Below are 144,179 nucleotides of genomic sequence, written 5' to 3' on the forward strand. Positions count from 1 at the left end.
GTGGTTTTGGAAATCAATGAGGAGCCTAATGTGTTTAGGTTTCGTTTAAGGTTGTTTTTATAAATGAAGGTGCTATTTGTAGAAATTATATTGTGGATGGTATTGAGAAATTCGGTCCACATTAATGGGGGATTGTTTAAGTCTGCAAAAATTAAATGCCATTCGATTTGGGAGAGTTTACTGTCAACGTCAAAAAAGTCGGAAGTAGCATGTGTTACAATATTATTTTTGCGAGATAGGATTTGATTAAACTGAATGTGAGAACTGCTTTATTTGACTTTCCCATAGGAGAGCTGATGTCGAGAGATGAAATCAGCCCTTCGTTATTAATAAGCACTAGATCTAAACTAGAAGCTTGGTTATTGATTCTAAACCTAGTAGGTTCTGTGATGATTGTATCAGGTTCGAATTTACTACAAATCTTCTAAACAAATTATGTTCTCGGCGTCAGATAATGAAGTTATTGGTCAGGTGATCTCTGGGAAATTAAAATCTCCAATAATGATAAGATTATTAAGAGATGATTGATTTTCAAGTTTTGTAAAGAAAACATTATCGTGTACAAGTAGTATAACAGGTGGACGATATAGACATACTAAACTAAGGCAAAAAGAATTTTTGTTGAAAAAAGTTTTTTAAAGAAAAAGAAGAAAGTAACATGTGAATTGCATCTATTTCAGCAATATCTAATAGCTTATTGTTAATTTTGAAAGTTGTGGTAATAATATTAGATAAATAAATGCATACACCGCCTTCCACACGAATTTCTCTGTCTTTACGATATATTGTATATCCATTTAATATTAACAGAGGAGTCAGGGATTGAGGGTTTAAGCCAGGATTCAGCAATACAAATAATGTGCAGTTTAAGAAGTTGCACTGTGCATACAAATTCGTCAAACTTACACTTACACTTACTTTTAGAGGAAAGTGAATCCAAATTAGTGTATAGAAATATCCAGTCATTAAAGTCGGTAGAAAAATTATAAACAAAATTTCGTGGTTCTAGGAGTACCATTAATGTATATTACGATTACTAAAGTAGCTTTAGCAATAAACACGGATGTGGTGCTCCAGAAGAATGTTGACAATTTCTTGGGTGGACCTTGTATCAGATAGTGAAGTCATGAGAAGACTCGGTAAGGAATGTGACACTGTTTCAGTTGTGAAGAAGTGCAACTTTGAATATTTGGGTTACATAATGAGAAATCAACAGCGCTATGATCTACTGCAGCTCATTTAGCAAGGAAAAGTATAAGGCAGAAGAGATTTGGGTAGACGTAGAATTTCTTGTCTCTGTAATCATAGAAAATGGTTTTCGCTATCTGCAGCTGGATTATTTAAAGCAGCAGCAAGTAGAGTGAAAATGGTTAAGTATTTTCAAAATACAAAGGAACTTACACTGTGATAAAATATATAAAGATATAAAGGATGGAAATCTATAAGGAAATAAAGGCTTTATAGGGATATAAAGATTGCAACCCTAATTGAGGACCCTAGAAGTAAAGGGGTATAAGTGACATTTTTGTAAATATTGAGATAACTGCTAGCATTGCCGAACTGGAAATCTTTTATTGTATTTGGAGGTAAAGAAATTTAAGCGATAAGTCTAACAGGTGCTGCGTTCTAGCGGCAAGTTACTTAACCTTCAAGCCAACTACGAGTAGAGCTTGGAAGAGAAGAGGTACAAATGCTCTTGTACCCTTGTTCTACTGTGTCAGACTGTTAGTTGAGTTTGTTATCATTTTAGATGGGTAGTAATAATATTATAGCTTGTCTAAAGCAATATTAATTTGTTGTTATTAAACTACAGTGTTTTTAAGAAGAGTTCATTTTTTAAGCTTTAAAGGACATGGATGTATGTAACCTAAAAACTGAACGAAAGTTAAAAAAAAGTCCCCTCAGGCGTGGCATGCATAGATAAAAGACAAAAGAAATCATCCCCGAACAAAATTTCTGAAAGGGCAATTGAAATCATAAAAGGGCATATTAATAAATTCTCTAGGTACACAAGCCACTACACTAGAAATAAGACTCCGAATAGGAGGTACCTTGGAGGTACCTTTCTCAGGAGTGTCAATTTGGCAATAATGTACAAAATTTATTGTGATTTCTGTAGGAGAAAAAATATAAAAAACCTGTTAAGGAAAGCTTTAACAGAAATATTTTTAATATCCAGTTGAACCTTAGTGTCAAAAGGCATAGTGTCTAGTATAGACCCCTGTGACAAATTTCAGATAAAAATAAATCACGGTTTGTCAGAAGAAAAAGCTTTAGCTCAGAGAGAAAAAGACTTACACTTGCGTAAGGCGGAAGTCATAAGAACAGCAAAAGATGAGTGTCATGACCTAAAGGATGCTAGCAAAATTGGGATCATCTTCGACTGAAACGACCCATTTCTTTATGTGACACGAAGGTCAGGCGTCACGTGGATGTCAGAAAATATCATCTTGTCTCCTAAAATATATAGAAGCCTCCACCCATATGTGCTACTCTCCGAGTACTCTCCTGTACTCTGCAGTACTCTCCTGTACTGGAAGGTTACCCACTCCCTTCCAGTCAAAAACGTCGATGACCATCTGCATAACCTCTATGAGGAAATTCCCTATGTAGATGTGTTAGCTGATGGAGTACGAAAAGCTGCTTTAGACGCCAATCCTGGACCCTACGTGTCAAGTCAAAACCTATTACTTTCTGAATGCCATTTCCAATATATTGAGCACAACCAAGTCGTTTAAAATATCTGACGTCGTGTTCAGTACCCTGAGTGAAACAGGTGCTATATCGCAAACCGTGATTTCTAAGAGAACCTAGCTCAATAATCCCCAACTCAAAACTAATTAAGAGTTAAGAATGGAGACACTACTTGGTGCTGCATCGGTTTTGCATTTAGTGACAATTGTGGAGGCCAAAACAAGAGTCATCTGACAGTCAAATTTTGTCTCTACATTGTAAGAAATATCGTTAGATCATCGTTTGTTTATAAGTGGCCATTCTTATAAAAAGTGTAACCAAAACTTTGGTTTGATAGAGTTAAAAAAGAAAAGAACCAAAAAGGACCTGTATGTACATCAACATTGGATGAAGCTGGTCACTTTCTACAAATAGAAAGTTCTTTACAGTACAGATGAAAAATGACGATTTTTTAGACTTACAAATACTTCAAGAAGAGCGTAAACGGAATACGGAGTATGCAAGGGTTACATTTTTAGCACGACAAACCTTTCACCTAGTTTTACAAGAAAACAGCTGGAGGTAGCATAGAAGAGTTTGGTGAGCTATCTATGAGACCTACTCGAGCTGGCAAAAATTCTGTCCTGCCAGATCTCTTGCCAGTACCGATTGACATAAGGACTCTCATTAAGCAAGCTAAATATTCAAATCTTCAACAGTGACTCAACTAGGTACCCACAATTTACCATGAGTTCTTGACAAATCTGCGACATGATGGTCAACAAGCTGGAGAAATACCAAACTCAGAAGAAGCAGAACTCAAAAATGACGATTTGTATCATAAGTCAACTATGTATTAGTGTTATGATGAAGAATAGATTTGTATAAAAACTTTATGATTTATTTACATTTATGTTGCATTTCTTAGAAGTATAGGGGTAAAAGTGCAACCCAAAAGCAACCCAAAAATAGCTCCAAAATTAGTAAAGTCAATAAATCTATAAGTCTTTGTTATAAATAATAATAATAATAATGCCTACAGTTACTAAACCGGACAAGAAAAACTAGCATTAAATAATCATGGCAATTACAGTGAAGGCTCAACTTTGAACGGCCTTTACTCAAAATTTACTTTTTGTCACTTATACCACTTTACTTCTAGGGTCCTCAATTGAACTTCGGTGAGGATTACAGATTTGTTACTATGTACATATTTTTTCTGATATAGAAAATTGTATAATGATAATGTTCTGAAAGTTTATTGATTAAATCGTATAAAATAACAAAATCTTTATCTTCGGGATCTTTCTTCGTCCAACGGCAACTCAGCTTGTTTCTTACCACGCGTTCTACGTATTCTGAACGGCAAACGGGCCCAACCAGATGCACGTTTATTTGATCGCCAGCCGTCGTTCGGTTCGTGCTCTCTTCAGAGGGAGATAAAACACGTACAATCTCGTCATCTTCTCACCTGTTTCGAAAACCGCGCACAGATCGGCGAGATGTAGCCCTTTTCGACTTCCGCAAAACTATTCACGCTATTTCCGGTGGAAATTCAAAGTCTAGCACGTAATCGCGCCGTTGTTTTTTGAGAAAACGGCCACAGGAGAGACTTTGCGCTATAATTAGATGTGTTGTTGCAATGTTGCTGGACAATTTTAATTTCAAATGTGTATTGTGGAAATGTGATTTCAGTGTACCATGAATTTTGTTGAAGAGACCGGAAATATGGTATGCTGCTGCCGGAAAAATCAGTTTTAAAAGGTTAGCACACAAAAGAATTCTATTTTGCATGTAATATATTTACGTTATTTTTATTAAAAACGGTTTTTTCATTAATTTAGCCATTAAATGATTCTTTTAATATTAAAAATTGGTTACGGAAAAGGTTTATTTTATTTATATCATATTTGAAATATATTAAATAAGTATTAAATAAATATTTATATATTTAACTCCTATAATATTTAGATAAAACTTTACGAATCAATATTAAGTAAATCAAAATTAATTTCTAAACATTTATCAAACTTTATCAAGAGAAGATTCGAAATTCAAAATTATTTTTACGAATTTGAGAAAAATACTAAATATTTTTATTACATAGATTTGTCGAAAATCGTGTATTCTGTTGGACTTGGAAAGCCGAGAAAATACCAAATTTTAACGATTATAATGCCGGAAGTTAAAGAAACAAAAAAAAATTGAAAATGGAATAAAAAATAATTGAATATTAAAATTTGACAATAGAAACAACTAATAAAATAGTAAATTATCATAATAATATTATACCTATGTAATAATACAATTATTGTTATTATCTTTAGTTTAACAACGTAGCTTTAGCATCGTTGTTAATGTTTTTCTTAAATTAAACTGGTATTTTAACATTGGATTGTGTAAAAGTCGGCATAAACGAGGGGAAAAACGCAAAACTTCAAATTCTTCTACCTTAAATTTAATTTAATTGGTATATTAAACTCATATTGTAACTTGTATTTACTTGTTTTTACAGGAAAAAAGACAAAAAAAAGTTTTAATTCTGCTGCATCAAATTTAGAAAAACGTGTAGGAGCGCTTGCAATATTTCAGGAAAAGTCACAAAGTGTGGCAAAGCTAGAGCTTTTAGAAATTAACAGTCATTTTTTTTTTATTTGTAATAGTTATCACTGTTATACCATTCTCATTCTTTTATATAAGTTTTAGCTTAGCTATATAATATACTTCCCCTAGTCTGTGACATAAAATTTCATCTGGGATGGTCGTTCTGTTGGGTTTGTGCTAAATCTTTCTATCCATATCTGGCACCACAAATCACCGTCGTAAGATTATCTTCTTCTTCTTCGTTTTATGTAGACATGACTTTGTTTTTTTTTTTTTTTTTCAATGTACCTCCCTCCAGTAAGTCGTCGTTCCATCGTTTTCGTGGTCTTCCTACCGATTGTCTTCCCATTTGGGGAACCGTCTCTTGCCATCTTTACTACTCTATTTGTTGTCATTTGGCTTATATGATCGTTCCCTTCTATTCTTCCATTTCTTACCCAGTTCTTGATGTTCTCCAGCTTCCATCTACGTTCTATATCTGTACTTCTAGCTCTGTCCCATAGTGTCTTACCGTCAAGTGCCATTATCATTTTCAAGAGTTTTCATCTCTGCTATTTCTAACATACTTTTTGTCCTCTCTGTGGCAGGTAGTGTTTCTGCCCCGTGTGTCATTATTGGTCTAATGACTGTTTTGTAAATTCTTCCTTTCATTTCTTTCCCGATTTTTTATTTGATGCCTAAACTCTATCACTGGTTCTATTATCAGACCTTCCAGCTCCAATTTACATCTTAGTAAATTTGCTGTTACAACCATGCATTTTGTTTATTTAGTTCTTACTTTTTTTATTATTTCATCCATATCAGGTTAAACAATAGAGGACTCAGGGAATCTCCCTATCTTATCCCATTGCCAGCTTTAATAGGGTCGGTTAGTTTTCTACTTTTACTTTTATTGTGTTGTTTTAATAGATATTTTCGATCGTTTTGATTATTCCTAGAAGTATCTCTCTTGCGTACAATAAGTGGATAACGTCTATTAATTTGACCCGGCCAAATGCCTTCTTAAGGTCCACGAAATATAGAAATGCCGGTTTGTTATATTCTAATGATTTCTCTTGCACTTGCACTATCATCACAGCTATCCGTACCTTATTGGCGGTTGCTCTGAAAAGATCTTCTGAGCTGCAACTTTAGCCAAGTTCTTAGCCAAGAAATTCTTTGTCTTCCTATGGATCTATTACACTTGATTTTACCTTGTATTAGGAGCCTTATTTTTTTTTATTTCGCATCTCTGGTAATGTGGCTTAAAGATTCCAGCTTTCTTGTTTTGATGTGCTTTATGGCCTCGAAATCCTTTTGTAGCATGATCAACCACATTTCAAATGATTCCAACTTCTTTATATTATCCACTTTTAGTGTCCAGCTTTCCATTCCATATAACAAAGTCGAGAACACGTAGCATCTTAAGGCTCTTATCCTCAGCTACAGAGGAAGGTCTCGATTAACAAACATTGTTTTCATTTTCATAAATGCTTGTCTTGCAATTTCAATGCGTGTCCTTATTTCTCTACCTTAGTCATTGTTTTCGTTTACCCAGGTTCACAGTATTACCGCAAAAATATGTTTTTAAAGTAAGGTTAAAAAGAAATTATAGATCTGTATGAATCACTTCAAAAATTATTTATCAAATGAAATAAAACATCATGTAACTTGAGTACTAGGACCAGAAACATACCTAAAAACCGCTTTACAGCTGGCAAGAAAACTTGCTGCAATTTCTTGCATGACTAACTTTCATGCAAGTGTATTGCAAGATCTTTATGTGCAATTTTACAGCTTGCAATGCAATTAATGTTGAAATTTTTACCCTTATCCTAACTTATAACTTTTGTTTTTTTTTAATTACTTTTTGCTGTTTATTTAACACTATTTAGTAAATTTCGAAATGCCAAGACTGTTAAAAGTAGCCAAATATAAAAGGCAGTAGGAGCAACCTTAAGTATTATTATTGTTGCAGTCAGTCTTTTAGTTATTAATTTAGAACGTCGAGAACGGTGATGATGGATAAGACCATTGATATTGTGGAAAAATCAAACTTCCTACAAATTCCCCTAGACTTACATGAAAACTAACAGAGAAAATGGCACCAAACCGATTATCGCGCAATTGCAAGAAGTTGCAGGAAATAATCAGCTGACGACATACTGCGCATGCCTTTAGGCAACTTTCTTGCGTCTTGCAGGTATAATTGCAAGCTATAAAACAGACTTAACCCACAAATTAAGAAAAAACAGACATGAATTGAGACATTCGCTACCGAGAACTAATTAAAAATCACGAACAGGTTCCTTAAATATAAAGATATTCATTAATACATATAGACTGCTCGAAGATCTTTTTCTTCTTAGAGTACCGTGTCTTTATGGTGATTGGCAATCATAATGGCTGTTTTTATTTTTGAGCTTGCTGCTCTCGATATGCATTGATACCAATCACATAGATTCTTCAACCAAGAATTCTGCCTTCGACCAATAGATCTTCTTCCTTGGATCTTTTCCTGTATTATGAGTTTCAAAATTTCATACTTGGATTTCCTCATTGTTTAGCCTATTATTCCAGTTTTCTAGTTTGTACAGTAGTGATTAGTTCTATTTCTTCTCGCATAATGGCGATAAAACGCATCCCTGGCTAACTCTTCTATAGATCTTCATTTCTTCTGAGTATAATGTTTGAATTATCTTTATGATTTTACTGTCAATGTGCTTATTCATAAGTATTGATATTAGTTTTTTTATTTCGTACACTATAGAAAGCTTTTTCGTAGTCAACAAAGCGCGAGTGTAGGTCAATGTTTACATCCCGACACCGCTGAATCAGTATGTTCTATAACACTGCTCTATTTTCTTATTTAACTCATTCTGAACGAAAATCGTAAGACTCACTTCACTATACTAGTCACCGTAGATAAGAAAGTCAGCGAACACGTTAAAATAAATTCATAAGTATTTCCAGACATTTATTTACATTTTGATGACAAGTCAAATACCTACGATAACAATATTGAATATAATTCTTTTTGTTCGGTAGCGACTCCAGTGTAGTTATTGATTTATAATTTTTATTAATAATAGAAAGCTTCTCCGTCATAAAATATTCAGGTTATATAAACGAACTAGAAAAAGGTCTACAATATACGAGCGAAACCAGGATAAAATAGTCTGTTCGTACGAATAAAAGACGTATTGGTCGATTTCTTTTATAAAAAAATCTTTAAATCGAACCCAATGAAGGACATTGTACTGGAAAAAAATATAAATAGATGGAATAATAGTATGAGGTGATAGTTATAGCAACTTTCATTCAACATGATAATTGACGGAATTCTGACTGTAGAGGAGTAATATTCCTTATGTATGCAAGCATCGCTTAAGCTCTTCCGTGCAAATCGAAATTATCCCAGAATGTGATATTTATTCATCCAGGAATATGTTATGTTACTTATATTTACCTATATACGAGGATCAGGCCATGACGGCATTGAATGCCGAATGAAATAAGGCGACAGTAAGTTGCTGTTCCACTAAATTTCAAAATGTTTTTCTTTTCGTGTTCTTTCATTTTTCATGTGTTTTTTTGCATTTGTGATTTCAACGTCATTTATTGTTCCTCTATATACAACTTCTTTAAATGATGAATCCATGCATTCTTTTCCATGTGTTTCGAGCCTATTAATGTCAAGTGCATCTATATCATTTCTTATTCTCTTGTAATCTTCGTACGCTTATTGTGTCTTAGGTTATGTTAGTTTTCCTTAATAGAAAGGAAGAACCAGAGACCACAAAGTTCCTTTAATCCATTAGAAAGCTAGTATAAAAGATGAAAGAACTGAGAAGAAACATAGTCAAGATCCACACTCCTGGGGATAGAAACAAGAAGAATACTAGAATGGTCTTCAAGAGGAAAGGATGTGACCATCACGCCAGTAGGAAAAAGAATAAGGAGAGGATGGTTCACCATCAAACCCACAACATCAAAGAACAAAAGAGCGTGGTCATAATAAATAAAACTAAAAAAGTCGTGCACAGACCTAATGAAGGAAATTAGAGAAAATCTGGCAGGAAGAAAAGATGTGGACATCAACAGAATAAGACAGGCAGGAAACCAAGTCATATCGCTGGAATTGGGAGGAGGAAGAGAAATGGCCGAGAAACTAAAGAAAATACCTTCGGGGAAAGAATGCGTGTCCAGAGTTATGGCAAAAGGGAGCACTGTCAAAAAGAGGATCTTAGTGCAGGAAATTCCACCTGATACTAAGGCAGGTAATCAAGAAATCAGTAGAGGAAGCTGCAAGCAAAGAGCATGTCTATGACGTAGTCAAAGTTTGAACAGAAGGATGAGGCGACGCGAAAGGTACGGAGAGCGCCATAATAGTTGTCGACGAAAACGCTGTTGAAAATTTCCTTAATATGAAAATGATACGAATGGACTTTACATATTGTAGGATGGCGGAATCAAGGGCAGAGATACCCAGATGTAGGAGATGCCTTGCCTTCGGACACAGACAATGGAACTGCAAAAGCCAAAACAGAGGAGTGTGCTGCTTCCGATGTGGCAACGAGGGTCATTTGACTGCTAAATGCAAAAAAGACACGATATGTCTCAATTGTTATGTATCTGGCTACGTAGCAAACTCGAGGAAGTGTCCTAGGTTCAAGTTCAAGCGTCTGGTTAAGGATAGGCACACTAGACACTAGTATATAAAGACCAAGAAATAGTTGAGTCCAAAGGCCGACGTAAAGAGATGGCAAACACGGGAAAGACAAGTCAGGAGTTAAGGACACTCCAAACAAATGTAAGAACTACTAGATTGTCCCATGATCGGACCTAAAGTGTATTCGTTTACCAAATTCCCATCAGTAAACATGAGCACGTGTTGATATTCGCCGTCTCATTCGTCAAGAGGCGATAAAATATAATTTATTACCGTAAGCGAGACAGATTCTCATGTTACAGATCCCAATTCGCCATCATTTTAAATTCTAATTGTATCGTGTTGATTTTTAAGTTAATATATTGTGTTATATTTATGTTATAGTTATTGTTAAGTTATTTACTGGTCATGTTATTTTTTAGAGTTTATTTTAATTGTGATATAATGATTAAATTTCAAGAAATTTTTACACTAACAGTTTCAAAAGTAAATATTTTTAAAAATCGTATGATACATAGGTCGTACATCAGTACGACCCTGTTTGGCTTACACGTGGTTCTATTGACGATTGGGCATTTGTAGAATGAATAGGGTTTAGGCTGTTACCGGAGTTGGTGTGCTGCTATCTCCCTCCTAATATAAAGGTGGGTGCGTATGAGTGAAAGATGGATAAGATCATGGAGAAGATGACGAGTATGAGAGGAGAATGCGTGGTGCTTGGAGATTTCAACGCAAAAGTGGCAAGTGGAGGTCTTTATCACCGATACTCGTGGTAGAATATTATCTGATTACTGAAACTAACAGTTTTAAAACAAAGATCCAAATTATCAACTTTTTTCAATTATGTTATATTTATCTATCAAGAATACTTATAATTTATTATTGATATAAAGTATGCTCGTTAATATAGTAATCTAGTACTGAAAACCAAAAAAAGAAACTAAACATACGTTGCTCTCAATTCAGATTAATTTCTTAATCTTCATCTTCATTATGCGACCAACTATTAAAACACTGTATTCGCTCTGCCCACAATCGAATCAAGCAATGTTTACAGAATGAACACCTTTATGAATAAATAGCGAGTTTCACAATATTTGAGAATTAAAAACCCAATTAAATATTCGTGTAGTCGGAGACAGTGACTGAAAGCGAGTTCTTACGGTCCGTTTCGATAGTGGCATTTTACCAGCATCAAAACGTGGGCCTTTGCGTGGGATGCGTGTTGGGACACTCCTAGTTCAAATATGTCGGTATTATTATGCGTTTTAAGCCGATATATATGTATTAAATGAAAAGATCGTCTCATTATTGTCAGATAGGCGGATAAAACATTGGTATTTTTGTTTTGAATTTTTGGGATCTTCTGCTTGAATTACTACTTACTCTTAGGCTAGTGTATAAAAGTCTGCTTTAGCGGACAAAAATATTATATTTAATGCATATGGTACTTGAATGTAGGAAATAGTAGATTTATGTAACGAAACTTAATTTTCTAAAGACAATCTTTACAAAAACTGTGATAGACCTGATAGACCTGTAAAAAAAAAAGGAAAAAGGTGAAAAAATCTTTTACGGGTTTTTGAAGGTTCTACAAGGTTGAGAGATAACTGATTACAAATCCTTGAACACGTTTAGCTCATTTTGCTGTGTTATTATTTTTTTTTTAATTTGTGCTTTAAATGATGTTAACTTTGTTAATTAATACATACAGTGTGTTCCAACAAAAATTTGAGCACCCCTCCAGAAACTCAGAAACCAAGAGTTTCTTCAAAATTTAAAAAAGCACGTCAATTTGTATTGGGGTCGAATTTTTATGCAAAATTCATGCCCTCAAATGTAACCCTCTACTGCCCCGCATCAATCCCCAGTTTGCTTTGTTAACCCTTTCGAGACGGTTTTTTTTAACGAGTTTTAAAAACATATTTTTGTGGTTTTTTATTTTTATATACACAAATATACCCTTTTTTAACAAAAAATGTTAATGAAAACGTTAGGGTGTTCGTGGGGGTACAAAACAATTACTCAAAAATACAAAATATTATTTACGGTGATATACTGCGAAACAGTTTTTACATAAAGGAATGTCACACTCTTCGCAAAGGGTTTTTGTACGTGTTTGAGTTTTATTATCAGTGCACATTTTACATCGTCTTCTTGTGCTTCCTTCAATTGGAAGATGTAATAATACACTCTCGAAACGTTTTCTTTTCATAGATATTCTTCCCTTCTTAGATAAACGTCGTATAGCAGCTATTTTTTGTCCTTCAGCTATCATTTCTTCTGCCAGAGGTACCAAAAATTGAATCAGAGGAATTTTTTTCTTATTTTTTTCATTATAAATAATCCATGAGTTTACAACTGACATCATAAGTAAGCGATGGAATACTTTTTTCCACCATTTGTTTGATTTACGATCTAAATCGTACAATCCTACCATTTGGTCTGCTAGATCAACCCCACCCATAATTTTCCTGTAGCACGCTATCATTTCTGGACAGGACACATTTACTTTCGAACCATCTCTCATGGTTTTATTGATAGATGAAACACTGTCATTATGGCAATTACTCAGCATCAAGACTTCCTTGGTGTCCTGCCATTTCACAAACATTAGTCCGTTTTCACTGCACTGAAATACGCATTCACCTCTTTGCAATTTATCTTTTATTTTTGGCAAGTTTTTTCTATTTTGGTTACAGGTCCCTATTGCTGCGTACTCTATATTTTCCAACAGACAAACCGAAGTAAAAAAACGATCAAAGCAAAAGGTTATATCTCTTTCTTTTGCTGTGGAAACAAGTTTGTTCACTACACGTTCCCCAAGAATTCCTTCTACATATTCAGTTTCGCGACCTGTGTAGATGTTGAAGTCGTAGGTATATCCAGTAAACGAGTCTGACCTAAGCCACATTTTGATTCCCCTTTTTACTGGTTTTAGCGGCATATACTGTTTGAGTGACGATCGACCTTTGAATTTCGTCATGGACTCGTCGATACTTTGAAAACTGCTGTCTTGTCGATATTTTTGAAAGGTACCTTTCAAGCATTGTACAACGTCATCAATGTAATACGTTTTTGAGGCTTCTGTTGGTTTCTTTGGTGATGCAAAATACATTTTTGACGATATAACTTTGAATCTGTCACGGGATATTGCATTTTGAATTGAAACGTTTCCCAGTGAAGGATGAGTTGACCAATAATTACTGATTTCTGGTACACGGTTGTAGCACATAACTAGCATACAACCAAGAACTATTTGAATTTCTCCTAAGTCAGTTTCTTTCAGACGAGCGTTTCTTCTTGACTGCTTACATATTTCAATCCTTTCATTAGTGCATTGAGCAATATACATATACAAAGAACGTGGAAACAACTTTTTGAAATATTGGTATGGCGTCAAGTTAGATTGTATGCCAGCATCCAATGTACAACTACGTTGACTTGAAATTTGTTTTTTCGGAGCAAAACCTTCATTTGGTGTTGACCACAACACAAAAGAACTACTAGGTGTGGCAGTTTCTTGTAAAGTTTCCTGTGTATCACGAACTTCTAACTCTGATTCTGATTCTTCATCAGAAGTTTCGTGAAAATTATCTTTGCAGTCCTCGTCTGATTCCGATTCATCATCAGAAGGCTTATACATGTCATCACTACTTCCAGACTCGGAAAATGATAATTCTGCATAATATTGAAGTTCTTTCTGTGTAAGTGGCCTTTTCTTATCCATATCTAAAAATGACATGACATACCGTACTATAAGACTATTGGTACTTATTAGTACCATAGATTTTAAAAACAGTCAAATGTTTATTTTACTATAAATAAATAACAATCTAAATATACTTACTATAAAAAGACACAAAAACAAACAGTCTGTAAAATGATATAATACAATTTAACTATAATTTGTATCAAAAAACAATCTATTTATGCTGACTGTAGCAACCAACACATCTAAAACTCGCAAATTCTAGGTTAACTAAAATATTTTACGCGGCTACACGTGAACGTGACTCAAACGATGCAATGGAGAACTGACTGGTACATTTTTAAATAATATTTAACGGCAAAATATCACTTTAGGCTTGTATGCAAACATAGTGGTACACATATGTACCTGGAGTCTCGAAAGGGTTAACTAATTTATTGGTTGAATGTACCAAATTAAACGTTCTTTTGACCTCCTATACAATAATTCAATCAACCTGCAAATCGATATCAACACGCCACTGTGTTGAAGATATTTTTTTTTGTAAAATATTAGTTTTTCATGATTTTTTTTTAAAGATAATGAATCCTAATGATCTTCTTTAGTGTTTACCAGGTTACCTTTGACTTGAGATTTGTCAACGACTGATTAAATTGAGATATTATTGTAAAGGCTTACAAAAATGGAATATTATAGTGAAGAAAGAATATAATTAGTTAAGCTATACTATGAAAATATTCAGTGTTACGTATAAAAACGTTACCTAATAGGTTAAACATTTAACTGATAAGTTTGAAGCTAGAGGAGACGTTAACAACACAAAGCACGAAGTAGACCGTCGAGTGCGAAATGATGCAAGTGAAGTGGCGGTATTGGATCATTTACAAATGGAGAATCGACAGTCTATCAGACAACTACCTTGTGCATCTATTGTATCAGCATCTAGCGTTTATCGAATTATACAATCCAATAAATTTCGACCTTATAAAATACGATTACTTCAATAATTAAACTAAAATGATCCTGATCGTCGGCTTCAATTTTGTGAAGAATTTAGTGAAATCATAAATAACAACTAATCTATTGTACAATACGTGTTTTTCCGACGAGTCTACTTTTATGTTAAATGATGAAGTAAATAGACATAATTGTCGTTATTAGATAAACAAACACCTCAAAAATTAAATGTATGGTTTGGCAATTTAGGAAACAACGTTATTGGACCAATATTTCTTGAGGAAAATCTCAACGGTACAACTTATTTAAATTTGTTAGATGTTATTGATCCGTTGATCACTGACACAATGGAGTCTGAAAATAATCTTTTAGAGGATGAACTGACTTTGCTACAAAACGGAGCACCCCCACATTATGATATACTCGTAAGACAATTTTTGAATCAATGCTTGCCAGGGCGTTAGATTGGCAAAAGGGGTCTAATACAGTGGCTGCCCTGATCACCGGATCTTTCGGCTTTGGATTTTTTTTTTGTGGGGATACCTAAATTAGTTAAATCCAAAATCATCTTCAGTTATTCCGAAAATTAAAAAAAAAAATAGAGTATCGTGTAGAAAAAAAGAATACCTTTCAAATGAAGTGCCAGTCAACTATACTTGCTATTTAAAAAAAACTGGTGAAACTTTAGATTATTAAAGCTTTCAAAAAATTAACAAAAAAACAAATTTAACCTTAGTCTTAAAACTTAATTAAGAATAAACTATAACAAACTGTGATTTACTTTTCCTTGTTAAAATCTGAAATCAATGCTGCCATATATTGTTGGTCTTCAGGGGACATATACTTAGGGAAAGGAAAACTCAATATAATGACGGTATTAGATTTTTAGTTCGAATTCACTACGAATTTTGACCGACTGACGAATTTGAATTTTTGACATGATGAATGGCATGTGGAATGCATATTTCAGATTCACTTGCCGACTAATTCATCAATATGGTTTGCAAGGTTTAGAAAGCACATTGGTAAAAATTTGAATGCAGTTTCGACATGTAGGAAATCTTATGATTTCTCTTCTTGAAAACTGAATACTTTTCAATTTTCTTATTTGTGAATGATTTATTTTGTTCTTTATTACAAGGACATATTGTAGGTATCTCTTCCAAGTTTCGCCCTCTTTTCTTCGTAATTATGGCTTTGGCAAACTCGGAATTGTGTGCATTGATTTTATATTCCACCAGTAGCGGTTCAGCCTGGGTGAATCTTTGCCCACAAACTTTCTAATATGGAACTGTACTGTAGTGTAACAGTTCTGTGATTTTTTAAAAATCCTTGATATATTTTGACTGCATATCTATAAAAAAAATCGATGTCTCCTATCTACGTTTTTCGACAACCTCAAGAAAGAAATAGGCCACCACACGTCTTGTACACGCAAACAATTTTCAATTCGAGAATTAAGGTTGTCGATTTCCTGGATACAAGAGTGTCTCTGTAGATAGTCAGCGATTGCAAAATTAAGAGTAGAGTCTAAGTAGCCCTTCTTTGAGTTTGCTTTCCAATAATGCTACTCCACTTGAGCAAAGGATTGAATGTTATGTCTAATATTATCTTTAGAATATTTTTTATACTTTGTCCTTAGAATACTTTCCCCGTAAGGACTTGGTCGGAATTCCAGTATCATCTTTCTTTACTGGTTTTATAGTACTTGTTTAGTATTGTCATAAAAAACTTTTTACATACTCTTATTTTTTAGCTGTTTTTCTCAAAAATATATTTAAAGTAAAAAGATCTTTTGTAATTCAGCTCAGCAGATTTTCTACGTTTCACTAAAATGCGTTTTTTGTTGTTTAATAGGTAACAGTACTTTCCATTTTGACCCAGAGAATAGTAAGAGTTCTTTATATATTATACTTTATATACTTTTCTTCATTAGTTTGCTTGGCGGGAACAAGACATTTTCTGGTAATTACATAATACCAGAAAATCCAAGCCCAGGAATTGTTCAGTTTCCCCTTTCGACCGTTCATAAGAAAATTAAAAATTGTTAAACTTGTGTTGCCAAAAATCAAAAACGAAATTTCACGCCATAGGTTTTAAAGTCTGGGCTTTAGGAAAGGAAATACCATAGTGACCGTAGAGGTAATGAAAAAGTAATACATTTTATTGATTTGCGATTCTATTAATTACTAATATACATATAATATACATATGATATACATTCTATTGATTGCTACGATTCTATTGAGAATCGTAAAAAATGGCAAAACTTTGGCAACCTTTATCTATTTAACAGTTTTGTAGAAACTGACAGTAATCGGGACAAAATACAAAAATTGCATAAGAAATCTGCACTTTTAACCTTTGCAACGCTTTCTGATTTTTGTCGATAGAACATTCTGATCAAAAGATATGGAATTTTTGTGATTGTTTTATTGCATTGTATGGGTACTGTAATATTTTTATGTGTACACATGATATGTCTTATATATTCAATAAAGAATCTGAATGGATATAACTTATATTAGATCATATCCACAGTATTGCAATATTCAATGGCAAAAGAATAGCCTCTAGCGCCATAAATAGGTTAACGTAGAATATACTCTGACACTGACATTATTTATCTTTACTGTATTTCGGTACATGTCGATATATTTATTTTACACATGTTGCAGTAGCTATTGTGAGCGCAGCAGAGTGGAAAGTGGTGCTATTATTCATTTTGTCATATCTAGAAAAGTCATAATAATTGATATATAACCATCGCCTACGCAAATTCAATGTAGCGCAGGTGACCAAATCATATCAAATCGGTAAACCGTTCAGATTAAAACTAATTAGGATTATAGATAGTGTCTAATTTAATGCATATTACCGAGTATATTATACTAAAACAACATCGGTGCTAGCGAGAGAGAAATCGATTGTTGAACTAGGCCGGTACATTAGCGTCATTATTTTAAAATAAATGTGTCCAAAGAATCAGAAAGAACAGATTATATATAGGTACCTTTTTCTCAATATAACAAAGATCGTTTTCTGCTCTACATTTCCTAAAATCTAAATTTTCGCCACTTTCTTAAAACTAACAATTTAAGAAAAATTAGTTGCACGTATTTCATATCACGTATTTGATACCTCAGATTAAAATTACAATCAAAACTGCCATTACTTTGGTTTTCGGCCAAATAAGGGCTGCCGTAAACGCTTAAAATTACGGTTTTGTGATCTATTTTAATAATTCGTTAAGTTCTAATATTACATAATAATCAAACAGATAAGAGAAATCATTAACTAGCACGTATGTTGGCTTAGTTATGAAGCAAAAATCTTCATTTTTAGGTGGTCAAAAAAATAATTTAAGGCCAGGGCCAAGAAATCCAATACCTATATCTATAACTTCACCTAAATTTGTATGCAATTTGAGATTTTCAGAAAAAAGTACTATTAGTATAGATTTTAATTTACCAATGCTCGTTTAAAAGGTATATACAAACCCTTTTATGTTCCGGTTTCTACATTTTTTTTCTCGTTTAGTTAAATTTTGACAATTAATTGAAAATCATAAAATTTTTTGTAAGTTTTCTTTTCGTATTTCTTGACCTTTAAACTAAAACTTATCTTTTGCGGTTTTGCAAACTTATTTCATCAAAAAGTTGACATTATAACAAGAAAAATGATACCGTGTGAGCTAAAATCGGTCCAATGAGCTCGGAGATATAGCTCTTCAAATATACTGTAAGAAGGGCTATTTTTTACATAACTTATCCTTTTTCCGGTTACTAATAGGCAACAGTTGATCGCAAGCACTTGATTTTAAGTCATCTAACTTTGTTTCCATTCTGATATTTTAGATAAATATATCAGAAAAATGCAGATGTTTGACATTTGAGGGATTAGCGGAGTTTCTATTTATTTTTGATCTGGCTCTTTTCATTATGTTCATTCACTCCATAACAGAATTAACAGACGCATGCCTTTTGTCCCTTTCAATGGCACTATGCATACTTTCAACTTCCATGAAAGAATGTACGGATTCTAAGTATTTCTGCTCTATGATTTTAATATGAGTAGTTTAAGTTACATAGAGCAGAAGAGCAGAGATGTGCTGATTGCGATTTTGATCCCCACAAGTATTTGGAAACAATGAAAGCTTTTTAATATTCTGTAGAAGTCCATTAATACACTGCCTTAAAGCTGTACCAATTTCATTGCTGCTCTTCTATCATTCACCTTAGACCACAGCATGCAACATGCTTCGTTTGGAAACCGTAACTTATAAACAGTGAAATTGTAAAAGCAGAGTTTACGACAGTAATATAACAGACTCTTCACCAGATGGTATTTGACGAACACTCTGTAAGTCAATTGTTGCAGGTACTTACATCATTCAAGGCAAATAGTACCAATTTTAAGGATCGGAAACTCATATTTTTAACTACTAAACTTCAACAATCAGTTGGCATAACAATGTCTACCAAGAATCGTCCCCAACGATAATTTTTTTAGTGGAATAATTCACTAGAATACGTGTTCACTCATTAACTGCATATCAATAATAGAGAAAAATAAATGTCAAATCAAACACAGCAGTAGTTTATTATTCTGGAAAAAGTCACTAAGTGCCATTAACGCATATCTCTACAATGTATTCGTATGTAAAAAGTTACTATGTCACTTGTAATAGTTTTGGATGCTTAATTTTTCTGTATTAACGGGTTAGTGATTTATTAACACACAAAAATAGCTATTTAGTAACAAATTCAGCAATTAGTGTCTTTTATAATAGAAATATGTAATAAATTTCATGCACGCGGCGCAGTTAATGACTTTTTTCACAATCTTTTCGAAACCTTCCCCTGCCTTTCACAAATTTTCCTTGCATTTCTTACAAATTAGAAGGATACAGAATATCTCAAACAAATGTACCTTCAGAGAAATTATGGATAAACCACTACTGCATCTTTTTTAAAAAATCATTGTCTACTTGAAAATATGTGTGTACATAGTGGATTATAATCTATGTCTGCTAGTTTTTGTAGAAAATGCTGTGACTTCTTTATAATTGCTGTTGTGTTATGTGCTGATGGGTGCATTATATCTGGGAGGAACTTAGATGGTTTGCTTTAAGGACAACCCATGTTGCTTCAAAATGGTCTGAAGGGTCAGACGTACAACACAGCTCCGAGGGACATGTGTGTTTCATTGTAATAGTAGGACCCACATGTTCGAAGATCAAACCGGTCACAACTCCTTCATGGAGTGGTACCTATCTGACCTCCAAGGTATCCCATCACCCCTACTTATCGCAGGACATAACGAATTGGGAGGCCTATGCACTGAACCTTAGTTTTGCTACCCTGGGTAATGAGACATTCTCTGTTTTACTTTGTGTGGTTAGGCCACCTAATTTTTAGGGATAGCTAAAAAACAGCTTGTCCCCTTATGATTTATTGAATTTACTTTAATTACATGACTTTGGGACTTGTGCCCCCAAAAAGTGTGTGTTCCAGACTCAGAGACATGAGCCACTAACTTAAGTCGATGTCTCTCTATCCAAAATGTGTGTTCGGTTACTCAACCGCCGAATTGGCTAAATAAATTTTCTCCTCGCCGGCTGAGCACTCGAAAGAACTGGCCATCGAGCTCAAGCTTGTATCTCGTGGACTCAATGGTCAGAGTTCGTGGTTTTAGTCCATTTGACCTATCTTAAGGGTTGTTACTGTTTGCCTGAGGGTCAGTTTGCATGATGGGCCTTTGACTGAGGGGCAACTTAGGTGTGTTTGTGTACATGAAACTTCACGAAACACAACGAGTATGCACTCGTTGTGTCCATGTATGTTGCTTGGCTGCTGTAGCAGAGGTTGTTAGTAAAGGGTTTAGATAAAATAATAAGATAAAAGTAGTACTGAAAGTAGTAATGAGTGGGGTGTAGGTTCCCAGATGTATACGGCCATCACACACCGCGTGTATATATGTTATTTGGTTTTTTTGTTTTTTATAGTTTAAATAAAAAAAATAAAGAAATAAAATATAATATAGGGTAGTATAATTTTTTGTGAGCGTAATGCTCGTCTTTTTAGGTCTGCCAGGTACTCTTTACATTTATATATTTTTCTGTATATTATTATATACAATGTCCTATTACGTATAGGGGAGAGCGGGGAAGTTGAGATAAATTTGGTATTTTAATTTTTCCAATATTGTAGTTTAGATTTTCAATTAACAGTCCTAACAGTAGGACTTCGTAAGGCACTTCGTCACAGTAAACAGAAGCTTATACTCACTCATTTTCTGTCTAGGCATGCTCGTCGGTCACTGTCCCTACTGTATCAACTTGCCGCGTATCAACTTGCCCCCCTCTCCGCTATGTTATATGTTATTATGTCTAACGAAAACACATGTTAGATATATGATTTTTTGAGTATAAACTCTGAAAATATATTTTCCCTGTGTTCGACGGGATAAAAAGTTCCCCAATAAGATATCAAATAAATATTTTGTAGAAATAAATCTTCTTATATAACCTGATAACTCGTGAGAAAAAGCGTATTTCTAACATTCCTAATTATTTCTCCATTTTACGCAATTACAAATACATTTTTTATCCGTTTGTAAAAGTAGTAATTCCATATCGGGACGAAAAAACGTCCATAAATTAATTTAAAAATAGCATGCCATATAAAAATGTCGTATGTCGTTCGTGTCAACGCAGGAACAAAGCATGCAGCGAGCCAACAGCCGCAGCGGAGGAGTTCTTTTAGGTGGGATCGTCTTATTATGCTAGTTTTGCTGGTTGTATTACATATTAAATGAATAAAACTCCTACTCGTTATAGTGAGATCATATTCAACAAAATATAGTCGATGGGTATTTCCGTTTTATGTAATAAACTTAAAAAATCATGCAAATTTTTCCAAAAATATTATGTTTAGTTCATTAAAATCTGATATTTTTGCTGTGGTATGTCTTTTTTTGAGGTTATGTCAATACCTTGATTCTATTTCTTTTTATTAAGCTAAATATACCATATATATTTTACCGACAAACTTTCAAACGGAGAAGAATATTTCTCCAAATTCAATTTTTCAATAAGAAATCAACTTAAAAAATACAAAAAAAAATCAAAGTTTGTATTTTGAGAACAATTTCCGAAGTGAAAATTGAAAAGTCAATAAACTTATTTTAAACTTTAATTATGGCTTTTTTCCCGTAATCATCATTAAAATTAACTCTAATAATTAGGTAGTGAAGATTATAAATTTTAATTAGTTTACCAAGTTCAAATTCTTTAAATTTAGAACTTTAAAAATTCGCAGAATTATTTAATTAGGATTTAAGTAAGTCCTGATAACTTTTCAACAAATTTTCAACAATAGAAGAGTAATAAGGGGGTTGGGATAATGAAAGCACTATATTTGTGAACATTATTACACTGGCAGTTATCGCTTTTTTGTTCAGTGTATGTAAATATTCCATTCATTGCAAGATTCATTCAAGAAGAATGGAGACAATCGTATATCTGTCCAATACACAAGAAAGGCACAAAGAAGGATCCTAAAAACTATAGAGGGATTGCAGTGAATGCTACTATAGGCCGACTATACTCAAAAGTACTACAAAACCTGATAGAAAATGATATTAAAGACAAACAACCCAAAGAACAAGCAGAATTTAGGGCTGGACGCTCCACTATGGATAATATTTTCACATTAAAAATTGCAATCGAAAAACGAGTGCAGAGAAATAGAGAAACCCATATAGCTTTAATAGATTTGAAAAAAGCATATGACAGTGTACCGATCTCCCAACTATGGATAGAAATGAGCAACTTGAAAATAAACCCAATTCTTATTAACGCCACTCAAAAATACTACGAACAAAACTTTGCAAGAATTAAAATGGGACCAGAAATCACCTCTCCTTTTCAAACAACAAAGGGAGTAAGACAAGGCTGCTGTCTGTAATCCACCTTATTTAAAATCTATTTGGACAGATCCTTAGTGAAATGGGTAAAAAAATGTAGAAACATGGGAATAACGGTGGAAGAAAACAAGCTATATACACTTTTCTTTGCGGATAACCAGGTAGTAATTGCCGAAGACAGCTACGATCTTAGCTATATGGTAAGAAAACTGCAAGAAGAATATGAGATGGCAGGTCTAAACATGAATATAACAAAATCTGAATATCTCTCAGTGGGAACAGATGAAATATGTGACCTAGTCTTGGAAGACGACAAAATCAAAGGCGTGCAATCCTGCAAATATTTGGGGGTCATTTTCAACAAGAAGGGAAATAGCGCAGATGAAATCAGGGAAAAAATAAACAAGGGCAGAGCACCCGTGCCTTAAACTCTCTTCTCTGGCAAAAAACGAATTCGACGAGAAACCAAAAAACACATTTACGGTGGTATAGTCCAAAGTATTACACTTTACGGTTCGGAAGCATGGGATGTCACCAAAGCTAATAGAAACAAACTTATGACGACAGAAATGGATTATCTGAGACGAAGCTGCGGTAGATCGAAACTGGAGAGAGTTAGAAACGAACAAATAAGAAACGAAATGAAAATGGAGCGAAATATCAATGATGACATAAAAGAAAACAATTAATCTGGTTCGGACATGTTAAAAGAAGAGTACTGGAATGGATCCCTCCTGAAAGAAGAAAAGAGGACGACCACGGAGAAGTTGGTGCAACAATATTGATGAAGGAATGGCGACAAGAGACTTAGAAGAAACAACTGCATATGACAGAAAAAGATGGAAATTGGGGGCGGAGAAGCGGCAAGAGCTGTAATCAATCCGTTATTATATATATATATATATATATATATATATATATATATATATATATATATATATATATATATATATAATATGCAAGATTCATAGCTTTATCTTGAGGACGATCGACTTTACATTCAGTGCTCGGTCTCAAGAAGGAATTATAATAATCATTACCACATTATCGATACGAGTACCTGCTATTTTTAGAATAGATTCTTTGGATGAAAGTGAAATTACTTTGTAGATTTTACGGCGAGAGTCCAGTGCTTTTTTCTCGCTTTATTTCCTCAAAATAAGGTACATTTTTATAAAACAGCAAGTTAATTCACTTACGCCTTCATCAGTATGAGCAGGACTTATTTTGACTTCTTCTCCATGCTGTCTTTTAGCTGCAGCAATAGAACTCTTTTGAGTATACTTTTTACGAGATTACAGATGCATTGTCACAGATTTACGGTTTTCTTTCTTGTATTTTAAAAGCTCTTTTCGTTCTTGTATCAATTAATGTCTTCATGCCATGATTAACTTTGTTTCACGTCATGTTTTTATTTTGTTCCATTGGGTTGTCTGCGTGTTTATGTCTTGTTCTGTTTTTTTTTTCGTCCAGACTTGTCTTATAATCAGCTTTAAACCATTTTTTCTTCATCCTCTTCTTTAATTGTTCTAATCCCCTCCCAGCTGCTTCTTTTATAGCTTCTTCAATTATTCCTCAATCTGCCAATATCCTCAAGCTTTTCATTCCAAAGTAACTTTGCCGTCGCATCTACCTGAATGTTCTATACCTGATTGTTCTGTTCTTGAATTTGGTGCCGCCATATTTTTCCCTTCTCTTTGCTTTTTGATTTTCAGGATCTTCTCTTTTTTGTAATCGTTAATATTTACTTTTTACCGAAATATGGTCGATTTGGTTACATGTTCTGCCATCGCCACATCTAGTGCTACTGAAGTTTCAACATATTGTCGTTGAGCATGATTTCTAGTTCCAAAACCTAATGCAATGTGTATTGCTTTATATTATCAATCTTCTGGATTGATCCACATGTGCATTAAAGTCAACTCCTATTACAACTCTCTTATTGAGATATCTTCAAGTATGTCTTCTAATTATTAATTTTAGAAAGCTTCTCATTTATTCTCGCCTAGATCGACATCAAAAGAGGACATACACAACATTCACCACTTCTTTATCAAGTAAATTTCACTGATATTTTTTAACTTTGCATTTGCAGTTCTTTCGGTAACCTATATAAAAAATAGCGTGTCTCAAAAAACATAATTTATACTAAAATCCAATTTTTTTGACAGTTTATAATTAAAAAATATTTCTATAAAAATGACCTATTATTTCTTAGTTTAACTTTCTTCTGGATTAACTTTACTTTTTTAAATCATTTTTGCAATCATCTTGTACGATTATAAATTTATGTCGACACCGCTTTTATCGTAAAAGCGATTCTGTACTCGGAAGAGAATAAATAAATCCTTTAGGCTTATGACTAACCCGATGAAAACCATAACAAATATACCTGCGGGCCTGAAACAACTACATTACCCCACATCGCCCGTCTCTCTCTCCCAAAAATAACGAAGTTAACGTTCCCAGGGAGGTAGGTGATCTTCACGTTCCTTTCTCAAAGGAATCCAGCTTTATTACGTCATTTACTCCCAAATCACGACTCTCGGAAACTTTCGTCTTTTTAATGCTGCGGGCAAAAGAATTCCACGAATATGGAACTCACTGATAATTCTTAATTGCCCCTATAACAAAGATGTCGGCTAAAGGCTTAAAGGGGATCAAAAAGTCGTATTTTCAAAACGGCGGAATTACTTACAAAACAAATATTTGCTTTTAAAACATTAATTTTCAAAGCTATCGTAAATAACGGATGTTTTCTTATTAAGAAAGTATTTTACTAAGATTTTATGCAAACACAAGTTTGTTATTTAAAAGAACTCATCATAATTGCTGAAATTTCTGTAAAATTTCATACTTAGAGTGGATATACAGTACGTTTGTATGTTGAACCTGCAACGGTATACCCTGGAGGAGTCTCAATAATTTATCTTCTTTTTTTTTTTTCTTCCGTAAAAGCAATTTTGCTTGTTCATTAGCGGGTTTGTCTCTTTGTAGGTTATTAACCCATATTTTTAGCAGTAGTCCTATATTTTTACCATTGGTTAATTTATCTTCTGATATTTAGACCATTCTGGTCTGATCCTTTTACTTATGTGATCATTTTATTCTTTCTTCTGTTTGGCGTCTACTCGTCCACATATTTCCACATATTTTCGATCGTGTCGTCCTTTTTTTTGTAAATCTTCTCAGCATTGTCATCTTTCTTCTATCTTCTTGGGTTATCTAATTGCGTCGTCTGAGTGACATATTGTTTTATGTAGTTATGTATACTCTTTCTTGACGCTTTACATAACCTCATCTATAATGTAATTTAAGAGCATAGTGCTTAATAAGTCCCACTGTCTCATTAAGTTGCGTACGTCTACAGGTTCCAATATTTGTCCATCTACTCTCATTTCCATATTGTTGTTTTGGTCGATGTTCGCAATAGCCCTCTATGTTTATTCTTATTTTGTCTGTAGTGTCTGTTGAATGCTGTAAGTCAAACATAGAAACATTTTATACTGCACTCTACTGATTTCTCGATAATTTATTTTATAACTAATAGAGCATCAGTATCTGATTTATTCGGTTTTTCAAAATTTTGGTTCTAAGTTCTAAGTTTCGAGGTTTCACCTTTTTAATCTCTTATATAACGTCACTTCTTAACGTATTAACGAAGCCTATGTTGTTTACTTATGATAAATCTGTCAAATTCAGATCCAATATTAATTCATCATCATCATCATTATCATCATCATCATCATCATCAGTAGCTCGACAGCCCTTTCTGGGTCCTGGCTTGTTCTAGGATTTTCCGCCATTGTGTTCTGTTTCTTGCTTTGATTTTCCAGTGGGTAATCTTAAGTGTTTTCAGATCTTGTTCCACTTGTTCCATGTATCTAAGTTTAGGTCTTCCCTTTGACCTTCTCCCTACTGGTGTTTGCCTCATTATATGTTTTGGTGTTTCAGTCTCCAACATCTGTTCAATATGGCCCATCCAGCGCAGACGTCCGATCTTTATGGATGTTATGACCTCGGGTTCAAACGTACCTAACAGGTTCTCATCGCTTTTCGACAGTGTCCGTGTCTCTGATCCATATACAAGGACCGGTTTTATCAGAGTCTTGTATATTTTGCATTTGGTTTTTCTTGTAATGTTGTTAGATCTTAGATGTTTAATTAGTCCATTATATGTTTTATTAGCGATATGTATTCTTCTCTTAACTTCTTCACTGACATTGTTATCGGTAACTAGTGAACCTAGATATGTAAAATTTTTCACGCTTTTGATGTTATAGTCTCCTATTGTCAGATTCTGTAGGTTTCTTTGGCCTGTCGATTTTCTGGCCTTCATGTATTTGGTTTTTATTTCGTTGATGTTTAGACCACTGTTTTGTGCCGCTCATTCTATCGCATTAAATGCTTCTATCATCTCTCTTTTGCTTCTAGCTATGATATCAACATTATCTGCAAATGTCAATATTTGTACACTTTTGTTATTATTGTTCCTCTGGTGTTGACTTTTGACTCTCTAATTATTTTCTCTAATGTGATGTTGAATAGAATACAGGATAGGGCATCTCCCTGTCGTAGGCCCGTTCTCACATGGATTGTATCTGTTAGTGCGTTTTGAATTCGAATTTTGCTTTGTACTTTAAGTGTTTCTTTCACTATATCAATGAGTTGAGTTGGAATATTAAACTCTTTCAGTGCATGGATCAGAAATTCTCGATGGATGCTATCATAGACACTCTTAAAATGAATGAATAGATTATGTGTGTCTAGATTAAATTCACTAGTCTTTTCCAAGATTTGCCTCAAGACGAAGATCTGATCTATTGTGGACTTTTGCCTGCAGAAACCGCATTGATATCTCCCAACTATTTGTTCCGCATATGGTCTCAATCGGTCATACACAATATTTGACAGTATTTTATATGCCACAGTTAGTAGCGTTATTGCCCGGTAGTTTTGATTGAAGCTGATCTCCCTTTTTATGTAGTGGGATAATTACTCCAGTATTCCAGTCTTATGACAGTTGTTTATTATTCCATATGTTCACTATTAGTTCGTGTATGGCATTCAATAGGGAGTCTCCGCCTTCCTTTATTAATTCTGCGCTAATGTTGTCTAATCCAGGTGACTTATTGTTTTTCAGTCTGTTAACTCCTTCTAGCATTTCAGCTACTGAAGAAGAGGGGGTTGTTTATCTGGTATTCGTTTGATCCAGTATAATTCCATCATATAGTGGATCTTCGTTTTTTTTTTCAAACTTTTCTTTGAAGAATTCTGTCCATCTTTGTAGTATTTCAATCTGTTGAGTTACTATATCTCCTTCTTTGCCTCTGCACATCATTGTTCTTGGTTTAAATTCTTTTCTACTCTTGTTAAGTTTTTGGTAGAATTTTCTGTTTTCTGATGGTTTATTATTTAGTTCTTCCATTTCTTGGAGTTCTTTTTCTATATGTTATCTTTTCTTTCTGCGATGTATTTTCTTCTCTTCTCTTTTTAGCATTATATATTCCTTCCCTGTCTTTTGTGTTCTATGTCGTTGTTGTAGTCGTTGTGTCGTAATATACATTATTTTTCCTCTCTATTATGTTACAACACTCTTCATCGAACCACTGAAAAAAGTAATACAACTCCAGTATAAAAGTTTCGCTACAAAATGAAGTAGTATAAGAGAGACCAATTTCATAGTACCACATTCTCCTAATTCTAAGGCACACCAAACATACAACTGTAAAATTTTATTTCTAAGATAAATTCTCTATTTTATTAGCATTTAAAAATGCTAAAATATGATGATTCCGCTTTATTTTCTTGATCCACGTGTCGACGGCGCTTAGATTTTTATGACGTGTTATTGAATTATCCCATAATTCTTGTCTTAAGTGATGTCATAAAATGAAGAAACCTGTTCCTCTAGTGTTATTTACACCATTAATGTGTATATAGTGGTATTTAGGAATCTCTTTAAAATTTCATTCATCTTCTAATAAAATTGAATTCTAAATGAGGCTGTTTCTATTTCATTTTGTTTGTAGGTTATAGCAAGTAACAAATTGGCAGAATACTTAACCTTCAGTGTTATATAAATGAAATTTGTTTCAATTTTCAATCTTCGGGCTTTAAAATGACACTCAGTTTGCTTTAAAAAGGGAGAACTAATGAATGTCTTTTAAACACTGTTTCCTGTTCCTCATTTTGCTATTGGATTCTTAGTAACCAACATCTATGTACTTGATTTTGTTCTCTTTTTTACCAGACTGACCTGTTTCGCCATTGTTTCCAATGCTAGGAAATATCGCTCAACATCTCGCTTGCTACGCCCAGATATGTCAATGTCATCAGCGGAGGCTAAGATTTGTATCGATCTATTGTAAATAGTACCACCGTCTTTAATTCGTGTGTCCGGGACTGCCTTTTGAAAGGCAATATTAAATAGGTAGCAAGCAGGATATCCCCTTGTGTGAGTCCATCCTTGATATCAAAAGTTCTAGAATTCTCTCCAATTTAAAACTTACTTTTAAGTAAACACTGCCATTCTCGTTAATCGAATAAGTTTTTCTGGTATACCAATCTCACGCATTAATTAGTATAGTAACAGAGTTATACCTCTGTAGTTGTCACACTAAAGCAAGACACACAAACAAGAAGTAAAAGTTTATTCACTGATCTGATAGCCATTAAATTTTGTCTCGAAAAATTCATTATAGAATTAATTTGGAATAGTTATGATGGTGTTTTCTCAATTTCTGAAACGAAAAATCGCGTCATTTTACAGTCCTTAAGCTTACTTTAACGCGGGAACAGATACTGAACACCAGATAGATAATAGAAAAAGCAAGAAAACACAACATACAAATGCTGCTATGTTTCGTAGATTACACAAAGACGATTCAGTAAAATGGGATCCCCTCTCGATTATAATGGAAAATACGGGTGCACCTAACCACCTAGTTAACCGAATAAGAAATCTGTATGAAAAAAACTTACTTTGGTATATAGCTTGAAGAACCAGGGCCATCTAACTATTGGTAGTAGAAGGAAAAGTAGAAGGCCGTAGACCAAGAGGAAGATCTCCAACAAGATGGGCAGACCAAATGAAGACTCTGGTAGAAAAATCCCTACATGAAGTCGTCCATTTAGCACAAGATCGCAGATAATGGAGAGAGCAAGCTAGTAATATTTAGAGTGTATCCACGCCCAAGGAATATGGAGGAGAAGGAGAAGGAAGCTTACTTTCCTGTTTAAACTTTTAAACTTCAAAATCGCTCCGATGTAAGAGCGAATAAGTGAGCATGGGTAATAAATTAAATTGGCAAATCTCAGTTTTAAATTAAAAATCGATCTATTCAGACGTTTTTCTTCAGAACAATTCATACGAATATTCCTTGATAAAAAACGATCTTTTATAAGCCTCCAAAATAAGTGGCTCACGCCAATGGCTCTCGGTCCTTATGCTTGACAGCACGACGTTAGAGGCCAAAGTTAATAGTTTTAATTGGAGATAAAAATTATAAATCCCGCGGAGTTAATAAAACTTCTTAAAAATTGCAGCTACTTTTTTAATTGCCTTCAACACCGAACGGGGAAAATTAATGAAAGAACTTCAGAATTACCGGCCCGACTCTCGTTTTATTGTACTTACGAGAATTTAAAGTTCGGATGAGGATAATTCGTTAGACTATGTACTTCAGGTGGGTGTTAAGCAGACTTAACTTTAAAAATGATGATTTGAAAAGTGTCGTAAAACATTCATAATGTATGTGCTTGGAAATAATGCTTTTTATTTTCTAATTTTTTCAATATGGAAAATTCCATAATATTCCAAGATATGTAAGCGCCACCTTCGTGGGAAGAGATATTGATGTAACATCAGCTGAAAAAACATGCTACAACGACATTGAAATTCTGACCGTCGAAATAGGAGCCTGCTCAGTGACATCTGTGTATAAACCACCCTGGAGAGACTTTGTTTTCTCCCCTCCAAAAAATTTCGCTTTTCAAAAAACCAGATTCATTCTCGGTGATTTTAATAGTCATAATGTTCATTGGGACTACGCTTCAACTGATAAAAATGGAGATCTTGTGGAATCGTGGGCTGAACAAAACAACCTGGTACTTCTACATGACCCAAAACTGCACTATTCCTTCCAAAGCAAAATATGGAAGGTTACAACCCTGATCTCACCTTCATCAGCATGTCTTTAGAGGACCGTTGCGTTAGGAAGGTATATAAGCCTATACCTAAGACGCAACATAGGCCCGTGGGAATAACCGTATACAGTGCTATAAAAGCTCCTAAAATCCCTTTCAAACTAAGGTTTAATTTCAAAAAAGCGAACTGGGAAAAATTTGCTGATGAATTGGAAACACAAGTGAAAAATATAGTCCCGATCCCCAAAAACTATGACGCGTTCATCAAACTTGTAAAACAAATCTCATGTAAACACATACTTAGAGGATGTCAACAACATTACATATTTGGTCTGAACGATGTAGCAAAAGACATTATGACAAAGTACACCGAAGAATACAGCAAAGACCTATTTAGCGAAGTTACGACAAAGATAGGGGAGAGACTGCAGCAAACACTAAGTGCCTCCAGACAACAACGGTGGAGCGAGACTTTAAGTGAAATGGATATGACGCACAGTAGTAAGTAGGCTTGGAATATAATCAAAAAACAGCTATGTGCAATAACGCCAAATCAGATAGCCCACCAACTGCTTCTGAATGGCAAAACAAACAATCGTTGCAAAACGCCAAAGATTATAAGAACTCAAGACCAGGAAACAACTCTCTTGCGAAACCCATTTACTATCGAAGAGCTCAAAAATGGTATTGATTGTATGAAAAATGAAAAATTACGTGGGGTGGACGAAATCCTAACACAGCAGATAAAACACCTCGAGCAAAAAGCGAGACAATCGATCTATTTAACATCTGTCGCTCTACCTACCAGATTCCAAAACTGTGGCGTAAATCAAAAGTAGTAGCCCTTCTGAAACCTGGGAAAGACCCGTGGCTACCGAGTAGCTTCCCTCCGATATCTCTGCTATGCCATTTGTATAAATTGTATGAACGCCTCATTTTAAACCGCATCCAGGAAACATTAGATGCACAACTAATACCACAACAAGCAGGCTTCAGACCAGGTAAATCATGCACAGGCCAAGTGCTGAACCTAACAGAATACATAGAGGAGGGATTTGAGCAGAAAGAGATAGTGGGAGTAGCCTTGATAGACCTCACAGCGGCCTATGATACGATAAACTACAGAACCTTGCTAACTAAGATCTATAACACTGTGCTTGACTATGACCTGGTAAATATCATTAGATCACTGTTGTGTAATAGACGTTTCTACGTTGTGCTAAATGGAAAGAAGAGCAGATGGAGAACCCAAAAAAATGGCCTATTTAACATCTACACCAACGACCAACCAATGCACCCTCAGACTGAGAGTTTTGTCTACGCTGACGACCTTGGTATAGCTGTAAAGGGTAAAACACTCACACAAGTAGAGTCGACAATGGAAGAGGCTTTAAACATGATGTCAACTTATTACAAACAAAACTCATTAAAGCCAAACCCTACTAAAATCCAAGTATGTGCATTCCATCTCAACAACCAAATGGCGCATGTAAAACTGAATGTTTCTTGGGAGGGACAACGCTTAAAACATACTGATAGGCCCAAATATCTTGGAGTAATACTAGACCGGTCACTAACGTATAAATCCCACTGTCAGAGCACAAGACAAAAGGTTTCTACGAGAAACAACCTTCTCCGGAAACTTGTAGGGAGCAAGTGGGGTGCAAACCCCCAGGTCTTGAAGACAACAGCTGAGGTCTTATGTTTCTCAACAGGGGAATATGCTTGTCCCGTCTGGGGTAGATCTAGACATGCCCAACAAGTCACCACGGCGTTAAATGAAACATTTAGAATAATTACCGGTTTTATGAAGCCTATCCCTCTACCCCTACTAACTGTACCGGGTAGCTGGATTCGCATCACCAGACGACCGTAGATGCGCCTCACAATATGTGGAGAAGTTCAGGCAAACTTTCGATGAAAGGCACCAATTATACGGGTTTGACGAACCGCCAGGAATCAGCCGACTTAAATCAAGGAAAAGGTTTATGAGAAATGTCAGCGTCGAACCACCCAAACTGTTCCCCCTACATCCAGAACGACCTAATGGAATGAACCTGGACTGGAGAACTTGGCGGACACTCAATCGCATACGCACAGGTGTTGCCATGTAAAACAAAACCTCATTAAATTTGGCATCAAGACAGACAGCGACGCATTTTGTGAATGTGGGGAAATACAGAACGTGGAGCACCTGAGAGTATGCAGACTTTTCCCAACACAGTGCACCCTCAATGATTTATGGCCCGCAAATACAAAGGGTGTAGGCGTAGCCCGATATTGCGCAGAAAAACTGTAGTCGGATCCAGACACGAAAAAGTAAGTAAGTTTCTAAAAATAGTTGGCGCTTAAATATTCTATCAACTAAATATTCTGTTTAATCTTTATTCTTCAATCCTAATTATTATTTTATAACCTATTTTCTTTTACTTTTTTGGCTGTTCAGGGGCTAGATGGAAAATCGAAGGACCAGTGGCATAAAGTCCTCAATAATAAAATCTTTTACTTCTTTCTCGGGAACTTCTTAATATTTTGAAGGTTGTAGATTTTTATACTATATACAACTTTTTTATCTTAAATTTTTTTATAGCATGTCAAATTTGGCCGAAAATTAAAAAATCCTTTTTTACCTCCTTTTAACCCCCAAAATCACCCCCGAAACTTTTTAACTGTTTAATTTATTTTTTTATTCTGTGTAATAAACCATCTACTAGGTACTTTCCATCATAAAACTTTAGATAACATTTTTTCACATTTTTTGCTAATTTCCCTTTTGTATAAAGATATATCAACTATATACTTATTATAATAAATATTAATATTGAAGTAAATTTAATTTGTCTTTTTGTTTTGAAGAAAATACGCAGAATAATATACGGTGTCTACTGCTGCGGATACATGTACCAGTAATTTCATTTCCATACAAAACCGCTCGTCATGAAAATAGGATGAGATACTATAAATTATTATTCATGAAATAATTTAGAAGTTCCCGCTGATGTACAGATGTATCTGTTGTTGGAAGATCTTTCCGTTTTTCGCTACCACAATGCGCTTCTCTTTTCCCGATACATTTTCGTTCGTTTTAGTACTTTACTGCTTTTACGATATGAGCGAATACGATGCCTCGGTACACCATAAAACCTGAGTGACAAATCGTGTCAACTAAAAATTTGCCGGTTGAGCAGAGGTTCGAAACAGTCAATTTTTTTATACAGTGCGGCCTTTGACACCAGTTCTTTACAACTTATTATATACGAGAGATTATGAATGTTGAAAATTTACATATATTTTTATTTATTTATTTTATTAATTTTTTTATTTTTTACATATATATTTTATTCAGTTTCTCTTATTCAAAGTTTTGTCCATTCATGGATTTGTTCTATGTTTTACAATGGTTTTCTACAGTAGACGATCGGCGAGGTCGTTTAGGGAAGTAATTACTAGTCTAAATTAAGATTGTTGGCGGCAATTTGGTAGGTTAACAGTCGAAATTAAGAATATTGACTAAATGCAACCGGTGCCGAAATTAAAATTGTTACTGGCGAAACTTTGCAAGGTACCGGTCAAAATTAGGAATACTGGCAATGAAAATTCGTTGAGCACCGGTCGAAGTTACTAACATTGTTGCAAATATTTTCAGAGCACCAGTATGAATTATTACCCTAAAGAAATAAGAAATGTAAGAATAAAAAAAGAAATATTTGAGATAATTATAATATATCTTATACAAATAATAAAAGGAGTATTTCGACGTACATAAATGGTGTTAAAATTTGTTTTAGCAGTAGACGGGAAATGAACAGATTAAAAATATACCTCTGATTTTATTCACAAATAAAATAATTCAAAATTACCTGATAATTATGTAATAATGTCTCTAGTAATAATCTCTCTAGTATAATCAATAATACGTCTCAATTGGGAACTAAGACCACCCCGCACAATCTAAACTAAAAAAATTTTTTTTGACAAAATTCATTTTTAAAAGTACCTACTTTTCATTAAGCAACACATTTTATCGTCAAATCTTTAGAACTCTCCTTTATACTAACCTCCCTATACAAATTTGTCGATGACATTATCTGTGGCATATCAAACGATTAGGTCGACACCATCTTAAATAGCATTAACTCTTTTAATAACAAAATACAATTTACTGTTGAAAGGGAAACTAACAATAGCGTACCTTTCTTGGACACTAAAGTAATCCGCATGGGAGACAATCATGTAATACTAGATTGGTACCAAAAACCTACTGCATCAGGCAGATTTCTAAACTTTGCTTCCAACCACCCAAAAAACTAGAAATGCACTACAGTTCTTGTAACAGTCAGCAAATTATTTGAGACATTTATTAACAACGGTTATCCGAAGACACTCCTTAAACAATTAATTTACAACTCCCACTATTATGATGGACCATTGGATAGAGATGTTCCACAAAACTTTAAATATCAGAGATTGCCCTTTGTTGATAATCTAACAAATAAGATTACAGACCTCTTCTAAGCATACACTAACATCAAAATTGGTAGGTACAGCGGTATTAATAACAAAAGTTTTCTTGTGTTAAAGATAAGACACCAGTAATATACACTACCAATACAATCTATAAAATACCATGTTTAGGCTGCGAAGGTTGCTATATTGGACAAACAAGCCAATGGTTAAAACAACGTATTACCTAGCACAAAAGTGACTGTTATAAAGATAAAACACATGCGCTGATGGAACACTCCACCAATACAGGTCACAAGTTTGACTATACTAATGTTGAAATGAAATGACATGCTGTTTCTCGAAATGTGTTACATTACCAACACAAAAAATGTAATAAATTACAAAGTAGATATTCTGCAATATATTTAATTTAAAATTAATTTACCATGTACCTGCTACTTTATTTTATATATAGACATTCAAAGAAACTCGTCTATCCCACTATACACTTTTTGTTGTTTTATGTGTATTTTAACTTATTTTAAAAATTGTTATAGTATATATATATATATATATATATATATATATATATATATATATATATATATATATATATATATATGTATATATATATATATATATATATATATATATATATATATATATGTATATATATATATATATATATATATATATATATATATATATATATATATGAGTTTATGGAAAACACTCCACTACGATGTCACGTGAAGTATCCCGTATAAAAAAGCACTGAACCTAAGATAATAAAAACACTTTTAAGGATTTACTTAAGGAATCTGTAGCAATAATGTTAAAAACCAGAAAATTGGTCGTAATATTTAGGCCCTCATAAAGTTTTTACGTTACAAATCTGGGTTAAGGTGAGGTATATAAGAAATACTCCGCTGGATAGGAAGTATATACTCAGTTTTATATAAACGCTTACTCTTTGATGATGCAGAAAAACTTTTTATTGCACTACAACCAAAAATTATATATTCCTCGTTGTTGTATTTATTTTTAGCTACTAATAGTGATATTGAAATAAAGAATCTTTGGCACAGGTTGAAAACTTCAGTACGTACTGATTTGTTAATGATTCTTGATCATTTAGCCAATTATAAAACGTAAATACAAAAAAAAAATAACAGAAAGAACACAAAGTAAAAAACTGGATCACTTGTTTCTTGTTCAGTTGTCTGATTGTGTCCATTAGATGTCCATTAAAACATTTCTTACAACAAACAAATTAAGACAAATTTTAACAAATTAAAATTATCATTAAAACTTGGGATAAAATTTTTGGTAGGACTTTTTCCAGATTGAATTAAAACTAGCAACACTGCAACTTTGATATATTAATTTATTCTAATAGCGAGGTATTCCGAAGTATAAGTTGATCACTCTGTATATACCAATTTTTCTATTGACACGCTTACATTATTTCCCTTTCTGGTTACGCAAGTAGCTGCGGTTTAATAGCTACCTATAAAGATCACCCATAAAACAATATGTCTAGGCGCTAAGTTTCTAAACACAACCCATTCGCTAAACATCCATTCACTGTTTTTTCAGGTGATATACACACACTGGTAACTAATTAAAGAGAACTGTACATTCGGCCCACAGGTCGACGACGAGAGTGACTGGATAGCCTACACGGTTGTGTCGAAGCCCACACATCCGGATCATCGTTTTTCAAAGCCTACTTCATGAATAAAGCTGTTAAGGATAAATTTTGATCCGGCCAGAGCAGAAATGTGTTTTTATTGTGAAATTACTAACAGAAAAAATAGAATGCGATCGAAGATGTGGTGTGGGAATTGATAAATGGCTGTTGTCGGTCGTATTTTAGAGATGCATGAAATATGTGTCGATATTTTGGAATAGAAATTATAATTTATTCGTAAAGAAGAATATTGAGATTCGGCTTATTTTTCAAGTTTAAATAAACAATGACGTAGTTGTCTAATTACTGCTATTACTGTGATTTTGTTGTAAACCTATACAATTTACTATTATACTTATATTTGACTATTATAAATATAGACCAGATAAATTAGCTAGACTTGTTTTTAAAGTTGACTGAATTTTAATTATTATTGATCGAAGACTATAACCTTAGAAACTTAAACAGAAAATGGATTATGACACTCTAAAAGACCCCGTAGTTCGTCAGAACGTAAAAGATGTAATGAGAGAAAAACTAGAAATCGCTAAACAACAGAGTGCAGAAGAAAAATGGAGTTATATCAAAGACGTAATGCTAAATGCGGGAAAAGAACATCTGGGATAGAAAACAAGAGTAAAAAATAAAGAATGGACGACTGATGATATTTTGCAGATGATGGACCAAAGGAGATTAATAAAAAACAGGGACGCGAAGAAATACCAAGAAATCAACAATTAAAAAAGAAATACGAAGAGCCAAGGAGACATGGATGCAAGAAAAATGTAAACTAATCGAAGAGCTCCAAGTGAAACACGATCATATAAATATCCACCGAAAGATTGGAGAAGCCACTGGTCAATACAAGAGGAGAAACACACACCTCCTCATAAACAAAGACGGAAACCTGGCGACGACAGTTAAGGAGAAGTTGGTGACCTGGAAAATGTACATTGAAGAACTTTTCTGGGACTACCCTCCAGAAATAAATTGCATGACAGGGCCTTCAATACTAGAAAGCGAGGTGAAAGCAGCTTTAAAAGAGTCTAAGAATGGTAAGGCTATAGGTCCGGACAAAATACCCGTTGAACTTATTAAGGTGGTAAGTGAAGTGAGCACGAAGGAGTTAACTGAACTGTTTAACGCCACATACGATTCTGGTAATATCCCAGAGGAATGGCTATTTTCAACATTCACTATCAGCCTTATGAGTCATGCAGTTAAGAGATTAGATCCAGAATTAAAATGGCATGGTCTACATTTATTAAGTTGAGATCCTTGCTGTGCTGCAGTGATCTCAGTTTGGGAACCAAGATGCGGATAGTGAGGTGCTACATTCTTCCAGTGTTACTATATGGAGTTGAAGTCTGGACACTGACGCAAGCCACAGAAAAGCGGATTGAAGCCTTCGAGATGTGGATCTACAGGAGGATACTAAAAATATCGTATGTGGACCATGCCACCAACGTTCAGGTCCTACAACGCATGACAAAAGAAAGTGCTAAATTTAGTGAAACAACGTAAGCTTGAGTACGTGGTGCGGAACGAAGAAAAATATCGAATTCTTCAACTCGCTATGCAGGGTAAAGTATTTGGCAGGAGAGGACCGGGACGCCGTCGTATCTCGTGGTTGAAAAACCTCCGACAATGGTTTGAGATTACCTCAGCGAAGCTGCTTCGCAGAGCAGTCAACACAACCATGATAGCCTTGATGATCGCCAACATCCGGACCGGATAAGGCACTGAAGAAGAGGAAGACTATTTTTAAAGTTATTTTTGTTCATTTTTGCTTAATTATTGCAAAAATACCTTTAAAAGTCGATCTTTTGAAAATTATGAATATTTTTCTAAAAATTCACAAAAAAAACTTTAGAGATAATATATAATAATAATAATAGAGACAATATCACATGTATTCAGCTATAAAATTTAGATAAGTTTATTATTAGGTCTATATGAATAATTCTGAAAGCACCAAATTGAAGAGAAAGGCTTATTTTATTGAATTAAATCATTTAAGGATTAAAAAATTTATGTTAAATATTGTAAAATAGGTTTACAAAGGTTCTGTGATTTTAAGCTTATAAATATGATAAATATTTAAATTAAAATACCTCAGACGCATTAATATATAGGAAGATATTTTTTTTATTTGAAATGTTGGCATTTTTAAACGAATTAAAAAAATAGAATGTCATACGACCCTTAAAACCCGAGTTTTTCTATTTCTAGATTTTACTATATCAAAAACTGAATTCATTAATTCAAATTTATAAAAGTCGCAATATCTATAGGTCTAATCAACGAAAATTAATTTTTTTTAATTTGGCTACCTCGTTGCATAAATTATAAATATTTAATTAGTTACTTAGTGAATTGTTCATTTAACCGATTAATTTGTTTAAATAATTTTAAATAAATATTTATTTTGCAAAATTTTAATTTTTTCTTATTACTATTAGTAGAAAAAGTTATGAAGTAATAGGTAACTTAAATATTTATGTATTATAGTTATAAATATGTAATATATTTTTAAAATCAATTTTACAAAAAAATATATTTTTATTTGAAAATCAAATCTATACTTTTATCTTATCTTTTAAAAAAATAATGATTATTACACATTAGATGGGGAAGATTATTCTTCAACTATTGTCGTTTAATCCACCATCATCGACAAAATATTACACGTTTTTTGAAAGTTATTCTCATTTTATGGAGTATCAAACAAACTTTTTATAGTACCCTAAATATCGAAATGGACATCTACATAGTTTCTTTCGACACATAACTGTACAAAATGGCTTTATTACGTATAAATCAGAAGTCTAGTGCGGTGAATTTCCGAATTCGGCGACCTCAATTTCGATGAAAAATGTCCAAGTTTCCAATAGGTTCCAAGCAGGGCTATACGAGTGAAGGAAGGAAACGCGGCCACATTTTATATTTCTAAAAAGTACGTAGAACTTCTATATATTCGTTCTTCTGCTTTAATTTTATATATCAACTGAAAGATATATGAACATGATTTAGGTGAGAGGGGGTTAAACTTTCAGTGCCATTCTCTACACACGGAGCCAGTGCAAAAACGTTATGGAAGTGTGGAAACCTCGAAGAGTATACATTTTAATGTGTCGACAGTGACGGGGCGCTATAGGGATAGGTTTTTTAGTGGAAGTTTGCAGCATCATTATTTATATAGTAAAGTTGAGTTTTTAACTACATCTTTTTCAATTATGTCTTTAAGGGTGCATCAGAGATAAGTAAAATTGTGGATTTTTTATTAAAAACCTTTTTTGGTAAAAGATCAAGTGTACAGTGAAATTGTAAACAAATGATAATTTTCGGCGCCGTTTGCAGCAATTTCAACAGCAATAAGAGCAGTAGAATAGGCAGGATTTTGAGTGGCACAAATAATAAAAAAGTCTGATTATCCAACACAGGCCTAGTGATTAAAATCATCATCATTCATCATCATCAATCAGCCCTGAGTTGTCCATTGTTGAACATAGGCCTCCTCTAGACTTTTCCATCTGCTTCTGTTCTGCGCCTCTGCTATCCAATTGGTCACGATTCTTTTGAGGTCGTCGGTCCATCGCGTTGGGGGTCTTCCTTGACTTCGCTTGTCAGCCCGTGGTCTCCACTCAAGCAATTTTTTTGTCCAACTGTCGTCTTTTATTCTTGCAACATGTCCTGCCCATCTCCATTTTTGCCTTGTAATATGTTCTATAATGTCTTCAGTGATTAAAATACTAACATAATAATATGTAGACCGAGCTTTCAAGACTTAACTTTAGTTTCTTTATCAAGACAATAAATGTTGAGATAAGAATAGTTCGCAAGCCAGGTTAAAATGAAAAACCATGTAATGCATAATTGTAAAATACAAAAATTCAAAGATATATTTATAGATAAATATCTGCAAAAATTCTTTTATTAAATTAAAAATAATTTTATCTTTTGTCCAAGACTGAACACAAAGGATCGCAGCCGCTGAATCCTCGCTGAGCTAGTTGCTTTGTTTTCTTATGGTCAAGCTGGCTCTGGCGAAGAGCCTTTCTGTTGAAACGGATGTTGCTGGAATTAGAGGGTCACTTCAGTGACCATAAAGTATTTTCACTTAGTTAAATTTGCAAGCCAATAAAGTATCGAAAAAAGATAAAAAACCCATCAGTTACAGGGATATGTCAGATGAAAATATGCTGATGTTTAAAGCAGGGATTTCTTCTACAGTTTTTGATGAAGTTTATTCACAATTGAATGCTGAATATGCCACAAATTCATTTGTTAGCATTTTAGATTACAATCTAAATTTATATTGTCCAATAAAAACACGGTATAAAGCACACAAAACAAATAAGGCTACATGGGTAACAAATGAGGTAAGACACGCTAGTGAAAAACTAAAAAATCTACACTGGATAGCAAAAAATATAGGGAGTCTCGAGTCTCAAGATACCTATAAACAGGCAAAAAAAGAATATAATTCTCTATTAATAAATACTAAAAAAACTTTCATAGTGACTTAATTAATCAATCTTACAATATACCAAAAACAGTTTGGAATTTAGTAAACAGTGAAACTGGTAGGCAAAAGAACAGGTCTGATATTATTCTACATTATGATAATAAAATTATTACCAAGTCTTGTGATATTGCTAATTCGTTTGCCTCATATTTTGCTACAATTACAGAATACAATCTTCAAACTCATTTTGGCACATCGTTACCTTCTTCTTGTACTACCTCAAAAATGTGTAACAAAACATTTTTCTTTTTACCAGTAACTCCAATTGAAATAAAAAATACAATCGATCAACTAAAAAATAAATCTAGTACTGGTATTGATAACATATCTGTAAAAATAATAAAACTGATAAGTGATCATATATCGATTCCTTTAACCCATTTAGTTAATCTCTCAATAACAACCAGCCAATTTCCATCCATATTTAAAATGGCAAAAGTTATTCCAATCTTCAAAAAGAATGACCCTCATGATATTTCAAATTATAGACCAGTATCTGTCCTTAGCATAATTTCAAAAGTAATAGAGAAGGTTGTATACAACAGAATGTTAAATTTTATAGAAGAATACAATTTATTAACTCCAACCCAACACGGCTTTAGATCAAAAAAGTCAACACTCACGGCTGCATGCAGCTTGTTTGAGCGTATTTATGATGAATTAGATAGTAGAAACCACGTGACAGGACTATTTTTTGATCTATCACGTGCTTTTGACTGCTTAGATATAACATTTATTCGCAATAAATTATATAACGTTGGTTTTAGAGGGATATTTCTAGAATGGATAATAAATTTCTTAAGTGACAGGAAGAGTGTTATTAAGATGAAAGAATCAAGCTCAGAACCATACACGACAAATAAAGGAGTACCACAGGGATCCGTGCTGGGACCATTATTATTCCTAATTTTTATTAATGACCTACCAGATCACATAAGGGCACTTATAATATCAATGTTTGCTGATGATACCTCGTTAATAGTCTCTGCACGTACACTAGAGGAATTAAAAATGACAATGAAGACTGTTGTTGACTGCTTTATACGCTGGTGTAATACCAACAGACTAATATTAAACATTGACAAGACGCAAATTATTTATTTTCATTCATACAACTCATCTAAATATGACTGACTCACTCACTCTACAAAGTTTTTGGGTGTATTCATTGATTGTAATCTCAAATGGTCAGAGCAAGTGAATTCAGTGAACATGAAATTGAATAAAGCTTTTTATGCTATATCTAGAATTAAAAACACACTACCCATCTCGGCATTAATGAACGTTTATTATAGCCTTGCTTACAGCCACATGTGCTACAATGTAATTTTGTGGGGGAACTCAGTAGATAGTAACAAAGTGTTCATTAACCAAAAAAAAAATTATCCGTAAAATTTTTAATTTGGATTATCAACAGTCTTGTAAACCAGTTTTTATTAAACATCAAATTTTAACTTTCTACTGCCTATATATCTATAAATGTTTACTTTATGTCAAAGAGGAAATCAATACATTTCCAGTAAATTCAGACAATCACTACTACAATACAAGAAGTGCTGAATCTTTACGAGTTCCTAAACACAGAACATCCAAATATCAAAATTGCTTCAGATATATGGGACTGACCTTATACAATCATTTGCCAAAAACTGTGAAAGAAATACAACTTATCTCTAAATTTAAAAAAAAATGTTAAAGATTTACTCTTAAGAAAAGCATATTATTCTATAAATGAATATCTTGAGGACAAACTGCAATAGCTTCATATTTTACTTGTAAAAATGTTATTTTATATATTTTATGTTTTGTCAATTTCTTTTACACTGTGAATATTGTATTATACACACTAATATTTTTTATACCAAATTCTGTAGTGACGTATCCTATACATTTATTTTGAATGTCTTAAAGGATCAATAAAGATGACTATGACTATGACTATGACTATGACTAATTGATAGGATATTCCTGGTCAAACAAGAAATGGTATCTTGTTTTTCTGTTAGATATCGATCTAGTTCGTCATTAAGGCGCACCCTTTTCTTGTACAGTGACAAAGTTTGAGATCGTCCAGGTCCATAATATGTAATTAAAGTGCAGTTTTTGAGTCCCGTTCCGCGGGCAAAATGCGAGACAAAAGACGGGACCGGACGTCCCGCGTGCACCCCTAAATTTGACAAAAGAACAGTTTAGCTAACAAAGACCAACAAATGATCACCAAAGTAACAAACTAGAAAATGGTTAAGGCAATAAAAATGTAAAAGCTATATGGCTGAGAAACGTGGAAATATCAGCATCCATAGTACACCAATTACTACACTAGTTTTCATCAATAGAAAAGTCCTTCGTATAATTTGGCCTAATCGAATCTACAATGAAAATTTATGGAACCAAACAAACATGTCATAAAGAAAATACGGCGAAGAAAAATGAGATGGCTGGGCACACACTTTGTAGACCCCCAGATAACATTGCCAGAACAGGCAGACCTAAGAAAACTTGGAAAAATACAATACTGGACGAAAGAGTTCGCTGAAGACACTTCTTTGAAGCCTTATTTAACTCTAAGGAATCTATAGGACTTTTATCGTTAATTATAATAAGTGGCTTCAAAGTATTCTTTAAGCAGTTGCCTTTGAGGAAAGGAGGGACAATAGGAAAATAAATTAAACCAAATAATTTTGTGATACTTAACTAATAAATAATTTATTAAAAAAATTCATAATAAATATTAATGCGCTAATTCATATAATTAAAATTACAAATTCATTAAAATTCCTATACAAATTATCAATAATTGTTTGGAATTGTATTCAAATAATAGATCTCTTCTCTGCTTTCTTTTTTAAATTAAATCAAGACAAAAAATTTTCTTCCCAGAAATATTACTTGTTTTAATTTTTTTATATCTAGCGCAAGGATTGGCGTGGGAGTTGGCACGGACATTTCCGACAGTGGGATATTCCGATGATATTTTCTTTATGAGAGGTTTCCATGTAGAAGGCAACCGTATGCCGTCATCTCTTTCATTGAGATAATTTGGCCTTTTTTCAATTTCTATGACTTCTCGGATAATTCTTGGTTTATAGAAGCGAATGGGAGCTATGGTTCTGGAGTTTTCAAATCAATTTTGTGACCTGTATGAAGATGGTGTTGACCTAAAACTGAAATTGAATCGGAATTGAAGCGAACAGAAATGGAATGTTCATAAATCCTATTTTGGATTTTACGATTTGTTTGGCCTATATAGGATCGGGGACAGTCTGCACAAGGAATTTTATAAACTCCGTGTGTTGTTCATTTGGAATATTCCCTTTGATTGATCGGACAAGAGATGAAAGTTTTTGTTGGGGGGGGGGGGGGGGTAGGGTAAACGACACCTTTTTTGATGTAAGGAAAAACATTTTTCTATGATGAGGGTCTGAATCTTTGGATTGAGATTGAGTGGGAGATTGATATCTGTGGATGCTCCTATTGATGTAATCTTCGCGGTAACCGTTTTGGATGAGGGCTTGTTTTAAACAAGACAAGGGTATTAGTGACTGAATTAATTTGTGAAGGTGAATGATGAGAGTTGACATGCAAGTAACGATTGGTATGGGTGGGTTTTCGATAAACAGAGTAATGAAAACCTTGGGATTGGTTTTTCTTTATGATAACGTCGAGAAACGGTAGGGATGAATAAGTTTTCATCTCCATCGTGAACTGGATACTAGGATGTATACTATTCAGATGGGTTTGAAAAGACACCAAAGCATCTCTGCCATTAGGCCAAATGACGAATATATCGTCAGTATATCGTAGCCAACATGTGGGTTTGAGCATTGATATGGTATGGGATAGAGAGGAGCCCATTGGGGCACCATTTATTTGTGTGTAGAATTTATTTTGGAAGATGAAATAGGTATTGGACATACAGTGTTTAAGTGGACATAAGTGGTATTGTTGGATACTGTATTTCGTGTTCAGAATGTTTAGAGTTTCGTCTACAGGAATTTTTGTGTATCATATATATATATATATATATATATATATATATATATATATATATATATATATATATATATATATATAAATATATATTTATGGAGATTCAAAAGTTTAAAATTACAAAAACTAATATCTAAATTATTGCTTTTTAGTCTACTGTTGTATTTCACAGATATTTTTAAGATGGGATTAAATTATAATTAAAAATTAGTTTTTTTAGTTCTTTCGTTTAAAAAATTCTTAAATAAAAATTGTGAAGATCTTTTAATTTTAGTTTTAACACCACTATACTGATGTGTTTGTTATAATTAACTTAAAATACACTTATTTTAGGGATAATAGCAAAAATATTATATATTACACATAAAAATGGTATCGTTTTCCGCAGGGAAAAACCGTACTCTGCTTTAAGTTACGCTGTAACTTTTACTCTGGCGAAATTAATACAATACTTTTCACTAGAATACATAAATAATTAGTATCAAGGAAATATAATTGTTGTCAAAATAATCCAACTTCTACTTCTCTGCTAAGAACCCTCACAAAAATATACATTTTAAAATACGAAAGAAACCCAGCTGCGCCACGTATATAATTCAATTCGAATATTATTTCAGGAAAAAGGGGACTCACTTTCACTAAGTGCTTTTTATTTTTGCTCTTTCATTCTATCCTCGCAATGGATTCGCGGAGATGAAGATGATACAGCAGTCTAAACTGTTGTTTGAAAGACGTTTTCCAGAGACATTCGCACGCCGAAAAAGGGTCAATATCACGGGGGGATTATTTATGATTTATCTTGTTTAAAGCGGTGTAGATGGTAAAATCTGTGGTATGGTGCGCTGTAAAATATATAATACGGATAAAGGACATTTTGGGTAACATTGCTCTAAGGATATATAATCTTAGGGTACAATAGATTTGTTAGACTTTTTGGTGAACTATTCTTCGGTTTTTTATTTACATATTCTCTCCAATTACAGGGCCCTATTTTTCTGACGGTTTCATGATTTCTCATATCAAGCAGTTGTTATTTCTCTGGTCTCCAGGCTAATTAACCTTATAGGTAAAATAAAAATGACTTTATTGTTTGAGAGAAAAGAGATGAAAATTACAATTTTTCGTCTTCAAATATTAAAACGTAAATGAATATTAGTTCGCATGTTATTCCATACTAGTATCAAGAGACAAGTTCGTGATTAATGTATTCTTCCGATAATTAAAATAAAAAGAATGTTGGTTTTGTCTTTGGGCGGCAGTTATGCTGTCATTCTTTAATTCAGTCGAATGCCAGGCGAGCCTCCATTCTTCCTCGGTATTTCTGAATCAATTTTTGTCCCGATGTGAGCAGCAACTGTGGTGGGTGAGTGGTACCTACCAGATATAAATTTATAGGTAACAAGCTATCTGTTAGTTTTTGTCCGTCCATATGAATTATAGATTATGTATTGTATTCGAGAAAATTTATTTTATTTGTGTCGAACGGCAGCTAAATTGAATTAAAAAGATATTTATTACCATGCTTAAGACGGGATTTGCAACGAGGGTTCGTAAATTACGGCGATGTGAAGGGCCGTACTGAAGAAAATGAGAGAGAACTTGAGTTCATTGCAATCGATTACGCTTAGTATATCTTAAATTTTGATAAATGAGCCTTGCAGTTATATACTTAGCTATTTATATATATTTAAGAATAGCGAACTGCTTTAGAAACTAAGTTAAAAATGATGCGTGATAAAAAATTTTGAAAGAAAGGTTTTTTACGGTATAAATTAAAAATGATTGTCCAAGTTTCAACTTATGCTTTATTTCTTCATTGACTAATTTATTTTTCTATGAATAAACCACACTAATTGTAATAAAATTACATTGTTTATAACATTTCGAGTTGCAATTTGGAATTAAAGTCAAATTTCGGAAGTTCCCAAATTTTTAAATAAAATTACATGTTAGAGAAATATAAATCATAATAAAGACATAAATATTTAAATAAAATTACATTTAAAAAATAGAATTACATGTTCGAAATATATATACACCCTGGACAAAAATATCGAATATATTGAAATATTCTAATGTTTTTTATTTTTTGAAAATAAATTCTAGTCAATCAAGTCCTGTATTGTAAAGAACAGTTTATTTTAACAAACTTATTAAAAAAATATTGCTTAATGTCAGGTAAATAAAGTAATTTTACTCTATCTTAAATGCTAGTTTAAATTGCTTAAACAAGTATTTTTAACTGAAACAAGTGCATAATCAGTAATGAGTATTCCCCCTCTAGCTCTTATTACTGCTTGCATCTTTCTTGGCATGCTTGCAAGTAAATTTTGGACATATCCTTGGGGAATTACATTCCATTCATCCTCAGTAAACCGAAGCTGCTCTATCGTATTTGGAACAGGATTTCTTTGTCATATGCAGCGTTTTAGCTGATCCCACATGTGATCTATAGGATTTAAATCCGGGCTAAATAGTGGCCAATCCAATCTTCGAATTTGGACCTCATCAAGATAATTACTTACTATAGCAGCGGCGTGTGATCGAGCATTATCGTACATTAACATGAATCTGTCATATCCAATGTAATCAACGTAATATGGCAAAACATGATCTTGCAGAATGTTTCTAACGCAAGAGTCACCAGTCATCCTTCCAATCAGTTCCACAAGTGAAGTGGGTCCCTCCTAACTAATACTTCCCCAAAGCATTATCCGAATAGTTCTCCAACTCTTCTGTAGACGTGGTTTCGACCATCTGGCTTTCATAATAGGATTCTGGTCTCATCAGTGAAAAGAACATTTTTCCAATTATCAATATCCCACTGAATATGTGCTCTGGCAAATTCTATACGACGAGATTTATGATTTTGGAGAAGACTTGGAAGTTTCGCAGGGCATCTAGGCTTTTAAGTTTGCTTCTTTTAATCTTCGTCTAACTGTTTTTGAACTTACGTTAAATTGTCTAAAAGCCACATTTGCCCTTCTTCTTTAATTACTTTATTCACAGCACCTGTTCAGTTTTGAGCGGTTATTTTTTTTTAATGACTCACTTTCTCTCCAGTGGCAACACATCAAAAGTGGAGCCTTGACCTCCTCCAAATTATGCATCCAACCGTGCTAGTCCCTCACCGGTTCTCTATGTCTTTCTTTTGGTCTTGCTCCCTGCATTTTAATATATAAGATAGCTTTTCAGCTATCTTTCGCCCTCCAGTCTCACTATACGACCAGCTTATTTTAATTTCTACTACTGTTTAATTTCTACTACTATTGTAATAAAATTGTAGACATTCCTGTCATATTTCAAATAAAACGTCTATTATCAAGTCACCTCTGACAAAGACGTTGCCCAATGGCATTACATACATATAAAAATGGATGGGCCAATCAAAGAGACATAAGCTCATTGTAAAACCATCAGATAAATTGAGTATTCTTTGTATTAGGCCATTTATTTGTAAGCTTCAGCTATCTGATAAATATAAATTGATTATATTGTAGAAATCCTCTTAAACATTTATTGGTACAAAGGAAAAAGAGGTGCATTGTCTGTAACGAAATTTATTCGAATCCGTAAAAAACGTTATGTCTTTGTAACTATAGAAAAGCATCTGTGTGATAATCTCTTAAATCTATGTGTTGAACAGGTCCGAAATAGGAAGGAAAGATAAAACGTTGTATTAACGAGCCGTATTAAAAGTACGAAGATGCAGGGACGTACTGAGAAGATCTCGCATTTAAGCAAGATGTATACTGAAATAAATATCTAAAATTTTAAGAAGCTATTTTAATTATCTATCCTTTTAAATACCTTTTAAACATTAACAGAAAGTATCCATTTGATAACTCTTATTAGAAAGCAATACAGACTGCTTGTATGGTAAAATTCGCAACACAACACGTTTTCTTTTTTATTGTTCTGTCTTTTATTTTAAAAATGTTTACTAAATATATATAAACATATACAGGGGTACCTCGACACCTCAACACCGATGCACGACCAGTTGTTACTTTTTCAGGGTGATTTTATTCACGAACTCTGCAACTTTCTCCCACATTCCCAGGATCTTCTTTATATCTCTCGTAAAGACAACGTCTTCTAATTCTAGCTCCTCTTTAAAACTAAATTTTCGTTGAACCACCGTATGCTGCTGCGAATGTAGTTCATCTAACTCCTCGGTTATCAGCTTCTAAGACTGTTCCTGGACAAGTTCGTTCACATCTCTTTTATCCACCTTCAGACCCATGAATTTTCCAAGAGAAATAATCTCATCTACCACTGACACTTCGGGTTCCGGTCCTTCTCAGGCTCTTTCATCTACAGCCTCAGGCTAAAGCTTCTTCCACGCAGAGGTTAAGGTCCTTGTAACACCTAGCCAGGCCTGCTCAATAATTCTTAGGCATATTACTATATTAAAGTGATCCTTCCAGAATTCTCGAAGGGTAAGGTTTGTGTTCTCCGTCACTTCAAAGCAGCGCCGAAAAATGTGCTTGGTATACAACTTCTTAAAATCCGAAATCACTTGCTGATCCATGGACTGCAAGATAGAAGTGGTGTTAGCTGGTAGGCAGAGAATCTTTATAAACTTGAACTCTTGGAGTAAAGCATATTCGAGATTTGGTGGGTGAGAAGGGGCAATATCGAGGACAATAAGGATTTGCATGGGTAGGTTGTTTTGCTGTAGATATTTTTTAACAGAACTGTGGAAGTGTGTGGGATCTGATTTAGCAAATCTTCATAAATCGCTCGTGTCTTCTCACATTTGATGCTTTATGTTAAGGTTCCTCCTTGAAGCTGCTTCTCTGTCACCCACACCATTAGTAGTTTCTCCAACTTTTTATGGAGAGAAGTCCGGAGCTTAGAAATTATTATAACGCCCTTAGCTGGCACTATACCATTGATCACCTCCTTCCGTTTAAGTACAGTACATATCATTGATGTTTTACGCCCATACATCCTCGCCAAGTCAGTTACTCGTACACCTTGCTTATGTTTTTCAATGATTTCACGTTTTAGTTCAATAGACATCATCTTCTTCTTCGAACCCATGGTTGTAAAAATAAATGTAATATTGTAATGTACAAAAAGCACAAAACGCGAACCCAACTTATTCAAAATATTTCGAAAATGAGGGAAACAAGAAAAGCAGACAGACTGGGGGCTATAGTAAAAATTTACACAGTGTAAATTACACCAACATCGAAAGTGCAATATGGTTAGTATTAGAATCCAAATTTTTGTCGGATTTAACTTCCAGTGACCATTTAATTTGTCGGTCCACGTAATAGTCACGTACAGACTTATAAAATGATCTTTATGGCGAGATTATATAAAAAAATATAAACAAAGATATAAACAAGTTGAAGGAGCACCGATGGGTTCACCACATTCACCGGTAATAGCAAACCTGTTTATGCAAGAAGTAGAACAGCAAGCAATAGGAATAGCCGAACATAAACCCAAACTTTGGCTTAGGTATGTGGATGATACTTTTATGATCTGGACACATGCAGAAGAAAAACTAAAAGCACTTTAAAACATATCAGTAATATACACCATAAATTTCAGTTTACTATGGAACTGGAAGAAAACGAACAACTACCATTTTTAGATGTGTTAATAATAAAGAAGGAAGACGGGCACATAGGACACACAGTATATCGAAAACCCGCACATACCGACAGATATCTACATCACGCCGCTTCACATCACCATCCTGCACAATTACATTCATTCATCAAAACCCGGATGACATGACCCGAAATACTGACACTACAAGAACATAAAAATAACGAAATGCATAATGTGAAAACAGCGCTAAGGAAAAATAAATTTTCGACATACACCATTGAAAACGCTCATAATGCTCAAGAAAGAATTAACAAACATAACCTGTTAATCTTAACTGAAATGTTTACAATCTACAAAACACTTTCTGCCGCTTTAAAATTTAAATCCTTTCTAAGAAAGTGATTACAAAATTTAAGAAAAGAATTGAAATACATCGGTATGTTTAAAAATTTTAGGTAAAACCCTAACAATGCTGAATATTTTATTTTAGAAAATCTCTGTCACTGTTTTATGATGTTATATTGGGTTTTATCTCACGCGCAATAAAATTTGTTTTATCAATCATTTTTAAATGTACTATAGGTATTTTAATTTGTTGTGATCCTTTATCAGTTTCTTTGTGTTTAATTTGACAATCGGTCGTTTAAAGCTTAGGAATTTGATATTCAACTCTTTATCACATTCTGGCTTATCCTCGTATGTCAGAATCAGAAGTTGAAAACCCTTTTTTTATCCTGATTAAGACATTCTTCATAGTCGAAATAAACGAGTACATCATTCCAGAATCAATACAATCAGACTAACTAGCATCCGTACGAGTAAATTAAGCAAACTGCTAATTGAAAGAGAGTAAACAGTCCCAGCAGTATATTACCATATCCCAGAACTCAACTTCGCTTACTCCGACGCAGCCACCAAATTCGAAGAGGCGGCTTTGCGGAATAAGTGTATCGCAAATCTGATTACTTTTGGGTTTAAAAGAAAAATAAGGTCAGTTGTATTCTTTGTACAAATGCCTTTATTTCGGAATCGTATGGGAAAACAGAACGAGCACCGTTTAATCAAGAACTTAGGTTCAGTTTGTTTCTAGTAAGTTAACAAAATCTTTATTAAGTTGCAAGTGTACTGTTTTTTAATGAGTATAAATCTTTTTTATAATTGTCGACTCGATGTTTTTATGTATGGAATGTAATTTCGTATTCGAAACGTCCAGTTTTCCATGACTGGAGCATAATTAGGATAAATTTAACCGATGGCATGGGTTAGTTGATTTTGTGGGCAGGCCGATGTGGTTTGTAACGTGTTTTCTTAAACCTGCAACTTAAGAAAAGTCCATGAAAAAAAGTCTAACTGGATCGAATCGAACGATCCCGATGGCCGGTGAGCAATGTGGCACTTATCGCCGTCGTGTTGAAAACACGACGTGTTATTAATCATTAACTTATAGCGTTTGCCGTTAACGGTGAACGAGTGAAAGTAACTATGAAGCCACCAGCAAAAAACCCCACAAACAGTTACTTTTTCTAGATGCATTGAACGCTCTTCTAGATGTATTGAAGGCAGGGCACCCCTTGTCACCATTGCTGATCAATTTTGTTTTAGAATATGCAATAAGTAAAATATCGTCCGAGCTGACAAGAGGATTTGCTGATCAAGGATCAAAACTGTTGCTGGCCTTTGGTGATAATATAGATGTAGTCACGCATTCTACAAGAGACGTGAGAGAGGTGTTTTCACAGCTCGAAGAGGAAACAAGTAGTCTGGATCTCCGAATAAATGAAGAAAAGACTAAGTACATGGTAGTAACCAAAAATGCAAGACCAAGAGTTAAGCAGAACATCAGTATTAATAATCACAACTTCAAAGTAGTAAAGAAGTTTAAATAGAGAAAGAAGAAGAAAGAAGAAGAGAAAAAAATCTAAATTAACACTGTACAAGTCGATTATTCGCCCAATTATCACATATGGTAGTGAAACATGGACTCTCAACCAGCGGGAAATCAATAAGCTTCTAGTATTTGAAAGAAAGGTTCTCAGAATAATATTTAGCCCAAAGAGATGAATTCACAGGGGATTGGAGAAGACGCCGCAATGCTGAATTGCTGACTCTGTATGGAACTGAAAACATAGTTAGACATATCAAGGCAAACCGAATGAGATGGGCAGGTCACGTGGTACGATCAGAGGACGACAGAGTGTTAAAGACGGTGTTTTTTAAAAGATCAGATGGTAGAAAATCAGTAGGCCGACTGAGAAAAAGATGGAAGGATGATGTTGAAGCCGATTTATCTAGAATTGGGGTACAACAATGGGAAATAGAAGCGCAAGATCGTAAAGAATGGAGGGCTATAGTGGATGCGGCAAAGACTCACCGTAAAGCCAAAGTTGTAAAGCCAGAGAAGAAGAAGGAGAAGAAGATTGAACGCTCTTGGACCTCATCTTAATTGGTATCGTGCCAAATTCGACAATACTCGTTGTTGACATACCCATTTATCCAAAAATGGGATTTCCAACTGTTCCAGAGCCCACTCAGCTCAAGTTACAGACAATATTTGCCAAGGTGTGATCTGTGAAATTTCTACCTGAATTTGAACGACATGAAACGACTGTATGCTATATTTGTTCATAGTGTTTTAGCAAAACAGACTAAATAAATGACAGCCAATTTCATAGATCTGGCTTCTATAATTAGCTGCTACCAACAACTGTCAAAATCTGGAACTCCATGTTGGAAGACCTGTTATATATAGATATGGTATTTTCGCATCACATACGCCTATAGTCGTCTTGTTTTTTGCATTATCTCGGTTTTTGTCTTGGCTTTTCCAATTCTCTATTTTACTTTTTTTACCACTTTCTGCTTGGTCTATCTCTTGGTCTCTTTTTCCTTCTGGTGTTTTAATGCTGTCCGTTTAACTAATATTGAGTGTTTCATCAGTTCTAGATATTCCATGCATTGACGTCGCGTTCTTTTAATGGTTTCTTCTTATCGATTAAAAACGTCTTTCTTTTATTCTACTATAAACCCTCTTTTTCTACATTATTTTCTTTCCGCTTCTCTATTTTGCTTCTGATTTGTTTCATGATCCAAGTGAGATTATACCAGAAACTTGGTTTATAATAATTTTGAATGCTTCTCGAAAAAGTTTAATCAATTATGTTATTCAAGAAAGGGAAATATGTATAATATAATTAAACTTTTAATAATGTTCATATATTTCTCTCATTGGGACATTTCTCTCGTAACTTTTGATGATTTTCGTGAAAACACCGTATAATGGAAACATTAATTAGTTCTCACAGCTTTTAGCTTCTCCAAATCCATTACTAATTCAATTTTATTCTTGTCTGCAAAGTTCCAAGTATTGTATACACTTTTTCTGCCTTTTCTAACAAGTAACAAGATCGCGGACATCTAAAAATATAATTTACTACCTTAAACACAAAGTTTCAAAAAACTAAAAACACGCTTACAACTTCCAAACCTCTCGTTTTCGTGTTTTGATTTTTATAAAAAAATATCGCCACGTTGATTTATATTCTATTGTTTAGTTCATAACATCTGTTGTCTCGAAAACATTAACATATGTTTTGTCACAAAAGAGTTTTAAATTCTCGTGGGATGTATTAAACATACTTTACAAACTTTTTGCCGGACTTGCGAGTTATGTTTCTAGTTGGGATTTAATAGATGGAAGTATTTTAAAGATTAAATAATTGGGTTGTAGGAACGCGGGGTATGTGCGTACGTGAGATGTTTGCATACAAGATTAGTAATCAAGCATTTTAGGATGTGTGTTTCAGTTCCATGCGGTGCATTAGAATAAGTGAGGGGCTTAAAAGCCAAACGACTTAAATCCACAGATGCAACTTTCGAGAATATTGTTCTGAAGCTATTTTCTTGTGGCATTTTAAAGTAATTACTATTTAAATGGGAATAAGCCACAATTAAAGGTTAAAGTACGCTTATTGACGTTTCAATTTCCACTTCGGAAATCGTTCTTAAAATACAAACATTAATGTTTGTATTTTGAAATCTCAGTGTTGAAGACACACATGATGCTATCACGTTTGGACCTTTGGATAGGTTCCTTTCGTCCATACTTAGCTAAAGCAATTTTCTCTAGATATTTTGCATTGGGAACTACCAAGAACAACAGTAAAAAAAAGATAAAGTTGACGCCGATGGTAAGCTTGCTGGTCTAGAATTTTGGAATTTGTCGAGTTTTTCTGCAAATCAAACGAGAGCATAAAAACTCCCTTTTCTTTTGCATTTAGTAATTAGAAAAAAGCTTTTACCTCTTTTCTCATGCTCAGCTTAAATATCTTGCAATTGCTTTAGTTACTGAGGATCAGTTTGGTGTTTAATTTTTTCTGTAACATCATAGCAAGTTGAGCATACATTGACTCGAGGTGGACCAAAGCCCAAAATAAACATATACCAAAATTAATTTCAATTGAACACTAAACTTACACTTACCTTTCAATTCTAAAATTCTTCTAATATTCGTTTATCAAAAACTCTCTAGCTGACCTCCCTCCTTTTTTCTGCTCACACTGAATCTAGATCAAACGTCCAAACAATCCTTCCTATTTGTTTGGCTGCCAAAAATCTCGTTGACTATGATTCTCCCAATGAATAATAACTTATTTGTACTCACAGATACTGAAAACATTAGCTACTGCAACTTCCCCCAATCAGCATTCATAGACCAGAACTGCTACTACTTTTTAAAAAAATTTACTTTTACAAGAAACAGTTGGACTAACTTAAAGTAAGAAGCTTAGTCACAAATAATAGTCTAAATTACATTAAAATCTATATATCTAGAGCGAAAGAATAAAGGGAAAACTGGAATTCAAAAAATGGGGGTGAAGAAGAATATACAGGAAGTAAATTACTTATCCGCCTTAAACATGTGTTTTTAATATTATTGGCAGTGTGTTTTTTCTAAAAACCTGCATAATCAAAACTTCGAAGTATTCAGTAGTTACGACTCCCTGTAACATGACAATAAAACGTGATGGGAATTGCAGTTTCTAAGTGCAACAATAGTTAGTTAGCAGGAAAACTTTAAATTGCCGTCTAGTGCAAAATGTTTGTCCTGACCTTGATTTGATGGTAATAAATGTAATTTCTGAAAATGTTTGGAACTTAGAAACTACCCCAAACTGCTTTTACTCGGTATTCCGTGTTTGTCGGCTTTTAACAGCACTCTCAATATTACGTGGGTAGGTTAAAATTGGGCATTTGTGTTCAGCCATACATTATAGTATGTATTTAATATTATTATTTAGTTTAAGACAGTTTATTTAGTGAATAATATTATCCCCTAAAAACTAGAAGCAGATTGTTATTTGTATCAAAGTATTTAGGAAATATTAATTAACCATTTTAGGCATCATCTCTTTGTAAATAAATATTTTGGTGGTGAAGAATTGAGAAAAACCATTCCAAACCGAAGAAAGAGGATCTCATAACAGGAGAACTGTTAAAATATCTACCAAGAAAGGCCATAGTTAAGCTGACACACCTAATAAATGCTACTTTTAGATTTATATGTGTGCCCAGACTCTGGAAAGTAGGCGAAGTCATTATGGTCGCTAAACTAGGTAAATCTGCTAATGAAGTGACATCCTATCGACCAATATCACTCGTTTCGGTGATGTCAAAACTATTTGAAAAATTTCTATTGAAAAGATGAAAACCAATAATAGAAAGAAAAAATCTTATATCAAATCATCAATTTGGCTTTAGAAATAAACCTTCCACTATAGATCAAGTTCACAGAATAACGAATATAATAAAAAATATTAGTAGAAAAGAAAGTCTGCTCTACAATATTCTCGGACGTAATACACAGGCTTTTAATAAAATCTGGCATAAGGGTTTAAACTATAAACTAAGAACGTTCATGCCTAAACAGTATTTAGAAATTTTGGAATCATACATTGCGAATAGATATTTCAGAGTAAAATAAGAAGAAGTGTACACCGACTTAAGGGAAATCAAAGCTGGTGTGCCACAAGGGAGTGTATTAGGTCCGGTCCTGTACCTATTGTATACGTGTGACATTCCAGAACTGGGACAAAACACTATTGCCACCTTCGTGGATAATACACCCATACTAGCGATAGGAGACACTAGTGAAGAAGCGACTGATAAGTTGCAACTATCTGTAAATAAAATACATAACTGGACCAGAAAATTGCGAATAAAATTAAATGAGACTAAATCTGCATGGCAGAAGAAGCATCGGAAGAAGACGAATTTCATGGCTCAAGAACCTGAGAGAATGGTTTGGGTGCAGCTCAAAACAACTGTTTAGAGCTACTGCCTCAAAAATTAAAATATCTATAATGATTGCCAACCTCCGTAGCGGAGATGGTACCTGAAGAAGAAGAAGAAATCTGCACACATTAACTTTACAAATAAAAAAAATAGAAAATTTCCCAATTAGAAGAAATTTCTTATGCAAAAGTTCATGTCAAAAAGAAAAGAGGGGAGCTTGATATTAGATATAAGAAATTGTATTGGCTGATTGGAAAAAATTCAACATTATCCATTCATAATAACTATCAATTTGCAAGCAAATACAGAGGCCAGTATGGGTATATGGGTGCCAACTCTGGGGCTGTACCAAAGCTAGTAATCTGCATATTATCCAAAGATTTTAAAACAAAGTACTGAGGAACATTGTTGATGCTCCTTGGTATATCCGTAACAGCAACCTCCACCAGGACTTGGGTATGAAAACTGTGACCGAAATAATCAAGAAAACAGCAGCAAGTTACGAGTAGAGGCTACATAGTCATATAAATGTCGAAGCAATCCAGCATTTTGACAATACTGAACTAAAGAAAAGACTTATAAGGACAAAACCAAGTCATGGGGTAAGCCCTAGATTTAAGTATTTGCTGTTTATTAAGTTAGGTCAGAAAATAACTGATAATTGGTCATTTGTGACCAGATAGCAACAACTCCAATTACTGCTAAACAAAACAAACAGTTTCTGTTAAAAATATGGACTAAAAAGGAATATAAAAAAGACCAAATGCATGATAATAACAAAGAAAATAAATATACCAACAAACATACATTTGGGAAATGTACCTATAAATACCTAGGAACCTGGATTTCAGACAATAATGTTCAAACAACCGAAATAAGAGCCAGGATAGAAATAGCAAGAAATGCGTTTGTAAAAATGAAAACAATTCTCTGCAAACAAAGACCTTAGATTAGGACAGAGTAAGAGCACTGAGATGCTACGTGTTTTCGATACTGCAGTATGGACTTGAAAGCTGGATATTAAAGCAAGAACACATAAATAAGTTACAGTCCTTTGAAATGTGGTGTTACAGGAGGATGTTTAGAATAGCATGGACACAGAAAAAAAAACTAACACGGAAGTATTGCGAGAAATGGGCAAAGAATGCGAAATAATAAACACAATAAAAAAGGCTGATAATACAGGGAAAGATAAGAGGAGGAAGTAGTATAGGAAGGAGAGTGTCATGGTTGAAGAATTTAAGGGACTGGTTTAAATGCAGTTCTATAGAACTCTTCAGACCAGCAGTAGATAGAGTAAAGATAGTGATGATGATATCCAACCTCCGATCGGGAGACGGCACTTAAAGAAGAAGACCAGATAGCAGTATATAAACACCGTACAGGTGTTATACAAAAAAAATATATTTTGGATGTTTTCCACTTTCTATTGCTTTCCAGATTACACGTTTGGTCCCATTTTTAATGTGAACGATGATGCTTTAGCATTGTTGTTTGATTGACGTTTATTGTATGTCCTGTACTTATGAGATATTGTACAAAACACGTCAGCCATATATTCTTTTCTTCTCTTTTGTTTTCTTATCTTTCGATGGCATTTTAACGTTTTTGTTTCTGTATTCTTCGATTGGTGTGCCCAACGTATGATTTGTCGCATAAAGGATCCTTTATAATCCTTGATTTTTCAATATAATTTGCGAATAGTACACTAGTCCAAGATAGCAAATAATTTTGCGGCAATGCAAAAATTGAATGCGAAAACTGTACTCTTCACCTTTAAACTCCATTTTAGTTTTTGTCGATAGGACATTCTTGTCAAAAGCTATCAAATTTTTACTTTTCGTGCGAAATTTATTTCGCGCGCTTCTTTGACATTCAAAATCACCGGTCGCTTGAAGCTTTGTTTCTGAGGGAACGGTTTATTTTATTTAAAAAGTAGTAATAAACATTTTTGTTTATAATTATCTCAGTTACATTTCTTGTTTGAAACATTTTTTTTCTACGACGAACAGATTCTTGGTAAATCGATTTTTTCCATTTCCCCGCCTCCCTACGAGGGGTGTTTATAGGGGCAAGCTCGGGGTTAGGAGTGGCAAACTTTTTTGCATCTTTTTGAAGTCTCAAAATTGACATTTTTAGCACAAATCAGCTTGTTTGTCTCGTTTTTGAAGATCAAAATCTCTGACAACTGGATTATATGAAAATAATGGTAATATTCTAAAAGATATTATTTTTTGATTTAATTCTACTTAATTAACTATTTATTTTTAAAACTAAACTTTCCTACATTGTTCGCTGCAGCTTTTACAGGTCAAATAAAGTACTTTTTATCAGCTGTTCATTGTTTAATTAAATTTAGATTGAAATTTTTACACTACGTAAAGAACCGCCATAAAATACCCACACACATTAAGAACCACGGGGATGCAAAAACCGGCATTCGTTAAGACTAACAGCCACTGAAAATTCATTTTGACACACCTAAAAAGTCAAAAAGTAAGATGTAAGCACAAATTTGCAAAAATCTTACAACGTCCCGCAGCGCCAAGTGTCTGTATGGAATTATTCCAAGTAAAAAACGATTTTTAAATAGCAGACCACCCATGGATGAAACCATTTCGAAATGGATATAAAATAAATTTTAGAATCAGGAGAGTCGTCTAATAAGGGTAGCACCATGTCGTTGGTTCTGTTTGTGTTTTTGTAGATCACTTGAATTAACATTTCTTGATATTTTTGCTACAAATTATTGGAATCAGAAGTTTCTTCTAGTTTTTTGTTGTAGCAGTTAAAGATTTCGTGGTAAATATTTAACGATAAAATATAAAAATATATTTGTATAATTAAACCGTTTTACCTTATTCACTTCCAATATCCCCTTGTAATTTTTTTTGTACCATTGTCTACTTTGTTTTTCGAAAATTTTAGTTAAATTACTGCTCTTGATTGCTAATACATTTAGCAATTCTTGAAATCCTTTCAGAGTATCTAGTTAGTTTATGATCATGCCCTCTTTACAATTGTAATTTGTATTTTCAATTAATTTATTACTGTAGGTGTTGAATAGCAGCGGGGATGATTGGCACCCTTAGTTTATATCCCACAATTTCTAAAAGTTTTTCGTATTGAACATGAAAGTCCTTAAAATCTTCTTCTTCTTCTTCAAGTTCCCTCTCCGCTACGGAGTTTGGCAATCATCATTGCTATTCGCATCTTTGAAGCTGTTGCTCTAAATAATTGGTTAGATGTGCACTGGAACCAGTCTCTTAAATTGGGCATCCAAGATATACGTCGTCTCCCCACGCTTCGTTTGCCCTGAATCTTTCCTTGGATGAAGCTCCCGTTCTTTGTTCATTCTTCGAAGAACTACACTATTTGTTACTTTGTCTGTCCAAGGTATTTAATATCCTTATAGTCCTTTTCCATCATATTGATAGCACATTATGTATGCAAATCCTCAACAGGTCAAAAAACCATAGGCGTCACCCTATACTTGTTTTGAAATAATAAAAAAAATTAATATTTTAAGATGCCGTCAACAATTCATTATCTTTTAAAAAATCTTCTGTAAAATAAGTGTCCACTAATCTCACTATACCTTTTTTGTGCTTAAAAAACGTCGGTATATATGCCACACGATTATTGTTAATTATACACGGGTGATTAACGAGAGAATTCAATGTTTCACGAAATAAATTAATGTAAACAGTAATTTAAAGGTGATTATTGTTTTCTATACAAGTTATCGCCTGACACAAAAAGAATACCTTCTTTGAACGATTACCTGGAATTACTGATAAGGCTTCACTAATGAAAGTTTAAGTAGTTTTTATGCCACATTACAGCTTATGCCAATAATATAAATTAGAAATTGTTTGCATCTTCCATTTAGTTTGTAGATGTACATTGTTCATGTCTTACCTACCTACGTTTTTGGTGTGGATATTTTGTTATTTGCATTTAAAAATGACGTCGACAACAGGTTTTATCCCGGTTAAGTGTAGTTTTAAAGGTGCCTTCAGTCTAAGAGAGAAAAATGTAATATTAAATGTACACGATGCACTTGTACATCAACGCCCTTTAAGTAATGTTGGTGAAATCGTTAACATGTGTTCAAATATGACAGGGGTTGGAGAAGCAACAATTTATAGATTCCTAAAAGAAAGAAAAGGAGGAACTGTTTCATCTCCCAAGAAGAGTGGAGGGAGTAAACGAGTAAAAGAGTCCACTCATTTTTTTTTTAACAAAGAATTTCCAACAAGTTTTAATTGAAAAAGATTACATTGTATGTTGGAGACGAGATTATCTAAGAACTATTAAAAAGTACCGAGAAGAAGGGAAAACAATTTTTTATTTGGACGAGACTTGGCTAAATGAAGGTCATACTGTACCATATCTATGGGTTGATACAAATGTGAAAAGTTTCCGTCAGGCATTCATCGAAGGTGTATCTACTCGAATAAACAATATTCCCGTTGGAAAAGGACGCAGACTCATAATAACCCATATTGGAAACGAATACGGTTTTGTCAATGGTGGATTATTAAGTTTTGCCTCAAAATCAACCAAAGATTACCACGAGGAAATGACTGCTGACGTTTTTGAAGAATATTTTGAGCAAATGTTGGATTTAATTCCAAAAAATTCTGTCATAGTCATGGATAATGCTAGTTACCATTCAAGACTAGCAGAAAAATTGCCAACAACGGCATGGAAAAAAGGAGAAATAATCGAATGGTTGGATAAACACGCAATTGAGTACAAGGAGAATTCGACAAAAAAGGAATTATTACCTATTGTAAGGCAACATAAAGCAGCTTATAAAAAATATATAATTGATGAAATGGCATTAAACTGTGATGTAATTATTTTACGTTTACCCCCATACCACTGTGATCTGAATCCGATAGAAAATATATGGTCTCAAGTAAAGGGTGAAGTCGGACGCAACAACAAAACTTTTAAATTAGAAGACTTACAACAATTATTAGAACATTCCTTATCAAAAGTAACTCCAGAAAATTGGAAAAATGCTGTTAGTCATGCTCACAAGGAAGAAAATAAAATGTGGAATTTGGATAATATGACTGATGCAATGCTGGAACCGGTAATAATTAACATTGGAGTTGAAGATTCCTTAGATTCTGAAGAAAGCAGTGAATCTGAAATGGAATTTGATTAAAATAATATTCATTTTTTTACAAATCGGCCCCTGTTACGGCCACAGATTATTTTATATATAACCAATAAAATAAACATCTTACATTTCTTGCAAATTCATTAGTACCTGTTAATCTCCATCACTCCGACACTGGCAACTTTATTTAGGGATTAGTAACCCTCAAAACTATTGTATTCTATTCTGCTTCAACCTTTATACCTGGTGGCCATACTCAATTTAAAATTGTTTTCCTATATACTTCTGTAAACTTGTTGACAAATATCTATTTTTCATTGAGTCACCCGTATCAACAGTTTAGGGATTTGCATACATAATGTGCTATCAATATGATGGAAATGGACTATAATATACTATATCGCTACCTTGGAAAAAAACCGTCATATCTCAAAAAAAAAGTGAAAAATGGACTATGTTAGTGAACAGATTTTAAATATCTTATATTTTTTATGTGATAACCTTATAAAGTTAGTTTATTACTATGGCTGTCAAATGGCAGAAGTGTCGTTATGTACGTTTCTGTTACTGTTTAAAGTATTCTGCATTGCCTGTGCCCCTTGCTGATCACAGAGACTCCGGTGAGCTTCTCGCCGAGTGGGGAGTCGAGTACACATAAAACTCGACGAGTAAAAGGAAGGAGGTGAAAAACCTTTGCTCCTTCTCCAGAGCGGCGGTTGGAGGATATCAAGAATCGCCGAGTACCTCGGAGGATGGTCTGACCGTACGACAATAAACTCCAAAGCAAAAATATTAGCCTGTTCGCAGTTGTCACGTTTTGACATATGATGGTCTTCTTCTAAGATAGCGATATATTAGGTAGTACTGACATATTTTAGATCATTGCATTAAGACCTGAATACGTGTGTATCTATGAAAAACTATGAAAACACGAATTTCAAAAGTATTGAAATTTCTGAAGATAAACAGTTTACCAACTATGATTTTCTTAAAACTTTTGTCATTAATTAGATCTGAGATATCGAATCCCAGTATTAGATTCTCTTTCACAGGAAATGTTTAGTTTCTGAGATATTATTAACCTAATCAAACCAAGTCTGTTAATCTTGATTTGTCACTATTTTTGTTCGCACCCAGTTAATATACTACTAGATATGTTACTCTATGTATTCCTCTATTCTGAAAATACTTGAGATATGCCTATTTCTTTTCAATTGCTGGATGCTTCGTTTGTAGATTCTATTATCTAAATCCCTTACTGATTCTTATAAACTTTTTCTTGTCTGGGATCTCATGTTTTTTCAATACATGTTCCTAAAAGAAGCCATTCCGTCAATAATGTGTTTGTGATTTTAATTTGGTCTCTTTTATCTACTTTGTTTCATATTTGCTAAGTATGTTTTTAAGCAATTTGTATAGACCTTTTGTTTCTTTCCTTTTATTTTATCTTTCACTAAATCCTAAAACCAAAGGATTGTGATATCTCTATAAAATCTTAATACTGCTGTTATCATTCATTCATCTAGAATTTAAAATTGCAGCGTCAGCCTTTTTCATTTTTCTGTACACCGACGCAGCGTTCGAACGAACATTCACTAGAGCATTTAAGCAGTGAAGCGAAATGAGAGTCAATCGCCAAGTCCAAAAATTTTTTTCTCTCATAAAATTTCTTTACACCAGACTAATAATATTTTTATTCTTCATAGAGCTATTGTTCCTCTGAGCTATAGAACGCCAAAGAATTTGGCTTTTAATTCGTCAGAGCAGTAGCAGGTTTACCAGAGTAAAAGCTCGCCATAAAAGCAGAAACCAACTCTGGCACCTCTGTGCGCTAACCACTGAGGTGGAAAGTATTTTGGGGGCATTAGTTGGACCTTCCGAGTATGAATTTGTATAAGCTTGAACTACTGAAGAGGTGGGACACCGAAATAACAGTTATATCGTTTTATTGATACCGATTCGAATGCTAAAGGTTTGACTAATGCGTGCTCCAACGCCATAATATTTGGCTTTTAATTCATCAGATTTTATAAGAATTTTAACATTTATATTAGACTCTATAGTCTATATAGTCTATAGACTATATAGTCTTCTGCAGGTCATCATGCAGGGTAGAGTCGATGGCAAAAAGGGAATAGGTAGAAAGAGGAAGTCATGGCTGCGAAATATTCGAGACTGGACAAACATGACTGTAGACGAATTATTCCACGTTGCAAAAGACAGAGAAGCTTTTAAAAATGTGTTCGCCAACCTCCGTTAATGGGGACGGCATAGGAAGAAGAAGATATTAGACTCTAACATCTTTTTGTTCAATGGTAATTTTTTTAAACAAATCTTTTGCACTCCAATGGGTAGCAAAATATCCCCAATACTATGTAACTTTGTTTTGCATGAACTTATAACAACGTGTAAAGAAAAGATACCATTTCACATACCTTTTATTAAACGATATGTAGATGATTTGATTTGATCGGTCCCTGAAAACAAAGTAACTGATGTTTTAAACACCTTTAACACCCAATGTGAACACCTAAAGTTTACGGTTGAGAGAGAGGCAGATGGTATGATTCCTTTTTTAGACATGCTTATCCATCGTGGCAGTGATGGCATGTTAAGGACGGAGTGGTATCGAAAACCTTGTTTTAGTAACCGTTTCATAAATTTTCATTCTTAACATCCATCCAAGATGAAAACAAATTTGGTTTTGGCCTTAAAAACTAGAGTTACCAACTTGTCACACATCGAGTTCAGGAACAAGGAACTAAAAAAGTTGAGATCTACACTACTAGAGAATTCCTACCCCATAGGGCTTTTAAATAAACTCATTTTCAGTTTTCCTTTTCCTTTGAAATTTTCTGACAACCAAAATTTTCATAATAATGAGGTCCGACAATTGACATTGACATACAATACATCAGTAATACCATCTAAAATAACTTATGGTTCCTTACCCTACATTCCAGTTCTGACACCAAAGCTAATGAACATTTTCAAAAATGTTAATGGTTTAAAAATTACAACTAAGAATGTGAAAACGGTATCGAAGTTATACACAAAAACAAAAAATCCTTTCACAATACAGGAGTCATCGAATGTTCTTTATTCTATACCGTGTGCCAATTGCAACAACGTATACATCGGAGAATTATCTCGTAATTTCCACAGTAGAATGATCTCACATTTTAGTGACATAAAAACCAATAAAATAAATGCATGTGCACTCACAGAACATGCAGTAACTCTCAAACATGAGCTTAATTTCGAAGATTTATGTATTTTGGCAAAATAAAAAAAACCATGCAAAACGTGTTTTCTTGGAAATGTGTTTCATAAAATCAGTACACATTGCATAAATAAAAAGACATAGATAAATTCAGCAACATTTATTGTTATTTACTGGAAAAATAAAATAAATATTTACCTTTACATATACACGTCACAATATATTTGTATGCATAACTGGTTGCATACCGTTAAGACAGGTTTAATAATTAAAAATAAAACTACCCAATATGGGCCTCTTGGTTCTTGAAAATAAATACAATATTAAGAACACCTAATTACATTTTAATCATATTGTTTTTTCTTTGTGTTCTCTATGTATCAGAGTTAAAATACACCATCAAAAGATGTCATGAAATTAACTAAGTTTTACTATCCTTACCAAAATTTTTGGAATGTATTTTTTCCATTATTATATTTTATATTTGTGTTATTAATGTTGAGTGTCAAAGTTTATTGTAAATAATCTCAACGACTAGTAAGTTGCACTGACGAATTGTGATATTTTGAAAATATTTACACATTTTTTATCTATATTACAGTGTCTTGAAAAAGGAATAAAACAATTCCGAAAGCTAGACAAAAGTCAAAAGAATGTTTCTCTAACATCTCGGCCAACTATATATATATATATATATATATATATAGTAAACTCTTAAATATTGGGGAAATCTGCAAGAAATACTCTAATGTGTATCAATTGTTTCGCCGAACGTTTTCGCCAAAGAGAATTAATTTGGCTTCTTCAGGGCTGAAAGAGAATAAATTATAATTAGCTACCATATATTATCTATTAAAACATTATTGATCTTACCGTAACTTAGAATTGTAGAGTTAGTATATTAAAAAACTTTGCTAGTAACATAGTGGTGTTTTTTGTTACTATGTGCAAAAAAAGTTTTTTATAAGAATTGAAATGTATGGTAGCTTCGAACTTGACACGTAAAGGCTTACCCAAGGTTAATCGAAAAACCCAATGCAACTACATTTAAAAGGAGGTAATTCTTTGAAATGTCGGCAATAACTAAATTTTTGATTTTAAATAGTTAAAAGTGAGGTTCTGTTTAAGCCAGAACGCAAGCGCTGACAACTTCATTATAATTGGTATGAATCTTTATGTCGTTAAGGTTCATTGGTAAAAACGAATGAATTTAAATCCCAGTAAGGGAAATATTATTTTGATTTTCTTTATTTAATTATATTATATTGTTCATGTATTATTGAATCTTATTGAGACGTATCTAAGAAAAGCAAGGGAATGTTATATATTTTTTGTTAATGAAAATTAATTATAAAGGTATGTTAGTTGTTAATGGATATATCAGTCAAGTTAGTAATCTGTGATATAGTATTGTTCTTGGTATCTGATTTAAGTAACAGGTGGTATATATCGCTTAGATTCTTGATGTCACTCTTAACATTAATGGAGAAATCGTTAAGAAAAATATAAGACATTTCAATGAACTCTCTTTTAGATTTATTGTTCTCACGGTGGAGAATTGTGGTGTTGGTATAGTCCATGAGATGACCAGTGGAATGGACATGTTTGGCTAATGCACAACGGTCAGGGTGAAGTCGAGAATCACTTTTGTGTAGTGTAATACGTGATTTTAATAATTGAGATGTTTGACCGATGTAGGAATTGTTGCAAGAGAGACATGGAATGTTGTAGACAATATTACTAAGCCTATCTATGGGAGTCTTATCTTTTATCTTAGAATAAAGATTATTAATTGTTAGGGCTGATCTACAAGCTACATTAAGTTTAATGTTGTTATTATTATTGCCAAAGCTATTTTCAACACTTTTCAGAATCCTTGTTAACCCCGGAGTGATATCTCTGAAATATGGTAATGAAAAATATTTGTTTATAGGAGTATCAGAGACTGGGTTCCCACTTAAGACATCAGGATCAGCATTGTTAGTCGCGAAGGAAGGTGAAATATCTTCGTCATGGATAGTATTAAACAAAATCTTATTAACTAATGGTGTTGGATAAGCGTTTGAAATAAAAAGTTTCTGTAGGATTTGTAGGTTTTTTGTATGAAATGAAGGATCTGACAGTTTTGTTACTCTATTTTTCATCTGTTTGATTAAGTTGACTTTGGTAGAATTATTATGGTATGAGTTGTAGTTAAGGTATCTACCAGAATGGGTCGGTTTTTGATACCAATCTATTTTGATGTTGTTGGTTTCCCTGATCATCCTTATGTCGAGAAAGGGGACGGACCAATTATATATATATATATATATATATATATATATATATATATATATATATATATATATATATATATATATATATATATATATATATATATATATATATATATATATATATATATATATATATATATACAGTAGACACCCTCTATAACGAGAACTAAAATGACAGACTAATTACCTCGTTATAAGCCGATCTCGTTATATCAGACAATCATAATACTGTGCATACATATTAATCTGTAGTTTTCTAAACCATTAACTTCCTATAGTGAAGCCATTCGGAGCAATATAAGATGCTAATAAATATTGTTTGAATGGCGTTTTTGAAAAAAAGTTATTTACTTTTATTGTCAATGAAATATATTAAAACATAAAAGAGTTGTTTACTTTTATTATCAATGATATACGTTAGAACAAAAAAGCTGTACTTAAATTTTTTTCCAACTACATAATGTATAAATCGTATTTTCAAGGATTACAAACTATTGCTTCTGCAATTTTAAGAACTCTGTTATTTTTAACTGCTTTAAATGGTCCAGTATCATTCTATCATATATTTTCTAAAGATGTGAAACAGTTGTATATTTATTCATTGTAAAGAAGTTTATTGCGGGCTGCAGTTAAGTTTATTGAGGGGCTGTTTGAAAAGGTATTTATTTATACCCACGACCCGACTAAAAACGTAAAAAACACTTACCAAAAAACACGTTTTTGGATCTTATTTATAATATATCTTTCGTTATAACCAAATTTGCCTCGCTACAGACGGTTATAGTTCAATAGAAATTTCACGGGACATCTAATGTATCTCGTTATAAGCGAAACCTCGTAATAACCGTGTTCGTTATAGAGGGAGTATACTGTATATATATATATATATATATATATATATATATATATATATATATATATATATATATATATATATATATATAAAGCTCCAGCTACACTCGTTAAATTCTTAAGCAATAAGTTTTTGTAAAAGTTTATTATCCGATAAAATAAAACCTCTTGTGTTACTACCCCCGACAATCAAATAAACCTCATATCTAAAACCTCCAACTTCTAGATATTAACTGTGAGACATATTACATCGCTAGCCCATCAATACAGGTAATCTTGAATAATTCAACCGAATTCAATGGCGAATCGACCTTCGCTTTCAGAACACCTGAATATTATAAAATTGGAAAAGTCAGACGGCGGAATAGTACGTCTACACAAAAAGAGAACGACGTGAGAAGTTTTATTTGAAGAAAAAGGTAAAGGGAGATTAAGTAAATGTTTGGTTTTCTGCGACGGGAATATACAAAAACTCACCTGTGAAAAGAAGGGTTTTTCTATAAACGTAAAAGGTAAAGTGCTTGGAGTGAATGCAAAGAAAGTTAGATATTGCACTTGGTAAAAGTAATAAATTGATATTTGGAATAATGATAGCACGTCTCTGAAATACAGAAAAAGAACTTTACAACGACAAAATTATATCTTTAAATTATTTTAAATAAACATATCTACATTTTAGTATCAAATAAATCCAAATCTGACGCTCTTATAGAGTATAAGGAAAGCGAGAAGAAGAGAAGAAATCAATCCAATTAAACATGTGAAAATAAAATGGATTTCAAATTGAAAGTATACTCAATTTGGAAATGCATGGTAGTATAAATAAATCTATGAGAATAATATGGCCCTTCTGTTCTAAAATCAGAAGTGGAGAATGCTATAAAGGGTCTTAAAAATAACAAAAGACCAGGCAACGATAACGTATACGGGGAAGTATTGAAAATGCTATGCGAAACAAACAGTCAATTTCTAGACTCACTCGTCAGACTCTTTAACAATATTTATAACAGCGGGGAGTATCCTGAAGACTGGCTAGAGTCAACTTTTGTTGCCATACCGAAAAAACCAAAAGCAAAGTCTTGTGATCAACATCGGATGATAGGTCTAATTAACCACATTTCGAAGGCATACACCAAGGTTATTTACAACAGAATAAGCAAAAAATGCGAGGATAACATTGGAGATTCGCAGTTTGGGTTTCGGAATTCTCTTGGAACAAGAGAAGCACTTTTTAGTCTACAGGTACTCATCCAACGCTGCAGAGATATGAACAAAGACGTGTACATATGCTTTATAGACTACGCAAAAGCATTCGATAACGTAAAGCACGAAAAGATAATTGAAGTTCTCATTAACTTTCTAAAAAACAAACAAATTTTATTACATGCAAATTTTCTGACTTATGAATTCAATTCTTTTTTATCAATTGCTTTATGATATAGTTGACATGAGTTTATATAAGTTTAAATAAAATATATGGTGTACATACAACGCTTATTTCACAAACAAATTGACTGACCTTTTTTATCTTTTTTCTGCGATATCTCCCAACGGATACTGACTTAGTCTCCGGATTGTGTTTCCGAAATATTATCCATTTTTCCAAAACACGTGTGGCTCTGCTTCCTCCCTCCAAAAGCTGTTACACAAAAAATAGCACTCGTTCAGTTTGTCTCCAAATTAAAAAAAACACCTCCGACTCGTTTCACAATAATAATAATGGGACTCTTTCCACAAATTGCGTCTCCCACCTCTAATGGTTATCTTGTACAAACTTAATATAACTTTTTTCCTTTTCTTACAGATTTAGGAGTCTCTTCGGACACAAGGAGTTTGAGATTCTAGACCTGGGTCTCGATTCGTCTATAACTATTCTGCTCACCAACTTAAACTCACACACAAAAAACTTATGCTTCTTTTTCACATACTGTTCTCAAACTGGACTTTTTGTTCTGGCTGTTAAAAACACAATAATGATTCCACACACTGTTATTAAAGTGGTATTCTCGTTCTCGGTCTTAAAAACACAATGATTCAAATCTCCTGGTTCAATTTTTAAGTCGACTGTCCTATTCTCCTCCACTAGTACTTTCTAGCCAATCAACATTTATTCATACAAATTCATCCCACTTCCAAATTTCAAATTTTAGTAATTTTAAATTTCAAGAAATCAAGCGTGTTTACTGTAATTTGTTTTCCCCCTAATTAACAGATATGATATCGACTATGCTTTCTTTTGTTTTGCTACAGGAAAATGCCTCTTTGTAAGAGATGCCCATCTATTCATAGCATTACCTTCGAAGAAAATAATAGACAACCCAATAATCCTACTATTATATATCTAAAATTAATTTTGAATTCTTATCTGCTACAAAACCATGTATGTATTTGTAAAATTTTAAACAATACTTTCTTACTTTCTAAATATTCCCGAATTGTTTTTCTATACAAATGTTCTTAAAAACTATTCACTGTTTTAAATCCACTGTTCTCCGAAAACACTTATTACAAATAAAACATTATATTTTAAATTTTTAACTTATACAGGGTCTTGAATATTCATCATCTCATAGTATTTTTAAAATAAAAATTTATTTTATTTTTGATCTGTTTTAGAATCATAACAATATATACTCAAGAATGTTACACATAAAAAACAATAAACAATTCAAAAAATTTGAAAATCTGCAAAAATTTTTTTTAAATATAGACATTTTTTATGGAACACGAAGAAGATCTTGGTCTGATAATAAATGGTGAGACGATCAACAATATAAGGTATGCTGACGATACGGTTCTCCTAACGGGAACGCTAGTAGAACTACAACATCTCGTTCAAAGTCTCAATATATACTGGAACAGTTACGGCTTGAAAATTAATTTGAAAAAAACTAAATTTATGGTAATCACGAAATCAAAGAACATCAGAGCTAATCTTGTAATAGACAATACAACGATTGAGCGTGTGTCCTGTTATAAATATCTAGGTGCTTGGATCACAGACGATACTGATCAAACAAAAGAGATTAGATGTAGAATAGAAATCGCTAGATCAGTCTTTAATAGAATGCGCAAACTCTTTTGCAATCGTGATATCAATATAAAATTACGAATACGAATGCTGCGGTGTTATGTCTTTTCTACCCTGTTGTATGGAGTAGAGGCTTGGACACTAAAACAATGGACCACAAAAAACATCGAAGCTTTCGAGATGTGGTGCTATAGGCGCATTCTCAGAATATCATGGATGAACCGCGTCACTAACACGCAAGTACTCCAAACTTTAGACAAAAGATGCGAAATTCTAAATGAGATAAAAACTAGAAAGATGGAATACTTGGGGCACATTGTGAGAGGTGAAAAGTACGAACTTTTAAGAAATATCATGCAGGGCAAAATTAAGGGCAAAAGAAGTGTGGGAAGAAGAAAAATATCGTGGCTTCGTATTGATGCGAAATTCTAAATGAGATAAAAACTAGAAAGATGGAATACTTGGGGCATATTGTGAGAGGTGAAAAGTACGAACTTTTAAGAAATATCATGCAGGGCAAAATTAAGGGCAAAAGAAGTGTGGGAAGAAGAAAAATATGGTGGCTTCGTAATCTACGTGAATGGTTCGGGTGTAGTTCGATTGAACTTTTTAGGCGCGCTGCTAACAAAGTCGCAGTGGCCATGATGATTTCCAATCTCCGCTAGGAGTGGCACGAGAAGAAGAAGATGGAACACGATATTTAGCAGAGTCTTTTACCTCCACAAGCCCTAATTACAGCTCTCATTCGATCAGGCATACTTTGGATTAAGGCAGCAAAGTCTGCTTGAGGGATTTGCTCCCATTCTTCACCAACTGCTTGCTCCAAGTTATTCATGGTATCAAACTCACCATGGTTACGTCGAATACGTCGTCTCAGAATATCTCATGCATGCTCTATTGGATTTAAGTCTGCACTCCTTGGGAGCCATGGTAATAAACGAATCTCAACTTCATCCAAGTAATCCCGTGTTATTCTTGCGATGTGCAGACGAGCATTATCTTGCATCAGACGAAAGTTTTCTCCAACAAAATGGGGCAAATGGCACTACATGATCTTCCAAACATTGCTGAATATACGGTTGAGCTTTCAAATTGCCCCTTGAAATGTAACAAGTTCTGTATGAGCCTCTATGGAAATACCTGCTCACACCATTATATCACCTCCACCAAATTGAACACTCGGAGTAAAACAACATTGCTGATAACGTTCACCAGCCCTTCTCCATATCCTAAGAAGGCCATCTGATGAGTATCTGTTAAATCTTGATTCATTAGTGAAAAGCACAGCACTCCAATCGTCAACATCCCAATTAAGATGTTTGCGAGCGAAGTGTAAACGTTGCCTCCGATGATCTGCTGTTAATAGGTAGTCCCGTGACAGGTATTCTTGACCTTAATCCATATTTATTTAAGTGTTTTTGAACGGTATAAACAGAAACTGTGTTTCTATGGACATCATTTAATCGTTGAACAAGTACTGGTGCTGATAATGTACGATAGCGTAACGCTTGTAACCGAAGAAAGCGATCTTCAATTGACCTGGTCTCCTCGTGTATTCTCCTGTTTCCCGAAATCTTTGTATTGCATCAAACACTGTATTTCGAAATATTCCTACAGCATTCGCGATGTAATGAATACTTCGCCCATCATCCTGTAAAGCAACAGCTTCTGCTACTTCTTCTCGTGTTATAATTTTTTTAATGCAAGTTTTAACCAGGAGACAATAGAAAAACCTACAGCCTACAGGAACTTATAATCAGGTACAGTACCACAATAAACTTAAATTAATACTAAGCCGCTATTTTACATTAGTATCAAAACGTATGTGTAAAAGTGTTGTTGTTCGCACAAAACATCTAAACAGGTTCATACAAGAAAAAAACGTTATCGCTAATAAGGCATAAAATACAATTCAAACAAAGTAAACAAGTTTTGATCTAAACACCAACAAAAAACAAAAAAATCTGAATATCCGGTTAATTTTGCACCCCAGTATATATATATTATTTTCGACCGTTCTATGTTAAATAGTTGTTATAATATCAGTAATTCGGTCATATGAAATAAAACTCAATTTGTTTTTAGTCTCAATATTTTGTCACGATTGTGTGACTTCTTCAGGAGAAAACTGTAAATTTATTACAATTATTAGATGTTAACAAAGGGTATATTCACTTTTGATTCTCGTGCTTAGTAAAATTCTTTAGTATGTATTAACCTGTGTTATCAAATAAACATTCTAGTTTTTAATTAAGAAAACCAAAGGAAACTCATTTTAATAACAAACCAGCTGCCTTTGTGTACGCTTATTTAGAAATGAAGAAGAATTATTAACGTTGCCGTATAAAGCGACGATGTTGGCAATCAACGGATACCAAAACAGTTAGTACGTACATATTTCCCTTTTTAGCAGTGGTCTGGTACATCTGTATGAATATCTAGTCGATTTCGATTTCAATATTTGTTTAGCTTTGTAACGATGCGGCGAATTAAATCATCTCGGTTTTTCCAGGGATGTATTCACGGCGATTTCAACGGGATATACATTATATAGTATATGTTTGTATGTAGATACGATGGTGCGGGCATATGGCAGTGTTCTGGAACTATTTCTTCGTGTCTTACGGACAGAGCGTAATGTTTTATAAACATATTTTTATGAGTTTTATGTTTGAGAACTGCAGATATGGTGTTAGGGCAAAGTTTTTGTTTATTTTCTTTGTTTGGGTCTGAAGGTGCCACTAGGCGTCACTAAACAAAACTCCTAGAACAAAAACACCTAAAAAAAATCTACCTAGAAGGTGGATTTTTGTTTGAAAAATATAAAGCTTGGTCGCATTTTTTACAGATTTGATTATGTAGAATCTTTATAAACAACAGATTAAAGCAACGAGATGATATCGAGAATGTCGTGCGTCTTATCACCCAAACTGTACACGCAGCTGCTGAAATAGCTACACCTTCTTAGAACGACTAAAAATAAAGTAACACCAACATACCCGTATACATAAAACGTCTTGTTTTGCAAAAAAAGAAGAGCCAGGTGCATATGACAGAGCAGTCCTACTACAGATAAAAATGAATACAATAGATTAAGACGGTAACTTAAAACTGCTCTACAAGACACGAGGAATGACACCTTTAAACTATTCATTATTAACCTGTCAAATACAGCATTTGGAAATCATGATTTCGCAGTTTAAGACGGGATCTTAAACTGCGAATATGGGGAGAGTCTGACCCCCTTCGCATTCGCGGACGACCTTGTTATGCTGTGGCGGCACGGGACAGGAAGGAACTCTTGCTTCGGTTCGGATTACTCGTGCGTTTGTCCTCGTTAAGGATTGGATGAGCGAGCATGATAATACTCTCGTGGAGGATAAGACGGAGGCTGTAGTACTCAGAGGCTACAGAAAGGGAGATAGGGTTGAATTTGAGTGCGCGGGAGCGATAGTGACGCCCAAACAGTACCTGTTCTCCTATACCAAATTAAAAGAGGTTCATGGTACTCGTGGACAGAACTAGTCTGCTGCGAGTAGCATGTGCCTACAGGACTGTGTCAGCTGCCGCTCTATGGGTGATCACCGGCTGTGTTCCTTTACATTTGTTGGGAGGTAAAAGGGCCAGGATTTATAGTCGTAAGGGGCGGAACATTGAAGAACGAGAGATGAATGAGATAAGACTGGCTGAGAGATTAGTTTCAATCGGTCACTGACAGCAAGAGTGGGAGGCAACACGTGATGTGACGGAGTGGACGAAGTCACTAATCCCGAACCTTCGAAGCTGGGTGGGTTGTGGGCATAGGCAGCTTAATTATTATCTGACGCAAATGCTCACAGGCCATGGCTGCTTCCCCAGCTATATTTTGAGGTTTAGGAGGACTGAGTCCGATCAGTGCCTTACTGTTGTCTCTCGGATACTGTGACACACACGATGGTGGAGTGTGAGCGTTGGGCAGATGAAAGAGAGAAGTTTGTAAGAGAGTGTAACTGCAGAATGTTTGAATGAATGTTTGAAAAAATGATGAGGGATGAGTGGTTGTGGACACGAATCCACAAATTTATCAGGGAGCTGCTTCTCTCAAAAGAACAAGAGGAGAGGGAACTCGCAACTGAATTCTAAAACAAGCGAGTTGCACCTCGGTGGGGTTCGGACTGTCGCAGGCCGAAATAGGAGTGGATGAGAGACAGACGACGCGAAAGAGATGGCAGCCTCGCTAAGGCAGGGAGTTGAAAGTCTTTGGTGGTTCGTGTGGGTGTAGTTTCCTCGATGAATGTGTTAGAGAAAGAATGGGAAGGGTGATAGCAGGGCATCACCCTTCCCATACCTTTGAAGATGTTTGTCTTAACCGTCCCCTACATATTGATGTCTGGTGTGACAGAGGAAAGGTTTTTAGTTGGACGCCGACCGTCTCGGAGTGGAGACGGGACGAAGTGTGAAAGGTCTAAATCCCTCGGGCATCTTGCCCTGGCACAGCTCCGTTAGGGTATTAGGAACCCAACACTACCTGTGTGAGTCACAGGTGTCGGTATGCAGATTTTACTTCTTCTCTTTAAAGATATAAAAAAAAAGCTAGAAAAGCGCTGTTTGATAAGCCCATTTGTCAGACAAGAAGAGGAAAACCCAGAACAAGGTTCCTTGATAACATCGATGAAGACATAAGAAATATGGTAATACGTGCTTGGCGGAGGAAGGCGATGGATAGGGACGACAGGAGAGAAATTCTTGAGGAGGCAAGGACCCACGCAGGGTTGTAAAGCTGGAATGATAAGGACCTATTTTTTAAACGAGTAAATTCTTCTGTAAAAGCAGATGGAAAATTACTCACACTTTTTAAAAATTTATTTGAGTATCCAATGAATACAAAAGAGTATAACAGAAAATAAGGAATAGTGAGAACCTCCTCTCATTGGCTGATATTAAAGTTTATGGATTTAAATCAAAATTAAACTTAAAAAAAACTCACAAATAATATTGATTTACTTTACATAGGTACATTAGGATTTCAAAAAAGTTTGATTTAAAATGTTTAGGAGAAGGGGTTTTGGTGCCTTTCGTTAAGACTTACGGGGATAGGAGTAAAATGTCGCTTGTCAAAATGTCCAATGTGTTTTAAATATATTCATTTTTTTTTTTTCGAATCCTGAGAAAACTAATAAGTATATTTGAAAAATTTAGATACAGAATGAAAGATTACGTTATTACCAAGGGCCGAAAGTCCCTGAAAACTTCTGCAATATTTATTTTAATAAGCTACAGGGCTGAAAAGAAAAGAGAAAATTTTGTGTGACTTTTAATTTTAAATATCTCATTCAAAAGATAATTTTTGGTTATTCTAAGGAACTTTCTGCTGTCGGTAATAATGCAATCTTTCATTCTGCCTTTAAATTTTTTAAAAATAGTTATTAGTTTTCTCATATTCGAAAAAAATGAATACATTTAAAACTCATTGTATTTTATGTTTTGTTACAAAAGATACAGCGAAGATTTATGCCGGAAGGACAATACATGTCCAAGCCCTGGAAAGAAGAGAAAATAAGAAAAATACACCTGAAATTGCAATAGAAATCGCATATAAATTTATTTTTAAAATGAAATTTCTTCAGCTGTAATTCTTCGGCAATAAACATTTTACAAAATAATATTTTTATGTCGAGAATATCTCAAGCACAAATTAACTAAATTCCAAAACTGGGGGAAAAGTCGATTGGCATGTGTAAATTACAACTGTTTGAAGTTGTTTAAAGAAATGATAAAATACCTTTGGCGGTGTATTGTTCGTTTCTTTTGAACCGCCGCTGTTAGAGCCGAAAGATTCGAAATCTCCGCTGTATATAAATATTCAAGACGTGCCCTCAACTCTTTATTAAACCATTCTTTAGGTCTCCTTACCAAATCGTACGGCCGTTGAATAAATATACCAGACAGGATTTTTCATATTTTTCCTTTTTCGTAGTATCTTGTTTAATTAGACTCTTGTGTGAAAATATTATTATGCAGTAGTGTGTATTAAAACAAGAATGTACATGTATATATATATATATATATATATATTAGAGTTTTAAGTTTCTTGAACCGTACTATATTTAATATAAAATTGGTTTTTCTTGGGTTTAGGTTCAATAAATTATGTATATTACATGTGGATTTTAGAAACTAGATTTTATTTTTCAGTCACTCCATTTTAAGTCACTTCATTAATGTCAGTGTCCCGTTTTACGTTTTGAATCTTGACAAAGGCAAGGGTTTCCTGCCAAAATAAAATCTAGTTCCACATGTAATATAATTTATTGAACCTAAACCCAAGAAAAACCAATTTTATATTATATATATATATATATATATATATATATATATATATATATATATATACATATATATATATATATATATACATATATATATATATATATATATATATATATATATACAGTATACTCCCTCTATAACGAACACGGTTATTACGAGGTTTCGCTTATAACGAGATACATTAGATGTCCCGTGAAATTTCTATTGAACTATAACCGTCTGTAGCAAGGCAAATTTGGTTATAACGAGAGAAAATAAGATCCAAAAACGTGTTTTTTACGTTTTTGGTCCGGTCGTGGCTATAAATAAATACCTTTTCAAACAGCCCCTCAATAAACTTAACTGCAGCCCGCAATAAACTTCTTTACAATGAATAAATACAACTGTTTCACATCTTTAGAAAATATGATAGAATGATACTGGACCATTTAAAGCAGTTAAAAATGACAGAGTTCTTAAAATTGCAGAAGCAATAGTTTATGTTATCCTTGAAAATACGCTTTATTTATACATTATGTAGTTGGAAAACCATATAAGTACAGATTTTTTGTTTTAACGTATATCATTGATAATAAAAGTAAACAACTCTTTTATGTTTTAATATATTTCATTGACAATAAAAGTAAATACCTTTTTTCAAAAACGCCATTCAAACAATATTTATTAGCATCTTATATTGCTCCGAATGGCTTCACTATAGGAAGTTAATGGTTTAGAAAACTACAGATTCATATGTATCCTGCACAGTATTATTATTGTCTGATATAACGAGATCGGCTTATAACGAGGTAATTAGTCTGTCATTTCAGTTCTCGTTATAGAGGGAGTCTACTGTATATATATATATATATATATATATATATATATATATATATATATATATATATATATAGTATATTAAACCTAGAGCTAAGATTAATACTATTATAAAAATTAATATTAAACTCACCAGTCTTCCGGGTTGAACCGTGCGTTGTGGCTATGTCGGATCTTGTTTCTGAAGCATATGTCATCATTGGTCTTACACTGGCTTTATAAATTCCTGACTTCATCTCAGTGTTAACGTGTATATTTCGCCATATAGTGTTATTAAGACAACCTGCAGTCTATTTGCTTTTAGTACTTGATCTTTCACCTGTTCATAGTTTCTCTCTCATAGTGGTTCCCAAAAATATCGCGAATTTCTCTCATGACTGTTGACCTGCGTGGTAACGAGACACTTTTGACCTCTCTGACTGTGGTAATTATACCGAAAAGTCGCTTTACTCTCCGTTTACGTGTGTCTGTCAAAAACGCATGTGTTTAATGCAAATACCGCGAATTCTTTTGACTTTTAAATCGTATAGAAAACAGAACACGTGTGTAAAAACCGCTAAAGTCCCCGTAGAGAAATAACCGCGAATGGAAGCCTGCGTATATAAATACCGCGAGTATGTGTAACAGCAATATTATCTGTATAACCCTTTACTACCTCTCCTAATTATTTGGAACCAGCCCTCATACACTGAAATTGTATTAATAATTTCACATACGTATACGTACACCCTTTTTTGTACACCAAAGTTGCGTTGAATAATTACGAAGTATACAAGATACCTTGTAATATATATCCCAAGATCTGCATAGTATATATACACTAAAAAGCATTGATGATTGTATTTTCTGTCTGTCGGTATACAAAATTTATGAAAATTGTTAACAATGTGTGATCAATTTTTCACATGCAAAAAACAACATTTTATTTTTCGCTGTATCATTCCTATAATTCCCAACCTAAATTTCAAGTCATTGTTTAAGTAATCCAACCCTTTTTATAATTAATAATTCCTTTTCCTTACTTTTATCCTTGCCCTTTAGAAGTACAGACATACTTACACTATGCAAAAGAAAAATCACTCTTTCTTACTTATTGGTTCCCGTAGAGAACAAACGTTGTTTTTTGCCCCTCTTAATTTGGTTTCCGTAGAAAGTAGACGCTCTTGTATCCTCTCTTAGTAAACGACTACTCAAAAATAAACAGCAACAGTGTATACATGAAAAGTACCGCGAATCCATTACAGTCAAATACCGCAAATCCGCGAAAGACAAATTAAAAATCATACATTTAATTACCTTTCCTAATTATTTCGATCCACACCCATTTTCTAGTCCTAAGAACTCTGAAATTATTTTAATAATTTGGCATATGTACCTACCCTTAATTGCACAATGTGTTTTATTTTCATAAGAGGTCATACTCCTACTTATAGTTGTATAGTTCAAATAAAATGTTTTGTTTTATTATCAAATGACTCCTTTTGTTAAAACACTGTATAGAAAGAGCACTGTTTGCCGATCTCGTTGAAAAGAAAACTTAAAACATCCTTAACAAACTTTTTAAACTTGGCAGACAACTTTATTCCCACTCGTTTTCAATGACAAAAACTGAACAAAATAAATCCATAAAGTTTTTCCTTCTTATTCCGTAGATTAATTTATATGTCACTCTAAAAATTTTGTTTTACTGGAATTTGTAAAATAGGAAGTTTATACTGTCTGACATTTTTATTTGGTGGAAGAAAACCGATTTAACTGAAAGTCTTACAGGCAATAAAATAAAAAATATTTGTGGAGTAGATTTAAAAAAGGAATATAGGAAAAACATTAATGGAAGGACAGTTACTTACATTTCCATGTTTTTTATGTTTTTCTGTCATAAACTAAATGCTTGACAGTTAGATTAGATTACACTATATGAGGTTGTTAGGGGCATGATAGAGATCGTTGGTGAATACATTAATCCAGTTAAACTTTAGGATACCAATACTGTTGAAGTTGATTAGCTTTCTAGATGACTTTTTTCCTATGTCAGAGGACGCTAGGCTGACCTCTCCTACCTCTCCTCCAATTTTTGTCGTTTGCAGAACAATGGTATGCAGTTACATAGTATATATTCTACCGTTTCTTTTTCGTTTTTACAGAAACGGCAGTTCTCACTATCTGATTTGAACATTTTTTTGAGATATCCCAGAGTGACCAGTAAGAAGGCCAGTGAACATTTTGATACCTTTTTAACTCATTTCGAGAAGGCGGTTTGTTGCAGTAGGCGACACTTTTATAAGCCTTTTGCTTGCCTTTGTCCTAGTGTGTTAGACCAATGTAATTTTAGTTGATTTAGTTTCCAGGTCCGGAGTTCTCCTCTGATGTTCCTTTTCGATAGTCTATAGAAAGGTTCTGGACCCTGGGATGGGGTATTAGCCCCATCTTTTGCGAGGCTGTCAGCTTCCTTATTTCCTGCAATTCGCTTGTGACCTGGCATCAACATTAAAGTTACTTTGTTGCGTTCCGCCAGCTTTTTGAAGGATCGTTGACAGTCCCAAATCAACTTTGACTTACAAATAAATGAACTTTGATCAGATAAAAGGCATATATCGAGCACAGTTTAATTAAATCTTGCCCAAGTACTTTCGATCCCTAGATCATCTTCAGGGGCATTTCGTCAATTGTGGCCTATCCGGCAAGAACAAGATGTCATAAACATATAATTGTACATTACACTACACTACAAATGGACAAACAAACACTTTAAAATAATTTAAGGAAGGCTACATTACTTGAAGAAGCCGGAGACAGAATGGCTCCTGATCTAACGGAAATGTTGGGGTGACATTGGGTGTGACACTAACATTTCCGTTAGATCAGGAGCCATTCTGTCTCCGGCTTCTTCAAGTAATGTAGCCTTCCTTAAATTATTTTAAAGTGTTTGTTTGTCCATTTGTAGTGTAGTGTAATGTACAATTATATGTTTATGACATCTTGTTCTTGCCGGATAGGCCACAATTGACGAAATGCCCCTGAAGATGATCTAGGGATCGAAAGTACTTGGGCAAGATTTAATTAAACTGTGCTCGATATATGCCTTTTATCTGATCAAAGTTCATTTATTCGAGCATTCAACCTTATATATATTTATTTACAAATAAATGACTTTAGAGCCTTTAAGGCGGCTTGGTTGTTTGATAAAACAGAGACTTTTGCCCTACTACCGACTAGAGTGTCTTGGTTGAGATATTCTTGGGTACTAATGTCTATAGCATGTATTTCTACCTGAAAGATTGGGGTGTTTCCAAGAGATTTGGATATCCTGAAATTGGCCCAGTAACTCCCACTCATGCCCTTTCATTTATTATAGATCCATCCATATACTATACGAGTAAATCTTCTTCCAGTTTTGATTCAACTGCTTCACCCATTTCGTGGTTTTCTATGACCACTTTAAAGGGTGTTTCGAAATATAATTTGACTGGCATAACATCTGTCCGCCTGTCCTTAGAATTCAATGGAATTTCTACCAAGATTTTTAGGTGGCAAATAAGATTTCCATGTTTCATTATTTGTGTCTGTCGAAGTTGTAAGACGATAGTTACTGCCCCCTCCTTATGCAGAACTGCGAGGGAGGAAGGTTCAGCATCGCCTCTAGAGATGCAGTGGGGCATGTTGACACTGCCTCTGTGATTTCCAGACAAGCTAACCGCTGCATTTTTTGCAACTTGGCGTTATCTGGTTTTTGTAGTATTTTTGGCCACCATACGAGTGATGCGTGTATGACAATGGGCCAAATATTCGTTTTATGTCACCAGAGGGCATTTTCGGTTTTAGGCCCCAGGTGTAACTTGCTACCAAATCTCTGGATAAGATTTTTTTAATATGAATATTCCAGGTGAGTTTTTGACAGTAATCACATCATTGCGTCCTTGATATTGTTATACTTACTTCTTCGTGGGTCCCACTTTTTCCGCTAGCATTCTTCTGTATTCTTTCTTCTTCTTTAAGTTCCATCTTCTATCGAAGGTTGGAAACCATCATGGCTATGCGGACTCTGTTGACTGCCACTCTAAAAAGTTCTGCACTACTGCATTCAAACCATTCCCTTAAATTCTTAAGCCAGGATATTCTTCGTCTTCCCACATTTCGCTTTCTTCGGATTTTGCCTTGCATAATAAGTTGTAATAATGCGTAATTTTGCTCTCTCATCACATGTCCTAAGTACTCAAGTTTTCGTCTTTTGATAGTTAATATTATTTTCGCCTCATTTCCTATCCTTCTAGTTACTTCCACGTTTGACATTCTTTGAATCCATGATATTCGTAGGTTTCTTCTGTAACACCAAAATTTAAAGGCGGCCAACTTATTCAGATGGACTTGTTTTAGTGTCCACGCTTCCAAGCCATAAAGAAGAGTAGAGAACACGTAACATCGAAGCATTCTCAGGCGTAGTTCTAACCTTATATCCCGACAACAAAGAAACATTTTAAGTTCAATGAATGATGCACGTGCTATTTCAATGCGTGTCCTAATTTCTTTGGTTTGGTCTACATCTGATGTTATCCATGTTCCTAAGTATTTATAGTTATGAACACTCTCAATTGCAGTATCTTCAATAGTCAGTTGGATATTTGCATGTGCAGATTTAGTCATGATCATGCATTTAGTTTTCTTTAAATTTATCTTCAGTCCGTACTCATGACAGCGTTCATTAAGGCGTTACATTACGTTCTGTAAATCATTGTTGTTATCCGACATTATTATTGTATCTGCAAAACGTAAGTTATTCAAAACTTCTCCATTGATAGATATACCTTCTATTGAGTCTGAGAGCGCTTTTTGAAATACCGCTTCACTGTAGACATTGAAAAGTAGTGGGGACAGCACGCAACCCTGGCGGACTCCTCTCTGTATTTTGATATTTTGGGTGTACTGGTTGTCAACTCTTACTTTGGCAGTTTGATTCTTCTTCTGTATAGGCCAGGATAATACTATCAGTTTTGCCCTATAAGCCAAAGTACTTTATATGCAATCTCAGTTCACATCGATACTCCAAACCGAGCGGACGTTAGGTGGTTCTCCGTTATCAACGTGCGACCGGTTTTATCGAATTGAACAGATAAGTAAATGTTAAGTGATTAAAAAGCAATCAATTAGTAATAGACTTAAAAACAATAAACTCATCAAATTAAATTTAAAAACAATTCAGTAATTTATTTATAATGTTTCCAACGGGGAATGGACCAGGATTTGACAACAACATAGTTAGCCAACAAATGCAAAATGTAAACAGCCAGCCATTACCAATCCAGTATCCATCAAACCAAATGAATTGTTACCCACAAATGCAGATTCCAAACAACACACAGGGTCAATCACAAATCAACAATATACAGGGTTATCCACAAATCTCATCACAAACACCAGGTATGTACAATATGCAAATAAATCTACCAACCACCAATTCTTCGACGAATATGATATTTCCGCCCAATCAAGAACAATATATAAATCAACAAAACGCGCCACACAACAGCAATATAAATAACAGAAATAGCCAGCAATACTACAGAATGTCATCAACAAGCGATGACGAACCAGAAAGTGCAAATGTGTCAACAAAAAACTCATGGCAAGTAGTTAAAACTACAAAACGCAGAAAAATCAGATCAAATGTAGAAACAGACAAAGAAGATGATACCATTACACTATCGAACAAATATAATACACTAACGGATACCCAAGAAAATGAAACCAATCAAAATGAAACAGCGCCAAGAAAACCTAAACCACCACCAATATTTGTTTACGGTGTAAGCGACTTCCCAGAAATGAGGAAAAAATTTACAGAAATAGCTGAAGCTGAACAATACGAAACCAGGACTATGGCAAATAATACAGTCAAAATAATTTGTAGCGATCCAGAATTATACAGAAAATTATCAAGATATATGAGAGAGAACAACATTATTCATCACACATATCAACCAAAGGAAGAAAGGGCCTATAGAGTCGTAATTAAATACCTTCACTATTCACATGCAACAGAAGATATCAAAGAAGAACTCACAAAACTGGGTCACAAGGTAAGAAACATCATTAATGCTAAACATAGGATTACAAAAGAGCCGGTAAATATGTTCTTTGTTGACCTTGAACCATCAGACAATAACCAAGATATTTATAAAATTCAGAAATTACAACACTGCAATATACAAATTGAACCACCCATAAAAAACAAAAATATCATCCAATGTATGAGATGTCAATTATATGGCCATTCAAAAACATATTGCAATAGACCATATGTCTGTGTGAAATGTGGAGGGCAGCACAGTACAAACAGCTGTAAAAAGAACAAGAACACACCAGCTACGTGTGCTTTATGTGGAGGAGATCACCCAGCTAACTATAAAGGATGCGAATATTATCGTAATTTAAATAGAAATAAAAATATAGCACAAACTACATATAATCATCACCAAAATATGTCGCAAGCACGTAACAGAAACTTTATACCCAATACAGTAAGACCAAATGTAAGCGATGCTAATGCAGCGAGTAATAGACAACCTCCTGCTGCTCCTTCAGATAACCAAGATTCAAACACTATTCTTATGAAGTTTTTAGAAGAATTCAAAGCCATGTTTAATCAAATCTTGCAACAAAACAGCCTGGTAATAAACATGCTAAGTAAACTCGTATGCAAATAAAGTTCTTTTTACGAATAGCTGAATGGAACGCCAATGGCCTGCTGAATCATAAGGACGAGGTGATAATATTTCTACAACAAAATTTTATAGATATATTATTAATAAGTGAGACACATTTTACAGACAAATCGTATTTTAAAATACCTCATTATCTAACGTACCATACTAACCACCCAGACAAGACAGCCCATGGAGGTACAGCAATCTTGATCAAACAATCAATTAAACATTTCATAATGGAAAGTTATATAACAGACTGTATCCAAGCTACAGTAATTAAAGTGTGCTCATTACCTTACGAAATAACAATAGCAGCAGTATATTGCCCTCCAAAGCACAATATTAAAAAAAACGATTTCGGATCCTTCTTCAATACTCTAGGTCCAAAATTTATCGCAACTGGTGACTTTAATAGTAAACACACTTACTGGGGATCAAGATTAATAACAACAAAGGGGAGAGAGCTCTATAGCTTAATGCAAGAAAATAAATACTCATATTTATCAACAGGAACACCAACGTACTGGCCAACGGACCCCAAAAAAAGACCAGACCTCTTAGATTTTTGCATCATAAAAGGAATATCTAACACCTTTATGGATATAGTTCCAAGTTATGATCTATCTTCAGATCATTCACCAATTATTGCAACAATTAGCACATGCGTTATTAACAAACAACCTACTCCAAAACTGCATGGACCTAGAACAGATTGGAACCTTTACCAAAAAATACTGGATGAAAACATTAAACTAAATGTAAGACTAAAAAGCCCTTCAGAAATAGAAGCAGCTACAAACAACCTTATAACTTTACTGCAAAACGCTGCAAAAGAAGCGACACCGAACGATGCAGATAGAAATAAAATCGAGAAAAGAATAAATATTCCATTAGAAATTAAAAAGCTCATTGCTGAAAAAAGAAGAGCAAGAGCCAAATGGCAACAAAGTCGGAACCCAGCGGATAAAACGTTTTAAAATCGCTTAACCAATAAATTAAAACACAACTAAAAATTTGAAGAGAAGAGTCAGTCAAAAAATATGTAACACAACTTAATAGATACGACCATTCAATATGGAAACCAATCAAATCATCCTTAAAACCTCAAGCAATATCTTCACCAGTAAGAAAAACCACAGACACACAGAACCAATGGGCAAGAAGCGATAAAGAAAAATCAGAATTATTTGCTGAAGATTTAGCAACAGTATTCCAACCACACAACAATGAAGAAGATCAAGAAATTATTAATTATTTAAACTCAGAACAACTATCAGTAAATCCAATAAAATTAACAACGCCCAAAGAACTTAAAGAAGAAATCTTAAGACTAAATATCAAAAAGTCACCAGGAATTGACCTAATAACACCAAAAATGCTAAAAGAATTACCAAAAAAGGGTATAGTAATCCTTACATATATATTTAACGCAATATTAAGATGTAATTATTGGCCTAACAATCTAAAAATTGCAGAAATACTATTATTTCCAAAACCAGGAAAGGATCCAAGTGAAGTCTCATCCTATCGACCTATCAGTCTGTTATCAACAATCTCCAAATTACTAGAAAAACTTTTAATAAAAAGAATAGATCCAGACTTTACAGGCGCAGATTGGATACCAAATTATCAGTTTGGATTTCGACGAGAGCACTCAACTATCCAGCAATGCCACCGAATAACTCATAAAATCAATACCGCATTAGAAGAAAAGGAATATTGCCCAATGGTATCACTAGATGTACGTCAAGCTTTTGATAAGGTTTGGCATAAAGGACTTCTTTATAAAATTAAACAAATATTACCACCATTCTTTCGAATACTTACATCATACTTGGAAAACCGACAGTTTAGAACAAAAGTAAATGGAGAAATATCCAAAACGCATCCCATTAAGGCGGGAATTCCACAGGGAAGCGTCCTGGGACCTTTATACTATATATTATATACGTCTGATCTACCAACATCACATAAGGTAATAATTGGCACATTTGCAGATGACACAGTAGCACTTACAAGTCACAAACACATTAACATAGCTACACAACAACTCCAAGACTATTTGTATGAGCTTGAAAACTGGCTAAAACAATGGAAAATAAAAATAAATGAAAACAAGTCAACCCACGTAACTTTTACTTTACGACGAGAAACACCACCACCAATATATATATCAACAATGAGGAAATACCCAGGACTAAAACAACCAAATACATAGGGCTACACCTGGACCAAACCCTGTGTTGGAAAGAACACATCACCAAAAAAAGAAAACAAATACAACTAAGACAAAAAGAAATCAATTGGTTAATTGGAAAAAACTCCAAGCTGTCAATAAATAATAAAATTCTAATTTATAAAACAGTTATCAAACCAATATGGACATATGGCATAGAGCTATGGGGCTGTAGTAGTAAATCTAATATTGCTATTATGGAAAGATGCCAATCAAAAATCTTAAGAGCAATTGTTGATGCACCCTGGTACGTAACCAACCAAAGAATCTATGAGGATCTCAATATCTCAACAGTGAAAGAAGTATACCAGCAAAATAAATTACAATACATTCAAAAAGTGAACACACACTCCAATCCATTAATTTCCGCAATACCTCAACATCGAGTTATCAGAAGACTAAAGCGACGTTGGCCAACAGACCAGTAACATGGACCCGTGATTCTCTCACTGGAGGGAACCACATCACGCCAGAACCAAGGGACAGGACCTAAACTCATCACATTAACTTATAGAATACATTGTTTTATTCTGATTGTTAATTTATTAGTTATAATAAAAAAAAAATATGCAATCTACGTTTTTTTTTTAATTTTTTATGACTTTATATAATTACTAATAGTAAAGTGATATTTCCATACTATAATGTCTTATTTTAATAAACAGGTATATATTTAATAAAATACCACATTATCAGTCAAAATGTAAAAAAATTTCATTTTGACTACGAAGTAACAAGATTCCTTGTTAATTTATTTTGCTAGTCGCTATATTCGCACCTCCCTTGTAGAGAATTATGTGTATTAGGAAGCAGCATTCTGCAAACTAAAAATAAATCATACTGAGTCACTAAAATTCATCCACTAACTCGGTACCAAGCATATAATACGAATATGCAACACCAACAACTTCAGTTGTGAATTTAATACAAGTAGCAGTCATAACTTTCAAGAGACTTATTCAAGTGTTATGCAGGGGAGCCAAAAATAAATTGCTTTATTATCATATGAAACTGTATTACATATTCCACAGTAGGTACGCATAAATACTACTACAATTTATAAGTCAATTTTCCAAAATTATTTGAGATTATTTCGACTATATTAATTTTTCTTTTTTGATCCGGCCATGGAAATAAATAGGTGCCGATTTAATCTAATGAAAAAAAAACAAAAATATTGATACTAACCGAGTATTGAAAAATAATTTATTGGCGGAGATGCGTGATACACATGCTGAGGAGATAGGTCGAACGCAAGAAAAGAAAAACTGAAATGTTGAAGGAAATTGACTCAAGGAAATTGGTTGCAGATGTTTGTCGCTATTGTCTTGTATTACGGGGGCGTAGAAAGATAAATATAATGAAATGTATGCTTTATTGTGTAAGAGAGAAAGAATTTTGTCAATCTTATAATTGAGAATTAACCACAACTGAAAACATTCTTTAGTTAATTTTTAACTCTAGAGATTGGAAGTTGTTTTTGTAATATAAATTTGAAAAATTAAACAAACTATTACTACGTTGCACACAAAAGCACTCTTCTTCTTCTTCTTTTGGTGCCTATTCGTTTCGAATATTGGCGATAATTCTGGCTATAATTATTTTATTAACTGATGCTTTAAATAGATTAGTTGTTGTTGTGGAGAACCATTTCCTCAGGTTTATTAACCATGATATTCTTCTTCTTTCAATTCCTCGCTTCTGTATTTAGTGCCGTTTCTCATTATGTGTCCGAGATATTTTAACTTTCTCCTTTTATTCGTATACATCACTTCTCTTTCTTTCCCCATTGTTCGCAGTACAGTCTCGTTGGTTATCTTGTCTCTCCATGATATCCTTAGGATTCTTCTGTATGGCCACATCTCGAAGGTTTCAAGTTTTTTCTCCATCGCTTCAGTGAGTGTCCAGGATTCAACTTCGTAGTATAATATCGAGAAGATATAACATCGTAGGAGCCTTACTTTTATCTCCAGAATAAGATTGTGGTTTTTAAAGAGTTTGGCCATGTTGTTAAATGCACTCCTAGCCTTCTCCATACTACATTTTACTTCTTGTGAGTGATCCCATTGTTAGTTTACTATTGTTCCGAGATAGGTAAACTGTTTTACTCGGTCCACAGGTGTATTCTTGATAAGCAGTTGGACGTCTCTAATTTTATTTTTGCAGATGACCATAAATTTAGTTTTTGATATGTTTACATGTAGTCTAAATCTTTCACTTACTTCATTTACTTTGTTTAACGTATGGTCCTAAAGTTTTGGGAAAAATTTCACCTGGTCTGATTGAGAAGCAAAATGCATTTAACAAAGAAGGCCATGGAATTGAAATGTCATCAGTTATTGACATTTAATAAACAAAGCAGAATATTTTGGTTTGTGCTCTGCAAAATGTCTAATAAAATTGATATTCGTCGAGGTGTTTTTAATATGGTTGGGCGAATGTCGAAACGAGATATTGTTAATATTTATCGAGATCAAAACATAAGCAAATCGACAATTTATCGAACAATCAGGGAATGTGAAGAAGGGATACCATGTGTTAACTTGCGTAAAAGTGGCCGACCGCAGATTTTGAACCATATAAGAGAGGCAAGACTGATTGAAGCAGCTAAGAACAAAATTGGGGTCTCACAGCGAAAACTGGCCAGAAGATTTCATGTTGGAAAGACTACAGTATACAGGACCCTATCGAGTAACAATATTATCTACCGGAAAAGAAGGAAAGCTCCAAAATACACAGAGGATCAATTAGAGAGAATTCCGAGATGTTGCCGCGCGTTAAGGCGAGTGCATTTCGTCAACAAGTTGATCGTGATGGACGATGAAAAATATTTTACTTTGTCCAACTCTGAGATGAAGGGTAACGATGGGTTTTACACGAACGATTACGAAAATGTACCTGATGAAATAAAATTCAAAAGTAAGAAAAAATTTGAGGACAAAATTTTGGTATGGTGTGCAATTTCTGAGGCTGGCTTTATCTCAAAGCCCTACATTGGTGTTGTTCGAGGCGAAGCCTTAAACGCAAATATTTATATTCGAAGATGTCTCTCTAAATTGCTTCAGTTTGTGAACACACATCATGCAAATGATCAAATAGTTTTTTGGCCAGATCTTGCTTCATGTCATTACGCGAGGATCACAAGGGACTGGTACGAAACTAACAACATTACCTTTGTACCGAAAGCAGACAATCCCCCCAACCTACCCCAGGCTCGTTGAAGAGTTCTGGGCAATATTATGTCGGAAAGTCTATAATAACGGATGGGAAGCATAAAATCAGGAACAGTTAAGACGCCGCATATATACAAAAATTAGAGAAATTGACGCCGAGGTCGTCCAAAGGATGATGCAACGTGTCAGGGGAATTATTAGGCAAATCGAAAATAATGGTCCCTTGTCTGTCATTTGAATTTTGATTTATAATAAGGATGGTTAAGTTAAATTGTTGAATAATTTAATAAACATATAAGATTATTGTGGTCAGAGTTATATGCTTTTGAAATTTTTCCCAAAACTTTAGGACCCTACGTTATTAGTTGCTGTAAACTGGTTAAAATGTCTGCAAAAATAACGATGCCATCTGCATAGCGGATGTTGTTTAGGCTTTCTCCATTTAAAAGGATTCCATGTTCGCAATTTTCCAAGACTTCACTAAATATTTCCTCTGAATATAGGTTGAATAATATAGATGAAAGTATACATCCTTGTCTAACGCCTGGCAGAATCTGGATCGCTTCCGTTGGTTTATCTCCAAGATTTGTTCTTATTGTGGCTGATTGGTTCCAGTATAAATTTTGTATTATAAGCCGGTCTTTATCATCTATTTGGGCTTTTGTTAATACATCCATCATTTTTCAGTGTTGAACTGTGTCAAATGCTTTTTGGTAGTCCACAAAGCAGGTGTAGATATCGCAAGTCATATCTCTGCATCTTTGGAATATTACCTATAGACTAAACAGTGCATCTTTCGTACCTACGCCTTTCATGAAACCAAACTGTGTCTTGTATTCTCTCTTCGCGTAGCTTGTATTCTGCGATGTATAATTTTAAGAAAAAGTTTTAGTGTATGGCTCATTAGACTTATTAGCCTATATTCTTCGCACTCTTTCGCTCCCTGTTTTTTTGGTAACGTTATAAATTCTGAAAAGCACTCTAATAATTTAATTTTATCTGGATTACTTATTATGACGACCAAAAACGTGTTATATAGATCCTAAAATAGAAGAAAGTATTTTGAAGGTGTGTTCATGAGATGAAATAATTTGGGGAAACCTAGTTCTTTTGATTACATGAAATCACCTCAAGAGTCAGTGTTGTACCGAAAATAATGATATCATATGATTTCATATTATTAAATAAAACTTTTCTAGTAATTCCTAATGAACCTAAGACTAACCAAACAAACTAATGACAGTCTATAAAAGGTGTACAACTTCTCTAACTTCACAACAGAAACATAACCTCACTTGCAAAGCAGATTCCAAATACCGCAGGCACAGTTTTACAAAGAAATAAGAGTTGTAAACAAATAATGTCTGTAAATTGGGTAGTGCATTTTAAATAAACGTAGCATTAGTGCCAGAAGCGGGATTTTCATTTAAAAAAATTATAAACTCAATTTTAAGATGTTAAAACACATTTTTGAAACTATAGGCCATGTCATACTTACCTTGATCAACACATCACTTAATACGGTCAGAGTACTGGAGAAATTAAAAGGTAATATTATAATATCTATCAGCAAAATAAAAATTACCACTAAAGCTACGGAATTTAGGCCTATAAATTAAAACGTAAAGTTTGACAAAAAGACACTATATCTCCAAATTATTCAAGAGAAACACTATGAATCATCTCCTATATACGGACGATATAAGGCTTTTTAATAAGTTTTGCGATTTTATAAAAAAACACAATTTTAGGTTTGTTGAAATAAACTTTATTATTCAGTATAGTCTCCCTGAACATCAATAGACTTGTTCCAATGAATTCCAAATCTGGTGAATATGGTGGATGCTCGAACAATTCCAACTTTAATTCATGTTTTTAGCCATTGTCACAATGCTCATATGCCACGATGCATTGTCCTGATGAAAAAGAATTTTTTCTTTTACAAAGCGAGTCTTTTTTACTATTTTTTTCCTTCAGTTGGTCTAAAAGGTTACAATCAAATTCAGAATTTATTGTTTTACCAGTTTGCAAGTAATCCACACTCAAAAATCCTTTCGCATCACAAAAAAAAAAGTGGTAAAATAGGCGGTTCTGTAGACCAGCGCGAAGCTCATACCATGTTTGGTGTATTTTTAAAATTCATGTAAATTAATAAATAAATAATATTAAAAATTGAATTATATTTTAAACAAAAATATGCTCAAGAAAATTTATAATAAATATACTGTACAAAAAGTGTTGTCTTTTAACGTCGTTTATATTAAATAAGTAAATTTAAACTATACACAAATTTTGAGCATACAGTAGAGAAATTGCTGTAAAAACTATATTTATGATTAATGTATGTAGAATTATAAAAATGCAAATACTGAAACATAAGCATCATAATATCCTATAAAATGTATCTTGACAAAGGTGAAAGCAAGTGTAAGACTCATACATTGTAAATTACCTCAGAAACAAAACAATTGGTTTATTAGAAAATAGTTTTTTAGAAATTGTGAATCTAGTTCTGCAAAATGTTGTCTAATACATAATTCACAATAATGTTTCCTCAATTTCACCTTGCAATTGAGGGAAATTTTCTTCTTCTTTTTTCGTTTTTATGGCCTTAATTAAATGGTTTTCTTGTTGATCTAGATTATGATATACAGGAAACAAAACTTAATTTTCTATGGTGATGCTATAAAATACTTCTGTTGCTACTATTACATTCATAGTCACCTTTCGTAGTAGGTATTATGAAACTGAAATTTACACATAAAGTGAACTTTTATTTAATTTAATGTTCACTTTAAATTGATTATGATGTGAGGTGTTATTAAACAGACGATTTTATATTGTTATTAATTTGATGGGAGGACATTTATGACTTTTGACATTTATGATCAATTTTGACGTTCGAGAATTGTTGCGAATCGAATTTGAGTATCGATCTTTTATTTTTTCATTGATTTTACTTTTTTTATTGACAGATATGTTTTTAATTTTTTTCTTTTTATTTAATGTCTGTATTTTGTTAATTATTTTTCATGTTGCATTTAATTTAAGCCTGCTTAGAGTAAATATATGATGACTAGAAACTAATTGATCGAGAATAGTGAATCGATGTGAAGACCCGCTATTCTATGACGTTACTTGTGACGACGCCATCTTGTGGCGCGAGTTCCGCGACGCTCGCTCAGCATTTCACCATAGAGAAGAAAGTAAAATACTTTAAAACGCGAGTATAGAAGTTTCACTTCAAAAAATTTTGGCTAGTAGCAATGCCCCCTCTTATCGAACCGCCAAACTTATTGAACAACCTATTAATTCTGATATAAATAAAGAGGCTTAAAAAATTAAATATATAACGAAAATAATCTTAATTAGGAGTTGGATGAATAAATTTTTATTCTACTGTATTGCATTTATGCAATGATGCATAATGAATGCATTGAATAAAATTTCTGAGTTCCTTCTACTTCTCTGTTTTCGTCGACCATTTTTCCTTCTACCGTTCCTTCACGTTTTATTTATTATAACCCCTAATCTAAAGATTTAAGTGAATAACAATAACCATCATTTATCAGAAATAGCCGCTTCTACCCATAAGTAAAGGTATGTTTCTGAGAGAGTCCCATCAGATATTTTTCAAGAGAGGTAAGTTGACTTTTTCAAGCCGTTGCATCGACAGGAGCTCTGGTTTAGCACATGATCACAATTTATAATGTCTGTCAATGTCTCCGCAATGCAGACTGGTCCAAACGGCATATAAAAACTGTTCGTTGCAACTAAATGATGCCAGTGGCGTTCAGAAAAAAATAAACTTTTGTTTACTACATGTTTAAAGAAAAAAAATCAGAAAATCACATAATTATATGCAAACATTTTCTTCTATTGCATAAATTAATAGAGCGTCATTATGAGTATGCGGCCTTAGATGCTGATTTAAAAATGTAATTGTTTCCATTGTTTTTTCGGTGCTTCATTCATTTTTGCCTCCTGCGTTTTCCTATTCTACTGCCGTAAATGTATATTCAACCACATTTTTCTTATATCTTCCAATTTTGTATTAGCAACTATTTACCTTTTTTTCTTTGTATTATTCTTTCGCTGTCCATTTTTGAGCATAGGCCTTTTTGTCTTCTTCACTCGACCATATCCTCTTTCTTTAATTCATGTTGTTAAAGTATCGCTATATCTCATATTCCTCTTTTTTCTCTTGTATCTGCGTGGTCGTTAATACATCACATGGTTATATTTTAAGCCTAGTTTGTATTTTAGCACTACTCTCGAAATATTTCAATTAGCTTTAAGTGATGTTACGGAAAAATATAATGATATACTTATAATCATTGGTGGTGAGTTTAACTCACGTATTTCAGACCTCGATTCTTTGTCTAGCGAAAAACCTGGTCTACTCGAAAATACTAATTTATTTGATTTAAGATCCAGCCGTGACAAGGTTTTAAATACAAGAGGCACAAATCTTTCTGACTTTATGGATACAAACGGTTTTTGTGTGTAATAAACGGGAGAACTATTTCAGACTCTAGCTCTCAGTTCGCTTTTGCTAATTTTCTAGGGAAAAGTGTAATTGATTTGATTTGAATGAACAGTCTTTACCAGAATATCGTAGACGGTTCATACAATCCCTTCTTCTTCTAATCAGTTTCATAATCCTACAAGCTCAAATATTATTATAGTGAGGTTCCTGCTTTAAATCACAAAAATACCATTAAATCATACGTTTTGCAACCGGAGGAACAATGTATGTCTTATAAATTACAAATGCTGAATTCCCCAGAGAGTTACATTTATACCCAACATGATTGCTTACAATAATTTTCTCAAGTGTTACCAAGTATATAGTTCCAATATACCTTTCGAATTTTTTTTTTGTTTCTTTGTAAGCTGCTTATGTTTACAATTTTCGTTAATTTTCGGATTTTTCGCATTACATTCTCCAGTAACCATTTATTTGAAGTCTTTAATGTTGTGTCTTTCATTGAACGAATGTTGGAGACTGAGTTGAGGGAAGACCCAAACTTAGATACACGAAACAAGATCTGAAAACACTTAAGATTACCAACTGGAAAAACAAAGCAAGGAACAGAAAGCAAGGAAGAAGAATCCTATAACAAGCCAGGACCCAGAAAGGCTTGTCGAGCTACTGATGATGATGAATGTTGTGTCTTGTGCGAGCCTTGTTTGGTTTATTTATTTATATTTGCCACCATTTGAAATATTTTACATGTACACTGTAAATAAAATATAAATAGCCAGAATGATATGTAACATTCGTTAAGGAACGGCGTTTGAATGAAAATTAAAGGGAAACAAACTAAGATGTCACAAGAAAAGAATTTCGGACAATTTAAGGACAACACCAAAAAGATATGTGTATTCTTACATTATACTAAAATACGGTTATGTTTATAATCATCGGTCATGTATATGATCGGTCAAGGATTCGGCTGTCAGTAAGTGACACCTGGGGGAAGATTTTATGAAATATGTTAATACATACGTAAAAACGAACACTTGTTTTTAAAGTAACTAGAGGTTTGTTTTTAATGGACGCATGATATAAATAAGGTGGCCAAAATATTTAATCTACAAAGTTATTTAGAACCAAAAAATATAGGTTACTTTATGTTACAATTTCATTTTGGGAGCATTATTTGTCGGTACAGAACAAACAGACCTAAGACAAGACAGCAGTCATGATACTACTACACAAATACTGATACTACAATGGAATTATATCCACCTAAAAAAAAGAAACCTATTAAAATTAGTCCTCTTGAAAAATAAGAAGCAAACTATACCAAAGGACTTTCAAATACCGAACTACTAAGACTAGTTTTGCTAAAGCAACTGAGAGTTTTGGAAATAAAGTAGTAAATACTAAAGAGGAAGCTAAATCCTGATTTAAGTGAACAATCTACTTCAAATAATAATGATATTATTGTTGACAGTGAAAACGGAAAAACTTTGCATTTGCAAACTGTTGCATAATAAAACATGTTAGTTGTAAGGAAAAATGTTACGATAGAAATTATAAATTTTTTATTTTGTATTTAGACTTTTACTTACCTCAAGTCAGAGCAAGAACGATTTCTGTTAATTGAAATTGCATTCGTTGCCTACTTTGTCTAATGTCATCTTTATTTTCTACTGGACGCGAATCCGGAATACCTCGTATTGGGGGCTCCATTGGATCGAGTTCATTATTTAAATATTTAGCTGCATTGTGTAACATAATATATATATATATATATATATATATATATATATATATATATATATAACAAGTTTTAGAACATTTTCTATTGACACCCGAACTTTATATTGAAGCATCGTAGATCATTGTTTTAGTTGTCCAAAAGATCTTTCAATTATTACACGCTCCTTTGTAAATAATTTGTTATAAGCAAGCTCCTGAGGAGTATTTGGATTTCTAAAGGGCACCATTAACCACGGTGCTACACCATAACCTTCATGTCTTAAAATTATTGCATTTGACCTTCTAAACTCATTTTCAGCAATATTACAAAGTTGTGAGTTGCTCCATATCCGTGAATCATGGACAGATCCTGGCCATGATGCGTCTATGCTTGTAAACCACTTATCTGCACTGCAAGTAGCTTGAACGTTGATACTGTGATATCCTTTGCGATTAATATATTCATCACCATGAAGAGGTGGTCTTTTTATTTTTATGTGGGTGCAATCAATCACACCCACGGCACACGGAAAAGTGTACTTTGTTTGCCATCTTTCTTTAACTTCTATTATATCCGCCGGAGTGTGAGGAAATGTTATCCAGCGTGCTCATTTTTCTTTTATCTGGTCAGCAACTCGCGTCACAACCTTAGACACAGTAGTTTGATGAACACTACATATCTTAAAAATGAACAAATTACCTACATATCTTAAAAATATTTTCATGTTATCGAAGTTACATATAGCCCCACCTGTTGTTTCTTCTGATTTTTCACTCAAAAAGTTATTTGAAAGCCACTTAACATTTTCTTTATTAAATCAATTATAATGCTTTAAAATCACGATCACATGTCCTTCTTAGTTTATAATATTTTTTGAACGCAAATTAAACATGAACCATAGCTTTGCCACGATAAAATTGAAGTCTGGTAACTATTAGACAAATACACTGAGAAAAAAGAAAGATGCCCTTCTGAAAGACGCAAATGGAAAAATCATTATAGAAATTAAAGAGAAATTAAAAAAATGGAAGACATACATAACAGATCTGTTTAAGGATAATCGGCAAGAACCGGAAGAAATCGACAGCGAAACGGGGCCAGAGATCATAATAGAGGAAATCGAACAAGCAATACGAAACGCAAAAAACAAAAAAACTGTAGGTCCAGACGAAATACCTGCGGAACTACTGAAATGTCTAGACGATGAAACTCTACCTGTACTTCTGGACCTATTTAATGAAGTATATAAAACTGGAAAAATCCCACAGGAATGGTTGGTGTCCACCTTTGTAGCAATACCAAAAACAGTATATGCCAAAGATTGTTTAGACTATAGGACAATATCACTAATAAGCCATACCCTCAAAATATTTCTAAAGGTGATTCATGGAAGATTATATAGAAAACTAGAAGATGATATGGATGATACTCAGTTTGGGTTCCGCAAGGGTTTGGGAACGAGAGAGGCATTGTTTGCTTTTAATGTCCTCTCTCAAAGATGCTCAGATATGAACCTAGATATTTATTCCTGTTTCATCGACTTCGAGAAGACATTCGACAGGGTCCGACATGAAAAACTAATAGAAATACTGAGAAACAAAGATATAGACAGACGAGACTTACGAATCATTATCAATCTGTATTGGAATCAAAAGGCCAATATAAAGATAGAAGAACAAAAGTCCGAAAATATAGATATAAAGAGATGAGTAAGACAGGGCTGTGTTCTGTCACCATTACTGTTTAACGTGTACAGTGAAGCCATATTCCAGGAAGCGATAGCGGATCTGGGTGATGGAATCTCTGTAAACGGAAGAATAGTAAATAACATAAGATTCGCTGATGACACCGTTATAATGGCAGACACCCTGGAATCGCTACAAGAATTGGTAAATAGAATTAACGATTATTGCATTAGATACGGACTAAAAATAAATAAGAGAAAAACTAAATTTATGATTGTCTCAAAAACGCAACATGGAAATGAAAGATTAATGATAGAGCAAACCCAAATAGAAAAAGTAGAGACATATAAATATCTGGGAACCTGGGTTGATGACAAAAATGACCAAAGCAGAGAAATCAAAGTCCGAATTGAAACTGCAAGGCAAGCATTTGTGAAAATGAAGACAATGCTTACCAACAGAGACCTTCAGTTGCATCTCAGATTGAGGGCTCTAAGATGTTACATATTTTCTATCTTACTATACGGAATGGAAGCTTGGACATTGAAGAAACAACACATAAGGAAAATAGAAGCGTTCGAAATGTGGTGTTACAGAAGAATATTAAAAATTCAGTGGGTTCAAAGGATTACCAATGCTGAGGTACTACGACGTCTAAATAAGGAGTTAGAAATTATGAACAGCATAAAAAGAAGAAAACTAGAATATTTGGGTCACATAACCAGAGGAGAAAAATATGAGCTGCTGAGAATTATTATGCAAGGAAGGATCCAAGGAAGAAGAAGCATAGGAAGAAGACGCATCTCCTGGCTGAGGAACCTTAGAGAATGGTTTAACTGTAGTTCATTACAACTTTTCAGAGCAGCAGCCAACAAAGTGACCATAGCCGTTATGATATCCAACCTCCGATAGGAGATGGAACTTTAAAAAGAAGAAGAACTATTAGACTCCAAATTTATGAAGTAGATTCTCATTCTAAAGAAAATAAAGATATTTTTATTCATATCAAAAATGAGAACATTCTCACAATAAACTGTATATAAGAGGACCTACTCAAGTCGGGTATCTACTTCTGTTTTTCATTCATACCACGTGGAGTATTTACTACAAAATTTTGAGTATAAACTAAATTCTCATTTTTATTCATAATACCCAATATTACGAAACTCAAAATTTTTATTCTTTCATATTCATTCAGATAGAAAAGAAATATAAATTCAGCTAATTTTTAGAATAATCTCATGTCGATACTCTACGCCGCTGACTCGGTAACAAGAAGTCAGTTCCTTTTATTTCAGTTATTCACTTGTGTTCGGCCTTTATACTGTGTCTTCTGTAGAATAATAAGATAGACAGAAATTCTCACTTCCTTTCGTGCATTTTCTATGCCACTTGACACCCGTGCTATATAGAAATAATTGAAAATCTGTATAAAACGAATGAATACGTGTGAAAAGTTTAGCAATTTTGAAATGGAAGATTTTTTTATTCAAATTGGTTTAGAGCTATTTTATCTAATGATGCAATTCAGATTTTATGGATATAAAAAAGTTTTTTGTCTGTGGTTTCTTCAGTCGACTACTAAGAGGATTCGAAAATTATTAATTCTTAGATGTGAAAAATTCTATATTGATTCAACCTTTTTGGTAGCTTTGATTTTATTATAAATTGGTACATATATCGTAAAATGAGTATAGATGTAATGGGTCCTTGTCGAAGAGAGAAACACTTGGCAATTTAATATTTTAATATACGAATAGCAGTAGACTTATAGGGAGAGATCCTGACCAACGTGATCTGGAATTGTCAGACAGATCCCGACCACATCCTTATCTCAGTGTCCTGGAACTGTCAGAGGGTTCTAGGCCAACGTGGTCTGGAACTGTCAGAGAGTTCTGGACCAACGTGGTCTTTCATTGTCAGAGGGTTCTATGCCAACGTACCATGACGTACGTATTCGTTTTCGTTGGCCCCCATCGTGGTCCAGAATCGGCATACTGATTCCCGCTCAAGTGATATCAAAACGCTGTTTCATCGATGCGTAGTAATGCCGTCCCCCCACCCCGCCGGCACGAAACCAAATGCAGTATCTTCGCTGCACGTGGCAACGTCCACTGATAAACATAGACCTGCTGTGCTTGCCGCCAAACATAGACCTCCAGCAAATGTACAAGCAAATGACGTATGACATTTATGTCGACGTACTCATATTCGACGTACAACGTTTTATGCGTCGTTCAACGTTTTTGGTGTTTAGATTGGTAGGGATTATTTCAAGTTTAAATAAGATAATTTTTTTTTATTTGTGTTTGGTTTTCCCTTCTTAATTACTTAGTAAAATAAACTATGTCGCTTTTTCAAAGTGCAAACGAAACATTTTTACATATTATGTGAAAATGTGCGATGAAGGTTTGCATAAACATAGACACTTCCTCTGTCAAACTAACTTAAAATAGAAGAGACATGGAAACCATAGTACCGAATAAGTTTTAAATGAAAGAAGAAAGAAAAGCAAATTAATAAAATGTCGTCAAATGTTAAGTAATTCTGCTAAGTTTATAGTAACATGCTCACAAGGATAAGCCAGTTGAAGATACAACTTCATTGTCTAATGTAGTTTTTTGTTTTCATTTTTTTAGCATGTTTTGAGAAAGAGTTAAATAAACTTGATGCTTAACAAACCTTAAAGAGTTTTACTTTATATATATATATATATATATATATATATATATATATATATATATATATATATATATATATATATATATATATATATATATTGTTGTGATCTGCTTTATGATGTTTTATTATTAATTAACACTAATTTAATTAATCGAATTATTTAATTAATTAATTCACTAGTTTATGCAGAGTCATACAAATCAATTACTATTAAAAATTCTCAGGGTGCCTTCTTAATTTTACTTTAATCAGTTTACTTTATATATCTCTTCTAGTGGGTTCAGTATCTCCTAGTTGCTCATAATCGGGATAGAACAGGAAACGGAACTAACATTAAAACAACATAAATATGCACACAAATTATTATTTATTTTCAATAAGCAATACGATGAATATTAATAAATAACTTTTGTAGGCAATTATCTTTCCCAACAAACTCCTATACTCTAAATTTAATTTTAATTACAAACTATCTATTGATCTGTTTTATAATAATATCTACTAAAAAATTGACCATATAAAATATAATTTATTCACAAAAAAATAACTCTTTGAAACTTGGAATCTTAGTTCGTATGCTTATATATGATTTTATCTTTAGAACATCTTAAAGTTTTCTTTCATTCAAATTATTTGACTGACCTCTATTTTTTTTTCACCAATGATGTCTCCTCTCGATCAAACCACAGTTCCTTCCTTGATTGATTATGTCCGGCTACCATCAAATCTTTCCCGTTCTCAGCATCGATCCAAACCGCATACCAGCAAACTACTCCTCCGAAAACACAAGCCCAAGCCTCTTTTGACCGGTTCTCTTTATTCACAAATTCTCCTTTCTTTCTCAATTATGTCTCGTGGACTATGCAGACTCAAAAGAGGTATTAATCTTCTCGATTTTGATCTGCTCTCAGCTTCCACCTTTTTCACTAACAAACGAAAACACTGGTACTCAGATTGACTACACGAAAACACGTCTTCTCTTCTGGTCTGCCGGTAACATAATCAATCAAGGAAGGAACTGTGGTTTGATCGAGAGGAGACATCATTAGTGAAAAAAAAATAGAGGTCAGTCAAATAATTTGAATGAAAGAAAACTTTAAGATATTCTAAAGATAAAATCAAATATAAGCATACGAACTAAGATTCCAAGTTTCAAAGAGTTATTTTTTTGTGAATAAATTATATTTTATATGGTCAATTTTTTAGTAGATATTATTATAAAACAGATCAATAGATAGTTTGTAATTAAAATTAAATTTAGAGTATAGGAGTTTGTTGGGAAAGATAATTGCCTACAAAAGTTATTTATTAATATTCATCGTATTGCTTATTGAAAATAAATAATAATTTGTGTGCATATTTATGTTGTTTTAATGTTAGTTCCGTTTCCTGTTCTATCCCGATTATGAGCAACTAGGAGATACTGAACCCACTAGAAGAGATATATAAAGTAAACTGATTAAAGTAAAATTAAGAAGGCACCCTGAGAATTTTTAATAGTAATTGATTTGTATGACTCTGCATAAACTAGTGAATTAATTATTTAAATAATTCGATTAATTAAATTAGTGTTAATTAATAATAAAACATCATAAAGCAGATCACAACAACATGGCGAGCCAACGTGGGGCTTAAAAGTATCTCTAGTTGTGAATTTGAAGGATCAGAAACGGAAAACAGGTGATTGAGAGAATTTATTTGCCCGTCGGAAAGAATTTGATATATTTATTTGAAAATTTATGAAATATTATTTGAGTTATTTTATCTAGGTACAATTTTACATTTATTCTATTTTTGATTGATTTAATTTTTTGATGAATTTAAAATTTATGTGATAAATTGATAATATTTGGGAAAGAAAAATTTGTGTATATACAGCAGACCGGGTATTTTCGAATTTTATATCAGGCGGGGATAAAACTCAAATACATGTCGACCACAAGGAGTCAAAGCAAAACGCAAGAAAGGAAAGAGGATAAGATAGAAGAGGAAACAATTATTGATGAAGGATCGGATAATGAAGGAAATGCTACAATAATGGAGGAAAGAAAAGAAACAGGGATGCTGGAAAAATTATTAGCAATGATGCAAATACAGACACAAACAATGGAAGAAAACCAACGGAAAACAAGGCAAACAATAGAACTAAATAACAGAAATATGAGCAACTATAAAAGATACTGAACCCACTAGAAGAGATATATAAAGTAAACTGATTAAAGTAAAATTAAGAAGACACCCTGAGAATTTTTAATAGTAATTGATTTGTATGACTCTGCATAAATTAGTGAATTAATTAATTAAATAATTGGATTAATTAAATTAGTGTTAATTAATAATAAAACATCATAAAGCAGATCACAGCAATATATATATATATATATATATATATATATATATATATATATATATATATATATATGTTCGGATAAATTTCCGCGGTCAGATGAATGAAAATTAGTTAGTTGTCGGGAAGAACCGCGTTGAGAATTTATTACTCGACGTTTCGGCACCCATTTTGGAGCCATTATCAAGAGTGATACAGTTCGGTTCGAGTTTGGGGTCTCAATTCTCCGAACTCGAACCGAACCATATCACTCTTGATAATGGCTCCAAAATGGGTGCCGAAACGTCGAGTAATAAATTCTCAACGCGGTTCTTCCCGAGAACTAAGTAATTTTCATATATATATATATATATATATATATATATATATATATATATATATATTATATACTAAATTGTTTTCTCCAAGCAGGTTCCAAATGATTTCTAGAAATGGTTGTGTTTATAGAGATCACAAAAAACGGATAGAAATCAAACATCTGGCATCTATTTCACATAAATCTTAAACACCGTATAAAAACTAAAGAGATAATCGGATCAAAATCTATAATGAAAGTCTAAAAAGAGAAAAAAGAGGCACATTAAGCATCGCAAAAGCGATGCGATCGCAGATAAGCTTTTGCAGAATGAGCACTTGTTTGATAATTTAGCAAACATTTATAGCAATGCGGTTTTGATTCAACGAATAACTTGGTAACTTTCAGTTAAGGCCTCTCTCTGAAAACAGAAGGCAGATTCAATGGTATTCCTAATAAGGTACGGCCTAAGTACGACCAATGAATTTATTAATGCGAAGATCGGGAGCTGATTGATTCACCGGCTATTCACCAGGTTCCGAGAGAATTCACACGTGTTTACGTATCTCACTGAACTTGAGTTACAGCTGTATTATTAGTTTTTTTTTTTAACTTTTTAGATGTATAAAACGAAAAAAAAAAGAAATCTGTTCGCTTTTAAATATCCTCTGAGAACAATTTCTTTCGTTCTTTAAAAAGTTATAGCTTCTTAAAATATGTGATGAATTCGACCTTTACTTGATGACAATTAACTTTATCTAACAATAAAACACTTAAATCTTTGATTTTCTCAAGTGATCTATTCTTTGGTATGCGTTCATACTTTATAGTCTTCAACTGAATAAGTTGAGGAGGGTAAAACTGTTTGTTTCAAGTTGGTCATTCAGAATTATGACTGTATTTTTTAATTTGTTAATTTCCATAAATTCTAATAAAAATATGTAGCTTAAGGCCTTTATTTTAAATGTGAAGAATTTGAAATTGATCATTAAAAGAATGATTATGGTCTAGAACGTGAAATGGTACGTAAAATCTGTTTTTTTTATATTATTAAAAGTATATTAATGTTGGATAATAATATAATGTTTATTTGATTGCTTCCATCAAGAACTCTAGGGGTAGTTTACTCCCTGCATGGGGTTGATTAACTCGATCTAGCTTCGACTGTTAACTCTTAATTCTTAATGATCTACTCCCGTTATTTTCCGGGTATTTAACTCACGTGCGTTTATTTATGCATTCATGGTTTTCTAATATAATTTGTACACATTATTAAATAAGCTTTTGATTACATTACAAATTTTACTAGGTCGGCGCGTGTTCTAGTTACACCGATATTTTTAATGTCATAAACAAACAATCGCATTGGCCAATAAGCAATAAATAATATGATTAAAAGGATTTTAAATTTTTAAACTGAATTAGGTTACTTAGATCTGATTTCTGGATGCTTAATTAAATCCCGTTACAAAAGTCATTTTATGTTCTGCTATCCGTTTGTTAAAGTTCTACTAGTTTGACCAATGTAAGTTTTTGTACAGTCGCTAGATTTGTTTGTATACACCACTGTATAATTGCTTTTTCTTTTGGCTTAAATTATTAAGCCTTATTAAAAATGTGTTTTGTTTTTCAAAATTTTGTGAAACTATATAAAATAACAAAATCCAAAATCAAATCGGCTTAAAAATAAATATTGTTTGTTTTTTGGCCTTAACAGTTTTGTAAAACTTTCGCAAAATTGGTGATGCTGGAGCTCACGTTCGAATAGTTAAAGGAGGTCATTTAACAAATATGGCTGAAGACTATATCGAGAAATCAAAAGTAATAGATTAAAAATTTTAATAATTAGGTTTACCAGCTATCACAGAAATTATAGCTGGAAATCAATAGCACAAATACTACTATGGTCTTAAGATGAGAGAGAAAGGGGCCCAAGGCCGAATATAAGAAGAAGAGAAAGAAGAAGTTTTCCTTAGAAAAATAGGGACACACAGGCGGGGAAGGGAACGAACTGGCTCATCCACTCAAGACAGGGCTCATCCACTCTACCGGTGGAATCCGAAACTGTGATTGGAGTGCCCTTCAGTACTGGTTGGAGTAGTCTCAAAAAACTTCTTTTGCGGAGGTTCAGGACTTCTGGGCCTGTTCAAAATGGCCTGTTCTGGGAATCTTCAAAAGACATTTCAGTCCAGGACGCCGCCTCACTGACCTTAGTGCAGGATTCGTTCTTCGTATTTCCGGCGATAGCTCCCGAGGTACTTTAAAATGTCCTCTCGTCGCCGAGTCTACTCCGAACGCCTACCTGCTAAACCAGAACCTCCTCTGTCATTCAGCGATCCGAAAGCAGAATGGCCGCTGTAAGGCCGGCATCACCTCCGAAGCACTACCTTCATTTATCCACAGACTGTCAGCAAGGAGGCTCCCTGTCTCGTTCCAGGTAGCGCGTGGAAGACCTTCATCGCTCCTAGTACGGCATCACTCCCAGACGGACATTTCCTCCTTACTCACAGTCTGATTCACACAGTTAACTCATACAGTCTGACCCACTTTTCTACCTGTAACTTCCAGCATCTTTCGTTTTTACCTTTGCCGTTGGTGCAGCTGTCTTTTGTCCTCTTCTTTTCTCTTGATCACTGCCTGAATATAATTGTGTACATTAGTCCAACCTGCTTCATTTTCAATCATTTCTCTAACAAAATTCACACATGTCTTTCTTTCCATTCTGTTCCTTTCTACTATCTATCTGTTGCACTCTAACATCGTATTTGTCACAGTATCCTAGTGTTCACAGTATAGGCATTAATCTGTGTGAGCCTTTCCGAACCTAGAGAGGTAGGCCCTAAAACACCCGTGTCATGTGAGCACCTGCGTCAGGAAATAATCCAGTCACCTGTGGCCCCAGTCCACCTAATCTCTTATGTTCGGGATCAGCATTTTCCTCCACTGTACCACATCCTCCGTGTTGTTCCATTCTTCTTGCTATCTTTTAATTGACCTTTCCCTTTTCTGTCTTCTCTCGGCCATAGTAAGGGGTTGGCCTCTTCTCTTATAGAGCTCTTTTCATTCCACCGCCAAAACATGCAACGGAACACATCCAGTAATGGTCCACAAGGCTGCCGCAGACACAGTCCTGTAGGTGCATGCCACTCACAACAGATTTGTTCTTTCCACTCGTGTCATGAGCCTCCCATAGGCCGTTATCTCTACCGCCCCGCTCCAGACTCGTGCCGCGTAGAAGACGATCGACTGTTCAACACCGTGTAAGATCCTCCTCCTTTCGGATTTCAGAGACAGGCTATGAGAAAGGCTAGGGCTTCACATAGTGGGGCTATCCAAAAGTCTTATAACCCAACTTCTTCCTCTAGACCGTAGCAGATGCTCTCTGGTAGTCAGTATGCTTACCGGTTAGCTTGTGAGGTCCCAAGGTTACTATGGATATAAGAACCTGGAGTAGCTTTGGCCCCAGAAACACCGTAGACTAGGGTCTTATGGACCTAGTCCGTATGATAGGAGTAATGCAATGGACCCGTCTTATAAGGTTTATGTATCTTAAGGGCTCATAAATGGGCCCTGTACCGATCTACCATAACCATAACCTTACAAAAACTTGAGATAAGCAGTTCTCCCCCCTCAACTTATTCAGTTAAAAATACTAAAGGGTAAACGCATACCAAAAATAGATCGATTAAGAAAGACACTGTCGAAATAGCTGGAGTGATAGAAATTTTGTGGAAGTGTTGAAAACGAAACTTTTCAGTGTTTTAATGTTAGATAAAATGAATTTCCGTCAAGAACGGTCGAATCCATCACTTAAACAAAAAGTATGTTAATGTATTAACTTTTAATGAAGTATGTGTTTGTATAAAATATTAATAATATTTTTTGTAGTAGTGTAGTGCATTTCTAGCCTATTAGTTCGTTCTTTCACATTCCGTTATAAATTCCTGAAAGAATCGAAACCTTCCTTCCTTTATACCTTATAACGGTAGCCATATTCATCACACCGACCATAAAATTACCGGAAGTTCATTTTAGGCATAGCGAATAATTATTCCAATCAATTGCATTTGAATTCTAGTCAACGTCCAGCGACAAATACTAATACTAATCGACTTAAATTCAATTACAGGATGTGGTGGCTAGTGTTGTCGCTGGTATGGTGGTGCGGTTCATCAGCTATTCCGTCACCAGGACCGGATTTATGGAAATGTCCCGAGATCGACTCTCAGCCAGTGGTTGAATGCAGCTGCGATATGCCGCACACCCTGAGGTGTACAGGAGATAAAACGGCCTTGAAGATTATAGGTGAGTAAAATTAAAATCTTGTAACTAAAAAAATAACCATTTTTGCTTTACATAACATTATGAATATGATTGTATATAATGCCTTTAACTAAGCGTGTCCATCGATTTTTTTACAATTCGACGCTACTGGATCTCGTCTGTATTGGTAACTTCCCAAATTTAACAATTCTGTTTGGGAACGTATCCACCCATCCAAAAATGGACCTCATCGCTGAAGATGTTTTTTTTTTATGAAAATTAAGGTCAGTTTCCAACTGTTCAGAGAATACACATCGTTATATATGGTCATTTACTTTCAGCTTCTAGGTTATTTAAATTGTTTACGCCCACAGGTCATATATATGGGCGATGTTTTCAGCAGATCCTGCATTTCGTCGCCGTAGGGGTATTAGTTGCTTCTTTACTGAACCAGTGGATTCAAATTTATTCGCAATGCGGCTAGTCCCCTCGGTAGGACGAGTATGGTGACTGAAAAATGGGTGAAGTGAGCGGAAGATTGATCGAACGGAACACCCATTTTGATAAAACGATTTTATCATTTGCGGTTGTCTTTGTACACTATATCCATTCATGGTAATTGGCTGTAGTTGACTTAAAACCATTAATTACAAAAGTTTTATTTAAAAATCATTTATAAAAGATATATAATTAAAAAGACCCGTTCGGGCTACTTCACAAACCGTTTCGGACTAAAAAATCCATCATCAGTGTATTACCTGGAACAAGTATTACCACTTTAGTGAATTTAAACGTGAAGGTTAAATTTTGACTAAGGTTAAAAAAGCAATGTGGTTAAATACTTACCAGGTGTACATGAAATCCCTATTGGAAGACCCTGTATAATTAACTCGAGATATGTACACAACAGAAGAAACATAGAAGAAGAAGAAAATTAAAAACAGAAAAAATTCACATGTATAATAGCCCTTACATGTAATAGAACTGACCAAAATAGCATCTTTGTATGTGGCCATTAAGAAGAATGATGCGCATACCTTGGGTGGATAGAGTTCGAAACGATGATGTCCTTAAGAGAGCCGGCGTGGAAAGAGAACTCTTTAAATTAATTAAAAAACGCAAGATTGGTTACCTTGGGCACATATTGAGAGGAGCAAAATATGAAATACCACAGTTAATCCTACAAGGGAAGATCGAAGGTAGGAGAGGAGCCGGCCGCAAACAATTATCCTGGTTAAGGAATATTAAAGAATGGACAGGAATACACAATACAGGCGAGCTGTGTCACGCCGCCAAGAACAGAATTCTAGTAATGAGATAGTCGCCTACGCACTTTGGTGTATGGCATGTTAAGAAGAAGATGTAATAACCAGTAATTCGTATTAAGTTTCAATCACACTTTTTTGATATTCTTATTTGGGAGTTCTTCATTAGACCAAATCTTGTTAAATAATTACTGTAGTATTTTACCAACTGACTTCCGTCGGCCTCAGAACCTAGTCATTTTTTGTTTTTGTTTTGTTAATTCTTGGGCTGTTGTGGCTTTTAGCTGAGATCTTACAGTTTTCTTGCTTTTATTGATCACTGTTCCTTATTTCTGTATATTTCTGTCTTAATAACTTCTTTCCGAAAAAAGGTAAAAAAATGTCTAATATGACATCAGATCGTTTTAATTCAATACGTAACTTCTTATTTGTGATTATAATAAAAACTAAGAACTATGTGTTACTATGTCAAACATTTCAAACCATCACTTTCATTTTAGGTGACATGCTAAGAACCAAAGCTTCAGATTCGGTATCGCTTCTAGACTGCACCATCCAAAACGTAACATCAATCACAGAACCGATACTGGAAGGCGTCGCGTTGCATGGATTGGTAGTATCTTCGGGAGAACTTAGGAGTATAGTCAATAATGCCTTTGAAAGACTCGCATCACCACTACAAGCCTTAGGATTACCGAACAACCAGCTCGACTCAGTCCCAACTACTGCTTTAAATTCCTTACCGGAGCTCGACAGGCTCGATCTTTCTGGAAATAAATTAGAGAAGTTGGATCATAAATCATTTGAGGTAAGCTCGATTCAATATTCCGATTAGTATTTTCTGTTTATCACTTACATACATTTCTTAATTATTGTGAGACCATTAAAAATTGGTATCTAACATTGACAAATGACATCTGACAGATATCTTAAAATACGAGTGCTTCAGGGTCGTGTCTTAAATATCTGATATGGTGCATTTAAAAACAACTCAATTTATTAAATTATGATACATTTTGGAAAGATCTTTGATGTCAGTCTTATAAGACAGGTGGCACTTCTGTACGCTAACCAATGCAGTGGTTCAAGTTTAAGGATAGACATTTGTTGGATTTTTCGAGTTTGAATTTGTATCAGCCTGAGCGTCTGATGAGGCAGGAATGCTGAAATGAATGATAACGCTCTATTGATACCGTTTCGAGCACGGAAAGTTTGACGAATTTAGTTTGGCCAAATATATGGCCTCCTAGGCCATATATTTGGCCATTTAAATATATATATATATATATATATATATATATATATATATATATATATATATATATATATATATATATATATATATATATATATATATATAATCTTACCATTAAATCATTTGTGGAATTGTATTCAATTGATTTCTATTTTTATTAACGCCTTTTATATTTTAATTAATATAAACATTTATTTTTGCAGGGATTGCAAAATCTATCATTCGTAGATTTGAGCGACAACCTCCTCACTGCCATAGCTCCGGACACATTCGACAATTTACCTCAACTGAAAATACTCCGACTGCGAGCCAATCAGCTAACGATAGCATCAATCGCAAGACTGAACCCTTTATCAACTTTAGAAGAACTAGATTTATCTGAAAACACATTAATAGGACCTCTAGGTCCTGGAACGTTCTCAAAGATGACATTCTTGAAGGATTTACAACTATCCCACAATACTTTGAGCAGTATAAAGATGGGTTCTTTGCAAGGTTTGGGTAGCTTGACGTCTCTTAGAGTTCAGCATAATCAGATCGATGTTATAGAAGATCACGCCTTCAGTCATTTGACGTCGTTGTTAACGTTAGAACTAGCTCATAACCGAATTGTGGCAGTTTCTGGAGCTTCTTTAGCGCATCTGCAGAAGCTTACCTATTTGGATTTACGGCATAATTTCCTAAGGGCTCTAACTGCTGATTTAATCCAGCCTTTAAAGAATTTACAGACCCTAAGGTTAGACGAGAACGACATATCAATTGTAGCTAGTGATGCATTTAAGTCTTCAACAGTATTGGAGCATCTTACCTTGTCCGAAAATCCCCTAAACTGCGATTGCAGTCTCAGCGACTTTGCAATGTGGTTGAGTAATTCTAGTCTTAGCAAAGATGATAAGTCAACCGCTGTATGTACTACCCCACCACACTTAGAAAATGGTCTTTTGATTGAAATGCCAACTTATAATCTTATTTGTGGCGAAGAAGACGATACAGTGATGGCACCTCTATCTTCTCCGTTTAAAGCAAGAATAAATCTTAAAGATTTTAATTATGATGGAAAGCATATTAAACTTTCGTGGGGTATAGAGGATGATTTTTCATCTTATACTTGTGACGCTATCTTTATTTACGAAGAAGAAGGTCCGAATGAAGTCCTAGTAGAGTCTAATCCGGTAAAGTGCAATTCCTCTGAACTTTTGGATCCAAAAACTTTGAATCTGACAGTACCCAACGCTATTCAATTGCAAGAAGATCACAGTTACAGATACTGTATTGTTCTTCTAGAATCAATCCAAGCAGATGATGTTTCCCTTATTCTCGGTTGTTCCGATATCTTGCCGCTACTTAGAAACGTAAAAGTTCAACCGAGTACCAACTTTTCTATTAAATTGCCAAGAGTCATCTCAGTGATGGCTAATCTGTCAAACGCCGGTGCTCTGTCCATCGATGTTAACGTTTATCCAAGTGCCAGCTGTGAACTTAACGTAGCAATTCTCGAACAAAGTGCGCTGTTGTCACAAAGAACAATTAACTGCAGCAATCCCAAGTATAACTTCTTCGGGCTCACAGCGGGCCCTTATAGAGTTTGCGCGAATATAGTATCTTCTAGTCCTAGCATAGATGTCAACAAATCCAGGTGCGTAACGGTTTTTAAGACAGCCACTACCGGTTTCACCAATCTGGATGTAGCATTTGTATCGATATTTCTAGTTTTGTGTCTTATGGTTATCGTTTTGGTTTGGGGCGTCAAGAAGATCTTAATGAAACCGAAGATTCAAACGCATCAGTGTTTTATGCCTCCAGAGTGTGATGAACATGTACAACATAATAGATATGTCAAACTGCAGGCTACTACTAAGCTTTAACTTGAGCGGTAGATTTTGGTTTTGATGTGCCATAGAAATTAATCAAGAAGTAGTCACTCAAAAAATTCTCACTGTAATTTATACATTAGTTTTAAATTTAATATAGTTAAGAGATTGCATGGTGCGTTTAAAAATAACAGTTCTTTGGTATTTTATATTATTTTGCACACTGAATCACCAGTTATCAATTGCATTTGTACAACTGTTAGTTACAACTGTTAGTGAGAAATAAATCAACGAAAGACTGTAATATTTTAAATCATTTAACAATTTTTTAACTAACAGATGGGGCAAAAGTAATCATACAATGTTCTTTTTAATAAAAAACTTGGTTCTGCTTATTAAATTTGTTTATTTAATTCATTATAATCTTGTTCTTTAAGTGCCCTGTCCGTTGCGAACGTTGGCTATCAACATGACAATTCTGATCTTGTTTGCGGCGCTTCTGAATAGTTCGACCGATGTGAGCCCGAACCACTTCCGCAGATTTTGGAGCCACGAGTGTCTTCTCCTGCCTGACCCTCGCTTACTGTCTATTTTCCCCTGGACAATCAATTGCAGTAGACATTACTTATCCTGTCTCAATATATGGCTTAGATATTCAAGCTTTCTTTGTTTGATTTTGCTCACGATTTCTTTCTCCTTTCCGATTCTTTGGATTACCTCTGTGTTGGTGACATGTTCGGTCCAGGATATACGAAGAATTCGTCGGTACACCCACATTTCGAATGCTTCTAGTTTTCTCGTGAGTTAATTTAGAATCTGTTTCATTATTTCGAGACAATGATATCGGCCAAGTGGCCGCCGCCAGAGTTGATGATCATATGGGCCCATTGTATGGCATGTTCCATCACTCTTGCCAAAACTTCAGACGACAAGTTCTCGTACTACTAGCTAATATTCTTCTTAAGGGCTCCAAGAGTATAAGGCGTGTTGAAGTAAATCCGCGACATCAAAAAACCTCATAAAAAGAAGTCTGGAACGGTTAAATCGGGTGATCTGACCGGCCAGTGCAATTCACGAAAATATTACGTGACCCGGAAATGCTTCCTTCAGAATATCGGTTGTGGCTTGAGCAGTGTGCGCCGATGCATCGTCCTGTTAGAACAATATGTTTTCCAGTCAAAATTCATCCAATTAAGGAAGAAAACATTCTGTAATCATGACTTTGTAGCTCGCGCCGTCCACAGCCGTCATTTGCACAGGCGTTCTTAAAGAAAATTGGCCTGATGACTCCTCCAGCCTAAACAGTACCACACAGTAATTTTGAGCAGATCTTCTTGGGTGATACACGGATTTCTGGTGCCATAGAAATGATCATTTTGTTTATGTAAGAGCTACGATGGAAATGAGCCTTATCGTTCATGATAATTTTCGATCAAAAATCGTCCTCTTCTTTTTTGAGATTCAGGATGGCTAAAGCGTAGTTTAGACGCGTTTGGTGGTTAATAACTAACAGCGGATGCACTGTTTGTACTTATAAGGGAACATCTTCAAATCTGCCACCAAAATTCCGCGTAGTGACCGCCGGCTAATTCCTAATTGCGTGGCACGTCATCTTGACGATGTTCCAGACTCCTCTTCGATATCTTGAGCAATATTCTCAACAAAACGGTTGCTCTGGGGCCTCGGCCAGCCTTGGGAGCATCTCGTGTTGTTCCAGTCTCTTTAAGACGAGACGCTGCGCCAACGTAACCGATAGATTGTTGTGCAAAATAATAGAAACAATTATTCTGCGTTCTTGCGAAGTAAAACGAGTCATAACTTGTCCAGTGCGTTTGTTTACTTCACAAATGTAAAAACCAAATTGACATTTGGATATAGTGTTTTCTAATAAGGTGATTAGTTTTGCCCCACCTTGTATAGTAAATTACAATTCTTCTTAAAATATTACTGAGCCTTCTTAGAATTTATTTCAACCTTGATAGCAATTTTGCTTTGTTAAAAAATCCAAACTGACTATTTTTTATTAGTTCCTACTTCTTGATTGTTTAAATTTATAATATTCTGTATTGTAATTAATGTAACTACAAATACTTTTTAATCTGTCTATTAAATCGACTCTTAATTGATGCAATTCCGTGTTAACTAATTTTGTGAACATAAAACAAACACAAAAACATAAATTGCTTTTAATTTCCGCTGAATATATCTGTAATTTTCAGAAAACCAGTTCAATCTTGCAACACTGCAAATTTGCTAACCGCAGCGATGTTAGTGTAAATTGCGCTAGTAAGATCCATTTATTTTTTATATGTATCAGCATTTAAAAAAAAACAACAAAACACATTACAACAATTGACTTTAATTGACCATATAGATATTTTTTTCGATATTAATATTTAATCGCAATTAAGACAGCAACAAAAGTCACTAAGATATTTTAAAACAATTTTAATCTAAAATATATTTCTTGCTTTAAGTTCTCATATGTCCAATGTACAATAATTTTCGTTTTTTCTTTTTTGTGAGATTTTCTTTACGTTCTTTTCTCATTCTGCGCAGAACTACAGCATTCGCCACTGACTCCAACCATAAGATCTGTCGTATTCGTCTTTAGCGCATCACAAAAATCTCTAGGTAGCTTTAGAAGATACCTTTTACTGAGTCCAAGCTTCCAACGTATAGTAAAACCGGATTTATGGCCATTTAAATGACGACATTTTGTTGTTGGTTACTTACACCCTACACAAACAATATTTTTTGTCAATAATTAATAATCTTTTACGATAGGAATTTTTCCTGCCAATTTTATTCGAGAATCTTTTTATTAACCAAACTGCAAGGCTCGGTGGAATTGATAAAAGCCTTTGGTTGTTGTATTTGCTGCTCCTTGGCGTACTGTAGCACTGTTGCCGTTTTAAAATGTATATTCACTTCGTAGACTTCCTACGCTGTATATGAAAATATCAATGGAAATTAAAAATTTTATTTTTTCTATCTTCGTTTTATATTCACGTACTTATTTTTTTGGGTAAACAGCATGAAATATTTAAATTTATAAAAGTATTTGAACGTTACCTAGGTGTATAGTTTGTATGTTTAAAGTGCAAAGTGCAAAAATAAATGCAAATGTGAAAGACGAAAATCAAATAGGCAAAAATTGTCAAAAGTTCGAGCATTACGAAAAAAAAGTCTATTTGATTTTTGTCATTATTTTATTCTATGTAATTAAATGAAAAACAAAGACTGTTTAGGTATACCTCCAAGTTGGTAGCATTTGTTTTTCTGTGACCCAGTAATGGCTTTCTTTGGCAAATTCTTCTTCCTTTTCTCACGTATGGTGCGAGATTATCTAAATGTTTAAAAGTTTTAAAATTTAGTCCTAAATTTGAAACAAATTTTTGACATTTGTTTTACATTCTATTCAATTTTATAGTAACCAAAATTTGGGTTTAAGATATTTAAATTTTCTCTTGATTGTTGATTTTTTCTTAGTTTTTAAATTACCAGACGCAATTCTATATTCATTTGACGACGTTTCGGCGCAAAGTCACACTTGTCTCATTCGTCAGTTAAGTCGCGTGTTTGATTTGCATTTGCGTGACCCAGCAACGTTGTTTTATTTAAACTTAATTTATGTCCTGTGCTTACATGTTGTGCTGGAGATGACGTTTTTTCTTTGGATGGCATTTCGATGCTCTTCTCGTCTTACCTGTATTATTCGATTGGTCTGTCCGATGTACGAGTCTTTGTTTTTCTATTCTGCACTTGTGCTTAGGAAACAATATCTAAATAGGTAAAATTTTGTTAAATTTTATATTGTAAATAAATATTTTTTGTTATATTAACTTTACTGATCATAGTATTAAAGCAATGTTTATATTAATTCCTTAATAATTCGACTGATTTTCGATGTATATAAGTACTTATATATTTTTATTATCTGGTTTTATTTACTAATGCTTATTCTATTTTGTTATATTATTATTAGCATCGACAAGCACTGCCAGGTGCGTGTGAAAATAAAAGTACCTGCTTCTAAAAACTTGTGTTTTTATTTACCTTGTAGAATAAGACGATTTTCAAAAGAGAAGTTTGTTCATATTTTTAAATTTTCATTTCGTATGAAGATTTAAGAAAGTAGAAGAAAATGTCTAATCATTAAAGGCATGCAAATCGTGTTGAACACAGACATATAATACAAGATATACTGACTGATGCAATACAATCGCGTTCCTCCAATACGACAGAGAAAACTGACGCAAAGAAGTCCCTCCATCTCTTTCTAATCGGCCGAGTTTATCGACAACGTCACCTTCCCATTGGTCATTTAAGTCACGTGGTCGATAAACCTGGCAAATTGGAAAGAGATGCAGGAACTGCTTTGCATATTATGTTTTCTCTGTCTCACTGGGGAACGGACTCGTATTGCAACAATTAGTCTATCAGAAAAAACTGAAGAGTATCAAATAAGGGAGCTAAAATTGAGGTTTTGGGAATATTTGTGATCCCGTTAACTCCATACAAAGAGTGGTAGAAACAAATGGATGTGGATATGTCAGGAAAGGCTGTAAGAAAAGCACTAAAAACACAACTTTCATCCCTATAAAATACAGATACTTTCTACGACGAGTTCTATCCTGACGATTTTGATAAAAAAAATACAGTTTTGTAAAGGAATATGATCAAATCAAGGCAATCCCTAATATTTACTTTTACTTTATTCTTTATGATCGCTACACATAATGTACAACTTACAGATATATATATATATATATATATATATATATATATATATATATATATATATATATATATATATATATATCGAGAAAAGGAGTACGACCGTCAATCCAAAATAAACTAAGGTACACTCGAAGAGTGGTGGGTTTTTCGGTCAAAGTGGAGAAATAAAAGACAAAGAAGGTGGCTACTTCATCTATTTATTGAAGACGTTTCGCTTTCTGCTCAGAAAGCATCATCAGTTCATCTAAAAAGAACAATATGAAACCAAACATCCATAGAGAAGTTAACAAAGTGTGTTACCTTACAAAGACATGTAGCAGTCAATGATGTTAAAAATATGAAAAAGCTTATGAAACTGGACATTTAGAGTTAAAGTTGTATAAAACAATTAATTGAAACTAGGTATAGTTTGCAATTTAACAAAATTAGCACAGCAAAAGAACATGTGATAAACATACATGTATATAAAAAAGTTGTTATAAAAACTTAAGTAAAAAACATTAAGGTTTATTTAAAGTGTAAAGAACTAGAAAGATCATGAGAATGCACTTCCAACAATTTATTTATAATCAATTAGATTTTAATTTTAACTTTAGGTAACATTATTAAGTTATTTAAGATTAATATAGTAATAAAGATAAAATGAAGTTACCAGTCTTAAGCTTACTGAATCTCGCAGGTAAATGAATTTACAAGTTTAACACCCACGCACACAACGTGAATAGATATGGCCTTGAGGTCAAAATGACAAAAACAGCAAGGCAAAATACCAACCTCTAATATAATAGGGCGGTATATTCAAAGAATGTGATAAATTTGGTTGACAACTTGTCGTTAAAAAGCCAAACAATGAAAGGAAAAGGTGGTTAAGATCACCATTTACCCTACAGTGATTGATCTGTTAACAAAGAACAAAGCATGCGAGGTCAATCCAAAATATCATATAATATAATATTAATGACGTCACTGGTTAGCCAGCCAACAGGTGAAGATTAATTCAACTTCCACAGTTCCAGATTCAAAACATTTGGAACTGTAATGAAAAAGATTCTATGAATCAATTTCAGTTTAAAATTTTATCAAACAAGTTAATCAAAAGGAACAATTACTTTAATTATGTAAAAGTGATATTGACAAATAGTTAATAAAATGTAAGTTGATAAATCTAAGTTCATAAGGAAAGAATAATTTATTTTATTTTATTTTTATTTAAATTTATTATAAGAAAATGTGATAAAAATTCCATTGTGGGACAAATTTTAAGTAAACAACATATTAAGCCTAATTCTGCAAAATTAATGCATGATAAATTTGGCTCAAATTACTAATGTCGGTTCTCTTATTAAGGGTATTTGGATGTTTTAATATTGAACACATTTCTAAAAACTGTCTTTTAACGAGATTGCGTTCAGTGCCAAGAATTTTAACTTCATTAAAGTTTACTTCGTGCTTAGTGTTAATAGCATGTTGGGCAAGAGCACAAGTATGTTTAGATAAATTAATATCACTGCGGTGTGTCGTAAGATACCCTCTCAGTGATCTCCCTGTCTGACCGATGTAACATGAGTCACACTCAGCACAAGGTATATGATATATTACATTAACTTGTTCCAGAAGGGACAGAGGTGTTTTAGTTTAAGGAAACAAATTCCTGACAGTCTTAGCATTCTTAATTGCAATTTTAACCGGTACGTTGTTATGTTTGTACAGTTTAACGAGTTTCTCAGTAACTTGAGGAAAATATGGTAACGATGAGTAATGGGTAGTTGGAGTCCCAAGTACAGTATTAGGCAGAACAGTGTTGTTAATTGAATTATTTGATATTATTCTAAGTTGGTCACCATTGGGTATGTCATTTAAAGAAGAACCATAGCTTTGAACGAAAAGGTATTTATTAATAAGGGAGGATGGATAGGAATTCTCAATCAGAATTTTTTTAAGTAATTGAAGGGATTCCCTTCGATTAATCGGATGTGTCAGTCTATTTAGCCTGCAGCTTAAAGCTTTAATAAGGTTTAATTTATATTTAAAGGGATGACAAGAGTGGTAGTTGAAAAACCTATTAGAGGCCATTGGTTTCCTGTACCAACTTGTAGTTAGGGTGTTATCTCCCATTCTAATGACACGCATATCTAGAAGGGAATACTATTTGTGTTGGAGTCCTCAAGTTCAACAGTGAACTGTAAATGAGGATCAAACTCATTGAATAAAGACAAGGTGGCCTGAATCTTGTCTGGAGGTAAGGCTAGTAATAAGTCATCAACATACCGTTTAATAAAAGGGATTTGGAAATCTAAAAGACCCAAACGGTCAGATACTAAATCATCCAGTACATAATTGACCAGGATGGGAGAGATTGGGCCTGAGCAGAAAGCGAAACGTCTTCAATAAATAGATGAAGTAGCCACCTTCTTTGTCTTTTATTTCTCCACTTTGACCGAAAAACCCACCACTCTTCGAGTGTACCTTAGTATATATATATATATATATATATATATATATATATATATATATATATATATATATATATATATATATATATATATATATATATATATATATATATATATATATATATATATATATATATATATATATATTCAGGGATTCTACAGTATTCACTGCCTTCCCTCGCTCAACCGTTTCCATCTCTCTGTGTTGTCCCATTCTCCATCGTTTAGGCCTCTCTTACTCATGGCGCCGTCTACTTCGTTCCTCCAGGATCGTCGGGGTCGTCCTCTTTTCCTCCTTCATATGGGGCTCCATTTGGTTATTCTCTTTATCCAGCTGTTGTCGCTAGTTCTTCTTGCATGTCCATATCACTTTAGTCTTTTTTGTTCTATATATGTTAGGATATCTGTTTCTATTGATGTTCTTTGCTTTATTTTGTCATTACTTCTCCTATCCATTCTTGTTACTCTGCAGAATCTTCGCAGGTATTCTATCCTTGTTGCTACTAACTTACTGCTGTTTTTCTTGTTAATAATCGAATTTTCAACCCCATATGTCATAATACTTCGTACTAATGTTTTATAAATCTGTGTTTTTGTCTTCATATTTAGGTGTCTATCCCACCATACTTAGTTAAGTTGTCGGATTGCTGTTCTTGTTTGTCCTAATCTGTGCTTAATTTCTTCCTCTGTTGGTCTGTTGTTGCCTTTTTTGAATTTATCCTTTCCTTTGATTGTTACGTTGTCGTCAATCTGTAGATCTTCTATGTCTTCTTCACTTGTAGATAGGTACTTTGTTTTTGCGATGTTGATATATAGGCCAGCCTTGGTATATTCTTCTTGTTTCTTCATTATGCAACTGAGGTCTTCTTGGACTTGTACAATCGCTACCTGATCGTCTGCAAAGCCTAACGTATATAGGTATTCGTTTCGTACCGGTACGATACCTTCGCATTTTCTTTTCCATGTAGTCAAGGCTTTCTCTAAGTATATTTTGAATAGGGTTAAAGGTGTGGGACAACCCTGCAAGAGCAGTGTTCCTCTGTAGTTTTCGCATCGTTTTCTATCTCCTTTGGAGTGGGAATACTAATCAAAAATAACTGGAAGTACAGGGTTAGACCATGGGAGCCAATCAACGAGATGATAATTAAAATGCATATAGACATATACGGTAAAGAGACAGTGATACACGGAGTATATGCACCAAAAGAAGATTCCCCGAGAGTAGCAAAAGAAAATTTCACGGAACAACTTCAACACCAAATAGAGCTAATCAAGAAGAACGTGAAGATAATAATAACAGAAGACCTGAACGGGGAGATTTGAAGTAGTGGGGAGATTTGGAGAGGATGAACAAAACGATAACGGAGAACGTCTGATTGAATTATGCGCAAATATTCAGACAGACTTCAGACATAAAAATATTCATAAAATATATTTATATGGATGCAAGAAACAGGAAAACTGAAATCGATAATAGACTACGTAATAGTTAAACAAGATACCAAAATAAAGATAAAATATGTGAGAGTCAGAAGAGGAGCAAAATGTGGAACTGACCATGTACAACTTATTTTAATTCAAATACACATTTTAAAAACTTAAAACTATATGTCACTTTATAACGTCATTTTGTGACAAAAATAATTTTTATGACTGGTGAAGTCGAATATGAAGAAATTAAAAAGAAAAGAGTTTTCGGCGAATTCAATGACTAAAGAAGAACTGCTGAAGTTCATTCAAACAACACAAGCAGACACAGATAATGAAAAACGTCAAAAAGATAGCCTCTTTAAAGAAAAAGAACAACTTAATGAATCCTTGCGGAGTTCACAAAAAGAACTACATGAGACGAAATTGGATATTGTAAATAAGAATCAAAAACTACAACAAATTACCGACGAACACGTAGATAATATTAATTTTTACAAAAACCAAATGACGGATCTTCAGTCTGACAATCAAAAACATTTAGTAAATATGAAAGAAAAAGCAAAAGCAGATCTTCAAAAAATTATGGAGGAATATACATCGAAAGAGAAGAAGTTGCTCCAAGATAACCACAATACAAAAATATTAATAGAGGAACAGGAAATAAAAAATAATAAGTGTATTGAGTCGTTTCGTAAGCATGTAAAAGCAGAAATAGAAGATGCTAAGGATAAAATCGAAAGAAGATTTAGAGAATCAGAAGCTAGATATGAGAAAAGATATGCAGAAATTAAAAGATTAATGGAATCGATAAATATGTAGTTCTATGTAAATAAACTAATAAAAATTGTTATTTTTTTGTCTGTATCTCTTTTGGTTAGTATTTGTATTATTTCTAATTGTTATCCCGTATTATCTATTTCTTCTTTATCTCTGTTAGCAACGTATCGGAAAAACTTTTTCATATTTCTATGTTGTTTTTCTTGTGTCACTAACACTTTTCCGACTTTTTAATAAATGCACTTTCTGCATTTTACCCTGCTTTTTTTATTTTTCGTAGGAGGACTTTCATTTTAAGTCAACGTTCTTTGCAAGTAAGACCTCATTCTTTTGAAACGTTTCTTCAATTTATTTTATTGTTGTTTATTGCATTGCGTTTGTTTTTTTGCGTTCTCTTTTTTTCTGGATGTATCATCAGCATCATCATCTTCATTTCCTTTGCCTTTATTTCTATGCAGGGTCAGCTTTCCTAATTGCATTTCTTCATAAGTTTCTACCATGGGTCCTACCTAAGCGTCTCCTCCCACGTCTTTTTTGGTCTTCCTCTCCTACTACTTCCAGAAACCCGCAGATCAGCAATTCTTCGTATTGGGTGATTAACGTCTTTACGTTAAATATGACCAAACTCTCTTAACCTATGCTCTCTCATCTTGGCTACAATTGGTGACACCCCTAATATATTCATTCTAATTTTATCCTTTTTTGTTACTCATGATGAAACATGCATTCATTGTTCCTCTTTCTTTTTAACTGCCCAACATTCAGTTCCATACATCATAGCTGGTCTTATAGCCGTTTTATAGAATTTTCCCTTCAGCTTCATTGGAATTTTCTGTCACACAACAGTCCTTCCCTCCACTTCAACCATCCAATCCTAATTATATTGCATGCGTCTCCATCTATTCCCCCATTACTCTGTAACACCTATACTAGATACTTAAAACTATTACTTTTTACAATAATTTCACCATCCAAATACACTAGTGGCCAAAATTCTGGAAACTTTTCAAAAATTTTAGTTTTGTTATCAGCATTTCTGTTTTTCACAAGACTTATGTTATTTATAAGTTTATCTATAATTTTATTACATCGTTTTATGCTTCTACTTAATATTTAACATCTATTTTAATGGGGAAAATCCTCTAAAAATTTAAAAATAAATAAAACAACAGCCGTTAGCTATTAGTAGATATATTTAAAAAAAATGGTACAATGATTATTATCAACAAAGTATTTGGTAGGATAACCTTTGTTTTTTAGGACAGACTCAATTCTGCGAGGCATGAAGTTGACGAGACGAGCCAAATCTTCTGGTGTAATAACTCTAAATCAGTTTTGAATAATGGATTCTATCAGTTCTCTCTTGTTACTTGGGTTTCGGAGTGATGCTAACACTTTCAGCCTTGACCATAAATTTTCTATTGGATTTAGATCGGGACTATTTCCAGGCCAAGGCAGAACAATTACATCATGGTTTCTCAACCATTCCATGGAAGTCTTAGCCGTATGACAAGGCGCTCCATCCTGCTGGAAGATGCATTGTTGGGCATCCCCACAAATCTCTGATAGTCGGCAGCAGTTTGGCTTGCAGTATCTCTTCCTGATATTTTTTTGCATTAATATTGCCCTCTATTACTGCTAAACGCCCAACTCCATTAGTGGTCATGCAAGCCCATACCATGACACTCATAGGATGCTTCATAGTGACCATAGTACACTGGGGCAAAAGGTCTTCTCCCAAAATTACTTTACTCCATTGTTCTTCTGTCCACCCTCTGTGTGCCAAAGGCCAATCAATGCGTTTTTGCCTCTGTTTTTTGTTCAGGAACGGCTTCTTTCTAGGAATTCGTGCTCGCAATCCATTTTCACACACTTTCTTCTGATAGTGCGGTCCGATATTTGTAATCCAGTTGATTTGACAATACCGTTAATATCTTTTGCGGATCTGCGACGAAGCAATTAGCATTAAAAGGGTTCAATTAAAACACAGCAATACTTACATAGTTTATTTCTAAAATAAATAAATAATATACTAAAAACAACCGCGGAAAGGTAAAAAATAATATATAATAATAAACATACCACCGATGTAAAATTTAGAACGCTTGGTAAACAAAATATAACAATAAAGATGTAGTTCACCTCTCTAGAAGCAATATAACGCTCACACGTATTTATTCTTGTTTTACTAAAACAATAAATTATACAATCAAACTGATTTCTAATTATAACAAAATTCAAGAGTTTTTATTACTCGTTTCTAAATACAAAAATTATTTGTTTCAAAATGACAAATATCATTCAAACAAAAACACTATTTACTTCACTGAAGCTCCCTTAAATTATAAAAAGACTAACCCCAAATATTATCATCGACAAATGTAGAGAATAAAGAGAGAGGAGCGTATTCCTCTGAAATATCAATTCCTGATTGATCAATTAATTTTTTTTCTTTTTTTTTTGTAATTTCCAGTTATTTTTGAAAAAGCAGAGTGTTTAACCATAACCATAGTAATCATTTACTGCATCCGCTACGTTCAAAGAAGATACAGTTGTATAAATCGATTCCCACTTCAAAACCCAATAGAGGTTTTATTATTAGCGACCCGGTTTTGTGGCGAGCCGGCTGTTAAGTTGCCGAATGGAGCGAATTGAAGCTGAAAAGGTTGCCGGATATTTTTGGGAGAAACCTCGTATACTGATGTAGCATTCCTAGGTTAAAAAACTCGTATACGACTCATCTTTATGAAGAAACAAGATAATTCCTAGATCTGAAACTGCTCCCAATAACCCCCAATTGTCGTCGTATTATATAATAAAGTTAAACCATAATAGAAATAACCTTTTTGTAATTAAAGAATTAGAAAATTAGAATGTGCGGAGGTAAAAAAACCCAAATTGTATAAGAGATATCCAATATAATATAAATATTCGAAAAGTCTTCCGCGGTCAGTAAAATTGAACTTATATGTAAGTCCAATATTATTATAATAACTTATATCAAATTTACTCAGTTCCCGGCTTTAACCGCGTTGATTTTAGTTACTTTGAGCTTTTGATTCTCTCTTTGCAGTCTTCTTCGGTACTGGATCTTGATCTTTTTTAAACGAACCATCGTACAAAAATGCACTGAGATTGAGAAACATCCCGAGTGTCTCAATAAAACTCAACATGGTGAGTAATACATTAGCATTAACATGGAAATTAATTTTCAAAGACCGTTTTTTCAAACTATTCAAAGCAAAATCATCTACCACTGTCTCAAACACAGCGACCCACACGTAGAACCACCAAATAGAAGCCCCTAAATATAAGAGTCTTGAAGATTACTCCCGAAGGTTACGAGAAACACGAGAAAGTACTGAAAATTACTCTTAAATATTACGAGAAGCTATTGAGATCGCAAAACACACCGCGTGTATCAACAACAAATATGACGATAGTCTAATAGCACAAAGAGTGAATTACCACAAAGTCGGTTTATTAGTTTTCCAAACCAAAGCGAAATCTCCCTCTGTCAGTTTCGCACTAATGGTCACGCAATCATATTGATATTGACTCACCCTTAGAATCAGCAAATTGAAGTCTCTAAACATAAAAGTGTCGGGAATATTGTGAGAGGCAGTCGAGATTGAAAAACAACCAGCGTGTTTGAATAAAATCAAGATAGTCTATTAGTTTCAACCTGCAAGTCGCTCTTGAATTACCACAAAGTCCCTTCGCTATTGTTCCAAACAATTTAAATCAAATTCCTCTACCGCCGTCAGTGTCGTACTAATGCACATTCAAAAATAGTGACCTACTCTCTTAGAATCAGCAGATTGAAGCCCCTAAAAAAAAGTCATTGAGATCGAAAAACATCCCTCGTGCCTCAACATACTAGACAACCAATTTAGTAGCTTTAACACACTTAGAATCGCCGAATTGAAGCCTTCAAACATAAGAGAGTCCTGAAGATTATTCCCGAAGTTTACGGGGAGCATGAAGATTACTCCAAAATGTTAAGCGAGGTCATTGTGGTGCAAAACAGCGACCTACATTTACAGAATCCCCTAAATACAACGATAGTTTCAACGTGAAAATTACTCTTAAATTTTCACAATTTTTACTTTAATTCTCCAAATCAGTCAAAAACAAAGTCCGCCGATTTAAGCCCCTAATCATCGGAGACGCGTGAAGATTACGAGAAGCCATTGAGAACGGACAACACCCCGCGTGCCTAAACAAAATATAACAGCGAAAATATATTAGAATCAAGCTCAACGTTCACCCCGAGAACTGTGTACATTTGTTACTAGTTTTTACAACAATTTTAATCTTAGTTACATATCAAAAACTGACAGCGTTAAATAAGTTTGTGCAGATATTAATTTCTTACATAGGATTATATATACGTTGGCGATCCTACGAGACTAGTCCCACAAGCCTGGCAGGCTTTCATATTCTTTGGATTTACTAAAGTACATTGGCTACATTCAGCCCCTCCCACTTCAATAGGAGTTTCGTCTTTGAGGTTCCTACTTTTTCCGCACATCTCGCAAATGTCCTTCGCTAGTTCATTCAAAAAGGTACAAGTTTTACAAGTCCATTTAATACTGTCCTTGGGAGAATCATTCGTCGTGGGTTTCACTACCGGTTTTTTCTTAACTGTTCTGTCCTCTTTTTCTTTTGGTTTCTTTTCAACAGTCCTAGCCTGAATGGCCTTTTCTACAGTCGCAGGTTTTTCTCTAGGAAGAGTTTTGGTAGCTTCGAGAGCCTTTGGAGCTTTCTTGGGGGCGTCGTTTACTTTTAACGGTCTATCGTGAACGCTTAAGTGATTGAAAGCCTCGTCCAAATTTGTTTGTTTTACTTTTTTGTTCTCTTTGAGGATTTTGTTTGATACAGGACTAAGAACATCGCCCCTTTCGCCTAAATCTTTGTTGTATCCTTGACTTTCAAGGTTTTTATAAACATAATCCCAATCTTCCAGCTGGGAATCTTTCACTTCAACACCATTATTCATAGCGTCGTAGTCAATATCACTAGATTTTCTTGAATGCCTAGATCTATAGGAAGGATGGTCGACTGTGTCATACGCAGATGGAGAATTAGGTTCAACTTCTATTAACTTAGCTGTAGGAACAGCATAAATATTGTTTGGCTGAACAGGAATACTATAATAATCGTTTATACAAGGTTTTAAAACAGGAGAATTATAAGGTAAAGTATAAGCAGGGTAAGTTCGGGGATAATACCCATTCGCCAAATATTCTGGTTGTGGAGGTAGCCCAACGTGGTGGTGCGTGCTAGGAGGAGGAAAAGAATTATTCATAGGAATCAAGGGAGAAACTACAGGAACTGGTATTGCTTGGCATCGGACTGAGCCGTACGGATTCGATCCTTGGGAAAGGCTTCTGTTGTGTTCTTGATATTGTCGCTGGTGATGCCTGCATTTAAGTGCATTTGAGCATTTCTCTGGACTACAGATGTGGGTTCTCCGGAATTCTACCACTTCAAACCATGAAATTTTGAACGTTTTTCCAACTTCTTCCCATATTAGCTTTAGAATCTAAAAATAATAAAAACTCTCTAAATATGAGAAAACATCTAGTTTTGAGAATTGTATTGAAATATTATTTAAAATAACTTCTTTATTTAGTCCCAAAATGTCCAAAAATACCAGGAGAACTGTGCAGAAAAAACAAAGAAAAGTACGGGCAGTAATACAGTCTGGTGGAACAACGGTTCAAAGAGGATGAGGTCGGAAGTCCGAAGCCTATTTAACAAAGCCAAAAGTAACCAAGACTGGGATGCCTACAGGTATGCTAACGCTATACAATAAAGAAATTCGGAAAGCTAAAAGGAATTCATGGAGAGAGTTTTGCGAGGAGATTACAGATATCCCGGCATGTTCTCGAATCCATAAAGTCCTGGCAAAGGATGGTGCTACAACGAAAGAAGTAGGATTCCTAAAGAAAGCTAATGGCAAATTTACGGACACCAAAGAGAAGAGTCATAGAGAACCGATAAACACGCAATAGGCAAACCAATATAGACCAAAGGCTGACTAGGCCAAGATCTACAGATTGGGAAATAACCACAGCAATCACAAGACCAAACAAAATTGGATGGGATATAAATAAGTTTCGGCCATATAAGTCTCCAGCGACAGATGGCATATATCCAATACTGTTGCATATGGGAATTAGAGGTATTGATATCATACCTATGCAAGCTCCTCAAAGCCAGTTTAGCATGGAGGGTCGTACCGGAAATATGGCAAAAGGTTAAAGTCATATACTTGTCTAAGATAGGTAAAGTATCAGACCTAAAACCAAAGTCGTATAGACCGATAAGCCTATCTTCTTTTCTATTAAAAACGCTGGAAAGGCTTTTTGATAGGTACATTAGAGACGAAGTGCTAAAAGATAATCCTGTAAGCAATCGTCAATATGCATACCAACCTGGTAAATCTACGGACTGCGTTGGATGATCTAAATAGGCTTATCTCAAAGTCAATGGAAGACAAAGAGATGGCAATAACCGCTTTTTTAGATATAGAAGGGTATTTAATAATGTTACTACCAGCTCTTTGATAGGAGCATTGAGTAGACGAGGCGCACCTGCGGTAATATGCAGATGGATAAGGGCATCCCTGGAGAATAGGACAGTAATGTCCACACGGAGGAGTTCTGTTCCCTCTACTTTGGGCAACCTTGGTAGATGATCTCCTCAGAAATCTGTCCACAGAAGGCTTTTATTGTCTAGGATATGCTGACCATATAGCAATCGTTGTCTGGGGCAGGTTTGCTCAGGTGGTGTCTAAGTGAATGCAAGCAGCCCTAAATATAGTTGAAGACTGGTGTAAACAAGAGAGACTGATAGTCAATGCTCAGAAAATACAAATCATCAACTTCATCATAAAAACAGCATTATAAGGCCTAAAACCACCGGTGCTAGGAGGAACAGAGATTTCATTTGCCAAAGAAACAAAATACCTTCGGGTGTATTTTGATCATAGGCTTGCATGGAATACTCACATTCTGAAAACCACATAGAAAGCTACTATGTCCCTGGGCAGATGTAGAAGAATGTGCGGTAAGACTTAACCCCAAAATGACTCAATGGTTATACACAAGGGTTATTAGACCAATGATAAACTATGGCTCGGTGACGTGGTGGACAAAGACGTAGCAAGTGGAAGCAATAAGGCTGCTAGGTAATACACAACGTCTAGCATGCCTGTTTATTACAAGGGCCATAAAAACAACTCCTACTGCATCGTTGGAAGTCCTGCTGAATCTACCGCCACTTCATATCTTTATACAGGGCGAAGCCAGATCAGTGATGCAGATTAATTCCATAGTCAGCGACATATAAGCCAGATGCATGGTGCTGACAACAGACAGCTAATCGAGGAGCTAAAAGCCGATATTGTGAAGGGGCAACCTATCGATGCAACAGCTATGAGATATAGCTTTAACAATAAGTTCACAATTAAGATACCAGGCAGGGAAGATTAGAATAAAGGTGTACCCATACAAGGGGGGTGTGGGAGCCGGCATAGTAGGGACAAATCCAGGGATACATTTTCCGGTAAGTCTATCTAAGGATGTGACAGTTTTCCAGGCGGAAATAACGGAAATCCATCACTACGTGGAAGAAATAGAAAGGCAGGAAAGAACGTTCCGTTCAGTTGCCATCTTCACAGATAGTCAGCGCTTAAGGCATTCAATTGTGTAGAGGTCAATTCTAAGCTAGTATAGGATTGTGTATGTGCCCTAAATAAACTAGGAGACTGTAGCAAGGCTACGGTAGCCTGGGTACCGGGGCACGAGGGTCATAAGGGCAATGAAAAAGCAGATGAAATGGCCAAACAAGGCTCATCAATGCCATTCATTGGACAGGAACCCTTCTGCGGCGTTGCAAAGACAGTAACAAGAACGACTACAAGGAAGTGGGTAGCTCGCAAATCTCTGGAATGGTGGAGGAATTCACCAGGACAAAGACAGGCGAAACAGTTTATTACAGAACATTCGCCAAAATTTACGGCAGACCTAATAAGCAAAGACAGGAACACAGTCAAAGCCATAGAAGGTCTAACAGGGCACTGTAAGCTGAATAGACACTTGAAGCTGATGGGATTATCAGATGATGACCTGTGCAGATTCTGTCACCTCGAAGAAGAAACAGCAGAGCACATTCTATGTCAGTGTAACAGTCTGGCAAATGTGCAATTCTTTGCATTAGGAGAAGAAAATCCACCGGGAAACAGCTACATGGAAGGTACAGTCTAGAAGCTATTAGAGTTTTTAAAAAGGGTCAGGCTATAGAATGTTATCTAGGACTAGAGGACCACAATAGATCTTAAAAGGTCGTAATGGAATAGGTGGCCAAAAGGCCACCTCTCTAAATCTATCTATCTATCTAGTCACAAAATACAATAATTCTGTTAAATATATGTTGGTAGTTAGTGTAGGTTGGTTATAGTGTAATTATGAGTAATGTTAACTTCATATTTTGTAAATGAGCTAATGATAATGGTGATAAAAATTATAGCAAGTGAAAATAATAGTTTGATCAATTTTATCAGTAATTAATCTGCTATTACCTGTAAATCATACATTAAAAAGGCATACCTGACATTCCACATAAGCTATTAAGCAATCCCTTGACACAGCTGTGATTCTGTCGGGAGAAATGGGATCTTCGAGAATTAACAATCCGTCCCCGCGATATCTGTAACCCATAGCTTCGAACAGTTTCTCGGCTCCCACTAAGTTTGCTTCAACTTGATGCTTATAAAAACCACAGTAAGTCTGGAAACGATATATGAAATGTAAAAATACGATTCGAGAAGAAAAATGGGTTTTATATTTAAAAAAATGTAATACATTTCTCAATTAAGTCCAATATGTTGTTTAACATTTCTTAAATAATCGTGATCCGTCCCTGAACTTCGAGTATATGCTTTTTTACTATCAGTCTCTTGATGAATCTATTTATTGCACTAAATATCAAAGGAAATCATCAAGTCCTTGTATTATAGGAGTAAAATTGCTTGTACTGTTAACGAAAATATTATTTTAGAAGAGTCAAAAACTATTTTCGTATCAATTACTTTACATGAACTACAAAGGATAGAAAAAATAGCATGATCAAAACCAATTATTGTTCATCAATATGTTTATACCTTTAACTGTTTGTATTCCTTCCTCCAAGGTTGTGCAAGTAAATTTCCTGCATAAAGTTGTATAGCACTGAATCCCATGGCTGCTTTGTAAGCACTAAAATCTTTCTTGTGAGCTACAGATAACTCTAATACTTCCGCAGTTTCGTGAAAGCCGAATTTGTGGTAATGCCCAGAGACACATAGAAAATCGTAAATATATTCTAAAATAAAAAAAAAAGATGAGTAATCGTGTGAATTTTATGTTATTTATATATAAGGATTTCCCATTAGTCTACAAAAATATTTTTATGTGTAAATATACATAGCAAGTCATAGAAAGAGTAGGTAAATGGAGACACAAACGGTCTCCGATAGAGAAAACTCTCTGCAACTTCAACAATTTTAAAAGACCTTCAAGGTGACGAACAGCCTTTTTATTTAGATAATAATTGGACGGCGTTATGCATCACTAGACCAAGCCATATTCTCAAATTGTGGATTATGGCGCTTTCTGGTGGGAAATAGCATAAACTATCTACAGAATAAATCCCATTAGTCTGTTAGTAACGGTTAACCAGATATATTTAAAAATACCAAGTGCCTTTCTTCTTATTCTGGATTTTGAATAACTAGACCAAGCGACTAATTTTCTGTATTAGTTTCGCATCAGTAGACCAAGCGCTTCTTGCGAGCGTTTTAATGATTGTAAATGGAATATTTGGCAACATACGTACATTAACGTTGTTGATAGGCGTTTAGGTTAAGAAGTAGTGTCAGTTATTGCTTAAATTTTTCTATAAAATAACCTGTAACAAACCAAACCCCTGACGCTACGCCTATGGAGGGAGAAGCGCTCAGAAGATTTGATCTTCAAAAAAAAAAGCTGAAAAAAGATACTTGTAGTAGATGTGATTGTTTCGAATTAGAAATTAAAAATTGCACAGACAACGAAAAATTAAGCAAGTTAAAGAAAGAAAAAAATGTGCTGAAAATGCACAATCTAGAAGAAAGCTAGACATGAAGATGAGCAACCAGAAGTGAAAACCTTTTGTTTTGATTTAGAAAAAACTCTTCCCCTTCCGAGAATTCCAACAAGTATCGTATATTATAAGCGTCAATTATGTATTTACAACCTTGGTATCTATAGCGGCAAAGATAACAAAGGTCATTGTTATGTTTGGATAGAAGGTGAAGCTGGTCGAGGAGCCCAGGAAGTAGGCAGTTGTCTTAAGAAACACATTGAAGAAAATGTTACTTCTGCAAAACATGTAATTTTGTGGTCAGACTCTTGTGGCGGCCAAAACCGCAACATTAAAATAGTTTTGATTCTGAAAACGATTTTGGAAACTTATCCTACCACTGAAAAAATTAAATTACGCTATCTATTTCCTGGTCATAGTTTTTTACCCAATGATAGTGATTTTGGAGATATTGAAAATGCCCTAAAATTTCAACGTTTATATATCGTTGATGATTAAATAAACGTGATGAAAAAATCCCGTAAAAAGAAACCACTAGTAGTTCACAGAATGAAAAAAGAAGAATTCGTTGGAACAAAGAAGTTTTGAAGTTCACAAGAAACTTCAAAAAGGGCGGCCCATTGCAATGCAATCCGTAAGTATCCGCTTGATTCCTCTTTGGCCCGCAGGCAAGCCACTTTCTATGCCTAAGCTGAACGACTTAAGATCTTTAATGCACCTAATACCAAATGATGCAAAACCTCTGTATCGCTCCCTTTTCAGTAACAATACAGTGGAAGATGACCTTGACGGAATTGATGCAGACTTAGACTTTGACATACGAGATGAGTAATGTTTATTTACTATTTTCATAATATTCAGAAAATTGTACCTACTGTTAACACTGAGTTCAGGTTTTTTTGATTAATTTCTTAAGTAGTATAAAATATTCAAAACAACAACTTTTATTGTCATACCCAAAAAGAAATAAAAACGGGTGTGGCAGTCCAGTGGGACTGCCGGTAGAAGCTATACTTCTATACACGCATTCGCCGTTACAAATTTATATGGGAGTCAATCAGCACAATCATTACATATCTAATGCTATAGGTACGAGGGAGCAGAAAGAGAAAAATAATTAGGTATATAGGTATATGGTGCATCGTTTGCTGTATATAAACATTTGACCTGTAATAGGAGTATAGTAAATGAAGGATTGTATCAATATTTTAATGAAAATATATATTTTTATTTTCATATATGTATAAAAGGAGTTGAATGCAAAAAAAATTTTTTACACATACTCTGCAGTAAAATTCATTGTTTATTTTGTTATTAATATAAAAATTACAATACAATACACTGCAACATAATTCAATATAATAATACAATACAAATTAAAATGCAATATTCATAAGTATTTAAAACTGCCAATATACAAAACTTACTTTACGAAGATAAAAATAAAAAACCAACAACTCGGATTATGTTTTAAATTTTCATTTTATTTTAAAATTTAGCATTTTTGCGTATATTACATATATTTAATAACATTAACGTGAGGTTTTTAAATATTTCAAAAATAAAAAAGGAAATTCATATTGGGATTCGAACTCACGTACACCAGCGTATGAACTAAACACGTAAAAGATTTGCCAATTAGACATGATACTAATGGATTTCAAAATTGACAGTTCTCGGTAAAACAGTGATTATTTTGAAATACAAAAGCCTAAAATAATTATGAACATTTAATAAATAATACAAAACATATCACATAAATAATATTAATATATATTATATATATATATATATATATATATATATATATATATATATATATATATATAATATTATATTAATATAATTTATTTATAATATTAAATATATATACAAAAGGAACATTTTTATTCTCGAGAGAGGAAGAGAGAGAAAATATATCTTATGTCTCTCTCTTACTCATTATCTTACATATGTAATGGTTTCACAGATTCACTCCCGTGCAAATTTCCAACGCCGACCGTGCGTATGGAAGTATAACTTCAAAAATAGCTTGTGGCCTACTAATCACTCACTAAAGTTGACATTTTAGATACGCATCACTAGACCAAACGACCTCCATGTCGCTTGGTCTATTGATGTATAACACAATTACACAATGTGGCAAAAGTCGTAAGTCGACCAAAAGCCTTTTTATTTTTTATTCGTTTTTCTTTAACATTAGCAAGTTAGTATTTCGCACTTACAGAAAACATAAAAAACTGTCTTCGAAAACAAAAAATTACAACTAGTCTATTAAGTCCAATATCTCAAAATCAATTTTTGGCGCTTGGTCTAGTGATGCATAACGCCATCCAATTATCAATAAAGCTGATAAATTGTGCAACAAAATTAAATAAAATTAAGAAATATTGATTGTGGTATTATTTTGAAAAATTTATATACCTTATTTTTTTATATACTTTTCAAATTTTGCTGCTGAAGTCTGCTGCATGGAGCACATGTTGTACAAAGCATAAATGTTCTGCCCAGGTTAAAGTACTTTATCTGCCTTCTTTTTTTTACCTTTATAATCCAAAGCAAGCGGCAAGTTCAAATATTTTTGAAAAAGGGGAAATAAGACTTATAAGTCTACAATTCTTTAATATCTTAGGATCACCTTTTTTGTAGAGAGATCTCCCTTTTAATCTCTCCATACTGTTCATCATATTTGTTATTTGTATATCTTAGTACCAAAAGTATGCCAAATTTATTTTTAATGTTAAAAATTGTGTTTATATGGGTTTAAGCCACAATAGATTGTAATAAAAATTAATTTTTAACTATGACTATAACTTTGACATTTCGATTTCCACTCCAGAAATCATTTTTAACCAAAGCATGGCTTTTTCTACATCATAGTGGCCAAGTAAATCAAAAGACATAACTTCTAACAACTTTGGCGGTTATACACCCTTTTTAACACCATTCTTAAATAATCTTTTGTTAAAATCAATTTCCAGAGTGGGAATTATTATAAAAATTGCACTGTTTTTCTTGGGTAATTAATAAAATAATCACCACCATAAATATATCTGAAACATTGCCATTGTTTATTTACTTTACTGTTCCTTGTCATTGTTTACAGCTGCTGCAAATCGCATTGAAGTAGACTACATCTAAAAATGTCTTTATTATCAAAGCTAAAACATATTTTTCCATTATTAGACAGTAAGAATTTTCATTCAACAAGACCATGATCATCTGACAAATGATAGTTTATGTTAGTTGAAATATCGCCTGAATAATTTATATATGTCATCGTAACTATTGCTTTTCTTAAAAGCTGTTTCAATATTTTTCCTGTTATCAGATGATCTCCAGGAGCTGATTTAGCATTGATATTTTATATAAATCTTATCAATACAACTTCGTCTTGTCTTAGAAGTCCTGGTAACACTCTGTGTTAAAGGAAACATATTAAAAGAGCTTGATCTTGATAAAAAATCAATTTTAAAATTAATTTCAGTAGAACATTCAGATAAAACATTTTGAAACCATAGCTTTCTTGTCATGGGCTAGGGACAGAACCTATTGATCAGGGCAGTGGATTGCACAGATGTGTGAAAAAATAAAAACAAAAGAAAAGCAATGTAATGTAATGAAGGGACAGATCACGTGACCACACACTATGTGGATAGTAAAGGCAGCCCCATGGGTATTTCTTAATAAAAAAAAGTATTTGATTTGATGAGTAAAAACTGATCCAATTCGATTCAAAAACCATTCAAAATCTAGTGTAAATTTTAAATTTTTTTTGAAAAAAAAATATATTTTATTGGTTGTATGTGTGTTTGGTTGGAAACATGACTGAGGGTTACTAGATCCATTACCCTGAATAATTTTTATTAGTTTATAAGCAAAATAATATATTTTTTTTTTAATTCACCAGGTTCACCTAGTTAGCCATTTTGTTCTTTTTTCATTTATTAATTTTTTATTTTAATTATTATATTTATTTTAAATATTAAATTTAATTAAATTTTTAATTAATAATTTTTTGATTTAACATAAAATTTTATTTGGTACAAAATTTCGTTGCAAATAATAAAGCCTTTATCAATTTTTTCATACATATGATACTTTTCAAGAGATCTTTTGGGATAAGAAGTTCAGAAAGTGTTCTTTAACATAAATTTTTTTTTCCTAAAATTTATCACGATTTTTCCATCTGGAGCATATTGAAAATTTTAGTTGTAAACAACTTCCAGGAGACATTGCTACAAAAATCTAAGGTCAGGCTCATAGTAATCAACCTAAACAGATTTTGTCAAGGATCAAATATAGAGATTCAAATAGAGACTTCAACATTGAAATTCAAATATAAATGCAATATGTATTCATTTACATACTTTGAAACAAAATAATTCTAGTATATTTTTGTACCCTTTTGAACTATAGTACCTTTTCATTTTCACTTGTTGTTCTTTTCTTCAAAAGATAGTTTCTTTAATGTTTTTTAGAGTTTAATGAAATAGAAGAGCAAAGATTAAAGCCATTGTAAAGAAATATACTAACAGCAATAATAACCTGCACATATCTATAAAGTGTGTTGGCCACTGTGTAGTACCTTTGTAAATCATCTTTAATTAAGTTAATTAAAGATTACGATACAATCACTTCTCTTAGTTTTTAAGTATTTCAATACCAATCATGGAAATAATTACAGGTCAAACAGTACCTTCAAACCTCTGGCAAAAATGTTTTGGCCTATTTTGTATAGCAATTCATTATAACAATTGTAACACTTCTTTTACTCAATACCACCATGGTTTTCTACCTGATACATCAACACTTAGAAATTTATGTGTTTTTAATGAAGAAATTAAAATAGAGAAAGTTGGGGATTAATGAATGGGTGGAAAAATTGGACAAAATCAAAAATTATAGACTGTGAAGGGTATGTACAATATATTATATCCCTAGAAATGTATTATATATCCATCTATGCTAGGGATATATATAATACAAAATAAAGACAAAGAGAATGAACATGATGATATAACTATACTTCCTCGGTAAACAAAGTCAATTTTATTATATAGACTTTATGGATTGTAAGACCTAGTACAGTTATATTTGCTGTATCTTTTTGGCAACTTTATACCTTTAAAATAACTAAATTAACTTACCTAAATCGGTAGCTTAATAAATAGATTAAATCTTAATGTATGTAAGATTGTGTAAATAAAAAATCAGCTGCACATTTAACTTGTTCTAGTGATAATAAAATCAAGATATTTTATAAATTACTATTTCATTTATACCAAACTATTAAAGTTGTATGAGAAAATACCTACCTGGAAATAATTTGTAGATACCATAAATAATACCCTTACTCACCCTCTAGCCTATTTCTCTGCAGAATCTTCTCAGGACTCTCGTCCATTTCCAAGTATTTTAAATGGCATCGTTCTATTTCTTGCCATAACTCATTGTAACTGTTTTCTGGTAAACAGCAGCTCTCCATTATTACCATATTACTCACCCAAAAATTCACAGATACTTAGCTCTCTTTATCCGCAAACGGTATATTGAAAATATTGTCACTCGAAACGAGGTCAAATAATAATAAATAAAGAAATTTTAGAATCATTAAATAGTTCAAATATATTAATTTACTTTACGATTCGCCTAGATCCTGAAATAGAATCTGCACTTTTCTTCCTGACAGCATGACAGTAACCTCTTTTGTGAATCAAAACATTAAGATGTCATTATCGCTGTCAAAACAAATGTAATTCTTGGAAAATTAAAAAAGTGGGGGTTATATTTCGGTTTTTGAATAAAGACTCTTTCAAATCTATCAGAAACCAGCAATAGTCAAAAAATCAAATAATCATAAATTTAAAAAATGTAGCGACGTAGCTTATCCTACAAAATTGAACCCATTCACAACGGATTCACATTTCATTGAGACGTCTGTGATGAGATCATAAGAACTAAGCTAGAAAAAAAGGTTATTGAATTATCTTGAATAACTGAATATCCAAAATATTAATCCCACTCTGATGGAAATAGTGAATTTCCTGGAAATCTTTTTGTAATTTACTTTCAAAATAAAAATAACAAAAAGAATATGATTTTTTTTTAAAACCTATTATTTTTTATTAGAAAATTCTTGTATTTGGACGATAGACATTGAATTAGTGTAAAACTAAAGTGTTGCAAATTAAGAGATAACGGTAATTGTATAATAAACAAAATTATTACTTTTATTTAAATGATAAATACGTTAAGCCGAGCGCACACGATGTGTTTGATTTGAAATGAAGATTTTTCTGAAAGTATTTTCTTATGGAATGTTTATAATAACAATTTTATTTAATGGTAATAATATATGGTATAATGGTAGTAATAATGGTCAGAAGTTTATTTAAAAATGCTTTGTATTTGACATTTATATAACTGCATAAAGAAAAAGGTGTTATTTGTATCTATGCTGTGTTTATATTTCCATTTCAGAGTATTATTTCTTAATGGTTTTAAAACAATTTCAAAATTGGAAATCAAAATTTCAAACGTAAAGTATTTTTCATTAAAGTTGTTATTTGTCCCTATTAGATATAGGGACATTAGATATAGATATATAAATATGAAATGAAGATTGAAAATTGAAATAGTTTGTAAAGATGATAGCAAAAAGCCGTTAACACAGTATATACCACAAATAGCAGTGTAAGTGGTATAGGACAAATGGGGACAGTGCATTGCATAAGCCCAGCCGTTCATAATGCGACGGCGCTACTAGTCACGTTAGGTGGGGATATGACATAGCAAGAGACGTATGACGTTGATGTAAGTGCTGTTGTCATGAGTTCACTAGTTTTGCATATTTACCCAAATAATGATTATATCTTATAATGTTTCCCAAAGAACAAAGATTGTAGCAAATTCTACTCAAATCACCACTTCAATTTACAATAGATAACTTATTTCTAAAGAATTTTGAATATCCACCGAAAAAAATGTGTTAGTGGCAACAGTGTAATCCGCGCTTTGCAAACAAAGCCTTCTTTGGTTTGTCAAATGAAATTAGTTTCGGCCCATCCGCATTTGGCGCTAGAAACTTTCTCCCAAAACTTTCTATGGGACCTACCTTACTAGAAGGCTATGTACTGTGTTATATTCCATTAGTTAATACTAAGTTATTATTCATTAATATGGAATGTAATAAAAATATTAAAGATTCTAGAAACCAAGAAATATTAACATATATTAAATATGAAGGAGATTCTCTAAAGAAATATAACAATAAAGAAGTTAAATCTGAAATAGATGAACACCACTTTAAAAGCAGTTATGGACAGGAACCTTTATTAGATGAGTATTGTTCAGATGATATTAAAATAGAAAACCATGTGCCAGAAGATGTATCTAATGAAATTAAAGATGAAATAAAAAAAGAACCAGCGGATTACAGCATTGGTAAGAAACTCATTTCTCTTCTTAATTTTGAATCATCTTATGTCATGAATGCGATATTTTACTGAAGTACTTAATAAGATTGTACCCTCTTATATTCAAATGCCCTTTGTTTTTCTTAAAGAAAAATATTCTTTGGCCTAAGGAAGAAACATCTTGAATTAGGGGTCTTCTTTCTCTCATATACTCATATTACAGTAAGGCCCGCTACTTTCTGTCCTGACTAAACCCCCGATTAGTGCAATTTTGTGAGGGGTTAACTTTAATCAGTGCTAGTTGGTACTTTCATCCCTAATTAGACTTGATCAAGAGTTAATGGTCAATTAACTTTAACCAGTCAAAAGTAGTATGATTAACAGCCATAGCCGTAAAGATAATCAAGGCATTCTAACCTTATAATAATAATAGTCTCCCGTTTTATACCGCTGTCGCGGCTTTGGGAGTATAGCAGGGTAGTCTGCTATATCTAGGGCCTACGGTATACAAGGAAGGTAACATGGCCAGTGCTACGCTTCAACCTTCAAGGCATTCTAACCTTACATTTATAAAATAAACTATTGCTTGTGAGTGTTTAAACTTTTATTTTTGGCAAAATCTACATTTTATATTGACAAAAAGATATGATGAGCTTGATATCACAGCACAAGTTTTAATAACTTTATGAATTAATGCTACAGTCTGTTTTTATATAGTTGTCGATAGTAATTTTGGTGGTATACACAAAACAAGTACTGGAAGAATTATAAAACATGAAATACTGGCAAGTGGATGTTGTTGATATCAATATAATTTACTATGGAATCACTAACAGGAGATTTTTGCTGTCATCATGGCGTGTTTGTCTTTTTAAAGACGAATTACATGCTATGATTTTTTCTGATGGATATTCTCAAGTTAAAGTTGATTTCATGTAATCAAATGAACTATCTTAACGAAGTAAAGCCGTCCCAGGAATGCAACTCAACAATACTGGCAATATCATTTTAAAGTTGTCTACTTTAAAATGTATAATGTATGTCTGAATTGTCAATATAAATGAGTCAGATAAAATTAAATTATTAGAAGAATTTTTCACCAAGTAACAAAAAAACAGAATTTGTTAAATTTACTAATGTTTGTATTTTGAGAACGATTTCCGAAGTGGAAATTGAAACTTCAATAAACATACTTTAACCTTTAATTGTGGATTATTCCCATTTAAATATTAATTACTAAATTGTGATAGGTTGATGTCTCCTGTTAAAAAGGTTTCATCCTACAAATCAAAATCTTTATCACTATAAGTTTTGGAAAAGTATTTAGCAAATAAATTGACAATCTCCATGCCAGAAATATTATTATAGTGCATAACAGAAGGAATATTATTCCTTCTGTAAAATTTTAACATTTTTCAGAGAGGATTCAGTTAGAACAACATAATCTAGATAGCATTGTTCTTTCACTTGTTTATAGTTAGCTCGTAATAAAGAAAAATAATTATAGTCAGCAAGTAATTGAGATTTTAGATATTTTTTATGCATTTTCTTTTTTTTTGATTATTGTTTTTTTAAGCTCTGGAGAAAACCAGACAGGAAACTTTTTTGCTGAATACTTTTTCAAGAGAACAAAAATATCAATGGGAGTAGGGCACTCTCATAGTTTATGGGATTGATTCTATCAAGAAGTGATATCCACATTCCATATAGTGGAACTCCAGGTTAGTTTACCCCTTGCAGGTGGTTAATTACTTAAACACCCTAGATACTCATAATTCTGTTTATTAGTTCTCTAAGTACAATAACAGATAGTACTCAGTTGACTGATGACAACACTAACTTCGACCATTCTCTGGATTCTTCATTCTTAATAATAATCTTAATCCCGTGATTTCCAGTTATTTAACTCACGTGCGTTTATTGATATAATATTGTTTTTACTTGTTTAATTTGTACATATTATTTAATAAGCTTTTGATTACATTGCAAATTTCACTAGGTCAGCGTGCGTCCTCGTTACAACGATATTTTTAATGTCATAAACAAACAATTGCGTCTAGCAATAATAGTTTAGTTGTTATTAAAAGGATTTTAAACTGATTTACTTAGATCTGATGCTTAATTAAATCCCGTTACAGGGCTTTGAACCTGGTAGATATTTTTAGTTTTTTTCATATTATCTTTGTTATTTTATATTAACTTTGGCCCACCATTAACATATTTCAAAATGAAATCAACGTTTCTCAATATCAATTGAACCATTTCAGGTGACTCTAGAGTTAGTCGCAGTGATTGATACCCATTTTTATTTTGTTTACCAATTCTACTCAAACTGACTATTTTTATATCAGAACCAGCCAAGCCCGACAGCATTTCCTTAGCTTCAGATGTGCCATCTTCCTCACCATCTTGAGGCATATTAAAGATCATAAGATTGCATGAAGTATCTCGCAGGCACTTCATACAAAACACTGCCCTGTACCAATGTGGAACTGTAATTATTGTCGTTTTTTGTATTTGATGTAGAGGTGGTGTTTTTTATGAAGGTAAGATCTTTCTCAAGGTCTCCAAATGAGGTAGTAAAACTGGTTTTCAAACTCTTGACTTCATCGGTTACCTCACGAATCTGTTTTTAAAACTCCTCTTTTTTTGACAGTTTGCAATTTTGATTTCACTTAGTGTATCTTCTAATGCTTTAACACAGTTGTTTAGTGTAACTGCCTTTTTGATTCCTGGCATGCAGTCACCACACAAATATGGCATAATTTATCCTAAGTAGACACCTTATCTCTGTCGAATTAATTCCAGTGCAATTTTTGCATAAAACAATTTTGCAAATGTCACAAGAGTAACCAAAAACTTCCCCTGTACCTTTATGAGGTTCTTTAAAAACACAGTTCTTCAAACATTTGCCACAGGTTCCTGCCATTAAGGTTATGTCAACAAATATTCAACAGAATGCCAAATGTAAACCCTTTAATAAAGATAGTAAGTCACGTCCCTGGTAGGTGGTAATTACTTATCTATCATTATTAATTTGTCCTAATTGCTTCAACTTTTTGTTTGAAAGAGAAAAACCCCCCATTGCAGTTATTGCTAGTTACAAACAAACAAATTGTTTTTTCAAAAAAGAAAGATAACTAATTGGGCGCAAAATTGACCAGAAAGTACCGAAACTTATTTGATCAAGGTTTAATCGGCTGGTTTAGTAATCGCCAGTAGCAGAAAGTACCGGCCCTAAATGTTAATATTCTCACATATTTATGTTAATATTGTAGTTTTTGTATTTTATGAAATACCCAAGATATTTTTTGTTAGTTCATATTACGGCTATACTTCTAGGCTTTAATTAAAATCTGGTTACAATGCTATAATTCTCAATAAATACTTTAATAATGTTTTTTTTTTTCTGAAAACAATATTGCAGGCTTTGTATCTATCTATCCTTTGATTATTTTTTTTAAGTTTAATATAATGTTGAATATGTTAGATGTGAACATTTTGTTGTAGTTTTTCTATTTATTTATTTCTTTTTATTTTATTTTCTATTTATTACTTCTTATTTTTGATCTAGCATATATTTTTCTTTTAGTAAAAAGCATATTCTTACAATTTGGTTTTTATTTTAGCTGCTCCACAGGATATTAAAATGGAAGTTACCAAACCATTCACTGTGCCCAAAGTATGTTTGAAAACTTATACTGGTGAAAAACCTTATAAATGTGAAATTTGTAGTAAGCAATTTAGTCAAATAAGTGGTTTAGTTCATCATATGAGAGTTCACACTGGTGAAAAACCTTATAAATGTGAAATTTGCAGTAAGCAGTTTACTCAGACAAATAGTTTAAAAGATCATATGAGAATTCATACTGGAGAAAGACCTTATAGATGTGAAATCTGTAGTAAACAGTTTACATACCTAAGTAATTTAAAGAGTCATATAAAAGTTCATACTGGTGAAAAGCCTTATAAATGTGAAATTTGCAGTAAGCAATTATCTAAACTAAGTAGTCTAAAGAATCATATGAAACTTCACACTGGAGAAAGACCTTATAAATGTGAAATTTGTAGTAAGCAATTTGGTCAAATAAGTGATTTAGTTCATCATATGAGAGTTCACACTGGTGAAAAACCTTATAAATGTGAAATTTGCAGTAAGCAGTTTACTCAGACAAATAGTTTAAAAGATCATATGAGAATTCATACTGGAGAAAGACCTTATAAATGTGAAATTTGTAGTAAGCAATTTACTCATCAAAATAGTTTAAATTGTCATATGAGAGTTCACACTGGAGAAAAACCTTATAGATGTGAAATCTGTAGTAAGCAGTTTACCCACCTAAGTAATTTAAATAGTCATATAAAAGGTCATACTGGTGAAAAGCCTTATAAATGTGAAATTTGTAGTAAGCAGTTTACTCATCAAAAGAGTTTAAATTGTCATATGAGAGTTCACAATGGAGA

At 33.7% G+C, this 144,179-nt stretch overlaps 3 protein-coding genes across 4 annotated transcripts in view; 2 read left to right on the top strand and 1 right to left on the bottom strand.

Annotated features, from left to right (window-relative positions):
* The first annotated feature begins 4,057 nt into the window (after nucleotides 1–4,057).
* Nucleotides 4,058–115,862, top strand: LOC140444132 (uncharacterized). The gene is made up of 4 exons (XM_072535804.1): nucleotides 4,058–4,437; nucleotides 108,298–108,473; nucleotides 110,197–110,504; nucleotides 111,155–115,862. Exons 2-4 carry the CDS (start codon nucleotides 108,299–108,301, stop codon nucleotides 112,814–112,816), a joined length of 2,145 nt encoding a protein of 714 aa, XP_072391905.1. The 5' UTR covers nucleotides 4,058–4,437; nucleotide 108,298; the 3' UTR covers nucleotides 112,817–115,862.
* An 8,297-nt stretch (nucleotides 115,863–124,159) lies between these two features.
* On the bottom strand, nucleotides 124,160–138,026 carry tamo (PUB and ZnF_RBZ domain-containing protein tamozhennic). The gene is made up of 4 exons (XM_072535805.1): nucleotides 137,659–138,026; nucleotides 131,339–131,538; nucleotides 130,785–130,964; nucleotides 124,160–127,714 (listed from the first exon to the last, which is right to left on the bottom strand). The coding sequence occupies exons 1-4, from the start codon at nucleotides 137,792–137,794 to the stop codon at nucleotides 126,551–126,553; spliced, it is 1,680 nt and encodes a 559-aa protein (XP_072391906.1). The 5' UTR covers nucleotides 137,795–138,026; the 3' UTR covers nucleotides 124,160–126,550.
* A 1,420-nt stretch (nucleotides 138,027–139,446) lies between these two features.
* LOC140444134 (uncharacterized) overlaps nucleotides 139,447–144,179 on the top strand; it is a 5,019-nt gene continuing 286 nt past the window's right edge. Inside the window, exons 1-3 of one of the 2 annotated variants that reach the window (XM_072535807.1) lie at nucleotides 139,447–139,743; nucleotides 141,292–141,436; nucleotides 143,345–144,179. The exon at nucleotides 143,345–144,179 is cut by the window's right edge and continues 286 nt beyond it. In XM_072535807.1, the coding sequence (XP_072391908.1) occupies nucleotides 141,382–141,436; nucleotides 143,345–144,179 (890 nt within the window). In that variant the 5' untranslated portion in view covers nucleotides 139,447–139,743; nucleotides 141,292–141,381. The remainder of the gene's footprint in view (nucleotides 139,744–141,291; nucleotides 141,437–143,344) is intronic. The other variant, XM_072535806.1, reaches the window with a different exon arrangement.

Source organism: Diabrotica undecimpunctata, chromosome 6 (assembly GCF_040954645.1).
Source record: "Diabrotica undecimpunctata isolate CICGRU chromosome 6, icDiaUnde3, whole genome shotgun sequence".
In the NCBI taxonomy this organism is placed as follows: domain Eukaryota; kingdom Metazoa; phylum Arthropoda; class Insecta; order Coleoptera; family Chrysomelidae; genus Diabrotica; species Diabrotica undecimpunctata.

Coding starts and splice junctions, on each gene's coding strand:
- LOC140444132 (XM_072535804.1), top strand. CDS start 108,299: ATGTGGTGGCTAGTGTTGTCGCTGGTATGGTGGTGCGGTTCATCAGCT. Junction 108,474..110,196: donor AACGGCCTTGAAGATTATAG/GTGAGTAAAATT, acceptor CTTTCATTTTAG/GTGACATGCTAAGAACCAAA. Junction 110,505..111,154: donor TGGATCATAAATCATTTGAG/GTAAGCTCGATT, acceptor TTATTTTTGCAG/GGATTGCAAAATCTATCATT.
- tamo (XM_072535805.1), bottom strand. CDS start 137,794: ATGGTAATAATGGAGAGCTGCTGTTTACCAGAAAACAGTTACAATGAG. Junction 131,539..137,658: donor GCAGAGAAATAGGCTAGAGG/GTGAGTAAGGGT, acceptor TTTTTATTTTAG/AATATATTTACGATTTTCTA. Junction 130,965..131,338: donor AGGAATACAAACAGTTAAAG/GTATAAACATAT, acceptor TATCGTTTCCAG/ACTTACTGTGGTTTTTATAA.